The 143200-nt window shown below is 49.7% G+C and overlaps 2 protein-coding genes across 4 annotated transcripts; one reads left to right on the forward strand and one right to left on the reverse strand.

Moving 5' to 3' along the window:
- Window positions 1-15162: 15162 nt before the first annotated feature.
- On the reverse strand, window positions 15163-99620 carry LMX1B (LIM homeobox transcription factor 1 beta). The gene is made up of 8 exons (XM_030232322.2): window positions 99266-99620; window positions 98752-98938; window positions 22283-22515; window positions 19375-19553; window positions 18925-19002; window positions 18468-18534; window positions 17470-17631; window positions 15163-15796 (listed from the first exon to the last, which is right to left on the reverse strand). The coding sequence occupies exons 1-8, from the start codon at window positions 99402-99404 to the stop codon at window positions 15639-15641; spliced, it is 1203 nt and encodes a 400-aa protein (XP_030088182.2). The 5' UTR covers window positions 99405-99620; the 3' UTR covers window positions 15163-15638.
- Window positions 99621-100043: 423 nt separating this feature from the next.
- On the forward strand, window positions 100044-111909 carry LOC115484558 (translation initiation factor IF-2-like). Of its 3 annotated transcripts, none has more exons than XR_007778984.1 (3): window positions 100044-100204; window positions 101254-101513; window positions 102645-103944. XR_007778984.1 is itself a non-coding variant. In XM_050981101.1 (2 exons), exons 1-2 carry the CDS (start codon window positions 102077-102079, stop codon window positions 103066-103068), a joined length of 522 nt encoding a protein of 173 aa, XP_050837058.1. In that variant the 5' UTR covers window positions 101526-102076; the 3' UTR covers window positions 103069-103944. The 3 variants fall into 3 exon arrangements, 1 of the variants encoding a protein (XP_050837058.1); XR_007778983.1 differs by lacking the exons at window positions 100044-100204; window positions 101254-101513 and adding exons at window positions 101526-102174; window positions 111580-111909 and having other exon boundaries at window positions 102645-103305; XM_050981101.1 differs by lacking the exons at window positions 100044-100204; window positions 101254-101513 and adding an exon at window positions 101526-102174.
- The last annotated feature ends 31291 nt before the right edge of the window (window positions 111910-143200 follow it).

The raw sequence follows: 143200 nt of genomic DNA on the forward strand, positions 1-143200 counted from the left end.
GTGCAAATGTGATATTTACGTACAGTCTGAGAAGCGCAAGCCAGGGGACCGAGGTCTGGTGCAAAATCAAGGTGTTGTTAATGACAAAACACTGAAACGCTCCCACAGTATAAATTATGACACCTGTGAACCCCTGTTCCAGACCAAACTGGGGGTCTAGGAGTTGCCATGCCCTTCGCTTGCCACCACAGGTGACAGCATGAGTATTTTTAACAGAGACAAGAAACATCAGTTGGTTTCTGACAGAGCGTCATCACCAACAGGGGTTGTGAATTGGGACTGGCTGAGCTCTGGCTGCTGGCTCCTTAGAGAAGGACAAGATCTCTGGTACAGGTTTTCTTCCCGAGTAGGTGTGCAAGGGCAAAGTGCAGAGGAGAGAGACCCTGTGCCCTGAGGAACACAGTCCTGCTCTACATCAGCACCCAGGGAACTGCCACAGGAGCACTGAAGGCATTTTGCATAACTCGAGGGCAGGATTTTCCCTTTGCTGGCCACAGTGTTTGTACAAGAAAGGCCTGCATGACTGATGGGAAGAAAAGAATATTTGTACCTTATATATTGGAGAAATTGTTCAGGAACAGTTAATCCTTGTGAAAGTCCTGCTCTGAAATGCTGCCAAGAGCAGCGGCTGCGTTGGTGTTTGCCATGTCAAAGCCAGCACCTTCTCGCCATGCAGCATGTGACTCTGGCTAACAGAGGGGGACATTTTTCCCTCAGCAGGACACAGCAGATCCTGTCCTCAAGGCTGCCTGGACTCCAGGAGTGCCAGCCTTTGCTCCCCACGGGCATTTCCTGGCACTGGCTGCACGGCAGTGGCCAGGCCAGCGGCATTGTGCTTACAGGTGGAGCACGGGGTCACCTTGTCCAGGCATGCCTCACCTGGAGAACCTCTTCACACTTCTTGGACATATGTGTGTGCTGAGCAGCTATTTTATCTCACTGGTTTTTGTTGATTGCAGCATGTATCCTTGACTCACAATGCTCTGCACTCTGTGTCATTCAGAATCAGGTTCTCCTCTGCCTGCTGCTGTCACACAGGATATATCTGTGAAATCTGCCCACCTCAGGGATGATGCTCAGCATTTAACATAATCTTGTGCTTTCCTTCATGCTTCATTTTTCATGCTCTTAGCAGCTAAAACAAGTCTAAAGGTAAATGATGAGAAGCCTGAAGTATGCAAGGAATGACTATTTGATTCTCCTGCAACACTGGGAAAGAAAAGCCACAAACACCTTTGAATTTTCACATACAAGATCTTGTTCATGCCACACCCATTCTGGGCTCAGAAACATAAAACATGCTAACCTATATTTATAGGAAAATCAGAACAGGTACCTGGAACTTAATGAAGTTTTGCAAGAGCACTTTGGAGTAAAAATACATCTTATTCAGATATTCTTAATTCTAATTCAGAAATATAAAGTAATATTTGCATAGAAATGCCACGTCAAGTAAACTTTGTATTTACTTTTCAGTTGTATTGAAATAGTAATGTTACCATTGTATTTTCATTTATAAAAGATTTAATCACTTATATGTGCGTTTGGTTCAAAACCAATAATTTCAGACTTTTTCCCCCCAGTGGTCAGAAAGTTAGCTTTCCATTCCTGTCTGTTAATTTTTGACTACAATAAAAATGTCCGTTATTCTCCAGTGTTATCAAGTTTGACAAAGCAAAGTGACAAAGTGACAATAAAATACCACCTTTGCTTTGACTAAGCCTGTTTGGGCTTATTGCCTTATTCTGTAGAGGTTTGTTTTTCTTCTTGTGGTATAATTGTTACTTTTGGTACAGAAACACAAATATTACCAGCTTGCAGATACCACCTCCAGTTCTCCAAGACTCACTCTCCTCTGGCAGCTAATTGAGGCATTGCTTCATGAGCAGAGTGAGCAGGAGCTGCTGTGCCCTCCTTGCCCCCTGGCACGGCTCCTTTGGGAGTGGGTGAGTGGAATGGTGTGGGGAAAGGCAGCCCTGGGACAGAGCGAGGACTGGCAGGGCTGGGTGGGCTTGCCATGGAGCAGGACAGCTCTGAGCTGTGGAGTCCTGCTCATCTCGGGCGAGGTTGTGGTGTCTTGGCTCTTCAGGGCACCCCTAACAGCTGAATGCTGCTACGTGTTTTTAGAAGATTAGAAAAGAAAGGTAGAGTGTTCTTTATTAGAAGCTGAAAATTACTAAATGCAGTAATAGATCTAGTGTGGAAGTTTGAATAACAGTTTGAACATGTGAATTAAGGTTCAGAAATGCTCTGTGAAGCCCTCAGGGGCATGTCTTTGCAGTAGCTCTATGTAGAGATAAGCAAGGTACCATGAGAATCAATTCCTGCTTTTTGTAGCGACGACGGTAATTTGGGCTAATTAGGGCAGGCTGAGCACCACCCTGGTGCTGAACAGAGAGCTGTATATAAATTCAAAATAACTGAGCTGTCAACTTCAGTGAGTTCCTCATCCAAAAGACCTCACTTGCAATCACCTGTGGAAAAGAGCTACTTGCACAGACAGGCCATCCTGAGAGCATCCCAAGCCACGAAAAAACGTTTCAGTTCTGAAGAAGATGCGATGCCTAGAGCTTCCTGCCAAGCTTCCCCGGTGTTTTCTGCAGGGTGCCAGGCTGCCAAGCCTCTGGGGAGAGTCAGTGCCCGGGGACAGCTGCGTGCTTTGCCAGCTCTGGGTGCCTGAGCTGGCTCACAAGGGCAGAGAGAACTGAGTGCACTTCCCATCTGCTCTGTCCAGCACCAAGTCCAGCAGAGCCCGGCCACGCTTCCAGCAGCCCCTCCAGGAGGAAAGGCTGAGCTCTGCCCGTGGTTGCCGCCCTCCTCGCCCAGCCCGGGCTCAGCAGTGCCCCGCGGCTGCCTGAACCATCGCAGCAGCACCAGCCCCAAGGCTTGCTGTGCAGGGCATCACCCCTCAATGCCTGTCCCTGCCCGAGCTCTGAAATGATGAAACCCCGCACGACATCAGTCTGACACAGCTGCTTACTCCTGGGGAGGATTCCTTTGCTGCATTGACAAAGCTGCCAGGTATGTGGAAGGGGAAGGGCTAGGCTGTGCTCACATGTTCCAAAAGCAGTTAAGAAACCTGAAAACACAGCACAATCTGATGTAAACAAACAAGTTCTGCATATTCTCCCTTCCCAAATATTCAGAAGTCTTAAAAGAATTGGGTGTGTAATTGAAAGTAGCCGAAGGCAGCTCTATCCTGTGCTACCAGCACTTACGCAGCTGATCACCCAAAGTTTCACTTGGCAGCTTGACAGGGTTACGTGTTTTCACATGGGTGAACACTTCTCTGACAAAGCACTGCAGCTTGAACCACACTGAAAACCACATTGTCTTCTTACATGGACTCTGATTTCAACAGGCTGGAAGAGAAATTTTCCTTTCTTTGCTCCAGCCTTGCCACCAAGCCTGAAGAAGCAGCCTTCCAGCACAGCAATATATTTCCTCTGACCTCTTGAATCTCACCTGCATTTTCACTGAGATAGTGTCCCTTGTGTTCTGCCCCATGTCCTCGCTAAGCTCCTCTGGAGACACAATTCCTAACGTCAAGGGATCCTGCTGTCTGGAAAAGATCTGAACCTGCTGCATTTTGGATTTTGGAAGACCACTGGTCAGAGAATTTGACACTTGCAGGGATGCAGTTGTTCTGAGAAATGAGAAGCATTTAGCTGTGAACCCAAGCAGCCCAGAGGAAGGAGCTACAGGGAACAGCGCTGGCTCCAGAATACCAGGTTGGCTTCTTTGCATGCCATGACCTTCACTTTTTTCTCTTATGGACCAGAGAGGAAAATCATTCCAGGGAAAGAAAATTCAGTGTGTAAACAAGCTGATGAACAAGCCACAAAGTAGGGGGCAAGATGAGCCTCTTACAGTTCTGCATTAAAAAACAGAGAAGCTTGTCCTTTCTACATGGCAGCTCAATAGCTCTCCTAAAAATATTGCATTTCCCATCTTTTCAGAAGAAGTCCCACTTTTGATGACTTTGTTCCACGCTAAAAATAACTTTTTTTTCCTACTGAAATATGACAAGATAAACGGAAAACTCCACAACATGGGCAGGCACTACATGATACTAATATCTGACATGTTTTCCTAGTATCATTGTTTTCATTCATGTATATGCTATTTCCTTCCTACATGCATAACTTGAGAATATGGGAAGGCCCTAGAGTGTTCCTGAGAGCTCCATCCTAGGGAAACAGTTTGAGCTGAGCCAGCAAGAGCAATTCTCTTGACTAAATCAATAAGGACCCATCATTAAAAAAAAAAGTAAAAACGAAAAGAACAACAGTCTCTTCACATAGATTTCTGTTGTTTTTGGGGATAAAAGATGCTTTTTTCAATCACCACTCTTGTGAGGGACGTAAAAGTCCATCTACAAAACAAACCATGTTGTTTGCCAAAAACACAACCAAGAGCATTTCTGGTTCCTTCTGCAGCAAGCTCTGATGCCAAAAACCTTTTGACATCATCTCCGTGCATTCCCAGCATGGAGACAAATTTATTTATTCATTAATTTAATATATTCAATAAGCCAACCAGCACACAGACTTATTCTTTACAAGTAATTAGAATGTATTACAAGCATACAAATGTGCCTAAGATTGAGAACTTGGGTTATAATCTAATGAAAATATTGTCACTGAATTAATTTCCTATGTGGTGCCAGACTCACAGAATAAAACGTATATTGAAAGTCTTCAGAGACCTACTGTCAACAGCCCAGCACCACCTCTATTTTAAGCAGAAGATTAGATTTCAAAAGCCTGTTCTTTTTCATGCATGTTCTAGTTGTCTTAGAGGAATCTTCTGTATTTGAAAGGCCTCATGAAAGTTTCAGAAATAAAAGAAGTGAAGAAACTGGAATTTTTTGTACAACTATAATTAAAATTAGTACTTAATTATTCATAACTTATCTACTAATTGAAAACTAATTATTTATTAGGGTTTTTTATGGCGCTATTGATTTATTATTAGCCATTAGTCATTAAAAATGCACTAGTCTCACAGCAATGGAGTTCAGCTGTCAGCTTACCGGGCTCAAGGCACTTGGTGGTCCCTGTGGGGAGCGGCATCCCGGGAGCTGCGGGCAGCAATCCCCCCGGGTGGGTCTGGGTGGCGCGGCGCTAGCTGCGGTCCTTGCCAGCCGGGCAGCGCTCAGGGTGCTCAGGCCTTGTCAAACCATCCATGGCACACTGGCCTGAGATTTGACACTGTAACAGTGTTTGGCAAGCCGGCTGTGGTGCAGCGGTTTCAGAGAAATGTTTCAAGATCGGGCCCTGCGGTCTCAGTGCCACCCCGAGCCCCGCGCAGCGGCTGGCACGGACGCGGGCTCGGGGGCGCTGCCCCAGCAGCTGCTCGGACCCGAGCCGATGGAAGGCAGGCAAATGAACCTCAACTGGGACCTCGGTTCCAGCTTTCTGTTCTGATCGGCTGATACAGAAACCAGGCAGAAGCAGCCGTGTCTGGGTGCAGAGCCTCAGACAGGCTGCAGCCCATGTGAAGCCGCAGCCCAGGAGCTGCCAGCCTGGTAGCAACCTGCCTTCCAACACACTTTTGTTTCCTTCTGCCTAGTGCACAGCCTGGGGGCTTCTCCCTCTGCATAGAAGTGAAAAAAAGAAGTTATCCAGGGCTACGTAATTAATTGTTTTTAGTCAGATTATTTTGCCTGCCTCAGTATGCAGCAGGCTTCTATCGCTGTGTCCTGCAGGAAAGACGGTTGCCACTGGGAGCATAATTACCTGTTTTCTCTTCTCAGTCCTAAAACAAAAGGTTTCCACATAGTGCTGAAGTGTAAAGAAAGATCAAGGAATGCTCGGAGCTCCCGGAGAGCCCTTCAGTGCAAGGCTTATCAGCGGCTCCTTATCGCCACTAATCTGACAACACAGGTGTGATGGGATGGCCCAGATGGGACGGATCTCTGGTAATCTGATCGGGAGTAACTCATTGTGTGCTGCTGGACACCGGTTTACTCGTTACCCGTCGAACAAAGGAGCAAATTAAGCCTGCCTGAGAGGCGCTAGTGCCCGCAGGGATGTGGTGGGGAGACCTTGGCTGTGTGCGGGTGTGCAGCTCCCAGCCATGGCACACCAGCCCCGAGGTGCTCCCTGGGGATGGGGAGAGAGCAGGTAATTACAGAAGGGGTGTTCAGAAGGAAAAGGCATTTCACATTTTTTGTTCCTCATTTTAATAATACAGATGCCTCACTGTGAAACATCTTCCAAAAAAAAATCCCTAAAAAACCAAAACTCTGTGACCCACATCCTTGCTGCAGTGGCAGAGCCAGAGCAGCAGCCTGTGCCCTCCCACTGCTCTGGGGGAAGGTCCCTGTCCCACCCGATGGACAGGACTTGTCCCTGCAGCTGGGTCAGAGAAATTGGTGGCTGAAAGAGTCCGTGCCTGGTTACAGCCAGGGTCACGGAGCAGAGAGGTGCTCTCCCCAGGCTCAGCCCAAAATGCCATGGGCAGAGGTGGCCATCAATGCACGATCACTTCTGCTCCTCTGCCCACCAGGTCTCCCTCACCTTCTTCACTTCCAGCTCCCTACCTGTGCTCCCTGGGCCCCATCACCTGAGGGGAGGAGGCACTATGCCAAAACATTGTCTTCAACACTGAACTGAAGCAGCAAAGGAGCTACAAACAATTTGGGGAAGAACTGTGTTGAGCTCCAAATGAGGTTGATTGTTTTTTCAGGAAGTAGTATTCCAGGTAGAAAGCTGTAAGGAACCCTTCAGTGCTCTACTCTTTCCCACAATAATTTGGAAAAATGGCTCAACTCTGACAAAACCAGGTGAATTCTACCGAAGCCTGTTTAAAAGTAAAACATCACAGTATATGGAAAGATTTGTTTGGAAGGGGAAGAACACACAAGCACATGACAATGACAAAAATTTCTGTCACTGATGGATGACATGAGAGGTTTGAGCCAAGCTCCTGTGCTTCATGTGTAGCTCCAGCCTGTCCCTCCTGTCAACTGCTAAAGGTTTGCCATAAAACATTGCTCTTATCAGCCTGTCCTACAGAATCTTTTTTGCTTTGGTCATCATCTGACTCTGCCAGGGTCAAACCCTCATTACCTGCTGCTTCTAGGAACAGGATCTGCCCTCTCTGCCAGTCAGTCAGCCAGTCAGCACCAGGGCAGATGTTGTGTTAGATCCCTGCACCATTCCCTGCGGATGCACCATCCCAAAGGCATCCAAAAATATCACTTCACTTCCACATTTTGGCTAGAGATGAGAGAACGTGATGCCCTCTTGCTAACTAAAGGTCAAGATAGTGTTAGTGTAAATCCAGACAGCAGAGCAAAGACTCTGTCATCATTCAGTGCAGAGAAATGTGCATTGCCCTAGTTCATGTCGTGCTTTATGTAATTCTCCACGTTTATTTTCTTTGCAGTTTGGGGTGCAGCTTTGGCCATGCCCAGTCCTGGGCCTTGCTCACCAGGTGATCCTGCAAAAGCCACGCTGAGCTTTCTATGATCAAAGCATCCAGCCCTGGCCGTGGCTGTGCAAGGAGCTGCAGGCCAAGGAGATGTGCAGATCAGTTCTGAATTCAAGGTCTGCACACAGACAACTGACACCATGCCGTCATTTTATCCAAGCAATTCATATTTAGTTCTTGAAGTATGAGAAAAACCAGCTGAAGACTGAAAGTGGTGGCTGTGGCTTTGGCAAATACTGCAGGCCAAGTCCGTTAGCAAGCTTTCAGAGAGAATTGTTTCATTTTCCCATCAAAAGTAAACAAAGAAATAGCATTTCTATCATCTCATTTCAGAATGTACCTGCTGGTTCTGGGGCTAATTATCATGTTCTTTCTGTGATGGAGAATAGCCCTACAGCATCTAAGAGCAAAATTTGGTTTTCAGGAAAGAACGGTTTACTGAGGACATAAAAATGTGTTTCATTCTTACTGAGTAATTGGTTTATATTTGAATATAAATAAATGAGAAGCAAGTATGCCATCTATTTCATAGCATTTGATGTTATTTATAATCATTTATACAGTGGGGCCATATTCATAATAGTTCTTTTATGTTATTAAAATTACTGATAAAACACTAGACATTCATTTGTTACACCACTTCCAAGTGCACGGGAGGAAGAACAAATGTGTTTTCATTATAAGAGGTAATAATAATTAAGAGTGACAGAACCTTATCCTCAGGATCTGCCTCCCAGCAGCAGTTTGGCTGATAAAAAACCAGAAGTTAAGATAAGGCAGCAATTATTAAGACAAATCTTTTGAAGGGCTGTTTGAACTCCTGTGTCCAGCAGATAATCTGATTTTACAAGGTGCTCGGAGGCGGGGGAGGCTGCATGGGAAGCAGTCCCCAGGTGCAGGCCTTCAGCCCCCTGCACCGGCATTTTTACCTCTAGCCATTTCCCTGGTCTCTTCTTCTTTTGTTTGCTACAGCTGTGGCACATAAATCAGTCTCCATTCTGTCTCACTGACACCAAAGAGAAACAGAACACAAACAATGCACAACACCAAGCCCCAAATGTATTCATCTTTTTTTTTTCCCTCTCTTTTTTTGTGATCCCTTTCACCTATTTTTGGGGAGAGATTCAAAAATGGCTACAGGCAACTCTAATTCTTCCTTCATGAATATTAGATACACACAGAACATGAATATTTGAGTAGCTAATTCTGACTTAGGTGAATCCAATTGCTAATGGCAATTCATTTTTCCTCAGTGACATTCCACCAATAACCAGTGTGAGTGGGACAGGATGATGCAGTTTGGAGAGAATGGAACCAGGAGCAGAAATGCTTTATTGATCCATGCTCGGGTGGGACTCGGGGCTTGCCCCCTCCCTTTCCTTGAGGAGAGCTTGAGCAGAGAGATCTGCGCTCAGCAGTTACATTGTGGACCTTTAAGAACAAATAGGGGGAAAACTTTTAAACTGATTTTTATGATGTCACTGAGACACCACCTCCCGATGTGTTGTGCCCTGTTGTGCCCTGTGTGATGTCATCTGTGCCATGTGCAAACTGCAGGAGGTGCCAGCAGCCTGCCCCGGGGCACAGCACATCCTCACTGCTGGGCAGGGCTGCTGGGGCTGGGAACCCCCCTTGCTGCACAAGGGCTACAGGGATGGGCTGAAGTGGCATGGGAGGGTGGAAATGGGGCTGTCCCCTTTAGTGACACTAGATATCTGTAAAACTGCATGCCTTGATTTTTCATTAAGAAATAGAAACTGTGATTTGATGTCCAAAGCATAGAAAAGAAATGGGGTATTTCTGGACTTGAGGAATAGCAGTGAGTAATCAGATATGACCAGATCAAACCTCAGCTGAGGTTCCATCTCTACGTTACATGGTCCAAGAGACACCAGAAAGTACCTATGATTTTATATTAGTCTCAATTAGCCATTCCTAGATGGATACTTTATAATCCATTGCTAATACTTACAGACTTTGTCTGCTTTAGCATGAGGCTGCCCTTGCATGTGCTGTGCACAGGAAAGATCTCTCTGGGCCTCTGAGATCACCACGGAGCAGCTCCTCTGCCAGGGCTGGGTCTGGGCTGTGTCTGGCCGGCTCCTGGAGGAGCCAGGATGTGTAACAGTCTGTGGCCACCCCTGCAGAACAGCTCTCAACCTCCAGGGGCCAAAAACCAGTGCAAAAGGAGCCTCTGCCACCACCCTTGCTGTGTCCCTCCAGCAGGCAGCCTGGGCTCCAGCTGCACTAAAGCCATCGAGGCAGTGCCCGCTGTCCCTGTCCCCGGCTCTCCAGGGCCAGCCCCAGGACACAGAGAACACACTCTCAGTCTGCAAAGGCAAAGAAAGAACTGCACTCTGAGAGAAAGTCCTGCTTAGTTTACAGGTTGCTTTTATTTACAAATATACTGAAGTGTAATCTCTCTCTTATTTTTCTTTTTCTGTTTTTGTTTATACTGTGTGTGTGTGTGTGTGTGTATGTGCACATGCACGTGGGAAGGAACATGATGCATGAGAAACATGGATCTTAGCTGCCAGCAATGGTGGCAGGAAAAAAATTGAAGTGAAATGAAAATTAAAAACACTAATAAATAATTTAATAATGACAAATAATTAAATTAAAAAAACTTCCAATCTACATACATTATGGTGGTTTGTTTCCGACACGGAGGGAAAGGAACAGCGAATCTACAGTGAAAGGAGCTGGTTAAGTATGAGAGAGCACAGTCATATTTTTTACAAGTTAAACAAATTGTAACAGACAGCTACAAAATACTACATTTCGATAACATAAATACAGAATATATAAATATACAAGTAATACAGCCATACACAGCTAAAAAATAGGGTGTTCACCTAAAAACAGTTCCCAATGCAAACTATCTGGCAGCCCCTTCACAGCTGCTGCTGAACAGAGCCAGAGTGCCCCAAGCCAAGGTGATCCAGGCTGCAGCCAGCAGGAGAAACAGCCATCAGCGCAGTCAGGTCGGCCTCAGAGAAGCAAGACCGTGTTGAAAGCCCACCAAAGCCAAAAGACCAGGCAAGCAAATGCCCAAGCATGTCCCTAAGCAAGGAGCACGGGTGCCTGAAGTGCTGGCTGGTGGCTGCCCTGTGCCCCCAGGCCACAGAAGGGGCTCTGGAGGGACCTGCTTGCCAGGGAGCAGCTGCTGGTCACAGACTGGCGGGGAGAGTCGGGCTGGGGCTGTGTGAGGCTGACCCAGAGCACTGGGGCTCTGTGGCTCCAGCCCCCACAGCCGCGCTGGGCTGCAGCCGCCTCTGTCCTTTCACTGCCGTGACCCAGCTCCAGCTTGTGAGAATCCTTCCCTTCCTCGTGATTCTGCTGCTCATTTCTAGTGGCTTTCAGAGAGAACCAGAGTTCTTATGAGACGGTTCATAGAGGTGCTCTTGTAAAGCCCAGCTTGCAGCATCCCAGAGCTGGGGCCACTGGAGTACCTGGGGCAGTGGCTTAGGATATACCTCTGACCCTTAAGGAAACTGGAAGGGAGTCCTGAGCACAGTAGGAAGAGGGGAGTGGGTTCACATAATCTCTGGAAGGTTTGCTGGCATGAAGGACCTTCCCGTGACACGATGCACAGCGCGGTGGCTGAGCAATGACCCTTCGAAGGACCTGGTAATGATCATCTGAGCGTGGCTCTGAAAAACCCACTCAGCAGCTGCTGTGCAACCAACACGAGCCACACCTCAGGCATGGTCAGCTGCAACTGGGCCACGTGATCTGGTTGGTTTTGATGACAGAGTTTAAAGAAGAAAAGGAGATCAAAATACCCAGGATGATGTTTCAATATAAGTGAGTGTAACCACCACCATTTATTTACAGCAACATAATTATCTTTAGTATTGTGACTGTGAAGTGTCTGCCTCCTGCCCCAGGCTGCCCAACAGGGCAGTGATGAGGAGGGTCTGGGACAGCAGTGCCCAGCCCGAGCCGTCCCCTTGGCAGCCAGCCACGGCAGGGGAAGGTGCTGCTGCACCCAGAGCCCAGCTGGACCCACACCAGGCAGCTCAGGAACTGCTCAGGGGGCTGGGAACTGTCTGCCACCCTCACAGACCCGCAGCTGCACAAGAAGGACCTCTGAGCTCATACCCAGTATATTCATTCTGATCTGGCAATCATCTTTTTTATATGTTATTAAGCACACTGAAACCTAATCAATCATCTTTTACTTAATTGCATCTTGTCACCACTTTAGCTGCACACTTATTCCTTGATTAGCCAAAACAATATGATGGAAACACCGTGAAGAGCTCACTTGATGCATTTCTGTTAGAGAGGGGTTAATTTCCTAGGGAAAATGATCACTGTAAGGTGCATGTAATAAACTGCTGTCATGACCTCTAGCCTTTGAGCTCCCAAATGTGCAATCATTGCTTGTGGTTTCCGTGGAAGTGCCAGATGCTAAGAATTTTTGGCAAGAGTTTATCAATTTGACTCGATGTAAGATATTACTGTGATATGGCCCATTAAACATTTTACTTTCACCTGATCAGGGACATTCCCTTGGCAACAGAAGAGTAAAGCAGAAATCAAAGAGGTCAGAGGTTGCTGTATAATCTTTTACTGCAAGGTCCCAGGTTAAAACCACAATGATCACACTCCAGCAGAATAATTTATTCCACAAAAAGAAAGTGACATTTATTTTCCTTTAATGAACTTTGGCCTTTGCCAGCTATTGCAGGCCCACTGGAAATCCTTGCCTATGCATTCCTTCCCTGGACCAGCAGCAGCCCACCATGGCATGAAAACGCTACACGTGCCAAGGGCCCGACTGTGCGCGCGTGGCTCCGAGGGTGGCAGAGCACGGGGCAACCAACAGCTAAGGCATCATCGTACCACACACCAGGGGGAGGAGATAGTATGTACAAGCACAAAAAAAAGGTGGCAAACAGTCATCCAAAAAAATCAGCAAAGAATTATACTTCAGCTATAAAATGGGATGTCTGATTTTTTCCTTGGAGATGGATTATTTTTCAACATCCATCCCAGATGCAGAGGTAGAGTTGGGACAAGGCAGTTCTCCAAACTGTCGGTCATGTTATAGTTCTCATGTAAGTCCCTGTAAACACCAAAAATGCCATTTTGATCCTGCCAGTAATGAGATATGAAGCAAGGCTGTGCTTGTGTGAGGAGTCTACAAACTGGTGCATCTGAGAGGCTTTCCTAGGACTGTAAAGTAGCCCAGCAGAGGGGAGAAGAGGGAAACGATGAATCCATTGAGGTCGGTGGTGACAAATGACATGTTTACATGTGCCATATGAAACCTGCTTGCTTCTGCCCTGCAAGCAGTGAGGATCACCTGAGTTCTTTATAGATGTTTGCTATCATGCAGAGAAAAAGGAAATTGTTATTTTGATACACAAAGAAAGGGTAAAATACTTGAACAGGATGGGTAAGAAAAGAAAATCCTTTCTATTTCAAAATATATCCAGAGGCTCACAATGCTCAGCTGAAACCACATCCTTGCCAGAAGGGAGGGAATGGTCAGTAGGCAAAGCATAGGGACATAACAGACCCACCTTGCTGGGGATGGCAGCAATCAGGGACAGGGACAGGGACGTCCCCTGGAACCCTCACAGAGCCACCAGTCCCTTTCCTGACGGAGGCTGTGTGCGGGACACAGGGGCTCTGCACCTCAGGCAGTGGGAGGATGGTCCTTGGACTGAGCTCTGCCCCCTGCACGTGCACACACTCAGGACACACATGGGCACAGAGACACAGACATAGACACACACACGGACACACAGACACAGACATACACACGGACACACACATGGACACACACACACACATGGACATACACATGGACACACTCACAGGCACACACACACACAGACACACACACAGACACACACACAGACACACAGACACAGATGTACACACACAGAGGCACACACACACACACACACACAGACACAGACACACACACAGACACACAGACACAGATGTACACACACAGAGGCACGCACACACACACACACACAGAGACACACACACAGACACACAGACACAGATGTACACACACAGAGGCACACACACACACACACACACACACACACACACACACAGACAGTACACACAAAGAGGCACACACACACACACAACACAGAGACACCACAGACACACAGATGTACACACACAGAGGCACACACACACACACACACACACAGACACACAGACACAGACACACAGACACAGATGTACACACACAGAGGCACGCACACACACACACACACACACACACACACACACACACAGAGCCTCATCCACGGTGCTCTCATCCTCTCCAGAGTGATAACCTACACCCTTACACTGCAGATAAAACTTGGCTTTCTCAAGAAATGCCCAACATGCTCAGTGCACACTTCCATGCTGGGGGAAAATGGTATTTTTTCCCTTGGCCCCATCATCCTGCCCTTCCCAGCCGTGCCTCCGGAGCTCCAGGAGGGTCTGTCTCCACCAGCTGCTGCAGGGCTGCCAGCAGCCTCCCCGAGGCTGAGGGCCCCCGCCGGGGCTGCTCCCTCCCCGGGTGCTGAGGGTGCAGGGGTCCCGCTCTGGGCTCCCACAGAAGATGCCAAGCCCCACAGGGACACTGCCATGCTGGCCTGGTACCAGTCCTCAGCCCGGAGGAGTTAGAGTAACGAAAGCTTTGGACTTGTTTTTCAGCTATTATGGTCAATATATTAAAGGTATTTATTTAAGAAAGTGCCTATCCTGCCAATCTTTCCCCATGAGCTCTATTTTGAACACACCCTATAATTACTGATATTAGCCTGGCAAATATTCCCCGTGAAGTTTTCTCTACTGAGAGCCGTGACTGTACTTGTCTGCTTCTCCACATTATAATTATCACCAGGCAATAGTTATAGCTATACTATTATTATTTATGATATTTTATGCCCTACAAAGATCTATATGACATGTGCTCAAACTTCAGCCTCGGAGACAGAGGTCAGCCTGGCCACCCCCTCTGCTCTGCTGTCCTGGCAGAGCTCTCCCTGCCCACCAGAGGCACCTCAGCCAGGAGCCCTGGCAGGGGGGTTTGCAGGCCCTGGCGAAACTTCAGCTCAACGTACCTGAACTTCCCACTGTGATTCCTTTCATAGTTTCCTGCTCCTGGCTGGTGCACATTTCAGGACTTCTGGTGTTTCAGGCTAGAACTGTGCATCCTTGATTCTTGCTGAGGCAAGGCAACTAAAGGAGTGCTTAATTATTCCAGATGGACAATAGAGAACAGCACATTTATGCCTCATGCAAAACGAATAAACAGAACAGAATGAAAAACACTTCTTTGCCAATCATGGTCTAGACTTGAAATTTGGCACTGCAATATTACAAACAAATGTAAATATTTTAATCTCACACTTCAGAAAGAAATTAAATAGATCTGGCTTGTAAGCACCTTTAGTTTTAATTATTTAAGATCAATACTAACCTAAATGCCTCTTCCCCTAACATGCATCTCCTCTCCAGGGTCATAGACCTTTCTCACCCTGAAATCACTGGCTTTCTCCACAAATACTGCAAACCAGTCTCCTCAGTATCACACGCATAAGGGCTATAAACTAATGAGCAGATCTAGGTTATGTAGAAAAAGTGTAGAAAGGAAACAAATGTTGAACGTCACATTTACATTAACTTCTCACAGTTCAAATGGCAATTTATCCACAACATAGTATGAATCATGCAGTAAGAAAAGGAGGAATCTCCAGTTTCTTTGATTTATTTGTCATATGGTTGACTGATGTCAGTATCAGTGGCTAAAAAAAAAGTTTAGACATCCAAAAGAAAGGAGAAGAGAGAGGAGGAAAAGGTCTAGCTTTCCACAAAATCCTTTTCTTTTAAGATGATGAGCTCAAACCAAACCAGATCAAAGGCTGAGGACGAGCAGGTTCTTCTGTTCCTTCCGTGCTTGTCTCGTGGTCTGGCGCCAGCTGGGAACCAAGGGTACGGGACGGGTGGATGTGTTTTGTCTCTCTATATATGTATGTATGCAGGTATTAAAATATAGGTACATACATACACATATATGCAAACAGAGACAGTCTTCCTAAAAAAATGCTCTTTGCAGTCCAGAGGCAGCAGAGTCACTGTGAAGGAAGAGCTGGGCAACATATGGCTGTAGAGTCTGCACTGGAAAAGTCACTGGCTAAACACAGGCCGGCTGTTAGTTCTCTTTATTTTCATGAGGCGAAATAGGAGCTCTGCATAGAGTACAGCCTGTCAATGGGGTTTCCTACTCTAGCCTGCATGGAGTTAACTTCGGAAGAGGCAAGAAAACAGTCGCTCAAGCTAGTTAAAGAGGTATCACTGTCGATATCATGAAAAATGGAGTCGTTTCCTGCAAATGAAACGCACACGTTAGGCTGGATGCTGCGCAGCCGGGCAGGACACAGCACACAGGGATGCTGCAAGCTGCAGCCAGCAGGAACACTCCTGCTCCTGTGCTCGCAGGGTAACACCCTTTGGCTACGAGGGGCTGACCGACAAGGAGGAGGGCTTGAAATCAACCCACAGGGGTCAGCCGGCAGCAGGGCGCCCGAACCTGCCTGGGTTTCATTTCAATTTCAGTCAGCAGCACAAAACAGAGTCTTGGCTGACAACAGGAGCAGACGGTGCTGGGGAGGAGCAGGGCCCCAGCACTGAGGGGAGCACCAGGACTGCCAAGAAAGGTGGAACCAGGGTGCCCATGTCAGGGAGGCATGGTCTAAGAGCCATAATCACACTGGTCTTCATATACACACAAGGCAAAATTCTACCAGTGTGACAGGACCCAGGAAGAGACCTAGCTTCCCTGGCCTCAAGTGAGCTACAGCTGTAAAAATGCTCTCCTTTCAGAAAATCCCACTCTTTTAGGGCTGGTCTGGAACAGCACCTTGTATTTCCCTTAGCAACCAAGATTTCAGCTTACTTCAACACTGGAGGTACCAGAAAAAGCTCTAGCTCAAGTCCTGGGGGCTCTGCAAAAGTGTTAGTCTGGTTCTTTTTCCTCACACACTCATTGGAAAGGGCTTTGTGCCATCCTCTGCACCCTTTTGGAGCACAGAACCTACTTCCCGAGGAGTTTCACTCAGAAAGCCAAGAAAACCAACAAAATCACAAGCCACCTAATGCTCGAGGGCATTTCATATGTCCTCAGCTCCTTACAGGACTTCCCAAACCTCCTGGCGTGCACCACGGACTTGTCTCAGAGGCAAAAGCAATGACCCAGACCCAGAGCAGATTTCCTGTTGGCCTGAGCACGCTGTGCTCGGGGCAGTGATGCGCGTGCGAGCCTCTGAGGGCAGTGCTCCTGGTCAGCAGAAGGGAGGCTGAAACAGGCTCTTGTGGGCTACCCCAAGGCCGAGAATCACAGTCTGAAAAATCCTCTGGCATTCTTTTTAAATGCCACACTGCAATTGTCCAGAGCCAATAACTGAGCATTTAGTGCTTGTAATGCTTTTGAGGTGGGGTCAAGCAATCGTGAAAGCAAACGTCATCTTGATTTGGGACAGAGAGTAAAACTATGCAGGAGAAATGTCCTGTGGTAACCCATCTCTTAGTAGCTCAAGAACTGTTCTTTAACAAATCCACGCATCCAATCTGAGTGGTCTTACAGGGCTGCTTATTCATTTTGTAATGAATAGATTACTTCTCTTTATTGAAGGCACTTTTTCCTCAAAGCTTCTAAGAAAAAAGGAAAAATTTGTGAGGGAGCTAGAATTTGGTACTGTTTATTTTTCAGTGTCTTGGACAGTGGTTTAAAAAAGTGGAGCTTGGAGAGGTGATGTTGCTTATCGTTTATCAGAATTATACTGTGAAATAGTTCTGAAAGGTGTCCAGAGCTTGAAATGAGCTCTGCTCTACCCCCTCATGTGTACAAGAAAATACACACATAAAACTGACTGGTACAGATTCCCTGGTACAAATCCCAGAAAAAATACTCTGAAAGCAATAAAGCTGCTGCCCCTGTGGTGTGTGATCCAGCACACGGACCCAGCTACTTGGGATGTGGCAGAATGAGGCATGCCTTACCATAGGGGTTCATGTGGTCGCCTGGCATTTGTGGAGGGGTAAGACCCTGCTGAAATGGGTCTGTGCCATAACTGCTTTGCTCCATTGCTACAATCTGCTGCTGTGGTGGTGCAAGTGGTGTGTAAGATGTCATCATCCCTTCCATTCGGTTGGACATTACCTCTGCAAAGCAAAGAGGAGGAGCAGTTACTGCTGGGGAGCAGGGAACAGGGCAGAATCAGTGGCAACAATGAACCCTAGCAAATGCAGTCAGGAGTATCCTGTCAGTCAGAGAAACTTTCCACATTTTGTCCGAGCGTAGAGCCCTGAGCAATAAGCAGAAAGACTTGTAATTTCTACATAATTTCTGGAGCTCCTAGGTCCTGAACCTTATCCTGCCAAAGTCCATATACTCTGTCTGACAGAGCCCAGTTATTCTCTAACTTCTGCTGGTCCCAGGTTTTCTGCTCTGGGTAAAGTTGAGGATTCGAGGCTGCAAGGTCTTAGGAGCTGGAGATGCTCAGGAGTACCCACAGAGCAGCAGAGCAAGTTCCAGTGCCCGTGAGCAGTGCCTGCCCCAGGGTCCAGACACCTGGGGACACAGGAGGGGCTCTCCATGCCTTGGCTGGGGCAGTAACGCTGATTCCCAGTGCCTGTGCAGATTCCCAGCTGAGCACTGTGCCCCTCACTGCAGAAGAAATCAAACTGGAGGGTCTGTCTGCAGCAAGCCTCCCGGGGATTTCCTCCAGTGCAGACACCTCCACGTGGCCCATGGAGGAAACTAGGAACGAGGCAATAGCCTCTGCATGAGCACCTCTGGGCTCTGATGCCACCAGGAGAGCCTGGGGTAACCTGGCGTGGGCACCCAGCACACCTTTGTGTCCTTCCACTGCTGATGGCACGCGTCACCCACAGCCCTGCATGCGCCTGCCCCGCTGTGCTGGTGTCATCTGGGAATGGCACTTGCAGACAGCTGCAGGTTCTTTCTCTCTCGCTTTGCTTTTCCACAAATCCCCTACCTTGCCCTAGTCGCTGCGAGTTCTGTTGCTCCTGCTGCTGTTGGTGCCTTCGTGCTAGCTTTTTCATCTGAAAAAAAGCAGAAGAACAGAACAATCTCGTAGCTCCACATGCAACAATTTTGTTTCCTTACAAAACTCTCTGCAAACATCAGTTAACACAGACCATTTCTAATTATGCACACACTGTTGTGGGTTCAGTTTCAATTCTAAACTTAAACACTTCAGTTTCCAGTTCAGATTTGCATGCAAAATTTACTCCCGACCCTGAGTTGCTTTGAGCATATGAATTTAATGTCTGTGTTTGGAAGTTGCCTTTCTAGTGGCTGTAGAGAGCAGAGCAGGCAGAACACACAGAGCTCAGCTGTGGGACTTCTGCAGTGTGAGCTGCAGCCAGGGCAAGAGCCCATGTTGAGGCACAGCCTGGATTTGACTTTTGAGGATGTGACAAACAGCCTACCTTTGCTCTTTGGTTTTGAAACCAGACTTGGACGACTCGCACGCTGAGCCCTGTTTCAGCTGCCAGTGTTTCTCTGACCTGCAGGAGGAAATGCTTAATGATGCAGTTTTTCATAGGTTAAAAAAAACCAAAAAAACACTAATCAGTTTTGTTAGGAGGAATGTTTGTACTTAAAACAAAAACTGCATGTATGGAATTACTTTTAAAAATTCATCATACTTTTGCATAGTGTTGTCAAGTTCTGCCCTGATGGCACTACCAGTTCTGTAACTACTGAACAAAGAGTCTGAGCTGAGGAAAACGACACTAAATTTTACCATAAAAGACTTTTGTGCAAAAAGAGTGCTCTGCTTTTGCCCCGGGAGAGCTGCTATTGCCCCAGGAAGGGGCAGGGCTGTCTGCGGCTGTGGCCGGGGTCAGGGCTGACCTGGCCCCTGCTGGAGCACCTACCTTTCTGCAGGGCTTAGAAGACACTTCAAAGGAGGCTTTGAATGCTCGTCTCTGCTGTGTAGTAAGTATTGTCCTCGGTCGTTTGGGTCTTCTTGGGTCCTTCCCATCATCGCTTCCTTTCCCTTGGGTTACCTGGCCTTTGGTGGGCTTGACGTCTCCATCTTCATCATCACTTTTGACTGGTGAAAGAAGGATATGTAATTGCACTTGTTCCACCAAGAAAACAGGATGTCTGAGAACTGCTCTTCAGTCAGCAGGTTCAACTATTGTCCCATGGTTATCCGAATGCCTAAAGCAGCTGTGGGCAGGAAGAGACTCTTGGATCTGTGTGCCCTGCCTAAAGCATAAAAATGTTTTCAATTTTTAATTGAGGACATGGGACTGATCAGGGGATGGTTGAGTATTTCCAGGAACTGGGCACAGAGACACTCTGTGCCTTTCCAGCACCTCGTGGTGCCATGGGCTCACCTGCCTCAGTCTCGGCACCAGATAAACACCTTTACCTTCACAGCTGAGCTCCAGCTTCTCCTGAAGCATTACCTGCAGACAAATACCACTGCCTGCACTGCTGCGGCAGCAAAACAGCATAAAGCAAGTATCACTCGAGTGTCTCAAAGGCCATCTAACTGAATATACTACAGATTCCAGTTATTCAATACTCTTTGGAATGTTTTGAAGCTCCAGCAATAATATTAAATATAATCTTTGTCATCTCATTTCTACTTCCCACAGAAAACATCAGTATACTTCCTCTGTGCATTAAAATGTGTCTGTATGTACAAGCACAAACTTCTCTTTTTCAGTAAATGTATACAAGTATCTATGTGCTTGTGTAGACCAAAGAGATTCTTTGTATTTTCTATAATTAAATTCTGAATACTCATACAATCTGGTGATATTACATGTGTTAGTATATTGTCCTGGGAAATCTCAAGCACAGTGGCAAAGGTTGATGGGTAAATACACATTTTGTTGAGAAAATCAACTTTTCAACTCAGCATATTTTATTTGACCAGACTACTGATTTTTCTTCCAGAAAAATCTATCACATTATTGCAGGGACTTCAACATGAAAAAGAACATGAAATTTTTTATATACTGAAAGACTACATTTGGGGAATCAACAAATTAGATTTTAATTCATTTTAGGGTCTGATTATTATGCACCTAGCAGTCTAATTACCTTTTACTTTAATAAGCATCTTTGGCCTAATGATTAAAGAAAAGTTCAGTCATTTTAATAACCATGACATTATTAACTTTCCAGCATGCCATTTCTAAGGAAAGGTTTGTGAGGATTAATACTGCTCATTGGAGAGTTACTTTTGTGTCCAGTGGATAAATATTTGATTGAAGCAGGACACATTCTCAGCCAGGGCTCTGCAGATTGTGTGCTCTCACGCAGACCCCAGGAGATCAGTGTTTTCACTGCGTTAGACAATGGGAGACAAACAACTTGTTTAATTTGTCAGCTTGTTTTTCAGGTTTGGGTTTGACTAACAGAGAATAATGAGGGGAAAAAAGCATCTCCAGGACTAAGAAACTCCCCTTTGTGCCAAAGGGAAATGAAATTGAAGCCAAGACCGGTTTGTGCTGCCGTGGTAGCTGCTCACTGCAGATGACAAGTCAGTCTGGTCCCGAAGAGGAGCCCACCCCTGCTCAGAGGTGATGCCAAATGCAGCTGCCAGCAGTGGCTGTGTGAGTGGGGACAGCAGTGGGAAAGTGCCTGTGACCAGCCCCAGATGGGGACAGCAGTGGGGAAAGTGTCTGTGACCTGCCCCACTGTGGGGACAGCAGTGGGAAAGTGCCTGTGACCAGCCCCAGATGGGGACAGCAGTGGGGAAAGTGCCTGTGACCTGCCCCAGATGGGGACAGCAGTGGGGAAAGTGCCTGTGACCTGCCCCAGATGGGGACAGCCTCACACCAGCTGGGCAAGGGGCTGTGCTGGACCCAGGCAGGTGCACAGTGGTCACTGGAGCTGCTGGGGGGAGGGTGTGCTGATGGTCAAGGAGGAAACTCAGGTGCCTCAGGCACGTTCACCAGGAGCCCAGACCCTATGACTTGAGGTGTAGTGAGCAGAGCACTCAAGGTCCTGCAAAGGCAGCATGACAATAACTAAAACACTGCCCTGAGAGTGGCCCTGGTCCCACGCAGAGACCTTTGTCTTCAGGTATTCCTGGTGTGGAAATACAGATTTTAGCAATGTGGAGAATATGACTCTCAGATTAGAGATCAAGGATAATTTCTGCTACCAGTTAAAACAGAGTAATACATTTTCCCATAAACCAGAGGCAAATATATAATTTGTACACGTTGTGGAATGGTAACTGTTGATTTTCTTATATATTTTCTTGGGAAACAAGCGTGCAATTATGATGGCACAAAGCCACATCTCAGTTACTTTCAGATTCTCTTCAGTACTTCTGTGTTGCACTTGCAATCTTTTTCAAAAGTACTATTTGTAATTGGCAGAGAGATTCCTCTTGAAAATCATATTACTGCTCTGCCCCTTTTCCTAGTTTAGAGCTGAAATTGCATGTGAAGAAGATCCCCTGAAAAAAAGTGAAGTGGACTGAAGAATGCCTATGGAGAACAGCATACTGATACTCCACTTGAGTGAGACCTTGGGTAGCTAAAGTCAGTCTGATTCATGCTTTATCATCTCACAGAAAAACACATGGATGGAAGCAAAAAAATTTTGTCTTTTACTAAGCAGGAGGTTAAGGAAGAGAGTCAGGTTAGGGAAAGCAGAGTGCCAGTAGGAATGTTTTCAGCTGTGCCTGAAAATTTGCATGGGTGGCACATGCATACAGATGAAGTGGATGTGAAAATGGATGCACTTTTCTACACAAAAGCCCTACAGACCCATGCAGCTTTTCCAGTCAGAGCAGGTGTGGGAAAAGCTCACCTGAGTCTGAGTCGTCTGGGCTGACCGAGCTCAACAAGTCTTTCTCTTTCTCATAGTCACTTTTGCAGAGCAGCTGCCCTTCCTTGAGGACGAACTCGTCCCCTTTGCGCAGCTGGCGCTCGCAGACGCAGCAGCAGAAGCAGCTCAGGTGGTACACGCACTCCAGGGCGCGCATCACGAACTCCGTCGGCGCGATCTTCTCCATGCAGCCGCTGCACTTGGCAGCAAACAGCCTGCGAGGGAGAGGCAGCACAGTCAAGGGCAGCACCAGATCACACCTGCGTGGATCTAAATCCAGCCTGTCTGCACAGATCAGCCTGGCTCACGCTGCTGCACACGGCAAGACTTGCATCCTTAGGCTTGGAAATAGCATGGGCATGCAATTTTTTCAACTCTCAGTTCCTTTGGTCTTGAGATTCCCTACATCACCTTTCCTGGACAAAGCCCACTAAGATCTGTCCTTATCTCATTGGCTTTTCCCCTTTCAAAATGAGAAACAAAAGGGAGCTCCCAAAGTTGAATAATTGCATAAACACAAATGTATTTCAATTCACCTTTTAGAGGAAGGACCAGCTCATGCTTTGTTTTATGCAGGGTCTCTGGTTTCAGTACTTAAGCCCTATTCTGAACAGACTTTCCATTTTTGGTACTGTCTGTCTCTGAGGAGGCTGGCATGAAAACTGTGCTTTTGCTGAGGCAAAGTCAGCACGTGTGCATACACACATGATTGTACACATGCAATCAATAAAGAGAGGAGTGAAATAACACAGCTTTTCTTTGGATGTTGAGTTATTCCAGAACAACCTGTCTCTGAAGGAAGTACTGTGCATTTTAAATAGTGTGAAACATCCTTTGGCAGAGATAGGCAGTGATACAATCTGTCAAATTACCAGTATAATCACAGACCCCAGAACACACACTGCATCCAGACTAGTTCTTATTAATGCTCTGTAAACCCTGTCTTTCATCCATCATTAATTTTCTAGGTTTAAGTTAGAATTATTTAGATTAATTTTATTTTGCTTTCCTAATGGCAACTGGGAATCTCCCTAAGTGAGATTTCAGAAAAGGGCTGCCTCAAATAAAGACGGATTGCTGTTACATCCCTGTGTCACATGGTGTGCTGGCGATTTGAAATTCAGTGTCTTTTATGGCGACACATCACAGTGCAAGGTGCATGAACATTTACATTTCAGCAAGGAAATGAACACCACTGCACCAGTGTGCTCACAGAAAAAAAAATTAGATTCTGCCTTTTAGCATGGGGTATGCTGACTTTTTTCTGTCATCAAAATTATAATTTTTCACAAAAAAGGCAATTCTCTGTGAGTTTAGAAGGCTAAGGCTGTGGTAGTTATTAATTCCTCCAGAGCCTCCATTTTGTCTGAGCTGAGAAGTGCAGGAAAATGGCAGTACGAGCCCTCGGCAAAGGGCTGGAGTCAGAGTGGGCAGGAGGGAAAAACAAATGTCAGTATGGTGGCACACAGCACCCAGAAATGGCTGAGACGGGCACTGGGGCGTTCCCTGGCTGTACCTGGGAGTGACCACACCTGTGCACACCTTTGCACAACCACAACCTCAAGGTAACAGCCGTGCAAGGTGGACTAGTGGCTCTTCTTCAGGTCTGTAATGAATGAAACTGATCGAAAGGAAACTGATGCCCCCCAGGACCCTGGGCACTGCCATGAACTTATTCAGGCTTATTCCATACACTCCGTTTGCTTTGTCCGCAAGGTTTTCCTTACCATGCTTTAGCCAGCAAATTCCTAAGCAGAAAATATTTTTATCTCTGCACAATTTTATATCTGAAAGGATTAACAACACACAAAGAGGGGAGGGAAAAAAAAAAAGGTGCAGTACAATAGTTGTTTCTGTTTAACTGCTTAAACCTATGTGACTCATTTAACCAAGCCTCGCATCTCTGTCCGAGGGGATGCCCTCAGGAGGGGCACACCTGGAGACCTCAGGAGCGGCAGACCCGGTGCCAAGGCTCTGTACCCCCACGTGCCCGCACTCTCCCGTCCCCGCCGGCCGCGGGAGGCACCGGCTGGCCCCGAGGCGCCGCTCCCCGGCCGCACCGGGAGGGACGGGCCGGCCCCGAGGTGCCGATGCCCGGGCAGGGACGGGCCGGCCCCGAGGTGCCGATGCCCGGGCAGGGACGGGCCGGCCCCGAGGTGCCGATGCCCGGGTCGGGACGGGCCGGCCCCGAGGTGCCGATGCCCGGGCAGGGAAGGGCCGGCCCCGAGGTGCCGATGCCCGGGCAGGGACGGGCCGGCCCCGAGGTGCCGATGCCCGGGCAGCACCGGGAGCGCGCCCACGGCGGGCCGGGCACAGCGCGGCCGCGCTGGGGAAGGCTCGCACACGGCTCCGGGGAGCCCGGCCTGCCGCCGCCGCCCCGAGCAGGTGCCCACCTCCCCTCTGGAGCCTTCCCCGGGAGGGCTCTGCCGCCGGGGAGCGGCGAGGCAGCCGGAGCCGGCGGGCGGTGCGGCCCCCGGGCGGGGCTGCGATCGCTCCGGGACGGGCTGCGGCTGCTTCCAGCTGCCTCCCAAGCAGACCGCGCAATTCGCCACCGTCCAGTGGCAGTGAAACCGGTTGCCAGTAAATAACACAAAGTATATTTCTATTCATGTTAGATATATCTATTTTGAAGAAAAGGAAAAACCAGAACAACTAAGGCTGTGTGACAGCAAAGGTGCAGGTCAGGGAAACAGCCGGTTCCATGGGACGAGGAGGTTATCCTCGTGTCCCTGTTCGAGGGAAGGTGCAGGGGATTGATGCTTTCCGGAGCTCGTCTCCTTGAAATTGTCTGTAAACTGTGTTGCATTTGTGTTTTCACTGTGCTTTTGCAACAGTGCTTCCCAAGACAGCCTTTTAGCTATAACGAATTACATTGTCATCAGTGTAGATTAACTCATTCAAATGAACATTAAATTGCCCTGACAATACTGCACGGACTTCATATCCTGAATTTAACTCTTGTCAAGAAAATTCCCTCCCCTGTACACAAGTACTCTGTATTATAACATGCGTTCACACAAATACACACACACAGAGCAGCATGTTGGATTGAATTCTGAGATTATAAAATTTTCATTAAACCTATCTTATAGGGTGTTTATAGGTATTTTTTCAGCTTCCCAAGAGGAACACAAGGTTATGCACTCTTTTTGTACAAGGCAATCTCACAACAGGAAACTAATCTTGACAAATGACCAGACTTTGATAGCTGTGATCTAAACCACTGCTCGTTAGACTGTTCATTTTATAAACGAATGGTAATAAACCTGTTGGGAAGTGTAGGATAGCAGGAATACTTTACAGATCACCCCCTTACAGGTTTCAATCAAAGCCATAAATTTGAAGGGGAGCACACAGATATTCTGTGTTGAGACAAAGACTTTGTCCCACACCAACCACATTTAAAGGAATATTTTTTTTGCTTTCTATACCTTATAGAAATAATTGGCGTAACTCTGGCTTTTTACTCCCATGGCTGATTATCTCCAGGTCTCTTAAGCTAATGTCAAACCTCAAAATCCTTGGATGTGTTAAAGTATGTGGAGAGTGGAAATCAAATGCCTTTATTAGAAGCCGCAGGAAATCTCAGACTCCTAAGCACAACGAAAACATTCCAGAGAAAATCGTTCAAAGAGGACAAAGAAGAAAAGCAGAACAAGAAAACCTTGTTTTGAATCAATGATTGCGGAGTTTTATAAATAAATTCTGTTGCCTGGACAATTTTGAAAGACAACTCAATAGGTTTAGGAGTTTTTAAGTGTGTTTGCCTGTATGCCTGGAACACTTGGGGGACTCAGCCAAGCTAAAGCTCAGAACAATGGCCTGTCTGTCCATCAGAGTATTTACAATAAATGCTGTGAAGCAACTTTACAGTACTAGATAATCAAAAAGTCTTTGCCAGCCAAAACTGTGTGAACTTAAATTAATTTTTCATATGTACCGGGGCAATGCAAATGCTAAGACATGTCCTGACTTTAACCAGTAGATGAAAATGTTCACCAGCGGAAGAGGCCATAAAGATTTTATTTGTTAGGATATCCCTGTGAAGGCAGGCTGGATCAGTAATCCTTAGAAACAACCCCAGTTACATGATCCACTGTGCCTTCCTGCATGGCACAGCCATCTGGAGAGCAGCTCGGAGCCCTGATTTATGATATCCCGCGCGGTTATCTCGCAGCAAGCCTGACCCTGCTTTGCTCTGAGAATCCCGGCTCTGCTGTTTACTCTCCTGGTGCCCTGACAACCCACCCTTTACCTTTCTGTGCTCAGCCAGGTCCTTCATTTCCTCCTGTCTGTGGGCAAATAGATTTTAATTGTTTTATTATAACTAATGTAATCTGTGCTGAGAGATGTCCGTGCGCAGTGTGAAATTTGCCGTTCACATTAAGCGTGGTTCAAGAGGTTTGTTATACAGGACAAAGGTAGAAAAATCGACTAATTCAGTCAGGTTGTTTATTTACTGGGCCTCTGCCATGAAGCAGTAAATAGGAAGTTATTAAGCTGTGTTTGATGCATGCAAGAGGACAGATGCTGCTGCCTACCTACCAGAGACCTTCAGTCACGTCCCTTCCTGTGCTATTCTGACATTACGTGTTGCAGCAACCACAGCAGACACCTGGCTTTTCCTTATTTAATAAACATGCAAAGGTAGGGGTCACGACTTCTGTAAGAGCTCTTGGTGCAGTCTCTACACGTGACACTTTCCCCTCTGCTGGGACATCCCTGCTGGCCTGCTCTGAGGCTGGAACCTTGCTCCACACTCCTGTGCCACGGAACAGGGCAGAGCCAGAGTAAAACACTGCATGCTTTTCACACTACTGAGTCTCATTAAGAGAAGAGATTAAATTACTAATGAAAGATAGCTGTTCCTTGCTCTTTGGGATAAATTTTGGTATTCTTTCTTTAGATGACATAGAATTGGAAAAACAGTATGCATGGGGTTATTCCAGCACAGGACTTGAGTATTTTTTGTAGTGTCTTACAGTTCACTCAATTCAGAATACACAAAACATCCTGAATGCAGTAAAGCAGAACAGGAATAATATAAATTTATTATTTGAAACCCCCCACCCCCTTAAAAATAAAATAAACCATTTAACATATTTTCCCTGCAGACTAAATAATTACATAGTTTATTAAAGCAAATTTCATAGCTGAAACTTCAGTATAAGAAAGACAATTCCCTTTCATCAAGTCGTAATAAAATGTGCAAAATTTTAAAGTTTCTAGAAAAAAACCCTGTAATATTTAGAGAGAAACTAAAACAAAGAAACCTTTTTATTCTTCAGGGAGAACTGAAGAAAATATTTATTAACCCTCTATCCACAGGTGCTGTAGTATGAACACCAGCTACTGGTGAAAGCATGTGTTAAATCTGCATTTCACAACGTGGATTTAGACTCACAAATTACACATTGCCTATCTTGGTAGTGAATGACTTTTTCTTCATGTAAATATTTTACCTGTATTTCCATGAGGAGGGTTGTACTCCCCTGCCAAGACAAGCTGGTGGCTACAATAACCACAGGGAGCACCTACTCTGCCGTGCCCACCCTTGCTGTGAAGCTGGAGGGACCTTGGCCGTGGGCAGGGCCAGAGCCACTGTGCCCCCCTCAAACCTGTGCCCACCAGCAGCTCTGGGGGGCAGCTGGGATGCTTAGACAAAAGCACAAAGACACACAGAATTTAGAGCTCAAAGCCTAATGCAACTTGCTCAAGTGGGACCAGAATGACCTAAATAGTTACATCTCCCTTAACTATAAAGTACAACATAAAATGCAAAGTGCAGAGCAGTTTCTCGCTTTGAGCAGAATGTGACACAATGAATTCTTCTCTTTGCTTAATTTTCATCCCCTAATTGACCACTTTGTTCAACTGTCTTCCATCACTGCCATGCTGCTCTATTTTATAGCATTTTTCCATACAACACTTTGATGGGAAAATTTATGAAGAATAGAATTATTGCTGTTAGAAGGGAATTAAAACAATTTTTCATTTACAAAGTCACTGATATTGCTCTACTGTGCTCCACCTTTGGGAATCCAATTGCTCTTCTCAGCTACTCCCATTCCTCTTTATAGCACAGCAATTGCACTGTACAGATTATGGCTGCAATTTTCTCCTAATCTTTTCTGTAGAACAGAAACTGTTATAAAAGTTAAGGGCACCAATTGAATTGATAAAGCTCGGGCTGCAATTAGGAAGACTTAATGAATTAACAAAATATGTGATTTTGTTAGAGTTGTATTTCTAGGCAGCGCAAACATTTGTGAGATAACGTTAGTTTTGTCCATGGGTTTCAAAGAGGCTAAATGGGCTTCTGCTGCTGTGCTTTTTGCATTCCCCAAATCACACTGATGGGCTGTAAAAACATTGTATTTCTCGGGGCATTTGTGCCTCTGCCACAGCTCTACCTCGCTGGGGGGGTGGTCACCAAAACAAAATGGGCAGTCCTTTTTTTTCCCCTTTGGATTTTTATTCAGATATTTACAGAGATTTAATTAAACCCAGCTCCATCTTCTCCCTCTGCGCCCTCGCCAGGATCCCGCGGGTGAGGTGGCCTGTGGAGGGGCCCTGAGGAGCAGCTGGGATGCTGCTCCAGTCTCTGCTCTGACAGACAGCTTATCCTGCTTGTTCACTAAATGGCACGCTGAATTTACATCACCAACAACACAGGGAAAATCTTCTAATGCAATTTTTATATGAGATTTCACCCTAAAGGCCCCATAAGCAGGGAAATTGTACTGTTGTGATTCACTGGCCTGGTCTTCACTTTTACAGAAAAAAATAATCGTGTCAAAGCAATTCAAATGTAATTCCTAAGTTATTTCTTGGCTGGCAAGAATGACTTAGGGAAAGAATTTACACAAGGCTTTCCTCACAACTAAGAGCACTGAGAGGAAGAAATGTTATTTGCCAGTATAAAACAAAATCACTTCCTGTGCCTGCTGCAGTGATGCTGGTGGAGAGCTTGTGCCCAAACTCATCAGCACAGCCAATTTAGCAACTGATTTGCAAGGGAAAGATACCTTAGTCCTGTGGTGTTAATGTCTTTGCAGTGGGGGGTCTATTGCCAGCTTCTCCAAACTCATCAACACAATCTATTATTAATACCCAGAAAGGCTTTATAGTATCTTTATAGCACAAGGCAATGAAAGCTCTGTGGTGTAATCTGTTATCTATATTGCAAAAACATGTGAAATAAAACAAAACATAGACACTTCATAAACAAAATGTTTCATCTATTATATCTCTCTGCCTCCCCTGTATATAAAGCAGTGGGGTGCAGGAAAGGCATTCAGAGAGATTTGCTGTTAGATGTAGCAGGGGCTCCTTTTAAAATTCTATTTGTATTGTGACAATTTTACACTGAATGAAAATTTCTGCTTCTTTCACTGAGATAGAAATATTCGAATATTTGCAAAATTAGGCTGTGTTCTGTCAGTAGAGCAAAGGGGGTTAGGTGTAAAATGCAGCTTCCAGACTCCTGCAGGAAAGGTCCGACCGAGGGAGGAGCTGGCTGAGCCGCAGTGAGGAGCCAGCCTGGCAGGGCCAGGGGGCACAGCCTGGCAGGGCCAGGGGGCACAGCCTGGGCAGGGCCAGGGGGCACAGCCTGGCAGGGCCAGGGGGCACAGCCTGGGCAGGGCCAGGGGGCACAGCCTGGCAGGGCCAGGGGGCACAGCCTGGCAGGGCCAGGGGGCACAGCCCGGGCAGGGCCAGGGGGCACAGCCTGGCAGGGTCAGGGGGCACAGCCTGGCAGGGCCAGGGGGCACAGCCCGAGCAGGGCCAGGGGGCACAGCCTGGCAGGGCCAGGGGGCACAGCCTGGCAGGGCCAGGGGGCACAGCCTGGCAGGGCCAGGGGGCACAGCCTGGCAGGGCCAGGGGGCACAGCCTGGGCAGGGCCAGGGGGCACAGCCTGGCAGGGCCAGGGGACACAGCCCGGGCAGGGCCAGGGGGCACAGCCCGGCAGGGCCAGGGGGCACAGCCCGGGCAGGGCCAGGGGGCACAGCCTGGGCACGGCCAGGGGACACAGCCTGGCAGGGCCAGGGGACACAGCCTGGCAGGGCCAGGGGGCACAGCCTGGCAGGGCCAGGGGGCACAGCACGGGCAGGGCCAGGGGGAGGGTTCAGGGCACTGCCATGGCATGAGCTAAGGAATTTGTCTCCAGTGAGAGCAGCAAAGCCAAGTGCCCACTGGAGGCAGCTATTTCTCTGGAAAGAGCTCAAGAACAGAACTCGAGCAAAGTTGGATCTTTTCTTCTACTATCGATAAGCATGACAAGATTTAATGTGAAAAGCCCAGAATTACCCCACTTTTAGTCCCTAGGAACAGACACAGTTAGAGACACCATTTAACAGCAAATAAATAAATAAATACACAGTTTAAAACCCAAGAAGGTTGTGTTTCAAATAAACAGATTGTGGCAAAGGTGGAACAGAGAGGGAAGCATGAGCAGTTTTGTGTACTTGGGCATGTATGTTTGCAATACAGTAAGAACAAAAAAAAGTCCTCAACATAGGGCTGTGTCTTATTTCCCAGATGCCTTTTTATGTTCTTTGCCGGTTGAAAATAAATTGTTCTTTTGTAGTATTTTTCTTTTCAGTCCAACTGTCAGCTATTATTTTTCTATTTCCTCTTTTTGTCACTTTGCATTATTTTTGGTGCTGTAATTCCCATTTGTTCCCACTCCTATCTTCCTGTCTCCCATTGTTCCATTTTTTAATCCCCAGTTTTACTCTTCTTTGGCTCTTTTTTGGCCCATTCTCAGTAGGGTTTGAGAGAATACCCAGGCGTGACTCCCTGCTATAGCAACCACACCTCCCCAGGAAAGCCACAACAATCTCTTCGGGAGGAGGAAAGTCTTTCACAAGCTGGCAGCAAAAGTAAATCCTTCTTCAAGGAACAAGAAGGATTAGCAGGGAGCAGTGGGCTGCAGACTTAACCCTACCCTTCATTTCTTTAAAGCACCAGTCACTCAGAACCCTGCTGTGATGTACAATTAAACAGAACCCAAAAAAATCCTGAATGACACAAGAGCAGGATTGTGTAAAGGTTTAATTCCACTTTAATACCTTTCCAAGTTCAGAACTCAAAGATAGCAATTTAACCCAAGAATCCCCATCCGAGCATGAAAAGTTGCTGCTTGTCTTACAAAAGTTCCAGCTATATTCTGCTCTAAATCGTGCTCTTTCGGGCTGACCCTTAATGGATGAAATTTTTCTCCCCCAATCATCTCACATGGTTTCTCTTTATTGTCCTTCTTTCACAAACTTTGTTCTTCTGATAAAAACAAGAGACACTTACCAGAAGCACAGAGCTTTGTAAAAGGAGCACTGAAAAAGGAAAGGGAACACTAAAAACCCCCAAAACTCAGGTAACTAAAGGTGTCTGCTGCAATGCCTAAGAATGGTAATTTATTCTTGTAATATGAAGTGACTCTCAAGCTTATGTCAATTACTTACTATTAATATTAGGATGGAAAATAAATACTCCTCTTAATACAGTGTTTTTCGAAGACTTGAAACATCTGATTCATCTTTTTTAAATTAAAGAACAGACGAGCCTGGTTGTTCTAGTATGGATGACTACTAAAGTTGCTCTATAAACTGAATTTTTAAGATTAGACTCAGAACTATGAAAACCTCCTGGCTTCCGTAAGGCCAAATATGGTTGACAGACTAAGTCAGGCTGAGTCCTAGGACTCAGCTATCAGCATCTGTGTTTGTATTCAGGCTTTAGTACACTAGATGCTCTAAAGCCATCCAAAGAGGTTTATCAGTAAGCAGGGCCCTACAGCACGCCCAGGCCCTCCTCCTGCCTCGAACGTCTGCACAGGTTTTAAGTTATTCCAGCAGTCAAACATTTATAACACAGGACACTTCCACATGTGTGAAAATGAAATCCCATTAGACACCAACAACATTATTAGGCATGCAAAGAGGATTATTCCTTTAAGCTCACAAGACTGAAAGGTTTGTCTAAACATTTTATTAACTTTTTCAGATTTTTTTTTTAATTAAATGAAAAGTTGTAAGTAGGTCAAAGCTGAAATACTTAAATACTACTTAACTTCTGGTTAAGCATATGTATATATACTATACAGAGAGAGAGAGAGAAAAAAAATAGAGATGCCTGCCAGAGAAAAAGTGTACAAAATCCTCTCATATCTTATCAGCACATTCCTTTCTTTCAGCAAGAAAATTCGTATGGCTTGGAATTGTTCTATAAAAGCACCAGAATGTTACATGGTGTTGCTCAGGGTTCCAGATATGTTCCCAAAGATGAGATGCCTTGTTGAATATCTGGTTGAAAAGAAATCCTGCTCTGATTGCACTGTCCTTTTTACAGATCTGACAAAGCCCTTTTTTTCAAAACAATATTTGCTGAAATGCATTGAAGTTTGCTCATCAAGAGCTCTGATGTTCTTAAGATCATCTGTTAAAGAAAACCAAAAGGGAGTAGAAGCTGTGTCAGCTTTCGCTTCAAGATGCAAAACTCCTCGGGGAGCATCAGGAGCAGGAGCGGGTCCTCGTTCTCAGGGAGGATGACAGAACCGGTCGGGGCTACATTTTGGAATCCAAGTGTTGTTCACAGTGTCTCGATTTGTTATTGGAAGGAAAACAATTCTGTCTTTGGATCTCACCCCAGCAGCCGTCCCGCGGCTCAGAACCGCCCTGCGAAGGCGAGGGCAGCACACGCCTGTCCTGTCGGGGCTGGTCACCAGGCACAGCCCGGCTTGTCACAGACCCGCAGGGTGACCCACACATTGCTCTTGTCACTTCACTGACAACAGGCGTTAAAATATTTGAGATTTGCATCTAGCACGGCATGGAGCAGGCAGGAAATGTAGAAGCTTGGGTGTACAAGTTAATGAAATATGGTTGGGTGCACATAAGCTCTTAATTTAGACAATAACAGTTACCGCCACAGTGTCTTTGTGTCCGCTTTATGAAAGTCATAAACTCTCCAAAGAAAAGCAGGAGCTATTTCACCCTGATGGTCTTTGACTCCCTCTCACTACCTGCTGGCACAGTTAGAAAGTATCAACTGCCTTTGAACAGATTAGGACCAAGTTAAAGTGTGACAACATCTTAAGCTTTCTCCACATGTTGCCAATGATTTCCAACTAAAGATGTTACCCTCATCACTTCTGCCACAATGATAAGAATCTATAGCCGCCTCACTTGAGAGATAAAGGCAGTTTAGCAGGAAGTATAAAGTACTCCAACTTGCTAAGCTAAGTGGCTGGCTGTCCCAAACTAGCTGAATTTTTCCTCTACAAAGCACAAAATCCTTATCATTAGGGACTTAAGCTGCTTTTTATTTTGAGACAAAAAGAATACTGTTTATTGGCATCCAACTCAAACCAGCTGTAAACAGTTGCTTTGATGAAGAAGCAGCTACAACTTCAGTGTGCCCGAAGGCACAAACCCACCGAATGCCAATCATTAAAGGAAGAATGTAAGGTGTATATAGGGTCAAAAGAAGGCCAAGGGACATTTGCAACCTCAGGGATCTTGGATAGCTCCCTTTGCCTTTAGAACCGGGAGAGGAATTGAAGCTGTTGTGCTGTATGACCTCTATCTGCAGAGGCAGCTCTGGGCTCGGCTCAGGCTGTGCCCAGAGCAGCAGCAGAGCTGCAGGGGAAAGCTCTTCTCTCCAGCACGGCTGGGGAGCCACGTCAGGAACTTTGGTTTGACAGAGCCTGCATGGCTCCAGGATGCTGCCCCTCATGGCCCCCCTGCAGGAGCCACGCAGGAGCTCTGGCACCAGGAGTCCTGCCAGGGGCCACAGACATGTGGATGACTGATGTGCAGGTAATTCTAATTCTTCTTGTAACTTCTCTCATCTAGAAACACTTTACTGGTTGCAACATCTATTTAAATTAAGATGGCCCATCAACAATTTTGGTGTCACAGCCAAACTGATGTGGACCCGCTCTGGGCAGCCAGGGGATGGGCTGGCATCTGCTGCTGGCCCTCCTGCCATCCTTCTTCCTCCTCACCCCTCTGCCTAGGAGATACTGATGTCTCTCAGTTGTTCCAGGCTTCCTCCCACTCCCCATCCCTGGCACACCACCAAATCTTTCCCAGAAAGAGCAGCACACAGGGTTTCAGCATGGAAGGGTGGTGCAGGCTGGTGGGGCACGGGGTTCCTGGTCCTTTACAAGATCAGAGTGGCTTTTCAGTGGGAATTCAAATGCAACCAGGTTGCACATGCAAACCGGCTCTCACTTGTGCCACATGAGCTGGGATGTTTTTATAGGAGCATCTTGTTTCTGTATAAGGCCCTGGTGCCACCAGAGATGTGGCTCCTTCAGGTACAGGCTCAGCAGCTCCTCCTCCTCCCAATGCTGAGAGCATACACACCTGCATTACCAGTTCCTCTGGCAGAAACAGGGTGCATCTCCCTGCCCACATCCTCACAGACAGCACAAACACATACCTCGGTTTGGGGCATTCAGTTCAAAGTTGCTGGCCGGGTTTGGAGCCCTCTCCCAGGCTCCCACCGACCTGGCAGCCTCCCCCGGCCAGATCTGCGCCCAGCACCCCGGGGGCCAGGCTGTCCCTGCTGCCCCCTGCCAGGCTGTCCCTGCTGCCCTCTGCCAGGCACCCCGGGAGCCAGGCTGTCCCTGCTGCCCTCTGCCAGGCACCCCGGGAGCCAGGCTGTCCCTGCTGCCCTCTGCCAGGCTGTCCCTGCTGCCCGCCCCCACCTCCTCACCCACCACATCTGGGTACCATCCCCATCCGTGCTGGTCCCTGCCTGGCATCAGCTCCCAACATCCATGCAATGCAGCAGCTCCTCCCAAGTACTCCAACATAACTGGAATTGCAGGTATTATTTTGGGCTCACATGACAGGCAAAAGGCAGTAGAATGTTTGCAGTGCTGTTAGATTATACAACATTACATACATAATACAAAAAGAATAACTCTTCCTAATTTATTCTGTTAAGAAAATTTCCTATATAAAACCCCAGTTTTGTTTTTTTTTTAAAGAGACAGTGGTTCATCTTTATTGTCACATTGATATCTTTATAAACTTACTCTAGTGATCTACAGGAAAGGCAAACCAGACAGCTCTGTATTTATAGGCATATTTTAAAAGCCTCTTATATTTAACAACTGCATTTAGCTGTGTTAACTGTGAGTTGCAGTAATAAAGGCTCTGCACACTTCGATGCTAAATTAAAAAAAGTTCTGCTGTTCAATAATACATAGATGCTGGTTTTTTCATTACTCTTTAATATCATTTCCATTTAGTTTATAAATAATTGTAGCTAGCTAATGAAACGAAATAAAACCTGCCTCCAACCCATTCCCTAGAGCAAACTAAACTCCTCTTTTTAAAGCTTCTTAATCACCGCCCAGTTCTTACAAAATTAGCATAGTAATGGGCTTTAAATTGAGCCTCTTTGTTTTTTAATTAAGCTCCCAGCAGGTAAAAATAAAACAGATTATTGAAGAATATGCCAACCCTAATAGCCTGCAACTCTTTTGACAATTAAAAAGATCCCATGTTAACCCTTTGGAGGAACCCTGCATGCTAATTAGTCACTCTGAGGCCCAAATCCATCAACATTCCATCCAGACACCTTGTAAAGCTGGGATGGCTGGTCTGTGTCCGTACCTGCCCCCTTCCCCACAGAAGGTGAGGAGCCCTCGGAGGTGGCCCGAGTCCACAGGCAGCTGTGTGCCAGGACAGGGTGGCATTTGAGCTGCCACCTCCTGCCCCTGAGCTCCCGAGCCCGGGAAGAGCCCCCGGCTGCCCCTGAGCTGCCCCGTGCCCACAGAGCCCTTCCCACCCTGCCAACTCCAGCACCCTTTGGCAATGCCTCCCTCCCTGGAGCCTCCGTTTGTACAACCAAAGGAACGGGGGCCCAGCAGAGCAGCCCCCAGCCCAGCCCCGGGGCTGTTTGGGGTGTGCTCAGCAGCTCCAGTGCCCCAAACACGCCAGACACACAACGAGGTCTGCTCAGCAACACGGAGCTGCCTCAGAGGCGAAGGTAAATCCTGAGCAGAACAAGGGGCTTAAGAAAGTGCAGTGTTGGAGCCACGGCGTGGACAGCAGAGATTCTCTGGGAAACTTTACTAGACACTGCTGGCAGCCTAGAAATAGGAATAGCACTATCCTCCCTGGCATTCTGTGTCAAATATTTGGAAAGCTCTGTCAGAGCCCCACGTTTTATCCTCAGTGCCTGCTCTGAGCATCAGTGCAAAGTGCTGGCTGCCCTCCACTTGCATCCAGCCAGGACGATGAATCACCACGGCTGGAAGTGTTGTGTCCATCCAGAAATGAAATCATCAGCATGAACAGCCCATTCATTTCCACAGACACTGATCACTCTGCATCCTTCAGAGACTCCCCACAAACGGGGCTGAATGCCCTGGTGTACCCAGTAAGGCCCTGCCACGTCCCAGCAGCTGCAGGAGCTACTGCCAGCTTCTGCTTTCCATTTTACCCTCTGGTGCAAGGCTCACCGTGATGGAGTCAGGGGCCCACAGAGAATGGGATCACATTCAAGGGCAGACTCCAGCCATGAGTACATGCTGCCTTCCTTCGCTGAAGCATTTGGGAGCCTCTACATTGTGTTTTCAAATATAAATGACATTTATTGTGTCTCTCAACTGCTATCAGAAAATCTGGAGAAAGAAGGATGCACCTTGCTTGCAATGAATACAAATTCATCAGGCAAAGACCTTCATTTGCCCTCTGCACAGGGACAGGACTGACTTACTTCAGAGGGCACCTCTGGACTATGCCCTGATACAAATTAAAATTGTCAGCAGAATCATTCACGGCAAGGTAGATCCATCACAAAGAATTCACTTTTCCTGAGCTGTGCTGGAGGAGATCACAGACAATGAACACCAGAACTGGAGAGGCCACTGAGAGCTGGGGGTGATAACCTCACGTTTCTCAGGTGGGATCCTCAGTGCTCTGCACCCACTGCTCCCACTGGGCCTGGCAGACACAGCTGATCTGTACAAAGGTGCTAATTCCTCCTGAGACCAGTTCAGTTACGGGAACCTCTCCAGGAATATCTTTAGTTCCAAGCAAAAGCTGCAGTGTTCAGAAGAAGCTTGCAATATTCCCATCACAACTTGCTGAGAACAGCTGGAGAGGCAGTTTGGGTATCAAGCTTCTCTGTCCCTGGCTTGGGGTTTGTCAGCTGTTGGTGGGGCTGCAAAGCAGCTGCAGAGGAGCAGCAGCTTGTGAGGGATGCATTTCCTGAACTCTGAAAAACTGACTGTAGAGAATGCAGTATCCCATGCACCAAACAATTGCACGCCCACCATTTCATGCTTAAAGCTTCCCAGCCAACTGAGGACAAAAATTCCCTGTGCATACAAGATTTATGTGACAGATTTCAAGCTAAAAAGTGTGCTTTTACATTGTGCATTACACACCTCATGCCACGTCACATGAAACAATGTTCTACGAAACTCTGCTGCCAAAACCACTTTGGAAACATGCATTCACCCCAATGCACCTCGAGAATACAGAATAGTGCATTTAAAAACCCTTCTGCCACTTTTTAGGGTTTTTACCAAGCCCAAAGACATCCCTCACTACCTGGGGAACTCCTCTCCCACAGCATCAGTCAAAATGGAAGAAACATTTTTGCATGTCTGATCCTGACTGGTTTTCAGCTGTGACTGTAGATGGAGCTAAACTGAGCCCACGACCTTCTGCTCTGTGTGCACAGGCTGTTATCTCCACCAGCTCTGACCTTTTGCAAATGTGATCCAAAGTGACCTTTCAGTATTATTGCAGCACCAAATGCAGTTTTTCAAGCAATCCTCACTGGAGCATCTTCCCCGTCAGTAGCTGGCATGCACTGGAAATCCAGCCTTTCTGCTGGGTTTATTGCCATGGCACATCCATGGAGCTGCACAATTCCAAATGAACCTCATGTGAACATGGCACTCCCACTGCACAATTCCATAAGAACCTCATGTGAACATGGCATTCCCACTGCACAATTCCATATGAACCTCATGTGAACATGGCATTCCCACTGCACAATTCCATATGAACCTCATGTGAACCTGGCAATTCCCACTGCACAATTCCATATGAACCTCATGTGAACCTGGCATTCCCACTGCACAATTCCAAATGAACCTCATGTGAACATGGCATTCCCACTGCACAATTCCAAATGAACCTCATGTGAACATGGCACTCCCACTGCCAAGCCATTGGCAAGCAACACCTTTGAATGGGCAGTGCAGCTGTCCAAACAGTGCCTGGTGTACCTGGACAGCACAGAGGCGCTTGTTTACTCTCTTCCAGAATACACAGAGGTAATTCTTCTAGATTTCATCATGGCCCATTGTTTTATGCTTTATATTCAACCTCTCAGGAAATCAGAGGAAGATATTATTTCCTAACAAAAATATCTGTCATCTGATTCCAGCTGGCAGCCTCAGCCCCCTCTGCTCCACAAAAGTGGGCTTTGGTTTAATGTCTCCTTGTCAGGAGTGTGTTTTATACTGGCACCTTGTGACATGATTTCTTTTGCATAAAGGAAGCACCAGTGACAAAACTGCTTCCACCCCCCTTGTGTGTGAGGACAATCACACTTCCAGGGGCCTGGGGGGCTTTGAGAGCAGTTTCCAGTTCTGTGCCTGCTGCAGCCATTAGCACTATTCAGATGAGAGCAATTCTGCCCCATTAGCAGCTCCACTTCATGTTTTCTTACCAAAAAATAAATGTAACTTGACAGCAGCAAGGAAAGTTACAGGTCAGAAGTCAATTCTTTTGGTCAGGAAGGCACCATCTCACAGCTGCATGCTATGAAAACCTGTGTTTGCTAATGTTAATGTGATTAAATTTTACCATTGACTAAATTTATAAGCCTAATTGAAATCTGATGCTTTCACGTGAGTAAATCAATACAAACAAAATCATTTGGCACAAAAATGCAAAGAACAAACGCAATCAGTTCCCCTTCCAAGCTCTTTAAGACACACATCTAAGTGTGATGACCAGTGGGTTGAACCACTGGAGTTGCAATTTCGTTTGGAAAATATACATTAATTTTTATTTCCAAATTCTGTCTGAACTCTGAGAAAGACTGTCCAGGATTGGTAGTTAGTAGCAATGCAGAAATCAGCATTTTCCAAGCACAAGAGTGTGGACAGATGCTGTAATATCAGGACTGTGTGAAACAGGGCCAGTAATAAGCTGCCAGCCTGGCCAAGAAGAGCTCGGTTTGTCTGTGAGAGGAGGAGCTGCCGTGGCCGTGCCCCTTCCCAGGGCTCAGAGGCACCCACAGCCCCCGGGTTTGCCTGGCTGGGTGGGAGCTGCTCTGGTCACCAGGTGCCAAAGGGCAGGACCTGCTCAGGACAGGAGCACCCGGGCTGGGCAGCAGCCCAGAGGTGTCTTTGCCCTGGTGGTTCCTGCTGCCCTCCCCACACTGCAGCCTCTGACACCACGGAATGCCCTGGCACAACCTCAGGGGGTTCCGTGGTCCTTGGATGAGCGGGAGCTCTGGCTCTGGTCACTTCAACCGAGCCCAGCTCTGAGAAACCCCACTGCCTCTCAAGCTGTCCTTTCCCGAGGTGGGACCATTTCTGCCAGCCCATGGAGGACACACACTGCACTCCCCAAGTCCATCTTCCACCTGACCCACACCCCGGAATTCCAGCAGGTTTTGCAGTTCCCATTAAAAAGATCAAACTCTGCACAGTTCTGTGCACAAGGCAGACTTCTATCTGACAAGAACTCTGCAAACAATTCTGTAACTCTGGAAAATATCATTAAATTAAAAGCAGGAAAATATCTGAAGACCTCTTCAGATTTTTTCTCTTATTTTTAAACAGTATTTTCCAACTTAATTTTTGCCTATCTTAAATTGCCTGAAAATGTGAGAAGCTACCATGAATATTTTATTAAGCTTGGTATTATGCAAACTAGAGAATTTTGGACTTAACCGTAAATTACCTCTCAGCCCCCAGAGGATGTTTCCATGATTTCCCACCTATTAAACACTGACCCTCAGCATTCTTCTGCTCTGGAGAAGCTCAGTGCAATTCCTGATTTGGCCCTGTATGGACAGAGAGAGTGAGGTAGGCTGGGACTTTAGGAGCCAGCCTGGAGAACAGAGCTCCTGTGGCTGCTCACAGAAGTACAATTGTTTTTTAAAACCTTCCAATGTAAGTGACAAACAACAAAGAGGTAGAAACACTCTTTGTACCAATCCCATGCTCTGAAGCAATGCTTTTAATTGGCTCTCAGCACTGTAGTGGTCACTTCAGCAGTTCTCCACAAACAGTGGGGAAATCCATAATCAATTGAAACTGAAATGCTGAATTACAAGTCTTCTGACTTGCCTGTTCCTCCCCTGCAATGCAGGAAGGTGAATTAGAGCAGCACCTCTGTGCAAGCACAGCCCCACAGTAATCATCAGCCTCCTAATGGAAAAAGGGGAAGGAAACAGAAAGGTATTTCTTAGGGAAATGATCGTTACACAGAATACACAGTTTATTTGCAACTACCAAACACTCCAGGCTGGATGAATCTCCAAGCTCTTCTTTTTGCAACCCCCCAGAATTAGAAGTATGATATGCTTAATTTAAACCATATTTCTCGAACCTCTAAGTGCTTTTACAGAGCTGGAAAGTTCATCTTCCCATAGAAAACAATTTTATGTCATTTTTCCATCAAAAATTCACAAGCACTAATAAGTAAACTGAAAAACTAGGTTAGAAATACATTTGTATCAGTGCATATATTCTTCCTTTCACCCACGTTTTCCTGAGCTCATAGCAGACTTTCTAACAGCACGCTGCAGCATAGCAAGATGCATTTGCTACAGGTATGTAACTTAAAACTGTTTGTAAGAAACATCCTAAACATGTCCCTTGCTGTAAATGTGACATCTTTACAGCATATGCTTAGTAAATGAAAGCCCTGGGAAAAGGAGGAAAGTCAGGATACCTCCCATATAACTGATTGTAAATTCTTGGGCACCAGGTTTATATTCTTAATAACCTACTAGTTAGACTTAGTGTGTCTGTTCCATCTAAGTCAATTTAAATGAGGTGTACCAGATACAGTACATAAAGTGTTTCATACTTGTGGAGATATGTTTAAGTATTGTTTCTTTAGGAAAATCTAATAGCTAGCTCCAGTTAATCACTGTCAGATGTTCTACATGCTGCAAGTGGTAACTTCCTTGACACAAACTGCTTTTAATCAGGAATCTCCAGCATTTCTTGCACACATCTCAGACTGACTTTTGTGATACACTAAAAAGTCTTTACAGCATTTAGTTTTTGTTCACGTTACCCTAGTCTACTCTCTGCGTTACTGTGCAGGAAAACCCCTTCAAGATAAAAACTGCTTTCCCTGGAAAAGGAGAAGGATTCCGCAGGGTTCCATAAGAGCTGGACCACAAGGGCAGCCCCTGGCTCTCCCCAGCAGGGCCGGTCAGGGCTGCACACCCAGCCCAGCCCAGCCCAGCCCAGCCCAGCCAGGGCGCGGGCAGCCCTCTGCCCCCAGCCCTTCCCAGCCGTGTTTGCAAACAGCTCCTGGCCGGGGCACGCGGAGGGAGCGCGGGGAGCGGAGCCCTCCAGCTCTCTCCTTTAACTCCTCTGACTCTAAAGAGGCAATCAAAGCCACCCCATAATGTGTGATTAAATACACGCAGGGGATAATCTCTGCTTCGAAAAGCTGGAGAAAAGGTGGTGTTGAGACTGGTTTGAAGTGGTCTCCTTAATAGAAAAGGACGGTCCCTTTCTGTGTACATCATGATTTGCTCTGGGATTTCTGTTGTGCCCCGTAAGCCTACAGGATATTACAGCAGCTTTTGTGTCGCTGGTGACCCAGCTGTTCATTATTGAAAAATTCCACTGCTTGATGCTAAGGGCAGGAAGGCTGACCCCTCATCTTATGGACGTTACTATCTTTCAAAAGATACAGGATTAAAGGGCCGAGCAAAATCTGGAGGAAAGCTATGTCTGGTTTTCTGTGTTTTCATTGTCTTTTGCTATATTGGCCCGGAGAGGGATGTTTGTACAGGATTTAATTAGTTGGAATCAGGCTGAGATTATTGTTGAGACTATTTACTCAGCAAATCTCCAGTCTGAGCTGGAGCTTGAAATGAGTCTGAATAAGAAAATCGAGGAGTGCTCAGCCTTACTGCTCATATTCTGTAAGCAGCAGCAAGACAGACGTGAAGGGTCCCCTGAATGCCCTTCATTCCCACTGGGATCAATAAATGTGGGGGGAACTACCATTATATCACACGATGGAGCCCTAATCAGCTATAAATAGCAAGTGAGAAGATCACAGAAGCCACCAAGGCTGAAGAACTTTTCCTGCATTCTCTTGGGGAGCTACAGCACCAGTGCATGATGCAGCACAGGAAGTAAAAGTAGGCATGTTGCTGTCACTACTGCAGTTATGAGTTCCATAATTTCATACAGATAAAATTTTGTAATAAAAATATTAGAAATAGATTTTATTCATGCTTATTTTTTAAATTAAAGCATCAAGATTTGAACATAAGACTTGACCCGCCAGCTTTAGTGGAAAAGAAGACATGGTGTCTGATAGATACAAGTAAGGTGGCCAGGAGAGCCACCAGTAAGGGAGAAAGCAAGGAGTGCTGCTCTGTGGCAGGATGTGACATCTCTAGGAGCACAACGCATTCACTGCCTCCCCTGGTTCAGGGGAAAAACTCTGGCAGGAGATTCCCTGGGATTCATACCCCGAGCTCCTCAGGAATTCCAAGCCCTTTGCTCTCTGCGTTTCAGGGGGTAGGTGGCAATCCTTGGGGACGATTTGTACAGGTGAGTGAGCTGCTGTTCCTACTTTGTACAGTGAACAGGGTGCATCAGGCCCAGGTGCAAATGCAGCAGTGCTGACCAGGACACTCCTGGGGCTCTAGAGCATGCGTCTGCTCTGCCAGTCGTGCTCCTCTGTGCAGTGCTCAGGTGGGAACCACGGTGACACAAAGTCTCCTGTCTCCATTCCCTGAGGGGCACCTCCACCACAATCAAAAATAGCTGCTTGCAGACACAAGCAGTCACTGTCCAGGGATTAGAGGAGGCATTAAGATTGCTGAGAGAAGAAAAATGTGCGGGGTCAGCTCCCCTTAGGCACAATACTCATCAAAAAATTGCCCCCTCTGATTCATAAGGCTTGAAAATTTCATGATGACCTGGAGCTAGTCTCCAGGACCTCGTCCTGAGCACGAAAGCAGCCCAAGAGAGTTCCTGCAGCAGCACCCCAAGGCTAGCTGGAAGGGCACAGGCAGCAGAGGGGTCAGGCTGGGGCTGTTCCAGGTGGGCTGGCTGCTGGGCTGCACTGGTCACCAGGGCACGGAGCTGGTGCTGAGGGCAGGGGCTCTGCAGGCCTCTTGGGCTGCACATGCTGCCATCACAGAGCTGCCCTCTGCACAGGGGAGAAGCCCTTCCTGCAGGCTGGAGGCCCCTGGTTGCCTGGCTGCATGATTTCAGTCCAAATAATATTGTTTTAAACTTTCTAAATGGAAGAGTAAGTGATACAGAGAGAGCAACCATGGAGCCACAGTGGATTCTCACCACACCAGACACCACTGATGGCCTGCTCCAAGGGACAAAAGCAGGTTCTCACCCAGCCTCAGAGCAGGAGGCACACTGAAAAACTCCTCAGCCCCAGAAAATTAAGATCAAGCAAGGAAGTAGAATTCAGTGCTGCTCTTAGGTCCCAGCTGTGACTTTTTACCAGGTTTGAGCAAATTCTTGGCACTGGCTCAAAAGGCTTTTTGTGAGCAAGCATGTTGTCAGCATTTTTCCTTTAAAGACATATAACCTAAGGTAAAAGAATAAAGCTAGACTGAGATTTATGCTGCAGCTTTCTTCCCCTGCCCCCCACTTTGGTAAATTACTGATGTTGCTGCATTAGTCAGCTCTGCAAGCTGTGGGCATAAGACTTCAAAGGCAGAGGTTTTCCCTTCCAGGAAAGAGCATGGGATGAACCTTTCCAGGGGTGTGGATCCTGCAGCTGACCAAGGCAGAAAGGCATCTTATCCATGGCTGCTGTGCAGCAGTGGGAACCTCCCAGACCCTTGCCAACTGCTCTTCACATGCCTGATGGATCACAGGGCCTAAGGAAATCATTGCCATGTTTATATTACACGGTTATATTATCTGCTTGCAGAAACCACAGCCTCTTTGTGCACCCAGACTCTTCCCCCTAAAGAAAGGAAGAAAATTTGAATAGAATAGAGCCTGAATAGCAGGGAGATGCAGCAGACAATGAACACAAAACCCTCTTTCAAATATTTTGCTGATGATTCTGTACAAAACAGCAAGTCTGCATTCCTCCTTGAAATGCACTGTGAGCTTTCATAAAGAAGGATTTTCCTGAAAGTTTGGATTTTATAAAATTCAGAGTAAGGAGGAAGAGCTCCCAACCAGCTCCTGGGGAAACTGATCCAGCTCTGCAGCCGGGGGGATCAGGCTGCAGGAAAGAGATGGCAGGGCTGAGCTTTGCAAGTGTTAAACAGGGATCCCGTCTTGCACAAGTGGGAAAACTTCATCTCCTCCAAGAGGCAAACCATATCTACTCACAGAATTATTGAGAAATTAACTAGGAAGGTCTCTTTGGCTTTTTAAGTAGTGGAAAAAAAGATAATTTTAAACAAACAGAGGCCCTGCAAGGACTGACTCCTTTAAGGCAGCCATGCCCCAGAGGCTTGCCCAGGTGTGAGCTGCAGTGAAACTCAAACCCTTTGGTTTAAACCTCTGAAGAACAGGGAATGGCAGGAACTGCATGGCCTGTGAGCACGTCTGCAGTGAGCACGGGCACTGGCTGGGCACAGCACCACTGGAAAATGACCTGAGAGGGGGTTTGGGGATGGAATACCTGGGGCACCTGGGGCTTTACCTGCTTAGCAAAACACAGGTAGTTCAGGCTCACAGCAGTACCTCAAGGGCAAACCATTTGAATCCTTCACTAGTGATGCAAACACTGAGATACCACTAAGCACTCTTGGAGCACCACAGCTCTATCTCCAGCCACAGGCTAAGGGGCACCAGACCTTCAGAGTCCTCTGCACAGCCAAAGCACCCGCAGCACCAGCAGCATGAGACACCTGGCAGCTCTGGACCCCTTCCCTGGACAGCCAGGTTCCCTGGGCACGTGCCAGGGCTGAGGACCAGAGCTGGGTGGCATGCAGGAACGACAGTGTGGGCAGCTGAATGACCCCTTGTCCAGACAGTGCCTGGCACAGGAACAGCCCTGGCTGGACCCAGGGGCCGTGCCTGGCACAGGAACAGCCCTGGCTGGACCCAGGGGCCGTGCCTGGCACAGGAACAGCCGGGGTGGCCCAGGGGCAGTGCCTGGCACAGGAACAGCCCTGGCTGGGCCCAAGGGCAGTGCCTGGCACAGGAACAGCCCTGGCTGGGCCCAGGGGCAGTGCCTGGCACAGGAACAGCCAGGGCTGGACCCAGGGGCAGTGCCTGGCACAGGAACAGCCAGGGGGTGGCCCAGGGGCAGTGCCTGGCACAGGAACAGCCAGGGGGTGGCCCAGGGGCAGTGCCTGGCACAGGAACAGCCAGGGCTGGGCCCAGGGGCAGTGCCTGGCACAGGAACAGCCAGGGCTGGGCCCAGGGGCAGTGCCTGGCACAGGAACAGCCAGGGCTGGGCCCAAGGGCAGTGCCTGGCACAGGAACAGCCCTGGCTGGGCCCAGGGGCAGTGCCTGGCACAGGAACAGCCAGGGCTGGGCCCAGGGGCAGTGCCTGGCACAGGAACAGCCCTGGCTGGGCCCAGGGGCAGTGCCTGGCACAGGAACAGCCAGGGCTGGACCCAGGGGCAGTGCCTGGCACAGGAACAGCCAGGGCTGGGCCCAAGGGCAGTGCCTGGCACAGGAACAGCCCTGGCTGGGCCCAGGGGCAGTGCCTGGCACAGGAACAGCCCTGGCTGGGCCCAGGGGCAGTGCCTGGCACAGGAACAGCCCTGGCTGGACCCAGGGGCCGTGCCTGGCACAGGAACAGCCCTGGCTGGGCCCAGGGGCAGTGCCTGGCACAGGAACAGCCCTGGCTGGGCCCAGGGGCAGAGCCTGGCACAGGAACAGCCAGGGCTGGGCCCAGGGGCAGTGCCTGGCACAGGAACAGCCCTGGCTGGGCCCAGGGGCAGTGCCTGGCACAGGAACAGCCCTGGCTGGGCCCAGGGGCAGTGCCTGGCACAGGAACAGCCAGGGCTGGACCCAGGGGCAGTGCCTGGCACAGGAACAGCCAGGGCTGGACCCAGGGGCAGTGCCTGGCACAGGAACAGCCAGGGGGTGGCCCAGGGGCAGTGCCTGGCACAGGAACAGCCAGGGCTGGGCCCAAGGGCCGTGCCTGGCACAGGAACAGCCAGGGCTGGACCCAGGGGCAGTGCCTGGCACAGGAACAGCCCTGGCTGGGCCCAGGGGCAGTGCCTGGCACAGGAACAGCCCTGGCTGGGCCCAGGGGCAGTGCCTGGCACAGGAACAGCCAGGGGGTGGCCCAGGGGCAGTGCCTGGCACAGGAACAGCCAGGGCTGGGCCCAAGGGCCGTGCCTGGCACAGGAACAGCCCTGGCTGGGCCCAGGGGCCGTGCCTGGCACAGGAACAGCCAGGGCTGGACCCAGGGGCAGTGCCTGGCACAGGAACAGCCAGGGCTGGGCCCAGGGGCAGTGCCTGGCACAGGAACAGCCAGGGGGTGGCCCAGGGGCAGTGCCTGGCACAGGAACAGCCAGGGCTGGACCCAGGGGCAGTGCCTGGCACAGGAACAGCCAGGGCTGGGCCCAGGGGCAGTGCCTGGCTCTGTCCCTCGCAGGCTGGGTGCCCTGCACTGCCAGCCAGCAGCACACAGAGCACCACCACGCTGACCTGGGAAAGCCCTTCCCCCTCTCCCCCCTGCCCCCTTCTCTTCACAAAGGGCGAGTGCCTGGTTAAAAAGCCCTGATCTGATAGCTCTGTCCAGGCTGCATCTTGAGAGAATGGGCACCCGAGCTGCTGACAGCCCTGTCAACTCATCCTCCCATGGACAGCAATCAGGGCCCACACTTTTGGTGGTTTATAAAGAAAACTGTTTTCACAGACACAACGTGAAAGACACAAGCTCTAGATTACCACCAAGATTAGCATGCAAAAATGTATTTGAATTTCTGATCAGCAGGAGGCTTCAAAGGGCCCAGGCTCAGATTAGCAGGTGTTACGTGAAAAAGGAGAGAGAGCTTTTGTGCTACAAAGTTGCGCCAGCAAAACAAATATGTCTTTCACTTTGAAGAGCTGGGGAGGAATTTGTGGCCATTGCCATGGAAACTCAACAGGCCTTACGCTGCAAAGCCAGATTTTGGAGACAGAACTGCTCTTATGTCTGTATGCTGCTGAATACAACACGTCTTTATCAGAAGGCTGCTGAGGAAAATGAAATGACAATGTGACACCATTATAACACCTTTGTTTGCTTCAGTTGAATTTCCATTATTTGGAAAAGGGAAGAGCACAGCAGGCACTTGCTTTTGACACCGGCTCCCTTGAAACTACATTATTTAGAGAAAAAATATATAGAATTCAGGGGACCTTGATTATCACTAACATCTAACTAAATTTTCTGGCCCAATATAGTCCCACCTAAAACCAGCGCAGGGAAGTCTCTGGCTGAATGTTTTAAAATTCTTTTCCACTTCTTTTTTCATTCATCCTGTCTCTGTATCCCTACTGAGTGGCCTCCAGGTGAAGCACAAGACCCTGACTAGGTGCCAGGTACTCTCACCCAGACCGAAGCAGGCTGCAGAGGATGCTGCTGCTGTTCTCAGCACCTCGGTGGCCTCACTCCAGCTGTGACAAGCCCACCTCCCCGAGCCCTCCAGCGGTGCTGTGCTCCACAGCTGGCTGTGAGCACAGGGGACTTCACAGGGCTGTCCCCACCCTGGGGGCCTGGGGGCCACGAGCAGTTCAAACGTCCCCAAAAGGACATCTGGGGAGACAAGTCCTCCCCAGGGGAGCAGGGAACAGGGCCAGTGCAGGCAGTGGAAAAGACCCTCTCCAAGGGCAGCTCTGGAGCTGCTCCTGCCCCTCTTTGGCTGCCCAGGGCACCCGACCCTGGGTACAGGCATTGCTTCACAGACAGAGCACATCCACAACCCACCAGCCAGTCACGCTAACCCGTCACCGTCAGCACTGCTAAAACACACACTGAGGCACTGATGCCAAGACATCACACCAAAAGGTCACAGCATGTCCCCTCTCCCTGCTCAGCTGAGCCGTGGCTCATCTGGCAAAGACAGAGCCCCCGCCTGCCAAGCCTGCTGTGGGGGCACAGCCCGCACTGCCACAGCCCTGAGGCTGTGCCCAGGGCCACCAGCTGGGGGGCACCACCCCGGGCACCCAGCTGAGCTCCTGCAGCCACAGCAGGTCCCTTCACGCCTGCTGCAAAACAAGGAGGCAGGGAAGGAGAGGCTTGCCCCAGGAAAGGCACTGCTGGCACTGCCACCTGTGACTGTGCCCACGGCAGGTGAGGAATGACTGCTCGGAGCACCTGGAAGCACCTCACTCAGGGTGCAACACAGGAAGGCAAAGAAAACCCTGGAAGACTCAGAGCCAGCCCCAGGCCAGGGTCAGCAGGATCATGGCAGAGGACTGTGTCTCCAGGTACCTCTGGAGGTGTTCAAGGTGCTGTGCAATCCTCCCGAGGACAGGCTCCCCAGGGCCTGAAGGGCAGGCACAGGGCAACAACCCTCAGCTTTGCTGCACTTGCACCTGGCCTTTCTAGAACACATCAGGAGAAGGGTCCTGGCACCACGTCAGACACGGAGCCACCTCAACAAGCCCTGCTCACACACTGGGCAATGCTGCTTGCTTTGCTCTCCAACAGGAGTGTCAGGAGACACTTCTTGGATGCACCAGTCTCTTCCTGTTGAAAATCTAAAATAATAATGCACTGATGTTTAAGTGAGCCTCATACAAACCTTAAAAGGCCCTGCTGCACATTCTGTGAGAGGCAAAGCAGCAGCACTGTCCAGAGGTTAAGATACTGACTACCCGTGGAAAGAAATGAGTGTAACAAGAGTGAAGGAGTGTAACAAAGAGACTGGGAGTACCTGAAACCCAGGATACTTGCTAGAACATGTATTCATCTGTCTAAGATCTCATTTTTAGCTTCCACGACTCCTTGCATAAGAATACCAACTTCCTCTCCAGCCTGCCCCACCTTCACTGGCTTCATTCACATTTGCAAGAATGCATTTTGCCCGGAGAAATCTGGCAGAAAGTGGAACTCCTGTCCTTCTCCCCTTGCTGGCTACTTATGAAAAGACTTACAGTATTAAAAGCTAAAGAACTGGTTCCACAGAATTCCACAGAGATAAACACACAATTTGGTGCAGATACTGCCTGAATTTCAGAGCCATTTGCATTCAGCTAGGAGGGAGCAAAGACTTCTGCTTTTCATCACTAACAGTCACATCCCTGGATACACAAAGTAAGAGGCAAATAACACTTGCATTCGAAAAGCATGCTGTAAGATATTCATCCTTGAAGCACACTTCATATGGGCCGAGCACTTCTGAACTCACTAGGTACATGCAGGTATTGTTTGAAAGCTGGTAAGGCAATAGATCTCCCTCCATACCATGGGTTTGGGAAAAAGCATTCCTTCAAGTGAAGCATACAAGAAATATGCAAACACATATTTTATCTAAATGAAATTTAAAAATGCAGTCCTTACATTTATAGCCTGTTTACATTTCTAGTTAAAAATATTTAAATTAATATTTAAGTCCAAGATAGATATGACACAACGAATATAATAAAACCAAACCAAATTAAAATAATTTCAATGTATGAGTTGGAAATGCTCAAAGATTATTCTGAATGAAGGAAGAAAGAAATTTTATGATAGAGATCTAGAAGCTGAGGGAATAACTTCCAGTCAAATGCCAAGGTTTTACACTGTCAGTTATGTAAAACAGTATAAGACAAGGCAGCTGAATTTGTAACTCACAAAACCCTGACAAGTGTGGTCAACCTCCTGAAAGCAGTAATTTATTATCAGAAATGTCACGCCTACACAATAGCCTTATTGTTGATTCATTAGGTAATTTCCCTTGAAGACCAGCTGTTTCTAGTGTGGTGGGATGAATAATGAGAAAGATATTTAATGTTCAGGGTACAAATGACAGACATAAGGAGGTTCTAACGCCACCAGTGTCCCAGTGCCTAGGGCACCAGCTCTGCTCCAGGGGGGAAAGGTCCTGCACCTCCCACTGGCACAGAAACCTCCCAGGTGTCAGATATGCTCCGAGGCAGGTTGCTGTGCAATACCTTCAATAGAATCAGGAGACCCATGTGATATGGCCAAGCAGGCCTTGGGCTCATTGTCACCTTCTATTTCCATTGACATGCCCCAGGGGCAGATCCTTTCCCCTCCCAGCAGACTCAATTTATTCCCAGGTGCTTGCTGAATGCCTGCCACCAGTGCAGCTTGCCAAAGACAGTCCCCACGGCTGTGCTCCAGGCAAGCTTTCATCCTCTTTTCCAGAAGTGCCTCTTTTTTAACCTTAAGCCAAGTACTATCTAGATAACAATTATTAAACTATAATTTACTACAGATAGTAGTACTATCTTCTAGTTGTTTTGTTTATTTTTTTTAATTTTACACAAATACATTATTTGTCCCTCAAATGATCCCTCTGAGGACTACTTCTCCATCACGTTAAGCAACACTGCAATTAAAGTGAGTTAAATCCACCAATAAGCAGACAAGCACCATGTGCTGCATGGCTGGTGTTCATTATGCTCAGTACATTAATGCCAACAGTTTGTCACTGCTTCTCCTGTTACAGCCACCTAAACTGCAAGAACCAGGAACAAAAAAGGAAATTTTGTCTAAAGGCTGTGATTGATCAGCTCTTTAAGGCGATCCTGGGACACAAAAATCAGGTGGAACCATTTCTTTTCCCTCCAGGCTGTGTGTGTTTGCCAGCCCAGCTGCCAGCCGGAGGGCAGCGCTGCCCGGAGCAGCTCCCGGGAGGAGGCTGAGGCTGAGGCTGAGCAGGATGGAGCCTGGGCACGCTGGCAGCCACCCCAGGCCAGCCAGCAGACATACCAGAGGGCTGATACAGCACCCAAACTGCACTGACAGCTCAATAGAAGAGGAAAATAGCCGCTCTCGACCTTGCCTAGTGATAGCTTCAGCGCTGGCACCACGGAAGGACAGCCCAAGCTCCAAAGGCCTGCCTCTTCCAAGTGTCCCTATTCCTCCTGCATTTCGCCTTGAGCTGCAATCACATCAACACTTTCAATTAGACGTGGCTTTAGGAAAATGAACAGAAACCCTGAGCAGTAAACACACCTTCAGCATTTCTTTCTGAGGGCAGCTGTACTGACATGGCACTTCAAACATGATTGTTTTTTCAGTGACAGCGCTGTATAAGGTAAATAATTTAGTAAATATCTTCCTCTCAGATCTTACTTGGCTGCAGCTGAGATCAAAATCAAGTTATTGTCCTTCTCCACCTATGGGGGGAGTGTAATAAAAACCTGGATTTACAGTTAATCAGATCTGCTGACTTTGTGACTTCTGTCTGCATTTTAGTATTGCACCACTTCTGAGTAGCTCCATATCCTCTGACACCAGAGGAGGTGTTCTCTGTCATCTCAACCACACTGTAATAATTCTGTTGCTTTAAAGCGTTCCCCTAAATGCTTTAATTGAATAGAAATAATATTCAATGTTTTTATTATCAGAAGGAAAGATCTCTGAAGACCTTTTTTGCCTCCCATATGGGAACATTAGCCCTAGGTGCAAGCTCCCCCTCTCAAGCTCAATGTCTTATCCCTCAGAAAGGAGCACCTTGATTTGGGTGTTCAGGCCTCCCTTGGAGCCTTGAAGCCTTCCTCCATGTTTGGAAAGAGAATTTTGAGAGGGGTTCCCACGATCCTTAAAACCCTGGCGTAGGTCACAGCCTGATGCCATTCTCTGTATTGGGGGTTTAAATTTGAAGTCACTAATTATCTAAATATAAATAGAGCTCAGAGAACTGTTTGGGATTTATATTGCAGAACCTTGCCCTTTCATTCCCTTCAGCATGCCTCTTTAAAAGATGGATGTGGGTCCTGGTTTCCTTCAGTCACCGTGGAAAACCACAGGTACTCGTGGGAGGGTGGCACTGCAGCTCCAGATGGGCTCCAGGGCTCAATTCCCCATCCCTCCACCCCGGCAGGATGGGAATGTGATGCTCCAGAAGCATCCTGTGGTCAGTGCTGTACTCGCTGGCCACTCCCATGTCAATATACTCTCACTGCAACGAGCATTTAATGGTGCTCTTCTTCTGATCAGGCTCTGGAACCTTTCTGAGAAGCCTCTGTGGCAGAAGCATCCCCCCTGTCTTGGTGCAAGGCCCTTCCCATGGACACTGGGGCACAAGGACCTGCACACACTGGGAGCCAAGGAGAGCTGGAGAACCTCTCCCTTGGCTCAGCACTCCTGCAGGGACACCGGCCACCACTGGCTGCTGAGACCTCACCGTGCTTGAAGGAGGGGACAAGACCCCTTTTCCTCATTTTTGGCCTATTAGACTTTCAAGTCCAAACATGGAGATGTGCTCAGTGCAATTTCTCCATAAGGAAATTCATAAACTGTGCCCCACGACAGAGTTCTGCCAGCAGAAGAGGTTTCACAATTAGCAAAACCTTGTTCACTGCTCTGTTTTAGAATCTGATTATTGTTCTACATTTATCTTAAGCAAAGTGGCTGACAAATAACTGCAAAATAATGTGATAAAAACCATTTATAATGCCAGGTTATTCCAGGTCTTTCTCCCTAACTATTTATGACAAGGTAATAATGCTGGTTATGCATTTGTCTGACTTTAAATTGGTTACTAACAGCCGTGATGGATGAGGGGAAGGATCGCCCTATTCGGAAAAGCAGCTCCTGATTTCTGATCTCATTCTTGCAGGTAATGAATTATATCCAATTAGTAGGTTCAAAATCTAATCAAGAGGTTGAGATGTTGACCCAGAGCAGCAAAGGAGGGTGAGGAGGCCTCCTTTTATGTTTTTGCTTATCTTAAGTAAAGAATAGTTCATAAATACAGTCTTCTGGAGAGCACTGACTACACTGGCTAAAGATGGAATCAATTCTAAAAGTCACTGTTTCAGTTAACAGTGTAATGAAACTCATCTCCACAGATGTATTCTTTCTATTGGGAATGTAAACTCCTTATTCCCCACTATGGTCTATTTATTTTATTATTTAGGAAAAGTATGAGAAATTGTTGTTGTAAGCAAATCAAGCTCCAAGTGAAAGAAATTATTTTTCATACTATAAAATATTCTGTGAGTTAAGAAAAATTTGCATCAGAATTCTTGAGAAATAAACAATAATTAAAAAAAAAATAAAGGAGCTGGAGTGGAAACAATAGCACAAGGAACAGAGAGATTAAAAAATGTTTTTCAGTTTTACATCATAATAGCTGCAAAGCAAACAGAGCTTCACTTCTAATTGCATTTTGGTCTTATAAGCACAATATTCCCCACCAGAGACAGCAAAGTGAATATGGGAGAACAAAACCTACCCTGCAATTCAGTCAACACGTCATGTTTGTTACTCTGAGGCTTTCACACTTGACCTAAGCCCACTATTTAACACTTGTACAAGTTCAAAGGTAGGTGTGCAATGTTAATACCTATGCTGCAATTCATCACCTGCCCAGCCCTGCTTCTGCAGTGCTGAGCCTGCAGGAGGATCCACGGCCACTGCACTGAGCCCTGAAATGCAGAAGGACCTTTCACAGCTTCTCTCATTTTCCTTTTATGATTATTTTTATATTCTTTCTTAAAATCTTTTAAGAAGTCTCAGTTATGAAAATAAAACGAGCATTTAAAAGACAAATATCTTCTGAATTAGTAGTCCAGATGTACGCCGTATGGTTTACGTTCTCAAAAAAAGACAATATATTGGACAAGTTCTAGAGATGCTGTAGCTAAAGCTAAAATAAATCTCTCTTTTAACTGAAGTCCTAAACAAGCCTACAATTTTCCTAAATATTGATCCAGTCTTTCTACCTTAAACTTACACGAGTCCTCAGTCTAGCAATAAACCTTAGTCTAAAACGGACGAAATCCTGAGCCCTCATTGGTAACTTGTGGATTTATCCCTGCCCACAGCAAGCTCCAGCTGGATGCGAGCACAGGAGCTCCAGGAGCTCCAAGCCCTCCTGACAGAACCCCAGCCCAGTGGAAGGCAGGGCACCTCTGGCCGTGCTGGGGAAGGCTGACAGAGCAGTGTCTGCAAGGACAGCAGCAGCAAGAGCTGCCCCAGCTGCTCAGCCAGCCTGATTCTTCCCTGGAGCCAGGGTCAGACAGCCTGCCTGGCCCGGGGGAAGTGCTCAGCCAGGACTGAGCTTTGGCACAGCAGCCCAGCCTCTGCTGGCCTGGGCCAGCTCCTTCCATGGGCAGGGAGCAGGGCAGGCTCCGGGTCCTGCCCTGGATCCGCAGCTCCTGCTGCACCTCCCGGGGATGGCTCGGCTTCACTCGGCCAGGACCTTTTGCTGTGGGGATAAAATGGTTCCAGAGAAGGATTCTGAGTGCAGCAGCTCCAGTTCCCCAAGCCTCAGGCAAGGCGACTGAAAAAGGGGCCAAATGCAGGGTGCAGCCCCACAGACGAAGGGCTGTGCTGGACCTGCAGCGAGTGCTTTGGGGCACAGGCCACCAGGTCTTCCTGCTTGGCAGGGATCACAGGATGCTCGAGGAGAAAGCTGAGGCAAAGAGCTTCTGACTGATTACAGCATTTTTCATACAACTTTTCTACAGCAGCATAGACTGGGACTCGGGAGCCTGCAGCACACCGAGGTGGTCTGAATCCCCGTGTTGGTGTGGTGGCACTGAGAGCTGGAGCAGCTCAGAGGACACCAGCCCCCTCCTTGACCCGGGCAGCTGGAGTGCTCCACTCTCAGAACTGCTGGCTGACCTTTGCTTTGCCAGGAACAAGCAGAATTTGGTGTCACCTATTACAAGTGAAATAATCAGAAGTCTCCTGGTATTTTTACCTGCCAGAGTTGCTATATAACTCTGATTTCTTGTTTTGATCATAATTTGAGAATCTCTTCAGTGCTCATGCTGTTCAGATCGCTGCCCTTTCAAGGGTGCTGTGCCAAGCCACAAACCAGCTTTGTGCAGTCAAACAACACAAGGGGACACTTAAAACCCCCTAATGATCGCAAAGGGAGAGCTGAACAAGAGCCATCCAGTGCCCTGCTTGCATTTAACGCTGCTAAGACAATGCTACTTCTTGATTAGCACGTTACCAAGAGGAGCAGACTTTATGATTTTATTGTTTTATACTGTAGCACCCATGCTCCCAGGTATTGCCTGCCCAGCTCCCCTTGTTCCAGGGCACTGCAAACTGGTGTTGTTTGGGAAGAGGAGCACCTGCTTGCCAAGCAGACTAGTAAAATGTTGGATTTATAGAGCTCTGTCTTTCATGTAGTGAGGTTAAGTGACCAATTCCAACTCTGCCTGTTTCTCAGGCAATACCAGTTTTGAGAGCTCATTTTTAAAGCCAGACAACTCTACTTTGTCTATTTACTTATTTATTTATGCATTTCCGAAGATCACCACAATATTTACTCTGTTATTAAACTCTGTGTCAGGCACTAATGGCCTGTAATTATCTTTGAAATTGGATTTGATGTTGCAAAGTTACATAGTACAGACAAGTGTCCTACTGATGTCAGAGTTTCATCATGAGAAACTGTTCTGATGCTGCAATTTACTTAGAAAACACACCTGCCATGCAGAGCATATGAAAACAGATCAACAATGAGTCTGATTCCAAAACTAAACCAGAGCCCAAATATCCAAAATCTCTATCTCAATCCACTTCAAAATGGCCAGGCAAAACCAGTTACCCACGCTCGTATTCTGCTACTTGCACTTCCCTGCACAAGCCTACATGAACATATTACTACTTTTTCTTATTTAACAAAATGGTTCACAACATAATTCCACCAAATTAGCATAAAAACAAATGTTTGTGAGTGGTGTTCACTTTGTTCCCTTGAGCCTGGCCCAACTAGCATATGATCTGTCATTCTTCCTTGTGAACAAATGGCTGAGAGCCACGGCCTCCAATTGCCCATTAAAGCCCTCGCCCTCACTCATCCTGTCTGCAGAGGGACCAGAACCCCCCCAGCAGCAGAACCCGCTGCCATTAATTCAGTTACCCAGGGAATTTCACACCTTGGCCAGGCCCTTTACGGTTCTCATTTCAGTACAACCTAATCTCCAATGGATGAGGAAAGCTGTGAAGAAGGGCAGCTCAAGCTGAAGGCAGCAATTAAATGATAATTAGGGCTTTACTTCATCTTGTGATTGATAGAGGTTCACTGGACCCAAACTGCATCTTGTCATGTGCTAATAGGCCTGGCAAGATACTCCACTGCATCTGAAGGATTTTGCCTTATCTCAAGAGAGATAATCTACTCAACAAGTAATCTCCTGCCTGTGGTAAAGTGCCACTGTATATTTACCAGGCCAGTATTCTTGGCGGTTCAGCTCTGAACAAGCCCTAGGACCTCCTCAGGAGCCAGGGAGCCAAGGCTTTCCTTTCCTGTTTTCGGGCTCCTGGGCACCCCAGTACAGCTGCTTCACCTCCCTCGAGCACATCCCCCACCAGCACAGGCCCTCAGAGGAGCCACCACCTTGGAATCTCAGCCCTGGACAGCCTGTGAACCCTTTTTAGTCTGTGTACTGTTCCTGAGGAAGCGAGCTGTCCTGCAGCCCTGGAGGCAGGAGCTGGTGCCCGAGGTCCAGGGCTGCAGCTCCCACACTCCTCTGTGTCTTTTGGGCCTTTGTCAGCCCAATTACTTATTATAAACAATACAGTTTATCTTTATCAGAATCATTATCTAAATTGGCTACATGACACATGCTGTTCTCCTAACTGCACTCCCGGGAAAATGTGCTATAAAATCTGTGATTTTGTACTTTGTAATTATCCCTCTATGGGCTATAAAGCATTACTCTAGTGTTTAAAATAGGTATAGCTAGCATTTTCCACTCCTCAGAGTGGAACATTTATTCTACCTCAGAAAATAAAATGCAGCAGAATATTGGTGCAATCAAGCAGAGCATTACTGCGGGCACGTCCTGACTGCTGAGCTGACTCCACACACAAAGGAGTTGCTCGTGACGTGCTCCATTTTTATTATGGAGTTTCTTTTTCTCTGAGCAAGACAAAGATGACCTAAGATAGTGTGAAGTGAAACATGGCCTTAGCTGGCATTTTAGTCTGGAAATGATGAGGTGTCAACAATAACGGTTAACAGGATCATACTCCCAGTGCCATTAATTTTCTCTTTTCAGTATCCTCCACATTTCCTGTTGTAAAAATGCTGGCCAATTCTTCCCTGTTGCTGACTTTTGTTTTCCTTACTGTTTTGAGAAATTCCTCCTTCCTCAGGATTTCTAAATCTATTTCACACAGTGCCAAGCCAGCAGCTCTCCCCATGATTAAAACAAAACACTTCAGTTCTAAAGAGCAAAGACCTCACCTCCCATCTCGCACAACATGAGGTGTCCCCGGCCTCCCTTTTTAGCTGATTCTGCTTGCTTGATGCACTTTCAGAAGTTCAGTAACTAACAGTGGAGGGGTCATGTTTGCCCTCAAGTTGCTGCTTTTCATGCTTGACATGTTTTTCTACTGTCCAGTCCCTTAGCTGCAAGAGGGTCAAGAGGATGGAGGGAAGGGTGGGGGTTACAGAAAGGGTATTGTATTACACAAACCCCAAAAGGTTTCGGTTACAGAACGTATATTGTCCATGTCTGTTGGGCTTGTGAAGAAGTATCAAGTTCACCACATTCTCATTTAGGGACTTTGATCCTTTCAGTTAAAAAGAAGCTGCTGAGAATTACTCTGCAGAGCAAAGAAATGAATCAGTTGTACTCTCTCACCCAGCACTGAGGAATGCCAATATTTCTGTTAGCCAGCCCAATCCTAGGGAGATTTACCCAGCTGCAGAGAGGCTGGAAGGGGCTTAAGTCTATCAACATAACCACAGGCTCCCCCTCCTTTCAGAAGGGCTCAAGCACCTCCTATGCTGCCTGGCTTTGTGATGTGCAGCCCTTTACATGTTTTGGGTATTTTTATGCTCCTTCTGCAGCTAAGGCAGCCATAGGAAGAGCAGCCAGGACTCGAGTCTCCTCTCCCCATCTCTGCTTCTCTAGGTCATCCATGACTACAAAGATATTCCTGCCCAGGTACTTTATTGGTCAGGTAAAAATATATCTGGAATCACCACTGCAGTTTCTTCTGCTGCTCTTTCCTGTTGTTGTAAGAAAGGCTGACATGTCTAAAAGACCTTTCATTCTCCCAGAAAGTATGAAATCCTATAATTATCTTTTCCCATAGAAGTCCCTGTATTTTTTGCCTGGAACATATTTTTACATATACTGACAATGTTTGGGGATTTCTTTCCTTGCATTTACATCAGTAATCTTTGTTAATATCATTTTTATGGCTTGGCAAGCTGTGATGTCCATGCTGGTGCTGCTAAATCAGGGAGACGTTATTTATATATTCAGGGGTTTTTGTCTGCATGTACTAAAATAAGGAGACTTGGAGCCATGGGGTGTTTCAGGGTCTGTGCCTGAGCATTACCCTGAAGGCAGAACCTCGACAGGGACTCAGAAACTGCCATAAAACAGAGCAGGGGAGTGCTAGAGGCTGGCTTTCCTTTTGCTGTGAAACAGCCTGTTTGCTCTGGGCTCCCCCTGCCCAGCAGACAGGTCTGAGCATTGCTGGGGAGCTGCAGGTCCCAGTGCAGTGCTTGGATGAGTTTTAGAGCTAATTTCAGTATTCCTGGATCCCAGGGAGCAGCCACATGGAGATCAACTCCTCTGTGTGAAGGATGCTCCCATGAGTGGGGTCAGAAAGGACCCAGAAGGGCATCGTGAGGCCTTAGCTGATTTTCCAAGGGGCTCTGTTTTGTTGCATTAGCAATTTTCTACAGCATTAAGCAGTTTCATGGTACATTGTACTGCACTGCCTGAGATGGGACACAGACTATTTCCTGCCCAGAGAGGTGACAGATTTTAGACATCAAACATCAGTCATGCTGGACTGGGAGACCAGAAGAGAGCAGCAGCCATCTGCCATCAGCTTTCCAGTTCACCAGCCCAGTCTCCCTTCTCACATCTGCAGCCCCATCAGAGCCCTGCTCCAGCCCTTTGGCAAGCTGCTGCCTCAGTGCCTGGGAAAGTCCACATCTTCATTAATCACTACCTGGGCCTGTCTAACCTGTTGTCTCACCCTGCTCCTTTCCTTCATCCTTCCTTCCTACATTTTCTCTCCAAACATTCTTCATCTTCTTTTTCTCAGGGAAATTATCCAGAGATACTAACAACCAACAGAATAACTTGGACAATTGTACGGTCAAGAGCTTCCCTTTTATATGACAAATATATGCATTTCAATCACTATTTCCAGTTAAATTTAGATTTCCACTTGTCTCTTGAGTCCTGTCACTGGTCACGAGAGCAAAGACAATTGTACCTGCCCCTCTGCTTCCCCTGGTGAGGATGCTAAAGCCCCCAGCAAGGTCTGACGTCACTCTCCTCTTCTCCAAAGAAAGTGCCCTGGTCTGTTCCTCTTGAGAGCTCCCCTCTGACTTGCTGGGATGTGTCTGCAGGCCCTCTGCCCTCAAGGGAGTTGGCTGCCTCTCCCAGTTCAGCCTCATTGGCAAACTGAGTATTGTTTGGAGCCCTGTGTCCAGGTCATCAGTGGAGGCGTCGAAGAGGCAAGGATGGAGCCTCCAGAAGCCCAGCCAGGTGTCACCCCAGCCACTGAGCTCCCTGCACTTCACCCATCACACCACGTGGCCATCCAGCTGGGAGATGGGCTGTTTGTCCAGAAGGACAACATCAGAGCACCAAAAGCTTTGCCAAAGTCCCAGCAGATCACATCTTCTGGCTTCCCTTGGCCATCCAGGTGGGCTATCCTGTCGCAGAAGGAAATCAAGTTTGACAGGCAGGACTTTCCCCTGGTGAAGCTGTGCTAGCTGTGACTGATGACTGCCTCGTACTCCACGTGTTTTTCAATACCTTCCATAATAATCCTTGCCATGATTCTACCATAGACCAAAATGATATATTTCTTGCTGCCTTCTAGAAAACAACTTGACTAAATAGAACTCACCAAACCTGAACTTTCCTCACAGAGCAGTAGAAGGTTGCTTTTTTTGTTAATCTACAAAAATTTTAATAAACTGTCAAAGGACATAACACAGGCAGCCCCCCCTTTTCAGCCAGATTAAATCTGAATAAAAGAACATATTAAAAATCATAGCAAAGCATATGTGAGAAGGAAGAGCTGTTCGCTGGAAAGGGACACAGATAAAAAATCCCTGGAAATGTCATCATGCCCTGTTTGTAGATACAGCTGTACCCATATCTCTAAATTACAAGTGATAATGAGCTGTAAAGATTTTATCAGATACCTGGCCGGCGCAAAAGACCTTTAAGTGTTGGCTGGTGTAGTCTCATATTAGGTGGTAGGAATTCTGTTTTCTTTTCTAAGTGGAACATCAGATTACACAGGTCTCATTTCACTGCTGATTGCAGTCATCCACTTAACATCTTGACAGATATTCAAGGGAGCAAAGCTGGTGGTGCTGCTGAGTGAGGTGCACATCCATCCATCATCTGCTAGCAGATCACTTGGAGGGCCAGGCCTCATGTCATTAGCCTGCAGCACACCACAACTTGGTGGCTTTTTTTTTTAACTGCTGCTAACTAGGTTTCTCAACAATTTTGGGAGGGCCTGTTGGCCGTCATCCCTACAAACAAAAACACCAGCTGGAACATCCTAGGCCTGAGCTTGAGTAACACAGTGGGGTTTTGATATATTTTCTGGAGATTGCACAGCAGTGTGATGTTTCAGCCCATTTCCAGGGAGCATTGCCTGTGCTCAGCCTGGCTCTCACCGAGGGCTCTCCAAATGCTTTGTTTCCTTCCCACAGCAGCAGCCCCCTGCCTGCCCTCTGCTGCACTCCCAGCCCAGCCCACTCTGCACCTCCTGAGGAAGAAGATGGGCTCCCAGCTGAGCCCACGACTATCACCTGGGGTCACAGCAGAGGAGACGAGGGCAGGACAGTGCTGCCAGCAGCCACAGTCCCAGAACCCTGCCGAGGCCATGCCACTGCTCTCACCTGTGCTTCACCAGAGCCACTGCCTTGATCTGACCCCCTCCGACCCCTGACTGGTCTTCCTGCAAAGCAGCTTTCCAGAAGGGTCTGGCCAAGGAGATCTCTGACTCCAGGTGACCCCCATGCCCCCTCTCCTGCACTAGCAAACCAAGGGCCAGCAGTGCTGTGACCCAACACTGCCTCAAACAAGCACAGGACAAAACAAGGACCTGAGAAAGACTTTTGCCCAACTGAAAGAAATATGGCAGTTGACTTTCTCCTCTAGATGATCACCTGTAGATCATCACAGATCATCTGATCTGATGATCTCCTCTAGATCATCACTCAATAAGTTCAGAGAAAAAGCAGTGGTTTTTCGAGGAAAATTTATTTTGGGGAAAGATGTGAGATGAGTTACAGATGTACTCAAGGTTTGCCACCACGGCTGAGCACGGCACAAGTGGCAGGAGCACCCTGTTACCAGGCTGTGAGAGGCACTGGGAACCTGCACCAGTGGGAACCTCACCCAGACAGCACACAGGTCAGCCAGCCCAACACTGAAGCACCTGGTGAAACACAAACCTGAATGTTCTATATTCATTTGTTACTGCTTCTGGCACCTCATTCTCTCTCCTTTGTGACTCCTGTTTTCCTGTCATCTTTTCTACTTGATTACATTAAAAGCAGAACTCTTTCTTCAATTTCTTTAATGTTCTTAAATCATAACCCACAAAGCATGTTCCAGTCCTGTCAGCCTGTAAGATGTATTACACAAACTGGACTTGTGTTCACCTCTCTTGAAAGACAGAAACAAATTCTTCAGCACTCAAGGAAAAGAATAATTTCTTGTCAACGTGCTGCTGTGTAGTTTGACTTCACTGGACATCAGAGTGAGGTTTCTCTCTGACTCTGTTCTCTGTGAAATAGTCCCTAACAACAAGGAATGAACTCACAAGCTACCTGCCCAGGTGAAACGGTTATCGCCCTGTCTGCTCCCACCTAACAGTGCAGAAATCTGTTTGCTTCTATTTGGGAAACACTCAGTGAAGTTATTAAAAGCCATGGATGAAACCATATAAAATAGATTTCTATTTTCTTGTCCCAGAATACTTGACATAACAAAGGGCATGTACTCCTTAATGTAAATAGATCACACTTGCACAACACTACTCTAAATAAATCTGGGGCTAATGTAGTTTATGAGATACACCGAGGAGGTTAAATTGTTTCTGAGTAGGTGGTTAATTAAAGGATTTATTTTGCAGTTGCAGAGGACCCATAACTCATGAGTTACTGCACAATAAAAGTGGTGTAGATGTGTAAAATAACACCACGATTAACTCCCCCAAGCCACCCAGCCCCACACAGTTTTGTGTGCCCCTTCATTCTGCCAACCCAAAACTCAACCACACTGTGGCTTGGGGTTGGGATTGCTGGCGGTGGCAGGCTTGGGTTTTGTTTTGGTTTTTTAGTGAAATAGATGCGTCTGCTCAAGAGGTTGGCTCAGGACTTCCGTGAGCTACAAAAGAGGGAGAAATATACATGGAGGATTAATTATCAATCACAAGTGGCCTGGAACAGAAGAGAGAAACAGCCAGGAAAGACTTTGTAATATAACAACTCTCATTCTGTTTCTCTCTCAAAAGGCTCCTGAGAAGGTGTGAGCTGTATGGTGAAGCTTCCATCACACAACACACTGCACTTGTGTTTTGTTTGGTAAGGTCAAGCATCTGTTTCACCATTTCCTCAAAGTAATCTTAATATTTCATGGAAAGTGACAAAGGGGAAGCGCGAAAAAATACAACATGGTTTTCCTTTTAGTTAAAACTCTGTTCGTTTTGGTCCATATTAAAAAATTTACTTTCCTATATATTAGCCCTCTAAAATCCATGCCATTCGGCTACCAGCATTAATGATGTTAGGATGAATTATACAGAGAAATCAAATTTTCCGTAGCATTTGAACGCCATTAAAATGCCAAACAATAAACTACCAGACTGCAAATTAGATCACTGGAAATATCAAACACATTGCGGTATAAAATCCATAATTGCATTTAGCGCTTGGGCTCCCAGGGGACAGGCTGCTAAAGATCATCACCGTGCCACATATGAGAAGCTATTGACAGAACGATAAAAATCGACAGGCTAACCAAATAAACACTGCAGGCCTCATTAAATATTCAGCAACTGAAATTTGACTATCATGTGCCTTTTCTGGCGCTGGATGCGGTGCTGCAGCGCGGGGCCGGGGCTGTGCCCCGCAGGGCTGCGGCCGCACCGGGCACGGCAGCGCCAGCAGCTCCTGGCGCCATCAATAAACAGGCTGCAGCCCAGACAGGGTGATTATTCTCCTGAATGCATTATTAGCCTTGGCCCCGGGAATACCTCCAAAGACTTTAATTAGACGAAGCACAATATCTGCACAAGTTTAACACTCCTGCTAGGAGAGCAGGGACATTTGGTCCCTAATGAAGCTGAGCACTAAATGGGCTCCTCTCTGGCCCCTTCTGCAGGTGGGTGCCTCAGCAACTGCAGACCCTGCACACCCTGAGACAGGAGCACGCCCAGCTGTCCAGGCTGGCCAGGACTCCAGTGGGCAGCTGTGTCTGAGGAGCACCTAGCGTGTGCCCACGCCACCAGCCTGCCCCTGAGGCCAGAAGGCACCCATGGGCACAGCTCTGGGATGCTCATCTCTGCCTGGCTCTGACCTGAAGGAAGGCAATCTGCTTTGTGTAGCTCTGTCTTTTACATGGTTACAGAGACACAAAGAAATTAACGTCCCTGGCAGAAGACAGGATGGTACTAATTTTAAATTTAACTAACCACTTATTTTCTGTTGCTTTTTTTGACCATTTGCTGTTAGGAAGAGCACTTTTGTGGCTTTAACACCCATTCTTTCTGGTGACGGTGAAAGAAATAGAGCTACAGGAGAGTTGGTACAGGCAGAGGGCACAGAGCCATGCCACGTGCTTGTGGAAGAAAGAGGAACCTAAGAGAACCCAGTGTGCCCCAAGGAGTTCTAGAGCCCAACAGTACTTGCTGCTTGTGGACCCAGCCCGACCAAAATGGTGAGATACCAGGACCTGGAACAGAGCTTGGTGCTACATTGTTTAAAATATTTAAAATATACTGTTGTATTTCTTGAGATTACATGGAACATTTAAAGTCCTGGAATTAGTTCCCACAACCCTGTCAAGACACAATTTTGGCTCCTTGCATGCTCATGCATGCAGAGTGGCACACTCACTGCTGCAAGAGAAAAGAAAACAACAAAAAGGCTGCACGTTTCCTCACTCTGTTCCTACAGGCCTCGACTCTGAAATTAGAACAAATAAAATGTATAATGCATGCTCTGGAAGCACCCAATAGGGTTATAAGCAGCCATTCCCTCTTCATGGAGAAAAAGTTTATGTAAATGACTGATGACAGTGTTATTGTGTGAGGAATATCAATGGAGTAATTACAGTTACATAGCTTGCTGCTGCACTGCTGCTCTAAGCCTGTGTTAATTTTTCACACCACTCCCCTGGGAGGGATCGCAGTGTGCTCCTAAGAGCAGAGCTAATAATCGGAGCTCTGAGCCACTGCCGCTGAAACTAGCCCCAAGGTCTTTCTGAGCAGACTGCTAAACACTGCCTGTCTCCCCAGAGAGGAGAGAACAGAGATAAAATGATTAAAAACTGCCAAATTGGACTGGCAATCACTTGGCTATACTGTCAGCCCAAGACAAGACAAATCTCAGTTATTTTTCCTTTTGTGAGCTGGAGAACAAGGCCAGCACAAAGCAGCACGACTGCTAGCAGAGCAGCAGGCTGACCACGTTCCAGGTCCTCACCACTCCTGTGTCAACATCTTCAGACTCAAATGATGCATTAGTGATTTTATTTAACACCAGCACAAATCCAGAATCTGAGAAAACCAAGATCTATTTAGGCCTACTGGGACACTTACTAGAAGTCAATTCCACTTGTTTGATCCCAGGAATAATCTCAGAACTGGGCACATCACATAACCACATCTTCCTCCATGTGAGCAGTTTTCTGAGGTTGGGTACTGCTGACACCATTTGTCCTGAAGTTTTAGACAAATGACATACTCCTTCCAGCTCTAGACAGTGAGAGGCAGCACAAGGATTAGGTGACATTTGTTAAATGTGTATATTAAAGTAAACACCCTTTCAAAGACTCAGGTGAGGTATCTGCACCTCAGCTGTGTGAACACTGAGACAGTCTTCAGCCACAGCTGATGATGAGTAACACAAGGCATCACTTCCTACAGGCTTGGAAGAAATACTCCCTACCAAACAAGAAAAGTACCACAATTAGCCTATCAACTGGAAACCAGCAGCCCACATAAAGCAAGCTCTCAGCCCTGACAACAACCACCTCACAATGGTGCCTACACCTCTCTTGGTGAGGGAGAGGCAAGAACAACAGCCAGGATGGCTGTGGAGAGCCCCACTGACCTGGAGCATGGCTGGTCCATGAGCCCTGTGCAAGCTAAATTTCCTGTGCAAACCCTGTCACCATCGGTCACCATCGCGCCAGGCCTGTAAAGGGGCAAAGGCGTGGTGGCTAGGGACCTCTTCTATGGCTCATCACAATATTTTTAGCTTGACTTCACTGCATGAAATCCTAAGTGCAGGTGTCAGCACTTGTGTAACCGCCTAGCCAGATCTTTTTCCAAAGCCCAAGTGTCAATGGCTCGTGCATATAAATGACAAAAGTTACACCGGTCTGAACCTGGGGCTCCCCAACGCCCTCCCGTCTATCCACAGAGGGGAATGACACAGAGGCTTTTCTCCTATAACCCACAAATTTCTCAAACATTTGTTTGTGATCAAACCATTTGCTTGTTATTAAAAATACTTTAGCTAATACCCTTTTGAAGCAAGAGGAAGAAATCTGGCAAGATGGAACACTAGCAGCTGGCTGGGATAAAGGGACTACAGGAGGCAACTTGCTCTGATAATTCCTCCAATATTTCCAGTTTTCACTGAAACATCAATTGCCACGCCTGCTCCCCAAATATCTCATTTACGGCACAGCGGCTGGCGTTTCCCCGGGATTCAATGACCTCTCGTCCCTGTTTCTCGGCAGGTCTGTGGCGATGCCCCCGGGGCAGGGCTGCCCGGGCACCGCGGGTGCGAGCCCTGCACCGGGGCTCTGCCCAAAAACCTGCCCGGAGCTGTGCCCAAAACAAGGGCACAGCAAACCAGCGTCCGGTCCTCCAGTCCAGCAGAGATTTGGAAACAGGACATTTACAACCCTGCAGGTGAAGGAGAGAGGGAAGCAAAGCATCCCCAGCCCGGGAATTATTCTACTCTATTTCCATTTCACAACAGTCCTGTTAAAATGGTTTTGCTTTCATCTCTCCAGCAGGTCTGGGGTCGGTAGAAGGGGATTAATGACCGGCGAGGATTCCCCAGGGGAATGAATGCCTGCAGCAAGCCCTCCTTTCTGCGTGGCAGGGAGGGAGCGGGTGGGAGCCGCGCCCCGGGCCGGGGGCGCTCGGGGCCGCTCGGGGCCGGGACCCCTCCCCAGCGGGGCTGCTGACCCGGGGCTGGGCTCGGCACCGCCGAATCAAATCGCTTCTGAGGCACGGTGCCCGCCGTTATTAAATAGGTTCTCGCTTATTTCACTGATAGCTCATTTCTAGCTGATGATTTTTGACCTATCTCAGTGTCTCATCCTCCATGCCTCGTAGGAATACCACGGCTCACTCTGGCTGTGTTGAAAAAGCCCCATCCCTCTGAACAGCTTTGGTTTTCATCAGATTAAGGTGAACTGAATCCTTTTCACCTATTCCAAAACTGATCTTGCACAGAGACCAGACACCATGACACCAAGCTCTGCAAAATCACATTTATCACCTCCCAGTTATCTATCAGTTAAAGCAAACATTTCCTCTGCAAGAGAAGCTGTTGGGAAAGTCTCCAAAGTACAGTCAGGAATGATATGGCCACACCTACAACCCCTTCACCCTCAGCTGGACACACTGCTACTAAATTAAAGAGAAACTATTCCATTAGGAGAATCTAAAAAGGCATGTACTTGCAGCCTGGAAAGGTTTAAGTTGCTGGAGCTGTGTGCAGGGCAGTTGTGGAGTGGAAATGCTTTGGGCTGCTGCAGCTCAGGGATAGTAAGGCCAGTCCTTGTGGATGTGACACAGCCCAGATGGGCATCCCTCACCTCCACGTCTTCAATGTAACACAGCCTTGCAGGCAAACATTTTCCTGACAGACGTTTTCCAGCGTTAACAACTGGAAATAGTGTTTGTTTCCTCATTCTCAAGAAAAAAAAAATCACTATAATCTTAACTTTGGTACACAAAAATAAACCTTTTTCACACACTAAATCCCTAGCCAATGCACACCAGAGGTATTTCACTTAGGTATTGTGAGCAGAGTCATATTGTAAACAGAAAAACAACTTTCTACTTCAGCTGCTCTAGATCCAGATGCTTTCTCTGTTCTGCAACACTCCAGACACTTATGATTAAAAAGAACATACCAGGTATTACAACTATTAAACTGTTAGATACAATTTACAATGGCAATAACCCTCTTGTCGTTGGTCCTTCCTAAAGTTAACCAGAAGTTTGTCAGACATTTAACAGCTCATGGAGCAAACTGAGTTTGGGACTTGTTTCACAGAAGTTTGGTCAGTTATTTCATAGAATCATCAGCTTTTGGTTTAACTCAGTTTGTTCCAGATGGCAGCAGGCTGGCCTGAGTGAGGCACTTCCCTGGCCTCCAGCTGCACCAGGAGATGCAGGGCACAGCTTGGCATAGACTGAGGTGGGCAAGGGTGGTAGGACTGGCCAAAAGACAGGAGGAGAACAACCATCCAGTGGTGTCCCCATGTTATAAGAAATTTAATACCTTTGCAAGAGAAGTACAAACCAGGAAAGCTGACAGTGCTCATTCGCTGAAAGTAATGAGGTTTGACATATTTTTCTCAAGGATCACAGGTTATAGGCTCCTCTACTCACCAGATGCAAGATGTTGTCAGGGTGGGTGTCTATCTTTCCCAGAAAATATGAACAATTTGAACATGTGAGAGCATGTTGAAGTCATCATAAAGTTACTGTCATTTGTGTCCCTGCTAGGATGAGCGCTGCAAATGCAAACCAGCCTGGCCTCAGGACACCCACCAGCATGACACAGCCCTGGGAAGGATCAGCAGAAGCTGAAGATGAGAAAATGATCAGATTAACATTTTCTCACTACATGCCCCAGGGCTGAGTGTGCTGCCTGCCACCTCTGGCTAAATTCACCCAGAACTCAGCCCCAAGCTTCCCTGGATTTTTAGTTTAGCAAAGGATCCCTGGGCTTAGTAATTCCACCAGATGATAAGAGCAGTTTACAAAACCTCTTAGCTTTTCTATTTCTGGAGAGCTGATAATTTAGGGCTTGACACCACGTGCAAGCCTTGCCTGAGCAGGAGCCCTGCGTGGTGTAATCGCTTCCTGCTGCGAGGGCACGGTGTCTGGAGCAGGGCTCCCAGCTGCCACCAGCCTGATCAGACAGCTCTCCGTGCCACCAGCACGCTCCTGCCACCACTCCTCACCAGCCTTCTCTTTCAGCGCCACGAGGGTGCCAGTGCTTGAGCTGGACATTTTGGAATGATCTGGGAGGTGCAGATTTTATTATGCTAATGAAATAAGAACACAATAGCCCTCTGAAGCATGCAAGCCAGAGGCCAGGGGCAGTGTTAAAAACTTCTCCCACAGGAAAAACAGATACAAGGCTGGCTTTGAGAGTGGGCGTCTTCTACACTAACCACTGCATTGTCAGAAACCACAGCTGTCCACCACATGAGCGAGCTCAGACAGGCCTGCCCTGGGCGTGCTGACAGGTCAGTGCCTGCAGCCTGCAGCTCCCTGCAGCACAGGGCAGCCCCGTGCTCTCAGCTGGCAGCCAGCGCCCGCCAGGGACAGAGAGCTGAGCCAGAGCTGCCCTGCCTGTGTCCCCAAGGCCCAGGGGCACGATGGCTCCCTGGCCATCTCAAACACGGCATTTACACACGCACCCTTCTGCCTGGCACTTTCACACGTGGCACTTTTTACTGGGGCGTGCCCTGCAGCACAGCACCCACCTGAGTCTGCAGAGCAAACCTCCAGCTGAGCACCTGCACAATGCCCTGGCTGGCCCAGCTTTTCAGGTGCTGTGCACGGTCCCTCTCTGGACCCACTGCTTGCCCTGTCATGCTCCTACAGCACATGCAGAACAGCTTGGGTCTTCCAGGAGAAAAAACACACAACAGCCATTATTAAAATTAGTTTAGTAAACAATAATCAGAGGAATAGTTAATAAGCACAGCTTTGCTGTGTTAAGTAGGAAATTAGATCCACTGCCCCATTACTATTTTGAGTGAGAAAGCAATGATGCCTTTAATTATGCATAGTCTGCTTTATTTGAACTGTGTTGGCTGTTGTGAAGGAAATAATCAATGTAAACGCCTCCTGAGGTCGCTCCTGAGGCAGCCGTGAAATGAACTAAGTGAGCAGAGCAGTGCGTATAATCATATCAAGCAAATCCCCAGGTACCAGCCTGAGAAACACACACATATGATTTATACACTCTCCACAACTCAACACTGACACCCCGAGCCATTTTAACAGCAGAGCCTGCACATTGCTCTGAATTCTTACCTACACGTGACAAGTCAAGTTTTTGAAGCTGGAATTAATCCTGGGCATTTAAAAATTAACACAGCCTACCCTGAACTCTGTGGGAATCCTGCTTGATTAGAGATTGTGGAACTCAACTCCTCTTTAAAACCAGTTGGTATTCCAGGGACCTTGAGCAAAACTCCCCAAATAATTTCCGCACACTAAAGACGTGTGCAGAAATTTCAGAAGTTCAATATGAAATAAAGTTTAGAACCAAATTCTACCGTAGTGAGAGTGGCAAGATTCAGGCTGGAGAAATTATCTTTTAATTTCTGTATTCATTTAATAGAGAACTTTTATTTGAATTTGTTTGCAAAGCTAATCAAATTTTTGTTTGTTGTTTTCCATATTTTTGAGCTCAAGCGAACGTTTTAATTACAAGTATCCATCTTTAGAGTTAACTGGCAGAACTGGGTTATGCCACGAAGGAGAGAACACAGCAGCCAAAGGAGACTCTCTGTGTAGCCTCCTTCACCAACCACTTTTGGGGACTGAGGTGCCATGGCAGGGTCACAGCTCATCCCACACCTCCCCATGTTTCACTTCTGCAGAAGCTGCACCAAGAAACTTACTTAAAAACAAATTAAAAATGGAAAAAAGGGAAACTGTGTTGTGATTCAAGGATCACAGCTCGTGGGGAAGCCACGGTGTCCACATGACACCTGGGAGGGTGGCTGGAGCCTCCTGCTCTGCTGCAGAGAGCAGCAGGAGAGGGGAGCTCTGCTCACAGCTCGGGCAGCTGCACACACCTGGCCAGAGCCAGGAGGTGCCCTCCCTCTGCCCTGGGTGCTGCCCTTCTGGCACACCTGCATCCTCACCCATCGCCCTCTGCTCAGCTGTCACACCAGCGCTGCCCCCGCGGAATCAATCCTCCGCTGTCTCATGCACGGCCTCCTGCTCCCAAAAGCCCAGAGGGAAGGTTTTCCTCGGGGTTTGTTCAGCACAGCTCCTGACTCTGCCAGGGCAGGAACCACGGCACAGCAGCAGAGAGTTCCCAGCACGGGCTGGAGTGTTTGTGCCCAGCCATCTGCTCTGCACTCCCCACTCAGGACTGCTGCAGGTCCCTCGCTCGGGCTAAAGGCAGTTTGGTCTTCCACAGAGACGTGCACCGGCGTGAACTTCACCCTAAGGAGTTAAATCAGCTCTTGCTATGGAAACTCACATGATAAAAATAGATCCTCCTGCTCTACAGGATCTGTACTGAGTGTGATTTAAGGGCCCTTACTGAACTACCCTGTGCGGTTTGTTTTGTGGCACAAAAATCATGTTTATCAAAATTTCCTTTATTTCCCCAGGATTCATTTGAATAGGTGATGCTGTATTGGCCACAGAGGGAAAATTCAGCCCCTTTTTCCCAAACGTAAAACAAAAGCTTATGCTTCTTAACATTTTGTCTAGACATAAAAGTTTTAAGGAGTAAGAGCATATGGTGGTTCATAATTTTTATACAACCCATCCCTAAGCATGCTACCATAAATCTTTTAACAGTAAGTAAGTCTGAACGGAGGTATCCAAGATCACAAAGTAGTGTGTGTTTAGTAGTTTTGTGGCTTCAGACTTTTCAAGTCTACAATCAAAACAGCTATGTCCAAAACATGCTAAAAAATTCCAACAGGAGACTAGGGGCTGTTGTTTGCATTCTTTGATGGATTTGGCTGTTCAAGGCTCTTAAAATTGAAATGCTGTAATGGTCATTCTAAAAAAATAGATTCACTCTCATGTTTTCTGAAAGTTGGGTAGACACAGATTTGGGGACCAGGACCCTTTTCTAAGATTATTTGAAATATTGTTGATTGATTTTAGTTAAAAGGTTTTTTTTAAGAGGGCTGTTCTGGTCATCTGAAAAGGCACATCCAGTCATTACAGGCAGGAAAAAAGCAACTGGCATGAGCTCTGAGGGTCAAGGCAATGACAGACGGACTGTCACCGTACTGTGCACTGAGGATAGGATCTTTTTGAATAAGAGGTAGAGTATCTCATCCCAGCCTCTTGCTTCCCCCCTCTGTAAAACGTGCAAGACACAAAAGTCCTCTCTCAGCAGCCTCTGAGCTCTGAGAGCCCCGGGGGGATGCTCTGGTCCCTGTGGTGCTCGTGCTGGTGTGCCAGCAGCACTGGGCTCTGCCAGCGTGTGCAGCCACAGAGCCAGAGCTGCCCCAGGAGCTTGCATGGGCTCCTGTGCCACACACAGAGCTGGAACATTCTGGAACTGCTGTCCCCTCCCTGGAAATCCCACGGCAGACGCGAGCCAGGCTCCCAGAGCGGGGTGTGCTGGGGAGGCAGCCTGCCCGCCGTGCCCGGGCACTGCCACCCCTGCACCTGTGGGGCTGCACTGCCCAGGGGCACAGGGCTCTCCCCCAGCCTTGCCCTGCAGGCAGGACGTGAGGATCACACGGCACATGTGCGCACAAATACATCTGCACACACTCACATTTTCCAGCCCCTTAAAGAAAATAAATCGCATGAGCCTCGTGCATATTTTAAACTGATACCCTGGGGGATTTTCAGACCAAAAATGCCTTAACCAGAAAACTTCATGTTTTCCTTGCTCTCAAAAACTCAGAAGAATTCATATAGAAACGATGACAAATACTTCATTCAAACAGACAGTTACTCCCAGAGCAGAGGGAATAGGGCCAGCCCAAGTAGTTGGGATGGCTGCATGCAGCTAGGCCCTCTGCTTCAAGACCACAGGAATTGTTTATCACTGAGACTCTCCCAAGCTAATTGAAACCAGCCCTGACTTTTGAACCTGCCAGCACTAAAGAAACTTTAAGTGTTTTCTCCTACTGAGATTTGGCCTATGGGGACTGCTCATTGCTCACCCCTCAGTCATTTTCAGTTCTTTTTATTTCCACCTTGAATGAATCCTTGAACTAAAAGATGCTTAAGCAATTCTCTGGTAAAACACTTCATTTATATGAAAATGAAATTTTAAGACCATATTGTTCATTTTGCATCTTTAAGGACATTGAAGGCAAGTTTGAATTAATCATTAAGGACTCCTATTATTAAACAGTTTCAATAGTTTGGGGTTTTTTGTGGTTTACAACATACAAATGTAACTTACACAAATGACATTTGCGGCATACGTGCTCCCACTCAGGATTTTCACTAGCTTTTGGTAGCAAAACTTTAAGTAAGGAGTTGGTAAAACAGTCCAGGTAACCTGAAGCTGATTTAACATTTTCTAAAAACAAGCTGAAAAACACTTCCATTCAAGGGCAGACGAGCCTGGTATGTGCTGTACTGGACAGGTATGCTGGCCTCCCTATGCAAATGGGAAATTAATTTCATCCAGTGTATGTCTTCATTAGGATGCTGCTATAACAGGAACACCAGTGCCTAATGCTGCCCTCCAAAAAATACTTTGGAAAACATTGCAACCATGATGCTCTACTGCTAACACACAACCCACAGCCTTATCATCGACAGAGAAACAGATACAGGTCACAGCACCAGATTCTGGCAGCCTGACATCCCAAGCTTGCTTCCAGCCTTCCTAATTCCCCCAGGACACTGTTTGGTGCATCACAGATTAAGTCAGGACAAGCAGGCAGGCAGCAGCACATTTATCTTCTCTGCAAACATCAGTTCCAAGTGAGATTCCACAGATAAGACAAGTTCATTCAAATTCATTCATCTGAGAATAGAAACCTAAGCCAAAACTAACACGCATTTTATGCTTATTTACAGACCACCAGAGACTAAAGGATTCACCAAGAAATTCACAGGTACCTTGTCTGCAGCAGCAGCAAAATGCCACAGCTCATTCTCCTGGGAGGTTTCACCACACACCAGCCTGAAGTTCAGCCTTTTCCCACAGCTCCTCTCCTCCTGTGGTCCTGCTCCTGGTGCCGGGCTGACCTGGCTCCACGCAGCAGCAAGGAGGGCACTCTGTGCCTGGTGCTCTCTGCACAGATGATCCACCGTGGTCCCACAGCAGTCAAACAGCTGCAAGCCCACAGGCCCTGGGAAACACTGGCAACGGCATCACACAAGTAACTTCTCTGCACTCAGACTTCAGCACGTTTATCTGCCCAGGAGCTCAGGGTGCCCTGAAGAGCAGCATCACCCTTGTGCCTGCAGCCAGTCCAGACCTGCAGCCCAGCCCAGCCCCAGGAAACAGCCAGGGTGGAGTTGCCATCCTCGCACTTCTGGGGAAATTGGCAGTAGGTGAAGCGGGTAACAAGGAGCTACTGCCCTCAACTGTGCCTCTGGGAGGGAGAGGCACAGAGGCCCAGGGAAGAGCAATGAAATGTTTAGGTGTTTGTCCCCAGGATGGTTCCAAGATGCACTCGTGATACCCTGCTGGATCCCTTGTTTAAAGTCCCTGCAAAGTTCAGCTCCATCCCTGACACTTCCTGTACGTGGTACATTCATTGCCTTGGTATATGGAATTTCCAAGCTGATGGCTTGGAAAAAAGAGGTGAATAAAGTTGAAGCTTTTGTGTAGGTTGTGTCCAGAGGAAGTCTGTGCCCTCGTGTTGCCAGTTTATAAACAATCAGTAGCCAGGCCATGTCCTTAGTGAATAAGGTAGTGATGATGTCAATGAACAAGAGAGAAAGCATTTTCTCAGTGAACACGTCATGACCTTCTGTAGAGAAAAGGACAAACACAGTGCTCTTTTCCTTGTTATCTACCTTTTTCCCACCTTGCCTCTTGAATGTGCAGCTGATAGTCTGAGGACCTCATCAAAAGAGGACACAGAGCAATCACGCCAGTCCTCATGGGAAGGACAGAGCAGAGTAAACAGCACATGGCAGACAGTAGTGGTAGTGCTGACACACCGTGAGATAATGGTTGGGTCTGGAGATTCTAAACACTGAGACATTTACCTGCTAACATCAGGAAGGTGAGATGACTGTGTGCCTTTGATCTCCACGTGCCCTGAGACTCAGCCCCTGCAGCCGGGACTGCTGGAGGAGGAGCTGGGGACACAAAAGTGTCCACAGGGGTAACGGGGCTCCAGTGAAAATGGGAGCACGGGCTGGAGCCTGTGGATGCACGGATATGGCTGGGCCAGTACAGGCCCTGTGCTCACAGTCAGGCTCCTGTCCACTCTGCTGGTGGGCAGCAGCACACAGGCTCAGACAGGAGCCTCTTGCCTATCCCCCTGCTCACCTCATGAGCACCTCTCCAACAGGCTGCCAGCAGTGCTGGTGAACATCAGCAGGAATTACAACTTCCAGGAGCTCTCCAGACCACAGAACCAGTATTTTCCACACATGCCAATACTTTCCAACTGTGGGTACTCCTTCTTGACAGGATTTGGGAGTGCTTGGGGGCTTTGGATTCACTCCTGGAGCTGGAACAGCCGTGTCAGCACGGCACTGTGCCCAGGCTGAGAAATGTGGGGGTGTAAGAGTCAAGTTTATCTGGAAGTGGGACAGGGGGTACAACAGCTTGGGAAATGCTGACAGAGGCTGTTTGACACTCAACCTGTCCTGAAGAAGCTTCAGGAATCCGGCCCAGTATCATGCAGGCATCAGCCTGGCAGGCTCACACGTGCACACCAGTTATTTCCCCCAGGACTGAAGCAGCAGCAGCAGCAGCCTCCCATCAGCTTGTGTGTGGGAGCAGTCCTGGTGCCAGGGTTAATCCAAGTGGAGAGTCACCCCCAGCTGGCACCAGGCCAGCCTGTTCAATCGTCTCCTCACCCCACGCACCCTCAGCCTCTAGGGAGGGAAGAACTTTACACTGCACCCCTGCTCTGGCTCCACTGCGGGCATCTGTGCCAGCAGGGTGCGTGTGCCACACCTCTCAACGGGCAGCACACAGCCCTTCCCTGCCGAGGGGATGGCACCTTCACAGCACGTGTGGACAGCTCCACACAGACCTGAGAACAGTGCCAAGGGGCTGCTCGTTCCTCCTTCCTGGGACACACGTTAATGTATGTTATCTCACATCACTGCAAAGAGCAATTAGGGCTCAACTGCCTGCTCCTATGGAGTGGCCTTCGCCTGTGGCCTGCAAAAATGGCATTTGTGGGCTGCAGGTTTGTGGGTCAGGGATGTGGGAGACATTAGCTCTCCCCTGCCCTTGAGAGGCACACGCCTTTCACCAGCCTGGAGAACATCCTCACCTGTGAGCTAGGGGTGACAGGTCCCATCCTCACCCTCCGCCACACAGATGAGTCACCGGGCGAGCCTCCGGGGGCCGGTGGCATCGGGGTGCACAGCAGCGGGGACACTCATCTGCAGGGCTGCAGCCCCTCGAGGCTGCCCACCGCCGTGCCCGGGCTGCTGCAGGGAGCAGGGCGCCAGCGAGCGCTCCGGGGGCGGCAGGAGGGAGCAGAGGGGTGCACCACCGGCTCCTCCTCCGGCAGCGCTTCTAGAGAAGGTTTTGGCTGCCGCTGCATTTTGTGCGAAACCTGATCTTGTCAGCGTGCGCGGTGAGCTCCTGCATGCCTACCGCGGCGTCGAGCCCCGCGGGCCCGGGCGCAGCGGCAGCTCCGCTTGGCGAGCGCTCAGCTGGGAGCGGGCCAGCTCCTCCGAGAGCACCCGCCGAGCGCTCTCCTGGCCCGGGAGGCGCTGTCCTGGCCCCCGGAGCCCTGCCCCGAGCCCTGTCCCCATGCCCTGTCCCGGAGCCCTGACCCGGAGCCTTGACCCGGATCGCTGTCCTGGAGCCCTGTCCCCGTGCCCTGTCCCCGGGCCCTGTCCCCGGGCCCTGTCCCCGTGCCCTGTCCCCGGGCCCTGTCCCCGGGCCCTGGCGCAGGGCGTGTGCCTGGCACAGCACACCTGTGCCCAGGACACGCTGCCTCTGGAACCAACCTGACACCTTCGGATCGGTGCTGATTTGGCCTGACCTGCTCACCGCCACCAAAACCTGTTTCCATTAATTTAAAACTATAACACATCTTAATTATAGCTATTAAAAGTTACTCTATATTTATACTTAATAAAAGCACCTTTATTGGGGGCCTGAGAGTTCAGACTCATCTGACAGCCCTGTTCTGGAAGATCTCACCTAGATGGAGTTGCAAAAACTTTGCACTAGTTTTGCTCTGCATCAGTCAAAGTACTGTAGGTTTACACTACTGCCAGACAAAAATTTATATGTAAAATCGGGAAAATACAAATCCAACCTCTAAAAATCCCACAATAACACAATCTGAATTCAAATTCCTGGCACAAAAGCTTTTGTTTTAGAAATCCATACATTTTTAAGCAAGAATCCATTCCAGCCCACGTGACTCGCGCTGGCAGCCAGCTTAGCACTGCTCCCTACTGTCAGTCCCAAACCCAACAGGAATTTACAGCCTTTCTTCCACTCAACATTGTCACTGAGCAAATTGCTGAAAATGAACTGTGTTCCTCACCACAATTACTCTGCCTCTCTTTTGCACATTTTCCATGTTCTAACCCTAGTATTTGTACTCTGGTCATTATCCACCATAAACCACTGCACCCTGCATCCATGTGTTGCTTTGGACAGCCTCTATTCCCAACTACTCCAGCATTACTAAATGCACATTGTGAGATTAATTTTGAAGAATAAACAATAGTTTATTTGTTTTGCTTTTCACAAGCACGTGTACAAGTAAAGATTAATGGCCAGCCCACTTCAGAAGCAGGATGCAGAAGCACATTGAAAACAACTGCTTTAAAATAAAAAGCCAAAGGAAATATTTTCCCCATTCCCCATTCACAGGACACAGGGAGTGCTGCCCTAACACTCCTCAGCAGGGGAATCAGGATCATGCCCCTGCCTCTGGCCACTTGCTTCCTTAGGGTGCAAGTCTGTGACTTGTCTGGGGGAGCAGAGATGGTGAGAAAAAGAGAGAAAACTGTACCCAGGGTGACAGAGAACAGCCAAATCCTCACGTCTGCCTGCTGAGCCTCACTGGCACAGAGGATGCACATGGATTCACTCCTAGGGGAGATTCAATTAGTTCCCACCTCTTGGTACAGCAACTGGCTGAACGTGGCTTCATCCTGCACCTACCTGAGTTCTGTGGATCAGCTACCAGGACAGCGTACCCTTGGGCAGGGAACATGGCATCAACATTTCCTTGTTAATTTTCCCCCTCTGCAGCACCACAATTTGGGTGTTTCAGCAGCATTCCAGCCCTTGTTCCGTACCCAGTCATCTTGTCAGGAATGCTAGCAGAGCTAAAACACAAGACAGCACTGATCCTGAGCCGTGACTGACCCCAACTTGATAGTCCCATTTTTTTCATGGAGGATTAATTCATAAAAGATTCCACAGCTCCACCTAAAGCTCCTTCCTCTCTGAATTTCCTCATGATGCAACCCATTGAAGTTTCAGGATGGCCTTTATTACAGCATATGCTGAGGCTTCAAATGTAAAGCAACATTTTGAAAAGGCAGCATCTGTCTGCAGGCAGGAAACCCCTTTTGTTGCCATATTGAACTCTTACACATAGAGAGGGATGCAGTGCAAGCAGTAAACTCTTGATCTTCTCTCGAAAGTCTCTACTTTCACTTATCAGCCTGACATCTCACAGTGGGGCCACCTGAGCAGACGATGGGGTTGGCTCCAGGGCTCGCAGACTGGAACCAGACCTCCGAGGGATGGAGGTGGCCAGCTCCCTGGGACCCTCCAGCACAGTTCAAAGTGACATGTTTCAAACAGCCCTCTGCTCCATACCCCATGGCCTTCAAAGCACAAAGAGCTTTATTGCCTGGAGCAGGGCGCGGCTCCGCTCGGGGATGGGCGGCAGTGGCTGCGCCCGGCGAGCGCGGCTCGGCAGGGACCTCTGCATCCTGTGCTCCCGGGGCTGCTGTGAGCCAGCTTAAAGAGACTCCACTCTTTGATTTCTGACACCCTACTTCTGCCAGATCTTCGCAGTTCTCTGTCAGAGCTCGCACACACAGAGTTTTAAGCAGAAATACAGTAAACCCCCAATTTTAAAAAAAAAAAAATAAATTGAATAAATAGATAAATAAATAAAAGCTTCCCAGCAATTGGACTCTGAAGTTCAAGACGAAACTTCTCTGAAGTAGAAAATGAGTTAACACATAATTAGGGGTTTTCCCAAAGAGACTGAATAATTTATGGAAAGTTACTGACATGTTCCTGACATGTTTGGTCCGGTTACACCTTTGCCTACAATATTAGGCTGTGACATCACAGCACCAAAAGACAGTGTTTTCAAAAAAAAAATCAGTTATTGTCAAGCAAACAGAGCAGGAGCGACAGAAACTGCTAAACTTAGTTCATTTTCCTAAATCACTATTTTATAAGATGAAAAGGAAAACATTCCTGGCTGTGTGCAATGTGTGCAGAAGTCACAGGATCCCACTTGTAACAACTTTCCTTCCTTGTCACAGCTCAAATTAATGGCACTTGGGAGGCAATGAGCAGAACTGGAGTGCTCTGCCCTGCTCCTCCAGCAATTCCTTACACAAACTGTTCCTAGAGCAGAGACCACTGGCCAAGGAGTCACTCTGTACCCAAACAGACAAATTTTCCAATACTGATACATGGATTAATGGACCTTATATTTTGCAGAGACCTGCAGGAAAACAACTGTCCTCAAACAATGTGAGGGTGCAGCTCTGTGTGAAGACAGAGACACTGTTTATCTAATGGCTGGAAAGTTTACAAGAAAACAGCAAACTTCGTGCTGTGGTTGTTGAACTGAAGTAGTACTTTACTAGAACCAGGTTTTTTCGGTAATTTTGCGGTTGTAACAACTATTTTCTTTACATACTGCTATAGAAAAGGGACTCTTTTTAACTTAATTGAAGACACTATCAAGAATAAATATACTGGGGCTTTTAATAAAAACAGTATGAGGGGAACATTCAAAGCTAAATAATCAGAAGCAATTTGTGTTCATGAGCAGAATGATGTGTCATTTTTTTTCCTTGCAATGCTCTGTACTGGATCAGTTTTGAGACTGTGGCAAACTTTAAACCTATCTTAAAATAATGAACAGCAGTGAGGGTTGAAGATAGTTTGAAAAATACACTGGAAAGAGAAAACATATGCCACAGAGTGTGGTGCAAAAGTCATATTTCATGCATGACTTTAGAGAATGTTAATAAGGATTAGAACCATACTTCAGCAGAATAACAATCAGTCAGAGAAGTGTAATTAATTTTTCTTTAGATCTCTGTTAGACAAAAATACAGGAGAGATAGTAAAGTTGCCTATAGATTTTGATCCAGGGAAGAAATACAGCCCTTAAATACTTGTTGCAATTGTACACTGTAACTGCAGTGCAGTACATGACTCATTTGCTTTATAGTTGTTGATTTTATAATATTATGAATCTAAAATTATTTTAAAATTCTTTTTTTTTGCCTTGGCCAATAAATATGATTAAGATAATACATCCAAAAACATATGTACGCTGTGTATGTGAGACATATGGAAAGCAGATGTGTTCTTCATTTACATATGACCTAAAAAAATCAGCTGATTACCAGAGATGGTACTTTGTGGGGCTGTTTTGGAGGCAGAAGCATTGTTGCTAGCTCAGCACCATTTTGAAGTAGGCATCTTGCTTCTCTTGTGCCTGAAACCCCAAAGTCAATGCAGCAGATTGCATCCCTGGAGCAGTGATCATTTGGCTTCACACAGAACAGCCCAGAAATGGAAAACCAAGGTCATTTGTTTCTAAACACGATTGTTATTGAAAACCTCTTTTTAATATCTTAAGTGCATGTTCCAGCATTTGCTTACAGAACTCCAGCTCTGCCTGCAACGACGCTCCTCCAACCATAATGACAATAAATTCCATCGCAAGCCCAGTGCTGAGTGCCAAAGTCAAAAGGCAAAGCTGGGCCTGTCCCACTGCTGGGGAACCACACTGAGGTGGCAGCCACCTCTTCCAAATCACAAAGTAAATTTTATCACAATCACATACCATGGACGTGGCTTTTTAATTAAACCCCCTGCGACAGAAGTTCTCTGGGGGTCAAGTTCTGGTTTCATTTTTTAGCTATAGCCAATAAGAAAGCAGCAACTTACCATCAGGTACAAAAGGCACACAAAACTTGGCTCTCGATAGCAAACACCACCAAGGAGACAAGTTCCCATTCCAGTTAGCATCAGCAGGCAAAGCTGGGCTGCAAAGGGGAGCGCCTGAAATAAGCAGCTCCTAAATTTTCTTAAAGCAAAACATTATCTAGTCTTTTCCTCAGCAGAGGTGGTTCAAACGGCAGGGGAGACTGCTGGAGCAATGAGACAGCTTTTCCAGAGCTCAGGCTGATTGAGCGCACCCCTGATAAATAAACACACATTTTTTCAGGCAGGCCTTTGTCACAGTTAGGAAATTCTCACTCTTCTGCCAGGCTCCAGCTTGGCAGGGTCCAGGGGAATTGTTCCAGCCAGAGTCGCCCTGGCAGCAGTGCCAGGATGCAGAGCTGCTGCTGCTGCCCAGCCCTGCCTGCTGAGGGGCTGGGCAGGCTCAGGGCCCCAGCAGCTCTGGCTGACCTCACCATCCCCTCCAGCATCCCCTCCTGCTCTGGGTGCAGGGCACACCCTCCTCCCAGCAAGGAAAATGTCAGGAAGATCTTGACGAGCCTCTGCACTCTCCCAAGCCTAAAGGCTGCTGCCTTTTTTTTATAAAACAGCCAACCAAACAAAGGAACACCCAGTATTTCAAATTCTGTGTCCTGTTTTCTCGCTGCAGATGTATTTTGAGGTTTGCTGCTGCAGCAGTGGCTGCAGCACACCCAGTGAGGTGAGCCAGGCCCAGCCCCACGGCTCAGTGCTCTGCAGCAGCACGGGATGGGGCTTTCCTCCATGGAACAGCTAAAGGTGCCACTGTCACCTCCAGCTGGGACTGACTGGTGGGAGCTGGCACCCAAGCCTACCTTGGTGCTCAGGGTGGTCTCTTAGCCATCTCACTGTGATTCCTGCCTGGGAATAAAGCCATCCTCAAGCCCCGTGGGGGCTCTGGTACCTAAGCCCTGCACTGAGCTGTCAGGGCTGGCAGCACACACAGCCCAGCCCCACCAGGGCTGCTCTGGGTGCCCCTGCCCCTGCCACCACCCATGGGGCAGAGCAGTAACTCACTTCCCAGAGGGAAATTAAACCCCCACCCTGCTCATCAGAATCACCTAATGCAATAAGCACCAAGATTATTGCATGATAGACCCCTAAGAATGTAATCCTGTGAGATGTGATAACATTATACTGCAGAAAAAGGGCAGAGAAGACCCCAGCCCAGAGGCTGTTAGGGGCATTTTCTCATCATCCTAAGAGACCTCATGATCTGAAACATCTGCATTGTCTTACACTGGTCATCAAGACCCACTGTCCCTCTGAACTCCAAATGTTTCCCTTCTCTGCTGCTTGATGCCTCCCTGGGTCACAGGACCTGGCTCACAAATCATTTCAGCCTTCAGAGGGGGCTGAGAGTAAGGCAGGGAGTCTCTGAAATTCAATCCCCAAAGGGGGTTTTTTGTTGGCTTTCTTTTTTTTTTGGTCCAAACAAACGTTATTTTTCTTTCAATGAGAATGCTGTGGCATCAAGTGCTGCTAATGCAGGAACACCAGTGCAAACTCACTGTGGGTGGGTGTTTTTTCCCTGTTTACTGATCCTCTTGCTCAGAGAAGGACAGGACACGTCAAGGAAAGCAAGAGGAGCCGTTCTCTGTAGTGTGAGGGCACACAGTGAGGCTTGGTTCCCTCTGGAAGATGCAGAACATGTTTATTTCTGACACCTTTCTGCAGCAGAGGTGTTCAGTGTTAGGGCAGGACACCCCAAACTGGCACCACAGAGCTCCGAGGGGAGTGGTAAACAGCCCTCAAGCTCAAACCTGGGATACTAACAGGATCTCAGATGCTTTCTGAAGTCCCCTTCTCTGACACACACACAGCTTCATACCACATCACTTCTGCTTGCATTTAACTCTTCATTTCTGTTAAACACGCCGGGATTTCAGAAAGGCTTTTCCCAAAGTTTTGCTTCCCCTTAGGGTTTTACTGAACCTTCTCCCCCAGCTCACCCTGGCATCACACAGTCTGCTCACTTCACCTATCAGTTAATTGCCCTGAGAAGTTTGCAGGCACTGATGGACTGAACCAGCCTTGCAGATTTCCAGGGTGCACGGGTCTGTGCAGCAGAGCACCTCCAGCCCCGTCCGTGCTGCGGGGCCACAGCAAACTGACACCAGAGTGCACCCCAGGGTCCCAGCAGAGCTGGCTGCTCAAAGCAAACAGGCAGCCTTGCAGGTTCCTTTGCGTGCTGCTCTTTAAATATGGGATTCTGTGTGTGCTCCCTTTCACACTTCACACTGGCAGCTGCTGGTGCTTCCAGGGGAAAAGCAAACAGAGGCAAAGCAGCCGCGAATGGCTCCGCACAGCCCAGACACGGGAGCGCTCCCAGCCCGGCTCCTGGGGCCGCCTGGCCCTAAGAAGACATGGGAAGAAATTGTGTGTCGCAGGGACAAGCGTGCCTGGGACAGGCCCCAGCCTGCAGGAACCCCAGACAGGGCGCTCTGCAAAGGACTTTGATATCTGCTGGAGCAAAGTGCCACGAGGGAGGAAGCATCTGCCCAGGATGGGATGGGAGCACCCACCGGGGAGCGCGAGGTGGCCAGGAGCCGGGGCGGGGGACAGGGAGGAGAAAGGGGAATTCCTGAAGGATGATTTCTCAAAACTTTTAATTAGCACCGGCTTCTTGCATCTAAAATTACTTTAAAAATGTGCATAGAGATGAAAAAATACAGAGGAGCTGGACACGCCTTCCCAAATGAGGACTGGCGAGTGTTGCTGACAGAACCAGCTTGTAGCAGATGAGTTGGAGGAAGTTTGATGCAGTTTCTCTGCCAGTGGTGCCAGGCTGGATGAAAAGAAAAATATCTTAAAACTTTCCCATTCCATTGCTTTTGATTACAGCTTGAAAAAAAACTTCATGCAAGGAAAGAAGTAATTAATTGGACTATGCCCCAGAATGAAGCATTCTTTCAAAATTTCCCAGACTTCTCTTTCAAGAATTACAGCAACCAGTATAAACCTCACAAATCCACTGAGGAGGCAACTCTTCAAATACCTGTGGTTTCCCACATTTTCCAAGAAAAACAAAAAGATTTATAGTTTCTCATGTTAAATCTGAGGGGCTAAACTTTGAAAGATGTACTTGCCCACCTGCTGCACATGTATTAGTTCTAGCTGAAAAGAAGTCAATAAAAATGGAGAAAGAAGAATTTGCAGAGCTGGTTAAGGTAATAAGATTTGTTTCAGAGCATCTGATCTTTAGACTAACAGACTTCCAAACAGTTGGACAAGTAAATAAAGCACCACAGGGAACCGCTATTTGCAATAGGTTACCGCAGGGATACGCACAAAGGAATTCCTGCAACTAAGAAAGAGCTGGAGCTATGAAACTTATAATGCCAGCACTGGGATCGATTGCTGACTTTACAACATTGATCCTACGCCTCTGAAAAGATAGGGGGTTTAGTTCCACTTACTCTTTTGCCTGGGTTTGAAGAAGCTCAGTGAGACATTTCACTACATGGTCTTACTAAAGGAAGTACTTCCTTTAAAGGTCTTACGTTCTTCAGAGAAATACAACCAGAATATAAACAAAGTCAGTAGCCTGTAAATCATCCCCCCATCTCTCTGGGACTCTGGTGCCCTGCAGACGCAGCCTCCCCTGGCAGCAGTGGCGCAGGGTGCAGGGCAGTGCCCAGCCCAGGAGCGCGGCACGCCGCCAACACTGCGGCCCCTGTCCCATGTCCACCCAGCACCAAGGGGGTGGAGGTGACACTGTTGTAAGATGCCATCTGATCAGAACTTCTTTTCTGTGCCTGACATGAATAAGGGGATTAGGACGGAGAGTTTCCGTGAGCTCACTCTATCGGACAAAAGGCGCCGAGGTTTAGTGTCACACTGCCTGATAAAAGTACAGGAGGCTGTCAATCACAGCTCCTAGGTACTTGTGTCGGTGACATAATCTTATTAGCAGATAAACCAGCAAAATCCTTTTCATGATGAAACGTTACATTTAATTGCTCCTCGGCTTTTCTAATTTTTTTCTCTTATCCATTTGTCCATTTAACTTTTTTAGTGTTTGTTATTACAAGAATATAACAGCATACGGATGCCAGCCATCCCCACCAGAGCCACGCTTCAAATCCATGAGCAGCCGAGGGTGCTGAGGGATGGTGGTGGTGTCTGGGCAGCAACAGCACCAGTTGTGATGGTTTAAACAGAAGGTCAAAAGAGTTACTGAATTAATTAGCACAAGTGCTCATGCACAGGGATAAAGTTAAATGTTTTGTCACTTGATTTCATACCAAAGAAAGCTGACAAAAAGAATAAAACATGGTAAAGCTCAGTCTCTGTAGAACAAAGGGACTTTTAACACCCTCTTACAGGAGCAAATCCATATTAGCCTCAGTAATGTGGCTGTTTCACTTTCAGATTGCTTCCTTTCAGTTTCACAAACAGGCAGCTGATGCTGAGAGCATGAATCACCTGAGTATGAATCAGGAGGAACTTCACCGAGCCAGGAGGGACAGGTCAGGGAGTGCTGGTGTCTGCACCCCCGTGAGCCCTCCGCCCCCTCCGGCCCCCGAGCTGGGCTGAGGCTCAGGCTCAGCCTGCACCAGCTGGCCAGGGTGACCAGGGGAGCCCTGGCACCACAGCACTGCCCAGCCTCAGGAGGGCTTGAGAGGACACCCACAAAGTCTGCACAGGACTCACCTCTGGGAGAGAGGAGGAGGACAGGACGGGAATAGGATGGGACAGGACAGGACAGGACAGGACAGGACAGGACGGGATGGGACAGGACAGGACAGGACAGGACAGGACGGGATGGGACAGGACAGGACAGGAGATGGCAGGACAGGATGGGACAGGACAGGACAGGACAGGACAGGACAGGACAGGACAGGACAGGACAGGACAGGATAGGACAGGACAGGACAAGACAGGACAGGACAGGACAGGACAGGATGGGACAGGACAGGACAGGATGGCACAGGACAGGATGGGACAGGACAGGACAGACCTTGAAGGCTGGTGCAGAGGAGGAGGCTGCACTGCCGCTGTCCCTGGCCACAGCAGCTGGGTCACTCGTGTGGCTGTCAGCCCCTGTGTGAGCCTGCACGTGTGTCTGCCCTGGACAACAGGCAGGAGCCAAGGGATGTGAGATTCCACCTGAACGTGAGAAGAACTTCCTTCCTGCACTGGAACAGAGTGTCCAGGCAGAGCGTGGGGTCTCCCTCCCTGAAGAGATTCCAGAACTGTCTGGATGCCATCCTGTGCCATGGGCTCTGGGATGACCCTGCTTGAGCAGGGAGGTTGGACCAGGTGACCTACCATGGTTCCCTCCTGCCTCACCCATCCAGTGAACAGCCAAACCCTTGCCAGTACAGTTACTGTGCCCCAGAGTGCCCCACAAAGTGCCCCTGGGAGTAAGGGATCACCTACCACACAGCCTGGGCGCCTGGAGGCACCCACTTCTTCAACCAGTTGTGTGTGTAACTTTGCCTTGTAAATCGCACTCGAGGAGATTGAGTAAAATTAGCCAACTACAAAATGTGGGAGCACAGCCCAAGCCAGAAGCTTTGATTCTCAAAATACAGATTTTTAAAGCATCATAAAATTGTTACAGTTAATACACAACAAACATACTCTCAACAAACAACTAATGCCATTTAGTGCTGTGGAGATCCACTAAAATAAGCTTTATACAAAGCACCTGAGTGTTCATGTTATCCAAACGATTTAGCTCCACAAATGTGAAATGTTCAAAGAAAAAGTGAATTCCATTCATTTTATACATACTGTTCTTTATTTTATCCAAGTGCCTGTCGAACTGAAAACAAACTAGCACTGGGAGCTGAACTGCTTTGAGAAATTAAATGTGTAACTCTCTCCCACAACTCAGATGATTATAAAGGAAATAAGCCCTCCAGAGTTCTAGAAAACCACATTTTCATTTAAGGACTAACAAAAAAATATCTGACAAATGCCTTAATACTCTGCTTGTTTAGTGAAAGTTCACATGAAAAATCGTATGAGAAGGATCAGAGTGGCTGATGGCAGAACAAAAACAGCTTAAAAATGTGACTTAACGTTGGTTAAATCAGTGGTAGTTGATGATTTAGTGAAGAGACAATTGTTGCCTTGCTGTGGTACTGGTCACATGTCACTGGCATTCCACAGACACTGCCAGTAGAAATCCAACTCCAGCTTTTGGCAGGGCAATTTCAAAACAGTGCAACATATTATAAATTAATTCTCTTACTTACTGTTTTCCCCCAAAACAACAGTTTCTATATTACGGACATTTGCAAAATCCTTTGTTACATTTTTGAATATTTGATCACATTTCATACCTGCCAGTTGTATGTTTGACTCTAGAAACTCCCATTAGTACACCCAAAAGACTCTCAAAAATATCTGCATACAGGTGATTTGCTCGGCACCCAAACTGCCCTGATGATTTTTCTGAAATCACCAGGAGATGTAGAACAAGTTCAGCCCCTCTCAGCCCCAGCCCTGGCCACCCCCATTTCAAGGCTGCAGGGTGATCCATGGAATCAAACTCCCACAAATGAACGTTTCAAAGGGTTTGAAGCAGCAGCCAGGGAAGAACGATGGGCGAGCTCAGTGCAGAAATTTATTTTTACTGATTGAACTTAAGCAAATCCAAGGAACAATTAGGAAGTGCTGTCAACTAAAGCCTGAAATCTAAGCAAGTGGCCATCCAAAGCACAGTAGGCCCTTATAAACAGTTAATCCACGCAGCTGCAGTAGTTAAAGCAAACACACTGCCCTTCACTGCGCCATCAATTACACCTTCCCAGAAAAAATTACACAAACTTTGTAGGATTTTTCAGAGAGAAGATGGATTCTTTTGGAGACTTGAGGTCAAGGCTGGACTGTTTAAAGTATATTATTAACAAATAAACATTTATTGCAAAAAAACCCTATAGGCCTTTGGGGAGGAAAATAGTGTTATTTTTGGCATCAAATGACACAAGCCATTTATGACATGAATGGCTATCACCAACAGACTGATGAAATGGCAAATGTCTCCCACTTAACTTCCCTTGGCTTCCTGAATAAACTTTTTCAAACACTTTTTTCCTTCTGAAATGGCAATAAACTCCATGTAATTTTGGTTTTCTCTCTGTTATAGCTGTTTCAAGATCTGTAGGTGGAAAGGGTTGAAGGTACTTCCAGATGGAAGCTGAAGACTCCCCAAAGACTGGTAAGGTGATGAAAATCACATTGTTGGGATCCGGGGCTGTGGATTGCCCTTGTTTGTGTGTATTCCTGCCTCAGTGACAACCTCCAATTAGCTTTTGGATGGTTGGGTGAAAAACCTGAGGTTTAATTGTGGTGTCCAACAAAGAGAACATTACAAAATTGAATGTATCCGCTACGCACTCAGACAAACCCCTGCCAAAGCATGAGCTGATATTTTTAAGAAAAAAGCCACAAACGGGACAGCCTTCCATTACTCAAGAGAAGCAGTGTTCAAGGGAGAGGAATGAAGCCAAGATGGGGCACTTGCCTTGGGCCTGCTCTCCAGCCTTTCTGTAGGACACCTCGGCCGCTGGCACCCCATCAGGCACCCTGGGCCAGCTGTGCCAGTGGCACCACAGAGCACCCCACGCTGGCCTCGCCCCCAGGGATGCTGCAGCTACCAGCACTGCGTCACCCAGCCCTCTGTCCCCTCTTGCTGCTGCTTCCCTCTGTGGGGAACGGCACGGGATGGGAGGGACGCTGCGCTGGGCAAGGCTGCGCTCCCCGTAATTGCCCTGGAATCCCTGGGGATTCTCCCACACAAAATTAATGCAGGCGCCACCACGGCTAATTTATTCTCCACTCACAGAGCCGTGCTGGGAACCAGCCCCAGCCCAAGGAGCTGGGGGCAGCTGGGCACCCTGGAGTGCAGCCTCCCTGCAGCTCAGGACAGCCCCACACAACTCCACCAGGGTCACGCGTGCCCCTGCAGCCCCAGTGCAAGACATGAAGGAGAGCTGCTGCTGGAATACAAACTCTGCCTCCTCCGTGGAACTTTTTTCCACAGCAGCTCTGGCCAGGAGCAGCCAGGGCACAGCGGGAATCCCTGGAAGTAGGATCCGCCTGCTCCTCCATTACCGAAGGAGCTGTCAGTGCTATTAACACTTTCTGCTCCCATCAGCTAAATCACTTGTTTGCTGCAGCGCCAAGCAGTGAGCCTGGCAGGTTCAGATGAATAATGCCACGCAGAGATAGCACTGCTGCAAGATTACACTGCCATTTCTTCCCTCAAATTGTTTTACTCTATTTGTATTTTTGCACTGTTTGCACACTTAACAATAACCAGCCTCACTGCCAGTGCAAATGTTCATGCAGGATCCCATCACACTTTCCAGATCAACTCCAGAGTGAGTGGGACCAACTCCACAGGGCCAAACTCCATCCACGGGGGAAACTTTTCTTATTGCCAGATGAAGCCCATGCCAAGATCCAGCTGTGAAGACAACTCATGACGTTAAACTGCAACTTCTGCTTAGGGTGGGTGAGAAGCTGAGTCCTGTGGAAAGCCACATCCCCAGAAACTGCAGTGAGCAGCCACAGAGCCCTCACTAGACACTTGCTGTCAGGTGAGCTGACCTTGCCTGACACTGCAAGCTGCTGCACGCCAGGGCAATTGGCTTCACTGGCCCTGCTGGGAGCAGGGATTTGCTGGCTCAAGCCCCTGCCCCGGGCCTGTCGAGTGGCAGTGCCAGCCCCCCCGTGCAGGGAATGTCCCCAGCTGCTGGGGGATGCACTGCCAGCCCCGCGAGCCCTCGAGGAGATCAGGACTGACTGGAGCCTGCACGTACACACAAACGTTCACAGAACAGATATTTTGTCTGCAAACCATGGTTATTAACAGGAGGAGGGGGAGGATCAGCTCTTCCTCTCCTGCAAAGTCAGAAATGCTGGAAGACCAGCAGCCCCAGCTGCCCAGGTAACCTCCCCATGCAGGCAGGGAGCACCCCCTTGCCCCCCGTGCCAGCTCAGCCCGTGGCTTTGGACCCTTGTGGGCGACCACCCCCACCACCAGGGCTCCATGTCCTGAACCCTCACCCTCCAGGACCTCACAGTCAGGTCCCACTGCTCTGGGCTGCTTGAGGAGAGCCTGGCCTTTCTCAGTGAGGAGCTCTGGCAGGTATGGTGCCAGCCCAAGGGCCCACAGAGCTGCCAGACCTGAGCAGAGCCCAGCACCCTGCCAGCTCCTCTGCCCATCAAACTGTGCCCATCCACAGGCTGCACCACACGTGCTCCCTCACTGACACCCAAGGAAGGCACCAGGGCCAGCCTCCAAAGAGCAGGGTGCTTCTCTCTATCAGAGGAATCCCACGCTGTAACCAAAAATGCTTTAAAACTGTATTTGTAGTTTCTTCTGCAAATTCAAGCTTGCTTGCTCTCTGTCATAATACTAACGTGATGAAAGTAACAACTGCCTAAAAAAAAACCCAAACCTGATGTAGACAATTATTCTTTGTTTGGTTTTGTTTTGTTTTTGTCATTAGTGAATGGTGATTCAGGTTACACCAAGGAACAAGCATGTGAAAGTAAACTTCCTGACAGCTACCAGGAGGATTTGGTCCTCAGCATGTGCACATAAATCCCATCAGCTCTTACTGGGAGAGTGCACGTGCACTCTGGTACATTATAAATAAAACACTGATTGCAGTAAAATCAAGAGCCAAATTCCCTCCTTTGATGAGCGAGGATGGCTCTCACTGAAGCCAATAGGAATTGCATGTTCACAAGTTCACGTCAATGTTTGCAGAGGAAAATTTTGTGCATATTAAAGAAAATATTAAGTTTTGGAAGCAAAGAAATTACCTCCATAACAAGTGTTCTATTTGCCTGTGACAGAAGAATCAGAGCACAAGCACCTAACGAGTCACAAAGAAATGTGCTATATCTTATTTTTGCTGATATCAAAGGCATTTATTCAATTTGTGCTGCAGCACTTCTGCTGTGTCTGTGAGGAAGATCACTGTAAAATTTCAAACCCAGGAAAATAATGAACTGAAATTAGTCATATTAACAATCCCTTTACTGTAATAAAATCTCAGAATAAGTCTACTTGTTCGCTGCCCACAGGCAAATAGTTTTTGAGAGGTAAAACCCCTGGGGTTGTGTGAGAGGGAGGTGATGAGCCGTGCCCAGGTGGGCCAGGCCGGGCTGCGGCGCAGTCAGACCCTGTGTGCCTGCTGGCCCAGCACTGCACCCTCCCGAGACTGCAGACACTTTGTGGTGACTACAAATGCTGCATTTTAGGGTTCAGAAACACAAACCCCCTCTGCGTTAGAGCACATGCAGAGGGGGTTTGTGTTTGTGAGGTACAGAAATACAGAAAGGTTCAGCACACAGAAAGGGCCGTGGTGGCTCTCACTCCTCTGGGGCACGTGTTGGTCATGCAAGAGGAGACAACAGTTCCCAGCAATTTGGTTTTTAACTAGCAGAGCCTACTTTGCAAAATGGCTGTTTCAGAGCAGCCTGCTGGGGCCCAGGGGCAGGAGCCCTCGTCCTCCCCGCCTGCTGCTGGGGCCAGGGCTGGCCCTGGGCTCGGGGCTCGGCAGCCACGGCTGCTGCTGGTGTGGCCAGAGAAACTGCAGGTATGCCCAGGAGCCAGGCAAGGCTGAGGCAGGATTGCTGCTAAGAAGCAAAATCTAGCTAAAGCGAGTCCAGGAATGTAAAGTTACCGTAAGGTGATATGTAAAAATAATTAAAAATAAAAAAAGGAGAAAAGTTGAGTATCTGTCTCAATTTTGTATTGAATTTAAAGAGGCTTCTAAAACCAGTGAATAATTTGCCTGAACAAGACGCTGAAGTTCAGATCTATATTAGCATGCATGTTAGAAACACTAACACTGCGTTTCAAACAAAAACTCAGGCTCATTTTACCTTGTGAGTATTTTCATCTTTTTTCTCTTTTATACATTCTCCCCTCAGACTCGGAAGTCTAGCTTGACTTTCACCATTTATTTTAAGTTAGATGTGAAGCTGTTGATGCATTTTTTTTTTACTTTGTTACTAATGGAGAAAAGTGATGTCTCTTTCCCAAATGTAAACAGTGCTGTTAATGCTCTACCGCTGCAAAATGGGGTTATCTCCCTGTTACATTTTATAAAATACCATAACTCAGAAAACACCTCTGCTTTCTAAATAAATTCCAATACTTTTTAATCAAAAAGATCAGTTTTCATTCATAGCTTTGGCTATACCAAACCACAACTACACAGTCTGCAAGGTGGATATTCAATAAAAACTTCCTGCCCACTCCATTTAGTTATTTCAATTCACCTGGAGAAAGGAAAATTCTGTTCCTAATTGTACCCATTTATCTCGAGACTCCTCTAGTTCCCTTGTTTGGCTGCTGCAGACTCAGCTGTTGGGGCTCACAGCACATGGTTACTTATAACTAATCTTGTCCTTTGTTTCAAAACAAATGTGGACATTCTATGTTCTGCAATGAACAAGAAACTGTCATTTCATTATGAGTCAATCTTTGCCCTGTGAGTAATGCAATCACCCCAAATCATGCCAAAACCCCTTCCTACCACACCAAACCATCCCAGAGCAATACCTGGTTTGTTTACCTTTACTGGAGATTGCTGATCAAGTCACTTCACCATTTCATTTATTTATTTGCTTGTTTCTTACCTCACTTGAGAATTAACACGACTTATCATGTGGGGGGAAAAAAAGTAGTCAAAGAGAAGAATGTTCCTGGTTTTTGTGAGCCCGTCATTTGCCCTTGTACACCTTCTACAGAGGACACAGCACGGCCTTTTCCCATCTTGCTGGGGCTTGAAGTCCACAGCCTTTCTCTGACTCTGCATTTTATGCAGCTCGGTCCAGGCTGGCCCGAGCCGTGTAAAATCCTTCTCTAGCTCTGCCCTGAACTGTTGCTGTTGCGTTTGCCCTCGGCACTGTCCCCGAGCCCCGAGCAGGCTCCGCTCCCGCCGGCGCTGGCGGCAGACCCCGAGCGGCCCCCGAGCCTCCCCTGCCCCGTCCCCGCCCTGGAGGCGCGGAGCGGCCGCCCGCGGGTGCGCGGGGTCCCGGCGCCGCTCCCTGCCAGCGACAGGGCCGGTGCTCCTCCAGGGCCTCCAGAGCAGCCTCCAGAGCTCCCACAGCTCCCACAGCTCCCACAGCTCCCGCTGGCCTCCACACCGAGCGCAGGGGGCTCAGCTCTCCTCTAACCAATCCCTTTATCTGCTGCACTCGCCATTCCAAAAGAAAGAGATATTAAATAAAATTGAATTCATTCCTGTTACAGCAAGAAAAAGCAGATTTAGTCTAAATCCGAATTTTATCTGGAATTTAAAAAAAAAATTAAAATCCCAGCTGCATTAGGAAAAACATACCGAATTTTCTCTCGAATATTTCTGCCCAGATATCTGACCAAATTAAGCAACCGCTGGCTAAATCTGCCCCCCCTCCCACCCGTTCCCCCCCATTTCAGGTTCACCAGAGCAGTGAGCACTTTAGGAGACACCAGGCTTTACAGCCTGCTCCAAAACGGAGGGAAGTGACAGGGGTGTGTATTTATCACTGAAACACACTAATAGCATAATTAGTTTAAAAAGAGACATTATAAACCAGCTGTTTCATCATGATATATTATTGATAGTTGGAAAGGGGATGTATGCCTTTGAACTACCTCAAAAATTTAGACCAAAAAATAACAGGCTCAGTTTCTAAACAGAATGCAAAGTATTCCTGTTTGTTAGTGAAAAAATTTTTTTCAATGTATTTCACATCTATGATTTATTTTTTCTCATGCTAGAAGTAAAGCACTATAAATTATACTGCTGTTAATTTAATTGCATGTTGCCTATACTGCACAAAGATTTTCCCTGTCGTTTTCTGTCACGGATCAGTGCAAATCGCGTCTTTCCATTGCAGTTATTCTGTCCGGCGTTACAGGGCTTGCAGCAGCAAACCAAAATGTCTCCCCAAACCCGAAAACATTCCTTCCCAGGTCCCCGGCAGCGCTCAGGCGGCCCTGCCCGGCCCGGCCCGGCCCGGCCCGTTGGGTGGCCCGCGGCCGGCGCTGCCGAGGTGCGCGGGGGCCGGGCCGCTGCCGCCCGCGGGGACCGAGCCCGGGGCACCCGCGGGGGCCCGGCCCCGGCACGGCCACTCCGCTGACGTCACCGGCTGGAATAACAGCCCCGCTTCCTCCGTGCTCCCGCTCGGGGACCGCCTCGAGGTGCCACAAAACTCCGGTCCTGCAGAGCAGTTTTTACGGGGCTGATGAGAGCGATGGTGCAGGGCCGGTGGGACTTTCAGAAAAAATGCCAGATTATTCCGGTGACTCGGAAAAGCATTTTTAGTGGATGACATAACTTTAATCATTACTCCATGTCCTGGGCATGTGCTTAGGCTACTCCTGTCCCTAAGTTTCACCTGGTTTCTGGGCTGTTTCCTCGGGACCCGCACGCAAGGATCAGTGCCCGGCCAGCACCGGGCGAAGGCAGCCGGAGGGACCCCGGTCCGCACGGTTGTGCTGAGCTCACGGTGCTGCGCGACTGCACCCACGAGCCGAGCAGATCCCCCGTTAAAAACAAAACAGGAACACTGGAAACACATCAAATCCTGCCGTTAGCGGATTGCTATTGTCCACCGTGCGCGCAGCAGAATCCGGGAGCTTCGGTCCCTCCTGCACCGGGCTCCCACCACATTCCACAGCCCGCGCTCTGCGAGAAATAACAGGCACAAAACCGGGACGCTCACCGACGGGAAGCTTTTGTTACATTTTGAATCTAAAACGCAACTGAAGTGAGAAACATCAGCCTCAGAGTTAGGCTCGCGTGAAAGCATTCCCAAAATCTGGAGAGGGCAAGGCTTCCCCCCGCGCCGCGGCTTCAGGGGGTTCCTTTCCTTCCTGCGAGGGACGTGTTGCTCCGTGCTGACTGCACAGCAAAACCAAGCCCAGCCACCGACAAGAAAGGACTCAAAGATGAAGAACAGAATACACGGTGGGTCTTTTTAACAGCATCCAAAAGTGATGCTAAAACAACACCTGACACGTGAAAAAGAACAAAAGCCTGAATATTTCTCTTTCTCACCCTAAGCAAAACTTAGAATGCATTAATGAAAAATATTGACATAGCGACTGTGGGTGTTTGCTATCTGGTCCCCTGAATAAAAACCTCTTTTAGAGCCTTTATTTCCAAAACTTAAACAGGAATACAGATCTTTCTATAAATTATATGCATTGCTTATATATGAAATACATATCCTGGAACAGTTATTTTTCATAACATATCTTTTTTTAACTATCAGCAAGAACTAGGGCAAATCGCTATATAACACTGGGCAGCGAGAGAAAAACAAACCAGAAAGGCACAATCACCAAAAAAAAAAAAAAAAATTAAATACACAAATGGAAAATAAATGTGTCATTTAAAAATGCTAACCGTTTTGTAGAAGAAAGCACTGTTGTGAGTGATATAATATGTAAATACATTTAAGCAAAGAACCAAAATACAACTACCACAAGCCTATTATTTTGGAAAAAAAAAAAAAAAAAAAAAAAAAAAAAACCAAAAAACCCCATAAATTCTGAAGGTTTCAATTTCTCAGAAAGCAAACTTCTTAAAACAAAACAAAACAAAAAAAAAAAAACCAAAAAAAAAAAAAAAAAACCCAAACAAAACAAAAAAAACACCAAAAAACCACCAAAACAAAAACCCACAGTAAGGTTCCAAAAGTGCAGCAATTTGGCAAAGTTCTAATTAGAATCAAAGAGATTCTACTTGACTGGGGCTTGTGAAAGCCAGCCTTCCCTGGTGCCACTAATCTGTTTTTTTTTTTTTTCTTAAAAACCTTGCCATCAAATGCACCTGACCCTCAAAATCCTAATTTTAGCAAAATAAGTACTTTGCATTAACTCAAAACATCAGTATGTGCTCATGCAAGTTGAATTCCTTCTTTAAAAAGAGACCAAAATACATGGCCGGCTTATTCCACTGACATACTGATGATATTTTTGTGATAAATTACATTTATCAGGCACCTCTGACTACTTCAAACCGGGCTTGGGCTACTAATCCACCTCCCCCAGGATTTGCTGTAACATTCCAAGCATAAGGGTAGCTTCCCACAGCCAACATTTTTCTTTAAAAAAAAAAAAGGAAAAGGAAAAAGAAAAACTGTTTTCACCCTTCCCCCTAATGTGAAATGCCCTCATCCAAGGATGGGCAGCAATCATTCCTGACCCAGGGAAAGGTGTAAGGTCTGATATCTGACCCATCAGAAGCTTGCTTTCATTAGAAAGATGAGACACCATTTTCCCAAAGATATATACACAGCACTTGATTATAGTCCTGGGAGTTCTGGAGAAATCTGACCTTTTAAATTACATTACTACGTACAGAAAAATCTATTTAAGGCAAATTTCAGGAACTGAGATATTTAAGTAAACTTTATTTTCCTTTTTTTTTTTTTTTTAATTTTTCCCAGATATTTGTAAATAGGAGTCAGAATAACAAAAAGCACTGACATTACTGATCCCTGTCTTGCTCCGTACCGGTTCCATCCCATCCCACTACCCCAAGGCATTCCCTCTGAGCCCACAAGCATTTCCCATCCCGGTACTCCGGCTGGGTCCTCTCGCTGCAGTTGCCTCTCTCAGCTCGCTCATGGCTTCACTCCCCACAGTCTGACGGATGAAACCGACCCTCTGCACTGCACAGCCCAGGGCCACTTGCACGGACACACAGCTATTTTTATCCTCTAGCTACCATAAACGAATATTTCTCCAGCTCTGAAAGGGCACACAATCCGTGTCAGCACAGTTTCACATGTTTGCTCTTTCGGGCTAATAAAATCTCAGAGAAAACAAATTTTGATTTACCGTGTCTCCCCTCCCCTTCCCGTGAGCCGCTGCCGCTGTCAGTCCTCGGGGGCACACACAGCAGGGCACCATGTCATGTCACACTAGGTGCTGGGATGCAACAAAGGCCAACATGTTGATATCTTTTTATTGCTCGGCAGCCTGGTTACCCCATTTTCCCCCTCTACAATTGGACACTTTTGGTAATAGGGGAAGTTCTGAAGCAGCAACAATTCTGTTTTCAGTCAGAAAAGTGTTTTTGTTTTACAAAGCAATAGTCTCTGATCTTGCTTTTTAGGTCACTAAGGACAATTCTTTATTTTACAGAAACTAAAGTTGGGACCTTTAGAAAGCACATTTATTTGCAATTAATGTAAATGTTTACATTTCCAAATAATGCTTTTTTAGGTAGCCTAAAGACTACTCGACATTCTTTACTAATTAACAAAAATATCTAAGGTGTTACTACCTATAGAAAAAGAAGTTTCACCGATCTACAACTACAGCTGCCACAGGGTGGTTTATTTTGTGTAGGAATGAAAGGCAAAGCCTGTGGACGGGCTCCCTAAACCGGGCACGAGAAAACCCTGAAGGTGCCGCGGCCCCAGCCCCACAAGGGCGGGATGGCGGCAGCCCACGGGCAAGCCTGGAGTTATTCCCATGCACAGTGCCCGGGCTATGGAGGACTCTCTGGGAGCTAGCGAGGGCTGCAGCATGAAATAACATGTTTTGTTGTAATTCCTAAACAGGGGGACATTTATCTGGGCCATTTATACAAGAGTTATAACCCTCACAATATTTATACTCAGCATGTCATGTTAGCATTTACTACCCGTTTCCATGGAGATGGATTTTCATGCTGTAGCTATGAAATGCACATTGTTGCCACTAAGCCACTTCAGGCCTTTCTGGATGCCTGCTGAATGCCTGACAAAAGTTGATGCAAACCAATAGTTGTTGTTCTTTGTTTGTTGCCAGACTTCTAGCAGAGCCATATTATGTCCTAGTGATTGAAATGCCCATGTTCGCCCCCCTCCCGGCACAAAAAGGATCCTCAATTTAGGTGACAAGCATGAAGTGGGCTTCTGCAGGGGAGGGCGGCCCGGCGCGGGGCCGGGCTCCGTCCCTGCGCGGGGCCGCGACGCGGCGGGGGCCGCTCCCGACAGCGCCTGACATTTGGGGATAAAGCCGCAATAAGAGAGAGCGCGGGCAGCGCCGGGGCCGGGCCCTGGCCAAGCTCAGCGCCGGGCTTCTCCCGCCGCTGCGCCGGTCCCCCGGCCGGGCCCCGCCGCGCCCGACGGCCGTTCCACCGGGCCGGCCCGCAGCAGCGTAGCGACGGCCCCGCCGAGCCCCCGGCCCCGCCGCCGGGCAGGGCCACCGGCCTTGCTGCGGGCCGGGCGGCGCTGCGGCCGGCCTCGGCCTCGCGGAGCGGCTCCGGGGCAGCGGGCGGCGGTGGGACGGGACTTGCGGCGGGGACGAGAGTGCCGTGGGACGGCTCAGAGCGCGGCGCTGCCTGCGCAGCCCAAACCGAGCCGGGCCGCCCCATCGCCGTCCCCTCCGACGGCGCCGCACGGTACCGGACCGCGGCGGGCCCGGGGCGGGAGGCAGCCCTGCCCGGGTCGGACGCCACGGCTCGGTGTCTTCGGTCTCATTCGTGCCCGCCGCGCAGCCTACGCCGGGGTCCCCGTTCGCCGTGGCCGCCACCCGCAGCCGTGAGCCCGGCGCCGGGCTGCCCCGCTCCGCCGGGCACGGGGTGCGGCCCGATCGGGAACACGCCCCGAGCCCGCCGCGCGCCCCGGGCCGGGCCGGGCCGCCCCGGCGGGACCCCCGCCGCCCCCCGCGCCCTTACTGTTGGTAGTCCTGCTTGCAGTAGAGCTTGCGGTCCCGGAAGTAGCAGCTGGTGGTGAGCGCCTGCTGGCACGCGGCGCACTGTAGGCACTCCTCATGCCAGGAGGACTCGTTCACCCGCATCAGGAACCGGTCCGAGATGGGCCGCTGGCAGCCCTCGCAGACGGCCTGGTGCTGGCACTCCGACCCTGCAACGGCAGACGGCGGCGTCAGGCGCCGGCCCTGGCCCCACCTGGCCCCACTCCCATCCCGACACAACCCGGCCCCGCTCCGCAGTCCCCGTCCCGGGCAGCGCAGTCCGCCCGGCCCAGCGGGTCGGTAACACCGAGCTCGACGGCTACCGCCGGTCCCTCGCACCGCACATGCCGGCGAGACGGTCCCGCGCCCCGTACCGCTCAGGGGCTGGCCGGCCACAGTCGGCATCAGACCGGCCGGGCCCCTCGGAGCGCAGCCCCGGGCACAGAGCGGTGCGCGGGACCGCTCTCGGCGTAGTCAAGAAGCGACCGGCAACTCACCCAGCAGCACTCCCAGCGTGGCCGGCCCCGAGCGCAGGGGGTGGTCTTCCATTTTAATGCCGTCCAGCATCTTGGCGCAGTCCGGTGGGCCCCGCGGGAAGCACCTCTCCAAGGACTCGGGACCCGTCGCGATGTCCATGAGCGGCGGCGAGAGACGCTGCCGGGCGGCGGGGCCAGCTCAGCCCCGCGTCGGGCCGGGCGCGGGGACACTCTGCGGCCGGGAGAAAGGAGTCGCTTTTATTTTTATCTGGAAGACATGAGGAGCGTTTCCTGCCCGGGCTTCCAGAGACGGGGGGCAGAGGCAGGAGCCGGCGCCGCCGCCCATGGGGCCGCCCCGCTACACGGGCGCGCACATGCCGCGCACACGGCGCCGGGCAGCCGCGGTGTCACCTGCTCGCCGGCAGCGCCGGACCCACGCCCTGCTTGGCGCGGAGGGCCCTCCCGGGGCGGGCCGTGCCGGGCGGAGCGCGGGCGCGGCGGGCCGGGCGGGGCACGGGGCTCCCGGCGCTCCCAGCCCCTGAGCCGTGCGGCGGCCCGAGGAGCCGCGCCGTTTAGAGCAGGGGCCGCGGCGGAGGAACACACCCCCCGGCGCCTCACCCCTCCTCAAACTTGCTGACATTTGAACTCCATTGGTGCGCCGCGTATCGCTGCGCCGCGGTGATCCGTCTCCTCGACGTCAAATAGTGCCCTGGCCCCGCCGGGCCCCCGCGGCCCCTGAAGCGCGGCGGCGCCCGGGGCGGCCGGCTCCGTGCGCCCCGGGGCGGCCGAGCGGCGCGGGCAGCGCGGGCCCGGGTCTCGCCCCCGCGGGCCGCGGAGAGGGAGAACGATCTTGGCTACCGAGGGTGGCGGATGAGCGGGGCTCTGGCTGCTCCGCTCCCCGGTCCGCGCCCCGCGCTGCTCCTGGCCCGACGGCGGCTCTTGGCTCCTGCCCTGTCCGGGGTAGGTAGCAGCGCGCGTCCAGCGCCGGGCCGCGGGCAGGTGGCGGCAGGAACCTCCCTCGGGGCCCCGGGACAAGCGGGGATGCGGCTCCGTCCCGCGGACGGCAGCAGCGCGGCCGGCCCCGCGGGCACGCGGGACGGGCACCGGGGATGGCGCCGCGCACGCCCTTCCTCGAAGGGCGGCTCCGAACCGTCCCGCCGAGGCTGCCAGCGGGAAAGCTCCGGCGGAGCAGCGGCCCGAGGGCTGCGGGTGCTCCTGCGGCGGCGGAGCCCGTGCCCGCTCCCGCAGCAGCGCTGTCCGCTCCGCTTGGTCGCCAACGCTTTTGAAGGCGCGGGGCTCGGTGCGGTGCGCGGCGCGTGCGTGTGCGGGACAGCCCGCGCTCACCGGCCGGGATTCCCTCTGAGGAAAAACCGACGGGAAAGCGATCCTGCACTGATCCCGTGGAGCGAGGGACCCCGCGCTGCCGGCTCACCTTTCGTGTTTCTTTTTTCCTTTTTTTCTTTTTCTTTTATTTTTTTATTTGTTCGTTTTTGTTTCTATCTTTGTTTGCTTTTTTCCCCCCGATACCGTTAAAAATCTAAATATGAGGAAATGAAAATCCAGAAAAGATTCTTTGTGGAGATTCTTAATGTGACCTGTGATATGCCACGACCCTTCAAAAGAAGGAATATATTTTGTAATGCTCCTAAAATATTGGTACTTATTAAGCAGGACAAGTGTTACCTTGAATTACTTAAAGCTTCTATTTTGTGGGTCTTAAGATAAAACTTTTTATGCCGTTTTCGCACGGAAAAAAAATATTTGAAAGAAATTCGTCACTGTGTTTTAGTAAATTATTTTGAAAAAGGTTTTCAGTAATAGACCCTATTTGGTTTTGTTCTAGACGGTAGAAATCTGCAAATCTTTGTCGTTAATGCTGAAAAAATAATATATGATTATTTAATTCTGAGATCAAGATAAAGGCTGCTAAGATTTCACAGTTCAATCAGTGGTGCAAAAGCTGCTCGTTCACATTAATTTTTTATGTCCCCTTCCTATTTTCGCGTAAGGATTCGGAGTTCTCCATCACACAGAGCTTCCATCAAATTATCTTCTACAACTGCGTGGAAAATTAAAGCCCCTGTTTCTGCAGGAGTTTTCATAAATTCTGGCTATAAAAGAACGAGCAAAAAAAAACCTCTTCAAAACCCAACGAAAAGGCAGCGCTGAGCAGCGGGACCGAGAAGCAGAGCGAAAGCCCCCAGTCCTGCACCCGCGGCAGTAATTCCAGCTTTGTTCGTGGGCTTTCACGGCAAATATCACATTAAAGGTTTGTTGCTTCTCTCTGTGTGTGTATACGAGCACTGCGCCGGGTAATTGTTATCCCCGCTCCTGCCCCGAGAACAATTCGATGAGGTGTTATATAGGTTTATATAATGCTTTTAACGAAAAACGAAATGCAATTAAAACACCCACGCGCAAAACCATCACAGAAATAAACCCTAACCAGACTAAGTAGCCCCACCTCCCCGCGGCTTCCTTCGAATTGTCCTTTTATTTGCAAGGCAAATCTCTTTGTTTTGAGTTAAATTTGAGAGTCGAACAAGAAACGCACTCGGTCCCAATCCTTCCCAAACGAGGCAGGAGGAAGGAACCATCGGGATAACTAACAACGGCCGAGCCCTCTGCACTGACTCCCCACGGGCCGCCGGGACGCGCCGCCCCGTGCCGGCTCCTGGCCCGTCGGTCCCTCCCGGTGCCCATGCACGCGGTGCCCGGCGCTGCGGGAGCGCAGCGGGACCGCGGTCGTGAGCGGGAACCCGGGAGGGCCGCGGGCGTCTCCGCAAGGAGGGGGGGGAGGGCTTTCTCCTCAGAAGCGTGCGGTGCCGGCGGATGCGTGGGCGTCTGTGCAGTCTGTCTGTGCACATTCCCGGCCGCCTGGACGCGTGTTTTCCCCAGTACAGACGGGCACCGCCCGCTCCCCTGCTGAGGTGGGCACGACCAGTGGGGTCCCGGGCGCTCCGCACGCTGCGGTTTGGTGCGGGCCGTGCGGTCCGGTCGTGCGGCCGGGGCAGCCCCGGGCGGTGCCGGTGCCGGTGCCGGTGCCGGCGGGGCCCGGCCGGGCTGACCGGGGCTCGGCCGGGCCCGGGGCCGCTGCGGCGGGGCTCGGGCGCAGCCTGCCCCCTGCCGGCGCGCGGGGGCACAGCAGGGGCTCGGCGGGCGCGGGGTCAGCCGGGGCGAGCGGCGGGGCCGGGGCGAGCGGGGCTGACCGGACCGGGTGCTGCGCAGCGCCGAGACGGCGGCGCTCCCCAGCTCTGGACGGGCCGGACAGGCCTCCAGCCTAGCGGTGCGCGGCCGCCGGCCCCAGCTCTGCGGCTCCGCGGCAGCGGGGCGCGGGTGGAAGCCCTGGGGTAGCCGCGGGCCAAAGGCTCAACTGTGTCCTGTTCTTCTCCACCCACAGCCGGACTACGCAACTCGCTCCCCTGCGGAGCCCTGGCCTTCCCCGCTCGCCAGCGGCCGACGCCGGTGCACAGAAAAACGCCGGTGGCGTTCGGGGAACCGGGTCACAAGGCTGCCGGCACGGCGGGCAGCTGCCTAGCTTCTTCACCGGCACGGAGACCGGCAGCCGCCCCTCGGGAGGCCTCGCTGCCGGTTGTCCACGGAGCCTCCCACAACAGGGCGCTCCCAAGACTGGCTCTGCAAGCCCGCAGCTCCGACCGAGTCCGCGGCTGCGCCACCCGCCGCCCGGTGCTTCCACGTCGCCAGGCCTCTCCCCAGGCCGCCGACGTGCGGGCAGTCCCAGGACCGGGCCGATTTGGCTCGGTAGCCCTAGCGGAACGGCCTCGGCCCGGGAGGAGCCGCCGCCGGTGCACGACGGTGACTGATCCAGCCCGCGCTCCCCCCTCGGAAGGATGGATGTGAACGAGCTACTAAGTGTAGTTACTAATAACAATAACAATAAATTATCGGACTGTTGTTCAGTAATGCAAACAAATGTTCCGTGAACTACACGGAGTCTCCCCGTGCCTCGCAGCAGCCCCACCGAGACCGGCCCGTCTGACGAGCGGCTTCTCTACGGCCCAGAGAGACGACCCTGCTCGCCCGGCGGCCTCACGGAGCAGGTGACAGGGCCAGTGATGAGGGACGGGGCCAGCCAGGGTGGCCGATAGGGAAGCTGGTGCCGGCGGTATCCGGCACAATGCGGTCGGAGGCCGCTCCGCGTGAAAAGCGGCGAGCACCGACCCGGTATTTTAATTAAGCAGGACCTCTTTGATATAGGCCGCTTGATGCTATCTATCTCTGCTCTCTGTTCCCGTCACGACAGCATTTGGGTAGGAAAATTGCTGAGCGAGGCGGGCCAGGCAGGGCGTCGGTGCCGCGCCGAGGAGCCGGAAAGCCCCAGGGAGCGGCGGGCGCTGCGCAGCGCTGAATCCCAACTCCACCGCGGTGCGGTGCCGCCGTGTGCCTTTTCGGGGGGCCTGGAGGAACGGGAGCCAATTTACCATGATTAAAGGCACAGGCGAGGAGGCGCCACGCATTTGCATGCGCCTTCATCTTCCCTAAGTGGATTTTTGAGGGCAGCGCGGCAGACAAGCTCGGGCTCCGCACTCCCTCCACCCGAGGAGCGCCCGTCCTGATGGCCTCATGGCGTGGTGGGCTCGAGCCCCCTGCCCACCCCAGGGAGCCGCAGGAGCGGGCTCGGCTCTAAGGCCCAGCGCGGTCGCGCTGCTCCGACGTGGAGCAACTCCGCCACCCGGCCCCTCCTGCGGCGACCGGCGGCTCCGTGCAGCGCCCGCGACTAACCCGGCGCCGGGCACGACCCGCAAGGGCTGCGCCCGAGGCGGAGGCTGTTCCTCACCAGGCCCCCGGCTCTCGCTGCCCGCTCGATCGCTCTATCGCGGGCCGTGTTACTGGCTCAGCCCTGTCCTTCATCCGCCCTGAGCCGCAACGACCCAACGGGCCGGGCCGGCCGGGCGGCCCCGTAACAGCAGTGGCGGCCGCCGGGCTCGGGTCCGGGTCGCACCGAACGCAAGGGCTCTCTCCGGCCGCTCGCCGGGGGCAGGGACCCGATGGGGCGGGCGTGACGAGCCCGGCTGGCAGCAGCGTGTCGCGCACATGTGCCCCCGCGGCGACCGATGCCAGGTGCGAGGCTGGGGGCAGAGTTTACCGCCGATGTCTGACGGCTCTGCGGGTTTCCCAGCCCAGGGGGTGTGGGAGGGGTCCTTTCCCAGTTCAGGGCACATACCTTCGTTTCACTGGGAAATTCAACCTCTCCTTGGAGCTGGATCCATTATACGGGTTTAATATCCGCTCTTTTACAGCTCAGTGTTGTAAAAGGCAGCAGCCAGGTCTGTGAACTCTGACATGTGCACCCGGGGGGGTTGGGGGGTGAACGACAGGACCTGACGGCGCGGGGAACGCCTGCGAGCGCAGCCTTTCATCTGCGTAGCCTCTGCACCGGCCCCGCCGGCCGGAGCGGGATGGGGGCGGCGACGCCCCCCACCCGTGCTTCCCGCCAGGGCCCTCGGGGTCCCTCCGCGGCCGCGGGGTTCGGCAGCCTCCGAGGCGCTTCCGGGGGTCTGGCGGTGCCCCACCGCTCCCGAGGAGCGGGCTGGGCCGGAGAGGCAGACGCCGTGCCCTCACCCGTGGCCTTCCCCGCACAGACACTCGGCAGGTGTCCCAGAGAGCGGGCGAGGGCCGAGAGGACCAGCGAGCCCATCCGGGCACTGCCGGTCCCGGGGCTGTCCCTGTCGGCGGGACGTGCTCCCGCAGGAACACGCTCGGCAGAGCCGCGTCTCCCGAGCTGGCGTGAGAGGGGCAGTGGGACGGGAAAGGACGAGGCCACCCCAATCTTCTGCTTTTTCTCCCGAGAACTGCCAGGTGCGTGGAGTAGCCCGGGCGGGGGCACCGGGCCAGGGCTGTCCGCGGGGCACGGCGAGCGCTCGGCGCCGGCCGGGCGGAGTCGAGAACGGGGCGGGAGCCCGCTCCGCCGGTTCGGCAGCCGTGCCAGGCTGTCCGGCAGGATCCCGGCACCCGCGGGACCCGCCGCCCCCCGAGTTGTATCTAGGGTTGCCGGTGCAAGAGGGCTGCCCGTGCCGGGGGGCGCTGCGAGCCGTCGGACCGGGGCGGCGGCGACAGCGCCCACTCGGCTGCCGGGCGCGGCGGGACCGCTCGCCGCGTGGATGCGGGCTCTCGTCAGAGGGTCAGCTCCTCAGAGGAGGAAGGAGCTGGCCGCTCCTCTGCTTTCCGAGGCGCTGCGGGATGGTTTCTGTAGGTTTAATCGAGGAACCTAAATACAGCTCCATTTTGAGGGGGAAAAAAATAACAACAACGAGAAATCGTTTCCTTTTTGTTCTGGGAGGCCTCTCCGTTATAAGTAATGTTTCCCCGCGCCGTGCCGAGAGGAGCGCGGGCCGCGACCGCCCCGAGCCGCTCTCCTTCTCCCAGCGGGGTCGCCCCGAGCTCCGCTAGGGCCAATGAAGCGCGCGGGCCAGGCAGGAGCGCGCAGACACCGCTCCGCCGCCGCGCCCTTTGCGCGCCCATGCAGCGCCGCTGCCCCGGCTCTTATTGAAAAGAGACATGAAAAAAATCGTTGAGGAGGAAGAGGAGAAGAGAAGAGAGGAGTGGGCTCTGCCTGCAGACGACGTCGCTTTTACGCAAAGATATGAACAGCAGGAGCTGCAGTCAGGGGTGACGGCGTTGCAGTGGCTGCTGAGGCTCTCCGGAGCTGCCTTTGTCAATAGAAAACGATCACTTACAACGGGAAATATCAGAGGCAGCGCGAGTAAGCAGCGCTGTCCTGAGCGGAGCGCTCCGCTCTGGTTTGTATTAGCGATTATTGTGCTGTCATTAAGGAATGCAGGGGTGGAAGGATTTGCTTCGGGACTCGAAACACACACGGTTCAAGAGAGAAGCAAAACGCTGCAGCCTGCGTGCCGCACAGAAAGCGGGGATAACGCTGAGCAAACCCCGAGAGAGGCTAAGGGGGAGTCGGGGGAGGCCGTCCCTCCTACCCCCCAAGTCCAGCCCAGCCCCGGGGGCTGCTCCTGCCCCGTTCCCCTCCGACCCTCCTGCTCTCCAGCACCTCACGCCTGGCAGCTCTTCGCGCCGAGCGGTGCGCGATGCAATTCCCAGCCTGGGATTCCTCACCTGCTGCCACCTGATCGCTCGGGAGATGCACGTGAGGCTGCAGGCTCTTCTGGCAGGGTTTCCTTGTCCTCTCTCCCCTTTCCTCGCATATCTGAGTTACCTGACATGCTAGGTGCCGGCATGGCGAAACCTGGAGCGGTTCTTGGAGCGCTCGGCTGCCATCACCCCTGCCGCGGCCGCTGCCGGCTCTCCTGCCGGCGAGCATGGAGGAACACGACTAATTTTCCCTCCCATTATCAACAAGCCCAGCTTATTGCTTACTATTTCTATTTATCTCTAGGTGTAAATTTAAGTAAACTCAGCTGTGGGATCGAATTGTTGAGGAATCCCTTTCCTAAGGTCTTTTCCTTCAGGAGCGCCTCTGATCGTACGGCTAAAAAGTTACGATGGACAATAAGCACTTTCACCCTCAGCCTCAGTTAGCCAAGGACACGGGTCCATATGACATCCCTTCCCGCAACACAGACATGCTCATCTCAAAACGAAGGACCCGCCTGTTTGTCGTTGGAGTTGCGGTGACCGATTCTGCCTTAATCGAGACGTTTTGGTGTCTCGGGGCTCCACATATGGAAACGGGGAGAAAGAGTCAGAGGGCGATGTAGCAGGGTCCCTGTTCCTAGACCAGTTTTGGCTTTGCCGTTTCCGTAGGGATTCCCTGGGTATTTCTGAAGTTCAGTATTTATGTAATGGACGGGGAAAGATGTTCTCCAGGAACAGACAGTTTATGCGACACACGCCTGCCCAAACAGTCACATTTACTACAGATTGGAGCGTCCCTCCAACCCGGGTGAAAGGGACTGCAAAGAGGGAACTGAAAGACTGTATTGAGAGCATCAAAGTGTGATTTTCGATGTGGTCCCTGTGGATATGAACACATTCGCGTTTTCAGTCACTTGAAAACTCGGTCAGCATACCCCCCTCGCGGGAATGATCTGCTCTGGACGGAGCGAGTTCCGTTGCAAAAAGCGATTTGTTCAATCACTTGCCCACACAGAACGAGTTCCGTGCGTGCTCAACTCCTCATCATTGCTAAAGCCCGATTTAGAAAACAAAAAACCCCCGACCCCTAGTCCCAAGCAGCCCCTCATATAAACTGATCGATAAATGCATTTACACTCCTGGTTCTGGCTGCGGCAGTGCGATCGAGGCAGAGGGGCACTAGAGCAGAGCACAGGCTGCGCTGCACGGCCGCGGACGGCCCCGCAGCGGAACCAGCCCCGCTCCGCAGCTCGGGGCCCCGGGGGCTCGCAAGGACAATGAACAGCAGGACAGGCAGCAGAGAGCCGGCCGGCCTGCCCCTGCCTCTGCGGGTCCGCACCTTCCCCCGGTGGACGCTTCGGAGCCCCGCCAGCGGTGCGGGACCTCGGGTCCTGCCCGGCGACGGAGCCAGCATCTGCTGGGACAGACACCGAGCTCAGATCCCCAACTATCAACAGCACACGAGCTCCTGGGTCCGAGTTTTTGTAAGTGCCAGGGAATAAACGCATTGCTCTCGAGGCAGACCGAGTGTGTCGATGGTTTTGCACACGAAGGCTGTGAGAGCACTCCGGGGCCAGCGCGAGCCGCCCAAGCGGCACCCCAGCCCCGTTTTCCTCCGTCGGGGAGGGGGGATGAGGGGGCCACTGGGTCAGGCTCCCTCTCTCCCGCCGGGGATCTCGCCGCAGAGCCCGCAGAGGGCAGGGTTCCTCCCAGGCTGCCCAGCCACCAGCGCACGCACAGCCTGCAGCGCCGTCAGAATTTCGTTTCTGACATCTTTTACCCTGGAGAATCTTTCCCCTGCCTTTGTGTGGGAAGCAGGAGGGGCAGTCAAAAATGTTAAGAAAATTGTGGTTAATTAGTAAAATAATACATTTAAACAAGACATTAATGAGCTATATTGTTATTAATAAGATACTAAAATGCTACTGTTAAATGGGAAAAAAAAACAGGTGTGAAGTTTGCAAGACTTTGAATTTTCAAGCTCAATTCTCCACAGAAAACAGAGAAACGTTGCACGTTTTCATTTTGTTGGGTAGTCCTAAAGCATCTCTGAGGCCAAAGCAGGAGGTATAGAGGGCAAAACAGGGTATGGATGAAGAGGAATTTGCAGGGCAACATTTTGTTTCCTTGTGGCAGGTGAAAGACATACAGAACAGTTGCTATTGGTGGTTAAACAGAGTTTTCAGCATTGTGAGATATGGAGCTGAAAATATCGTATTCTCAAGCAAGAATGTGTGCTTCTAAAATATTATGACATAGGAAAAAATAGAATTTTAATTTCAAATACAATTGTTCTACGAGAGACAGATGTGAGCTGCTAAAATGTTCATAATGTAGCTCAACAATAAAAAAAAAAGAGATATTAAAGAAATATGTGTCACTGATGGGATTTGATTGGCAGGTTGTATTAATTACAAGCCTTTCACCTCTGAGACTGCAGTTCCAATCCAGACAATGTCCAGGGAAAACAATTTAAAGTTTGTTTATGTATTCTAAAATTATATAAAATCAGGTAGGCATATTAAAAAATAAAAAGGAAAATAAAAAATAAAATTGAAAAAAAGAAAACAAAAGGATGAATTTCACTACAGTGAAACACTTACAAAGGGGCATCTGCTTACACATACATTTTGGTCACCATCCTACAACTCCAATCTGGAATATTTACAGTTGCTACTACATGCAAATTGTATCTGTTGGATCCATAATTTGGAATGAAGTGAAAGATGTTACCCAAATTTCTCTCACACGGCACACCGAGACCTGCAGGTCTCCAGCAGGTGGAGGCAGGAATGCTGCCTTTTGTTAGTGAATTAATAGAAATAAAACAATCAGCGAGGGGAAGGCAGTTCCAGTAGCACTAAGCCAAGGTGCTCAAAATTCATCGCTTAGCTTTGGAGAGATTAGAAGGGCAGTTCAAAAGCACAGGATCTTAAACCACCCTTTATTTTCATTCCTAGTGGCTAAAACACAGGGTCCTCTCTGGTCACATTTGTAAGTTTTCTTTGCAGCCAGAGAAAGCATTTTTTTAACCTTAAAGCGCTGCTCGGGATGTGCCTGCGTGCAGGGAGAAGCCAAACTTCTCTCCACTGAGCATCCCAAGTGGATTCTGCACAGACTGAGCGGAGACATCCCCGGCCACAGAGCCAGAACCAACACTGACACCTGCACGTCCAGGGCAGGCTCCAGGCTGCAGCAGGGACCCCTCCCCTCCCACCCAGCAGAGCCAGGGGCAGGGGGACCCCAGGGCCCTCTCCCCTCTGTGCCGGGAAGGGCTCTCCGGGCACCCTCAGACTGCGGGAGAGGAGAGCGGAGCTCTCTGCTGAGGGGAGAGCATTCCAACTCTTTCCATAAGAAAAGGGTGGAAACAAAGAGGGGATAAACCATTTATCTAGAGCCCGAGGACTTTCAGTCAAAGAACCTCTTTGGCCCCGAAGCTTCCCCCAAGTGTTAGGGCAGCCTCCTGCGCGGGAGAGGAGCAGAAGCGCCCGCACTTCCATCCAGAAGTGCCAAGGCACAGGATGGCAGAGCCCTGCAGCCCAGCCCGGCAGCCACCCCCGCCCCGGGGCCTCACCTGTCCCTGCTGGGGCTGCACCCTGTCACCAGCGGTGACAGTCACATCGGGGGTGACAGTCACACCAGGGGTGACAGTCACACCAGGGGGTGACAGCCACACCAGCGGTGACAGTCACATCGGGGGTGACAGTCACACCAGGGGTGACAGTCACACCAGGGGTGACAGCCACACCAGGGGTGACAGTCACATCGGGGGTGACAGTCACACCAGGGGTGACAGTCACACCAGGGGTGACAGCCACACCAGCGGTGACAGTCACATAGGGGGTGACAGCCACACCAAGGGTGACAGTCACACCAGGGGTGACAGCCACACCAGGGGTGACAGTCACATCGGGGGTGACAGTCACACCAGCGGGTGACAGTCACGTGGGGGTGACAGTCACACCAGCGGTGACAGTCACATCGGGGGTGACAGTCACACCAGGGGTGACAGTCACATGGGGGTGACAGCCACACCAGGGGTGACAGTCACATAAGGGGTGACAGCCACACCAGGGGTGACAGTCCCACCAGAGGTGACAGTCCCACCAGGGGTGACAGTCACACCAGGGGTGACAGCCACACCAGAGGTGACAGTCCCACCAGCGGTGACAGTCACACCAGGGGTGACAGTCACACCAGGGGTGACAGCCACACCAGAGGTGACAGTCCCACCAGCGGTGACAGCCACACCAGGGGTGACAGCCACACCAGGGGTGACAGCCACACCAGCTGCCTGCCGTGGGGAGCAATCCTGAGCGACGCCCCAAGGGAGCTGCGTCCTGGCGCTGCTTTAGGCACCTGAAGACAGTCGGAGTGCAAGGAACAAAGGTGTGTTTGCAGTAGAAACACCAAGAGCTGAGGCACCATCTCGGTGTAAGAAACAGCCTCCATGTCCAGCTGGCAGTGGGAATTCATGAATCTGCACTAGGGCAATACTTTGAGCCGTAACCCCCATTTCAGTCTGTTCTCCATGATCTATGGCTAGGCATTTTATGTGATTTGGATACAACTCCACTGGTACATTAAAGTTTATTGGCCTTGAAAACAATGGCTGCATCACTACTGATAGAAAATTGGTGTTACACTGTCAGTGCATATTTTATTTGATCTCAGCCTTAAATAAAACTCAGACCTTTGGACTCCACACTGAGTTGGACTTTAGCCTTTTCCTGTAATTATCTCGTGTCTTGTTAACATTTTATGAGCACATCTGCTTAAATAAACTTACTTGATGTGCATTTGTTTTGGCTGTAGCCGTCTTCATAGGATGGACATGCTTTTCTCTTTGTCTTTAAAAAAAATCAAAATAAATCTGAACAATGGGACCGCAAGGGGAATAAATTTAAATATAGTGTTTGTTTCGTTTAACAACTGTACAATACAGTTGAAATCAAATATATCTGACAACATTATTTATGGGGATTTAATATTTATGTGCTAAGTGTAGAACATTTAGGTAATTACAACTCTAAAGCAGTGTTTTGTTTGCCATTTGCATGAACTGATTGACACTGGAGCACCACAGGCTACAAAATGTGTTTGTAGAAATGGACTGTATAAAAGGCTGGAGTTTTAAATCTTTTAAAATCTATGACTTTTATTCACCTTCTGAATACTTTCAGAGCAATATAGTATTTCCATGTTTTTCCCCTGTTTGCATGAAAATATCTTACTCATTTCTTTCTGTCTCTACATGGTCACAGCAGATGGAGAAGTGGCAGGGAAGGAGGAGGCCTGGCCAGCCCTTCCCAGACACCTGCCCAGGGCTCTGTGAAGGCAGAACTCACTTCAGTGCTCCTGCAGCCACGGTTCTCCCCCCAGATCTCCTGCAGCCAAGGCGCCCCACATACCCCCCAACCAAATACTGCTTCAAGTATTTATTAGACTGCACAGACTGAGTGCTCTCTGTACCTGTTAAAAACATCTGATTCATCTCCTTTGGATCTGCTGGCACCTTTGGACACGTACTAGGAGAGAACCCAGAGCTGCCTGCAGAGCAATGCTGGCCTTGCCACGCCCAGGGCAGGGACAAAGACAGGTGAGAGCAGAGGAAGAAGGGAACAATGTTAAGTGATTTGTCTTTCTCAATTCTTCCCATACAAAGTATTCCTGGAGAGGATTTAAACCTCAGATGCTGAAAATAAAACAAATGCAAAACCAGAGAGAACTGGACTAGATTACATCTCGTCTTTCTCCATCACCTTGCTCCATGTGATGTTTAATAGAACCTGGAGCACACAGAATGTATTCATTGACCACTAGAATGCAGCAACTTCCAAATAAACAGCACCTTCATACAGCAACATTCAGCACGAGCTAAGACCAATTAAAAACATTAAACAAGGGAGTGGTTTATGAAAGTTGCAGGGAGGGTTCAATACGGTCTCATTGACCTTTTCCTGTTTCAGCTCCAGTTACTGCCCCTTACCCAGCCTGCTTGAACTGCTCGAGCCATGCAGGTGCTGACTGCCCCTGCCCTGCCCTGCCCTGCCCTGCCAGCCCCTGCTCCAGGGCCAAGTCAAGTTCACCTGGCACAGGGGCACTGGCACATGGGGTAAATGCTCTCCTTGGCTCTGCTGAGCTCTCACCTGGACACCCACCCACACCCCAGAGCTGGCTGAGACAGGGCAGCCAGGGCAGGATGGGCAGCCCTGGGTGGGGGCAGCTCTGCCCCCTCAGCGAGGCACAGCCCAAGCAGCACAATTCTGGGCAGCCACGGGTCAGTTAGCAACTCTCCTGCACCAAAACCAGAGGCCCCTGAGAGCACCTGAGGTTTTTTCCATTTCTCCCAGCTAGCTAAGTGTTTTCCCCCAAAACACAGATATTACCTATCTCACACCAAGCCAGCACGTGTTCTAGAATGTGCCTTGGGCAAACTGTTATTGTTCCAGCATCCACTGCAGCAAAGTTTGCTGAGCACACAGCACCTCCACAGCTGGGGAACTGCGTGGCCCGTGGTCAGAGAAGGCAGCTGATCATGCACCAACCACAGCTTGGTCAGACCAGAGGGCCTCAGAACAAGCTTGTGCCAGCCCACCACAGAGCACGAATGCCACCTTCCCTGCACCTGCTGCCACTGCTGACAAGAGGGCACTGTCTCTGGGCAAGGCCAGGACAATGGTGATGGCAGCAAGGCTGCACCCTCCCTCAGCCTGCTGCCCCACACCCCGAGGGCACCCCTGGGCATGCTGAGGGTGACTCTGCCCAGCTGAGTCTCTTTTCAGGACTCACAGAAGAGGAAGGAATATTTCAGTGCTCAAAACCCTATTGCCACCTCCACAGATTACTCTCCTCATCTCTCAGCTTCCCAAAAAAAAAAAAAAAAAAAAACCAACTATCCTCTCTCCCTTCCACTATGTATTTCATCCCTCAAGATAAACTGCCTCCAACTTGTTACTTTTCCAAAAGTCACTGTTTTCCGCTGGGTATTGTGCTGGCAGAGCTACACATAATTATTCCCTGTATTACCTTCAAAGCATCAGGAACTAAACGAAATTTTTTTTCTTAATCGAGTTAAGTCAAGCGCTAAACCTGCACCGTGGGAGAAATGCTGCCATCCTCCAGCCTTTCCTTTCTCGCTTGGCTCCATCTACTGCTGCGGCCGCGGATTGCACAGGGCTCCGGCACCGCGCTGCTCTGCTTGCCACCAGAATCGTTCAGAGGCTAATTCTTCAAGAGATTAGGGAAAAAGCTGCTACGAAGGAAAAGACAAGCGCTTGTGTGTGTTTACCCCGCGGGGTTTTTACATCAGAAGTGTGAAGTAGGATAATCCAGTGGAAAGTGAGCTGCTTCTCGCTGAAAAGCATTTTGGAGCCAGTTTAATAACCCACTATGAGACCACACATCAAAATTGTATTTATTTAGGGAGCTAATTGAAACGGAGCCGTGAGGAGGAGCCGACACCAGAGGCGAGGTGCAGCGCAGCTCAGAGGGCGGGCGGTGTCTGCGGGCACGGAGCAGGGCCAGGGGGGCAGGCGGCTCCCACTGCCGGGCCGGGCTGCCCCCAGCGGCTGCTGTGCCAGGGTGTGCCCTGTGCCCTGCTTACCCAAGGCTTGTTTGCTCCAGCCTCTGGGTGATCTCCCTGAGCGGTGGTACAGGGCTGGCACTCTGTCTGCCCCGGGCATTCTCTGCTGTGCCAAGAACTGACTGCAGAGCCACGCTCTGCCCCCTCCCAGCACCACCAGGCAGAGGAGAGGGAGGGTGGCATTGCACATTTGGCTTGACTGAACTCATCATTGGCACTGATTGGTATTTTTTGGTCTGTGCTGGAGGACACTGTAAGATTGCTTCTACCAAAGGAAAAAAAAGTGATGCCAGATAAGAAAAGCCTGTCATCATATAAGCTTCAACAAGCATTTTTGGGCAAAATGTTGAAATTCTTACTCAGCAAAAAGCTTCGAACCAGGTTCTTAAAATCCACTCAAGTGGCTTAAAACCATTAATGCCAATAAATAAAGTTTGAGTTCCTTGTGCCTTCAGAGCAGCACGAGGGGCACTGTCAGCTCTGGCAGTGAGTGCAAGGACTGGAATCCCAGCGCAGGGAACCCCACCGAGGGCTCCTGGGATGGCACTGCTGAAGGCCATCCTGAGTGCCACGCTGCCTGTGACAAAACCCCAGTACTGTATACAGGCAGGTCAGAGTCACATTTGAGTACGAGTGCCATGAGACAAACAGCTGCATTTTGCCTTCTGTGTTCACTCAGGAACAGCATTTTGAGGCTCATATTTTGGAGAATTTGGTTAAAAACCTTTGAGATGAAGCAGCCAGTGCCAACCAGGTCCCTGCACTGTGGTCCCCTCCTCCCAGCATGGGGAGACACTCCGAGGTAACGCTTGCTCTACTCACATGAAGCTGGTAGTGCAAGTAGAGAAGTCTTTTCCCTTTTGGTTTAAATGAATCCTTGCCACTTAAGTTCATGTTTATTTTTATAATATGGGCTCCCTGTCATTTATTGCTCCCAAAGCGACTCCAAATACCATGCTGGTTATGAGTGAACCTGGGAATATACTTCTGAATTGCTTGTGATTTATCCTGGCTCTGACGCACATAATAACACAGCTCTTCTGAAGCCTCTTCAAGGCTATTAATTATTAATTTCTGTATTTTGTGTCGCACCACGTGACAGTTATTGTGGCTGTGGGTAGGAGTTACTGGGTCTGTGCTCCCCAGTAACAGCATTATCATTGGGAATTTCATATCTCAGGCAAACTGCTGAATGGCTTTGGAAGAGCTTTAACCTGTCCCCAGCAAGGGGACACATGCCATTTAAAACAAGATCCTTTGCAGGACCAGGATGCTGGGGAATGCCAGGGGGAAGGTGGGACCAGCAGCAGCAGAGGGGAGACTTGCTCTGCAAACGTGCAGGGCCCTTCCACCCTGCCAGCAGCCTCAGACCTCGCTGCACCTCCGACTAAAGATGACACAAGCAGAGGATGACCCCACATGCAACCCCACATTGCATCCCTCAGTGCCAGTTGCCAACAGCTTTAACTTCATGTAACGCCTTGGAGAAGCCAAGGGATCCAAACAGGTAAAACCCCAGGGTGGCCGTGTGCCCACCTGTGCCCACCTGTGCCCACCTGTGCCCACCTGTGCCCACCTGTGCTGGTGGGAGCTCCCACAGCACAGGACAAGCGGTGCCACCAGACAGCCCTGGTGGTCCCCAGCAGCACAGAGCCCTTGCTCTGGCAGGCTGCACTGCCCCAGGTGCTCAGATGGATCCGTGGCTCTGTCCTGCTCTGCCCAGTGCAGCCAGAGTCCCTCGGGAGAGGCAGAGGCTCTCCCGTGCTGGCCGTGCACTCTGCCAGGTGCTGTGTGGGGCCAGACCCCTGCACCAAGGATGCTGCAGCAGTGGGGCCATGCACAGGACCTTCAGCAGCGACCAGAGGAGAGCCTTCCCTCCCCCCTTCCTCCTCAGTTACTAAATCTGTTTAAACTAGGGGAGAGGGGTGAGGAAGTGAGACCTTTTGGAGAAGTCACATAGAGTTTGTTTTCCTTGGGGGTTTATATCAACACTGGTCTTGACATTTTGCCTCTTATTATGTGTGGCTCTTTAAAAGGTGAAATAATATTTTCTTTTGCTTGAGAAAAGGACAAAGTTCAGACAAGGCGCTCAACCCCAAATCATTTTCTTCTTTCCCAACAGTTTACACATTGTCTATGCCATGGTTCTGCATAAAGCACCCTCTGCAAACAAGAGAGTGGCAGGGAGACCCACCTGCCCCAGGCCCACCCAGCTCACCTGTGCCTGGTCCAGGGGCAGGGGCACACCCTGAGCCTGTCCCAGGACACAGGTGACTGACTCCAGCAGGGCTCAGAGTGTTGCCCATGGAGTCTGATCCATGGCTCTCCCAGCCCATGGCCAGCACAGCCCCTGTGTGACCCCAAGGGGGAGGGGGCCCCATCCCCATCCCCATCCCCATCCCCATCCCCATCCCCATCCCCATCCCCATCCCCATCCCCATCCCCATCCCCATCCCCATCCCCATCCCCATCCCCATCCCATCCCATCCCCATCCCATCCCATCCCCATCCCATCCCCATCCCATCCCATCCCATCCCCATCCCATCCCATCCCATCCCCATCCCCATCCCCATCCCATCCCCATCCCATCCCCATCCCATCCCCATCCCATCCCCATCCCATCCCATCCCCATCCCCAGCCCCATCCCACCAGCCCCATCCCCATCCCCATCCCACATGACCCCATCCCATCCCCATGCCCAGTCCCCAGTCCCCCATCCCAGCCCCAGCCCATCCCCATCCCCCACATCACCATCCCCATCCCCATCCCCTCCAACCATCCCCATGCCCCCCCAGCCCAGCCCCATCCCCATCCCACAGCCCACAGCCCAGCCCCATCCCCAGCCCCATCCCACCCATGCCCCATCCCCAGACCCATCCCCATCCCCATCCCACATCCCAGCCCCATCCCCATGCCCAGCCCCATCCCCAGCCCATCCCAGTCCCAACCCATCCCCATCCCACCCCATCCCCATCCCCATCCCCATCCCATCCCCATCCCATCCCCATCCCCATCCATCCCCATCCCATCCCATCCCATCCCATCCCCATCCCATCCCATCCCCATCCCATCCCATCCCCATCCCCAGCCCGAGGCTCCTCTGCCTCCCTCAGCCGTGGCCTCTGCCCCGTGTCTGGCAGGGGAGCAGCAGCATTCTCGTGACAGAGAAGAGTCAGGAATGAAATTACTGCTCCTGAACAGGAGTCCCAGGATCAGGAAGGAGCCTCCCTTCCCCATATTGATGTTTAATCAGGAACACTGAGGCACACTGAGCTCCTGAGGTGGGATGGGAGGTCGCCCACAGTAGTGTAACCTGCTCGGAGGCACTGACGCACTAGCAGTACCTCAAACCAGCTGTTCAAATGCTGTAGGACAAGGCACGGACCTCTGACCCACAGGTGAAGAGGGAATGAACACAAATCACAATTTCCCAATTATTGGGAGGTGAAATGTGACACTGGAGTTAGTGCTCACCAATCAGGTTAACAAGTTAGCTGAAACTTTATCTTTCTGTACTTAAATTACTGGGAAATCATCTTGCAGCCCTGATGGAAGAGATACCAATGCTGCCCTGCTTACCCAAGGGCTGAGGGTGGCTGCTGTGCAGGAGCAGGCACTGCAGCTGTGGCTGCCTTGGGGAGGGTCCCAGGCACAGCTCAGGGCTCACCCTGCGGGGGCTGCAGCAGGGACCGACCCCTCTGCTCTGTAAGGCACCCAAACACCAACCCCTCTGCTCTGTTGGCACCCAACACCGACCCCTCTGCTCTGCACCCAAACACCAACCCCTCTGCTCTGCTCCCAAACACCAACCCCTCTGCTCTGTAAGGCACCCAAACACCAACCCCTCTGCTCTGTAAGGCACCCAGCACCGACCCTTCTGCTCTGCAGGCACCCAAACACCAACCCCTCTGCTCTGTAAGGCACCCAGCACCGACCCTTCTGCTCTGCAGGCACCCAAACACCAACCCCTCTGCTCTGCAGGCACCCAAACACCAACCCCTCTGCTCTGCACCCAGCACCGACCCCTCTGCTCTGTAAGGCACCCAGCACCAACCCCTCTGCTCTGCACCCAGCACCAACCCCTCTGCTCTGCACCCAAACACCAACCCCTCTGCTCTGCTGGCACCCAAACACCAACCCCTCTGCTCTGCAGGCACCCAAACACCAACCCCTCTGCTCTGCACCCAGCACAGACCCCTCTGCTCTGCTGGCACCCAAGCCATCACCTCTGTCAGACATTTGCCCGCCACAGCAAGCAGCGTGCTGCCAGGGCAGAGCTGAGGAAAAGTGCCCGGCCCTTCCCCGCTGTGGGGGCAGTGACAGGAGGGGTGGGTGGCACTGCAGTGCTGCCCCGTGTCCCCCTGCAGCCCTGCTGGGGCTGCACAGAGCTGGCACAGAGCCCTGCCCGCCTGGCACAGCCCAGCCCTGGCAGAGCTGGCACCCACGGCTGCCCCAGCGGCTGCCCAGGAACTCCGGGGCCCTGCTGGAGCACTGATGGTATTCTGGTGGAAGGCTGATGCCTCTCTGAGTCTAACAGCTTATGATAAATATGGTGCATGCTGTCAGGGTAAGATTTATCCTTTCCTTTCATTCTACCAGCTGTCAAACTTGTTTGATTTCTCTCAAGCTTGGAGTGTTGCAGGAATTTAGCCAATAAATACAACTGATGATGATTTTCACTTTAGTTTCAAGCATCTGCCATTCATAATGAAGCCTGACTGAAAATGTAAGAAGAGTATTTTTAGTTTTAAAATGTGTCAGAGCCTCGCTGCAAAAGATGGCTTAAGGCATGAGCAATTAAAAACTTCTTTAAAAAATCAAGGTAAATCAAACTCCCTAAAGCAAAGGTGGGATCCTCCCCAGAGCTCTGCCTTGGCTGTGAGGTACCCGGTGTGCAGAGCACGGTGCCACAGCTGTGCTGCCTGTGGGACAGCCAAGCCTTTGGCTCTCACTGAACTTCTGCATCTCCCTGGCAGTGAGCACAAGTCAGTGACTCCTGCCCGGTGAGTGACTTCAGCATGGGTCAGAACTCACATATCCTTCAGAAAGCAATGGGGAAAACGCAGGAGCAGCTCTCCAGGCGGGGGCAGGAGCAGACAGGACTGCTGAAATTCAGTTTTCTCTCTCTCCACGAGGTTCAGTGGCTGTGTGTGGAGAGTGGCAGCTGTCCCTGCTCAGCTGGGACTGCGGACATGCAGCTTTTGCATGGCATGTCACCTGCCAGCACCACAGGCACACACAGCCAGTGTGCTCCCGGGGGGAACCTTCCCTGAGCCCTGCTGACATCTCCCCACAGCACTGCTGGGGTGCCTGATGTGTCCCTCAGCTCCACGTGCACAGGGTAGGTGTCAAAAAGAGCTTTTCCCAGACACTGCAGCAGGCAGGAAGCTGTGTCATGGAGCAGGGACTGGCTCTCTAGCTCTCCACTGGGCAACCCCATGGAGTGGGCACACCCCCAGGGGACACAGGAGATGCTGGCACGAGGCAGAGGGAGGTGACAGAACTGCAGGCCTGGAGCTGCTGGTGGCTGCTCGTGGGCCTGTCCTGCTCTCGACTCCTGAGTGTTTAGCGTAGGGAGATGCAGACAAGGAGGATCAGTGGTTTTGGGAATTCACTTGCTTTTACCCACATTAACCACCTCTAATCTCTTGGAGGGAATTGACATTGACAGGACTGAATTGTCTGATAATAAATTTATCAAGATATTAATGATCATCAGCTTCTCTGTGTACTACTTGGCAAAATCACTACAGGTCTTCCTATTAGCTGGAACTGCTATCCATTTAGAGCTTGCTTTGAAATTTTATCTTTCCATCTTGTTTTCTGTTTCCTCCTTTTTTTTTTTTCTCCCTTTTTTTCAGAGCCCTCATCTGTTTGCCAGCATTCTCTGATCAACATCTCTCATGTGTTTCCCATTAGGGCTATGATGTGTCTAGCCATTTTACTTCTCCTGCCCTTTTAAGTGGTGTCAGTCTTTATGCTTTGCTACTAGTTGCCTTTTATCTCTGCAGTCTCCAATTCTCAGCGCACATCATTACCTAACTCTTGAACTATCTTTTTCTTACTTGCAATGACAAATCTCGGAGGCCTGTGGCAAGCCCCTGCAGGATGTGGATAACGATGCCTGGCTGCCCGTCAGGAGAGGTGGCTTTCCATGGAAAGACAAAGTTCCTGTTTCTGTGGCCTCCCGGACAGGGCTGCAGCTGTGCCTCCCACACACCTGTGCTGTCACTGCCGTCCCCAGCTCCAAGGGACCCCAGGACCCTCCCCTGCAAGCACCTGGAACACCACAAGCACTTGCCATCTCTCCTCCCTGCTGCCCACTTTCCCTCAGGGGCTCACCGGGCTCACGCTTTAGGAGCCACCAACACCAAGGTGGTGACTGGGGTGAAGGCACAGAGCTGCTCTTTCTCTGGCTGGGAGAAATCTACTCATTACTCCTCGACAAAAGCAAAGCTTTCTATTTTTGTAAGAACAAGAGTAAGTGAAGCAGAAGGCAGCAGACAGTCTCTTTGCATGGCTGCTTTTAGCGGGCAAGTGCTGCTGAGTGTGCCATGCCTCTGGCATTCCTCACAAAATACCATGGGAAGGGCTGCACAGTGACACCAGCAACACAAGAAATCACAAGACAGTCCTCATTTTTCAAGTGCAAAGTGAGTGATAACTGTTTAAGAATTCAGGCCCGCATGCTGAACCAGAAAGGTGTTCCAGCTCAGTTTTCCAGGGGGTTTGAAAAGGATTTCCTGCAGTGTGGTTCGTTCAACTCACTTTTCATAAGCTAGTTTTCAACAACATCATCCAAAAGCCATTAGTTTCATTGTATGTATCATGCAGGGTTATTTAGTAGGTCAGGGGGAAAATTTAAATGGACAGGTGCTTTAAATTACAAGATGGTGGAGGTGGTTAATAAAAAAATACTAGAAAACATTGGTAACCTTATTTTGGGCTTGAAGTGGGTTCTGTAACTGATGGGAAAATGGCTTGTAGAAACACTGAGACCTGTCAGAAGTGGTAGTTTCAAAATGCATTCAGGAAATCAAGCTGCTCCCCAGAGATCAGCGCACGCTTCCCAGACATTATGCACCTTTAAAACTATTTATTTCCTCTTGGATATTTGCACTGTGGGTGCAATTAATTACATCCTGCAAATGTCCTGTATGTGTGACAGAGAGGAGAAACCTCAGAACACTTGTATTTCTTGTCACAGCCTCAAAGGTGTGAGAGCCCCGGCGGGCTGCTGCAGGTACACCACAACCGACCTGGGGAGAGGCTGAGCCCGCCCTGCCCTCTGTGCCTTGGGCTGCACGGACACGAGGAGGGAAGAGGAGACTGTCTGGAGCTCGGGGGGTTTGGCCAGAGCCTGCAGCCCACCTGTGCACTGCCTGGAGTGCCCACCTGGCACCCAGGCTGTGGAACAGCCTGCCTTGGGCACAGCCAGCAAAAGGCTTCTGGCAGCTGAGCATCAGAGTCCTGTGCTGGCCATCAGAGCCCTGGGCTGACCATCAGAGCTGTGCGCTGGCCATCAGAGCCCTGTGCTGGCCATCAGAGCCCTGGGCTGGCCATCAGAGCCCTGGGCTGGCCATCAGAGCTGTGGGCTGGCCATCAGAGCCCTGGGCTGGCCATCAGAGCCCTGGGCTGGCCATCAGAGCCCTGGGCTGGCCATCAGCACCACCCAGAGCTGGCAAACAGCCCCAGCAGTGTCTGAAGAACCTGCTGCCACCCCCAGCTCTGTGGGCAGGCACAGCGTGGGGACACAGCACGCAGAGTGCAGACACAACACTCAGAGCACAGTCCTGGGCTCTTTCAGCACCCTGGCAGCCCTGGGGTCACAGCCTGTAGTGCTGCCCTCGCCCAGAGCTGTCCTCCCCCTGCACTCAGGCTGAGCAGGGCAGGGACAGGAGCAGAGGAGATGGTCACACCCCATCCCACCACACACACCAAGGGCTGGGATCACTCACAAGTCCTGCTGGTGTCAGCAGGCAGCTCAGAAGGAAAGGAACAGCACAATGGAGAAAAAAGCACCAGAAAGATACAACAGGGAGATGAGGAGGACTTAATTATTTTATACATTAGAGGCTATTTATTGAGATGTCTGCTGAAAGATGAGTGCTGTAATGGATTCATGTATGCAGCATGTGAGAAGAGTGAGTCTGGTTTGTATAAACATTCCCCAACATCACCACATCTTATCTGATTTCTTTGACTTGGAGATCAGGCAGGAAATCTAATGGGAGTCAACTGCTTTCCAAGATGCTTGATACTTCTTAATTATTCCAGGTTGGAAACATGTCAGCAGCTAGAGCAGAGGAGCTTTGCTATCTGTTAGTCCCTGGCCAAGATCAGACTCTTCCTCTGCTCCTGAAGCTCAGGGAGAAAGCAGGAAGGCAATTAAGCTGCAGGAAAAGATACTTGGTGCAGTGGGCAGTAACAGGGAACAGGCAAAGCACTGAGGGCATGACTGGCAGCCAGGAGAGCAAAGGATTCAGCTCCTCTCCTCCTCCCCAGCCTGCCCAGCCAGCCCAGCCCACAGCAGTGCCCGTGCTGGGGCAGCAGCAGCCTCCTGCCACACACACACACCAGCCCGGCCCCAGGGCTCAGAGGACACTCCCCTCCCTCCTGAGGCTTGAAAAGAACTCTGTTTGCCAAAGTCTGCTTCACCATACCACAGAGAGGGCAGCATTTGTGCTGGTTTGATTAATGCTGCTCCAGCACAACTGAATTTGGCCACCTGGGGCCTGACAGGATCCAAACTCGAGAGTGGGGAAAGACAAAATGCACAAGGGCGCAGAGAAGGGAGCAGGAAGGAGCAAACCCCCCAGGTTTTTCTGCCTTGGACACCCTGCTGATGCAGCCTCAGATGATGCTGTGCAGCCAATATTTGGGCAAGAGGATGGGGTGACTGTGGGAGCCCCAGAAAAGGGTGCCTGCTCTGTGCTTCATTAGACCACTCATCTTCTGAGACTGCTTTGGGCAATGTGACTTGCAGCCAGTGGAAATTCCAAGTTCTTTCCTTTTCCTCAGCATCATTCCCCTGTGCATAGTTTGCATGCCAGGGGATGAGCTGCTCTACCCAGCTGCTTTCCTGATGGCTTGGCTCCCAGACAGGAAGAGATTGCACAGGGTGTGCCAAGAAATGCCCAGTGAAATGCCAAGAGTGGGCTGCTGCAGGAGCAGGTGCTGCTTTGCACTTTGCTCTGCAGAACATGCACCTGTATCTGGTTTGGCCTGGTACATCCCGTGTGCTTTCCTTTCCAGCAAGGAAGGATGGAAGGATCCATGGGATACCTTTGCTCCCTGCAGGGCAGTAACATGCCATGGTGCAGCAGCACCTCAGCTGGAAACTGATTTTACACACGATGAAAATCGTGTCTAAAACACACCTTTTGTACCCAGGGTAGAAACATGTTAGTCAATTTTGGTGGGCCAGATCCCTCTGTTGCCTGGTAATTTGAGTCCTGGGGGCATTGTTTGAAGCCTGGACATACAGTCAGGGCAGAGGTGCTGTGAGGGATGAGTGGGAGGTAATTGCCAGAGAGGGTTGTATGGTTTGTGTGGTACAACACACTTCTGAAACCAACCTGTGCTTATTTTATCAATAACAGAAACCTATTGAAAAACCTGTGATATTAAATAGCTGAGACTGGCAGAGTTTGGGCTGGAACCTGGATTTTGGGTCAGAGGTTTACAAGGTTGGAGGCACAGACACAATCCCAGACCCACAGCAGCGCTGTTAACCCCCTGAGTGCCGTGGGCAGGGCAGTGTGAGAGCCCAGCCTGGCCACCAGCCCGGCCCCTGGGCTGTGTGAGGGCAGGAGGGGCTGTGACCAGCCCAGCCCTGGGCAGGGAGCGTGGCTACCAGCAGCCCAAATTTCCCTTGGAGCTGAGTGCACAGGAGTAAAAGGAGAGGAGACCCCGGGGGCACAGCCCTGGGCAGCACCCTGAGGTGCTTCCACTGAGACTGAGCCAGCCTGGGATCACACAAGTGCTGTGAATGGTTTTGGCATTCCTTCAGCATCTTACAGTGCTTGTACTCCTAAACCACAGCTTCCTTCTCCGAGGAAAATAGCAGGATCAGATATTCCTCTGACTGAACTCAAGCATGAAAAAAACAAGTTCTCCCCTTCCACTCTAGAAAACCATCCTTAAATAGGAGGAAAGACATGAAATAGTAGCTGCTATTTCCCTGGTTGTTAAAAGCAAACAATCAACAGAAAATTATTTTTTCACCATACAGTTTTCCTCATGAAAAGAGGAAAGACATGAGAGAGTCCTTCCATTTTCTAAGTTTCTCTTCTCTTTCTCCCCAGGGCCCCTTGACCTGGGAGAGGTGCACAAGGTGCAGGGCAGGTGCCTCTGAAAAATGAGAAGGAAGGTCAGCAGCCAGACAGGGGGAACGGGCACCTGCTGAGCTGAGAGTCCTCAGCTGCCCACAAAGCAGCTTTTGAACAAGACACCACCCTGTCTCTCTTATTCCACGAGTTAAAAATCATGCCTGTGAAATGCTATATTAAACGGATTAGGAGGAATTCACTTCAGTAAAACTTGATGAGAGCAAATCTTGCAGAGTTATGGTGTTTAAGTGTGAATTTCCTGTTCTCTTGACGACTCCCTTGTTTGCAACCAGAGCTCAGGCCTGTGCTGAGCTGACACAGGAAGCAGAAATGTCACCTGCCTGGTGTGACAGGGTGCAGAGCCAGCAGAGAACATCCCAGATCCTCCAGGCAGAAACAGCCCAGACATCAAATCTGGTTCTCAATGCACCTTGCTGTTCAAGAAAGCCCCGGACAGAGAACCTGAGGGCACTCAGATTTGGGTTTGTGTTTCAGGTAAAGAAAACTCCAGAATTACAGAGAAGGGTCAGGTGAAATCAATGAACTTTGCCTGGTTCTCATCCAAAACCTCCCAGCCACACCAAACCCCAGACAGGTTGGCCCAGAGCTCACCTGGTTTCCAGTTTCACTGGCAATGTTCTGCATGGCTTTGCAGGAATCCCAGTGAAATCCAGGGGGAATCCCGTGTGAAGCCCAAGGTGCAATACTTCTACATTCTGCCTTTTTTATGCCTGCACCCAAACAACTGCCAAATCCAGGCACCCACAAGTATTGGAAACACTTCGGTTATTTCAGGGTACTCACAGTGGAGAGTCAATTAAAATCAGGGACATGCTGTTTTTTGGAGCTGTGTTTCCATTTGGAAACAATTCAGCCCAAATTCTAGCAAAGCCCTTCAGAGCATATTGAACTGATTTAAGGAGTTTGCATCCAAAAAATTTGAAATTTAAACAATGAAAAGAAGAGGTTAAAAGGTTCATTAAGGGTTGTTTATAAATCATGCCCCCAAATGTTAAGCAAACAGGCTGGCAGGAGGGGAGGAAAGGGCCAGCAGGGTGTGTGGCTGAGGCAGGGACAGGTGAGGGGTCCCTGTGGCTGTGGCAAGTGGCCCAGCCAGAGCTGCAGGTCTGGGGGAGAACGAGGGGCTGGGACCCCAGCACTGGGCACAGCTCCACGGGAGGCAGTGCCAGCAGTCACTGTCCATCAGAGGGGCCATGGTGTGTCACCATGGGGTGTCACCGTGTCCCCCCAGGACAGCTGAAACCCCTCTGTGACCTCAGCCTGCTGGGACCCATTTGCAGGGGACACTCCTTCACAAACAGAAGGCTGCTGCTCCTCTTTAACATTCCATTTCCAGGCTAGCTCCAAGCCAGCTCCACAGAGACCAAGCCTGGACCCAAGGGACAACACCAGCACACCTGAGCTGCACTTTGTTCCTTGCGTGCACTAACGAAAAATTAAAGGATCTGCTTTCATCTGTCTGAAAGCAACAATTTCCTATGAAACATCCTTAGGCCTGAGGGTGCTCTGTGTGTCTATGCCCCTCCCCATCAATATTCTTTTGCCTGCACAAATGGAAAAAATTGGGGCAGCCCCTAGGCAAGTAATACTTCTCCAAAGGTTTATCTCAAAATAAAACAAAAAACAAAACTATCAAAAAAGTCCCTAGTGGCTGCTGCAGACTGTATGCAAAATCCATAGACTTCCCAGAACCACTTCAAATTCAAAACTCCCTGGGGAAATGGGCCTTGTTTTATAACAAGGGCAGGAGCCAGTGACTCCAGAGGGTGGAGGCACAGAAGGGAGCTGGTGCAGGGGGAATTCACCCACAGGCTGGGATGGGGGCAGGAAAACTGTAACAGACCTGCTCCAGAGCCCGTGCCCACGTTCCCACTGCTTCCCCTGCAGCTCCAGGGCTGTGCCAGCCTGTGGGCACAGGGCCTGGGCAGGCCTGGGGGCAGAGTCCCCTCGGGAGGACGGTGCTCATTTTGTGGAGAATTTCCAGGGACAAAGCCACACTGCTGGAACACGGGATGCCTGAGCCAAGCCCCAAAGCCCTGTGCTCTGGCCTCAGAGCCAGGTGTGCCAGGGGCTGGGGACACCTCAGAGCCAGGTGTGCCAGGGGCTGGGGACACCTCAGAGCCAGGTGTGCCAGGGGCTGGGGACACCTCAGAGCCAGGTGTGCCAGGGGCTGGGGACACCCCTGCCCAGCTGCCGTGCGGGGGCAGCCGGCGCTGCCTGTCCTGCTCCATCCCAGAGCTCGGCTCTTTAATCTGCTCCCTCGCTCCTCGCTGTTATTTACGGCCGCTCAAGGCACCCACTGAGCCTCGCCTGTAAAAGGCCTGGGTGCTTTTTGATCATGCCATGAATCTTTTCCTCGCAGACTTCCCCTGGACCTACCCAGTTTTCCTGAAGAGCCGCACACACCCCTGCTCCTTCCAGGGAGGAACGGGGATTACGGGGCTATAAAAGCGGAAGGAGGCTGCTTGGCAGAGCATTCCTTGAGATTTGCCAGCCTAAGCACACAGATGTTTCTCAGATGGGTGAATTTGGAGATGAAGATCTACGTGGCATCTGTCAAAGGGCTGTTGTTTCTGATCTGTGACAAACACTGTGCAGGATCCTGCCTGTTCTGCCAGGCGAAGGCTGCACACAGCAGATCTACCCATCACTGATGCTAATCCCCAGTAATTTATGAACTTTCTTGTGCACACTCGTTTGTACCTCATAACTCTCTTGTCCATAATGAAAAATTGTCTCTGGTTGCAGTTGTCCTTCCAGAGCCAAGGAGAGCTGGAACTGCACCCAAACGCTTTTTGGATGAAGGACCACTCTTTAGCTGCACTTGCTCAGCAGCCTCAGACACACCAACAAACCCTGTGCACAGAGGCCTCCTGTAGCTGCAAGAGCTTTCTTTGCGATTATTTTCTTCCAGGAGCTGATGGGAGCAGCAGTGAGCAGCTGCTCTATCTGACACCAGCATGAGGCAGGATGCTGGCAGCACGCCCTGGTGCAGCTGCTGCAGAGGAGAGAGCTCTTTAGTCTCCAAGCAATCCCAAAACGCATTCCTCATGAGGCCTTTTACCCCAGCTCGCTCTGAGGCTCACACCCACCCTGCTCGGGGCTGCCTGGGCACTCAGTGTCTTCACACCATCACTGCCAAGAGATCACAGAATTGTGCAGGTCGCAAAAACCCTCTAAGACCACGGGGTGCAATCACTGCCCCCACACGGCCACGGCCACCGCTGGCCCACGTCCCCAAGTGCCACATTTAGATAACTTTTAAAGGCATCCAGTGATGGGGATTCCACCACTGCCCTGGGCACTTTGTGCCTCAAGATCCACCCTTTCTGTGAAGACATTTTTTCTATTATCTGATCCAAGTCTGCCCTGAAGGCTCAGCAAGCCCACCTCCTGCCTGCTGTGATGTGATGTGATGTGCAGGGCTCTACCTGTGCCCAGGCTGGCCCTGGGGGATGGCTGTACCCAGCAGGCTTGGCCCCACTCAGCCCAGCACAGCTGCTGTGGGCTCAGGAGCTTCCTGCTCTGAGCAGGGCCAGCCTGGGGACACACAGGGTGAAAAGGGTCTACAAACACCAGAAGGCTTTTCCCACTGTGAATCCCAAACCATAATTCTTCACTTCGGAGTTTCTAATAAAAATCTAACTGCAAAGTGCTTACAATTGGTGCAAAAATCTGTAAATCACAAAAGAAAGAGAAAAGAACTAGGCTAGGTTTCTGAGGAGTCATGACTAATGGATTGTCAACCTCAGTTCAGACCAGTGCTAAAAATCTTTTTAACTAATGCATTAACTCTTTCACTGCTCCTGCAGATAAAAGCATTGGGGTCACAAGATGTTACAATTTCAACATCCTGTTCCAATTCATCCAGAAATATTGTAGGTACTTGCAGGACCTCTTCTGCAGAGTGAGATTTTACATTCAAAGTTGCTGAGAACATTAACTAATTGTTAGAGTGTTGCAGAGGACGAAGGGAACTCACACGCCTGTGTAAAAAAGTCTGCCAAAAGACATCAAATAAAGAAGACACGATAAAGGGAAAGAAATTACTGGTAATTTCTCATAACAAGACTCACAGCCTGCAAAATGCAGTTCTAGCACAGAGGCTAAAAAACAAACATCTATGGCCACCATTCAATGCTTTTTGCTCAAACAGTGCTGTCACAGGACTCCTTGAACTCCTGCAGTATTCCCCACGATGTCTTTCTGTGTGCTACTGAGATAAATGCCCACAAGGGAGAGAATTCCCGTGCCCAGGTCCTGCCCACCATCCCACAGCTGCTGGACCAAGCGCTAGCGCGGCCCCCAGACGGGGCCGGGCCACAGCCAGGGCCGAGCTCATCCCGGGAGCTCTGTGCGTGGACAGAGAGCGCTTCTGAGCGCCCCCCGAGCGCTGCTCTGCCCCGCTGCTCGCCCGGACTCACCTCGAGGGGCTGTGATGGGACTGTGAGTGTGCGTCTGTCCCCAGGGCTAATTGGTTCGCAGTTTGTAATTCTGGAGAGCACTGGCGCTGCCGTGGTCCAGACAGGGGCAGAGGCAGCTGCCCAGGCTGCCACCACGGGCCAGAGCACGGTGGCAGGGTCACGTCACACCTCCCACCTGCATCCTCCAGCATCACCGTCCTGGTGCGACACACAGGGGCTCTGAAAGGGAACGGAACCACCCCGTCCCTGCCATCACAGACAGGGGCCCGAGCACGGGCTGAGCCGGTACCGGGCCGGTGACACCGCCCGAGCAGTGCGGGCCGAACCGGTACCGGGCCGGTGACACCGCCCGAGCAGTGCGGGCCGGGCCGGTACCGGGCCGGTGACACCGCCCGAGCAGTGCGGGCCGGGCCGGTACCGGGCCGGTGACACCGCCCGAGCAGTGCGGGCCGGGCCGGTACCGGGCCGGTGACACCGCCAGAGCAGTGCGGGCCGGGCCGGTACCGGGCCGGTGACACCGCCAGAGCAGTGCGGGCCGGGCCGGTACCGGGCCGGTGACACCGCCAGAGCAGTGCGGGCCGGGCCGGTACCACGGGCTCCGCACGGCGCCCCCGCTCGCCCCCTAGCGGCCACGCCGGGACACGGCAGGGAAGAGACAGGGCAGCGACTGGCACGGCACGGCACGGCACGGAACCGGCACGGCACGGAACCGGCACGGAGTGGCACGGCACGGAGTGGCACGGCACGGCACGTCACCCCGCTCCCCGCAGAGAAGGGCCGGCGCACTGCAGCCCTGACCGGGCAGAACATGCCCTTCAGCACCACTCGCAACCAGGTAATGAAGAGAGCGACAAATGGGAGATGGTGACGATGACGACGACGATGATGAAGACTAGATGCACGGGTATCGCTTTAAAGATCAGTAAGAGGAAACACCTTGACGCAGCAGTTTGAGAGTGTAGAGCCTGCAGTGAGAATTCCTGCAGCTTGTGCAGAAGTGACAATGTTATACCTGCAGCATCTCTGCCATCCTACTGAAGTTGTGCTACTTATCTCTAGGTGCAGGTACAGAAGTGTTGTGAGCCGTTATTTCCTACAAATCCATCTGTCAGGAAGCACCAGGGAACACTCATTCCTGTGCTCGCTGGAGTTCAGTGGCACTGTGAGCTTGAGGTCTGGCCAGGATCACTGTGGGCTGCCCAGGACTGGCTGGTCCAGTATCTCACGATGGCCAAGGCCACCCCCAATGTTGGTACAAGTTTGTCAGAGGAGATATTTCACATCGGAAGCCAAGAGCTAACACAGGACTCCCAGAAACATCAGACATGCATACCCAAACTGATTCCATATCCCAAAATAAACTCTGCAAGTGTCAGGAGCTGCCGGTGCAGAGTCCGACCCACCCTGGGTTTTCCCTTCCCAGTGATGCATTGGCCATTCTGATTTGTTGTGATGTTCATTAGTACCTGGGGAATTCATTACTAAACACACACAGGTCACCTCCACTGCAGCTACTGGAGGAAACAGGCACTTCTGTACACAGCCACACGTTTTACAGCTGTAATGACATCAGGAAGAGGCATGTTTGGATCAGACTTAAAACTGAAAAGTCCAGGCAAGCTGAGATGCTGCAGTTGCGAGGAACTTCCACAAATACCTTTGGCAGAGCTGGATATTAAAACCTGTGAGCTTGTTTGGTCAGAGTCAAGTCATAAACCACAATGTTCAATCACATTGGAATGCGAGGGCTGCAGCGAGGCAGCAATGCCTCTGTGCTGCATGCCCCTTCAGCAGCTGCTGCACACAAACCTTCGGCAAAAACTCTGAAGAAAAAGTAAATTCTGGTGCAGAGAAAACAGAAAACATTATTGCAAAGGGCAGCAATGACTAAAAACTAATCATCATGACACTTCAGCCTGTATGACTGAAGAACAAGGGACCTGTTGCTGAGAGGCAAAGGGCAGCTGGGCTAAATTAGCCAAGCAAGTTTGAGTCTGGATAGTGTCATTAGGAGAAAAGCAGAACTATGCCATAAACTCTAATGAATGCATTAATGGATGGCTTGTGCCTCTCAAAAGGGGAAAAAACGGTTTAAATAAAGTTATTAACACAGCCCACCTGTGTTTGGCTCTTGGACTATGTTGCTTAAATAGGCCATTAACTCTTGGAGTAACTAATCTTGAAAGTGAATATGGCCTTTCTGAAGTAGACATTTAACTACATTCATATAATTCAATTAGATGGAGCATTCTCAGTCCAAAGCAGTGCTCCTGCTTTCATCTCTAATAATGGTAGAGAGCAAGCTTCATTAATATGGTGCTAAAAAAAAGGATGGCAACCAAAAATAAATTCCTGGGATTGAACCCTAAAATACAACATGTAATTTCAGTAATATGAGTTAGCATTATTATAACACAGAATTTTAATGTTGCATTTAATTCTAAAATCAGTATTGCAAGAATGATCTGAGTTTTAGGGCCCTGCCTTTAAACCTACTGAGGAAAAGAATTCCTTTAAAAAAAAATGTTATTGATCTAAAGTTTCTTTTTAGAGCACCAGAGCTCACATCAGTTCATAGACAATGTCTTCTGCTTGGGTTTTGGGAGAGGATGAGGATGAAAAAACTCAAATTGCAGCCTGTATAAGTTCATCCAGTTAATAAATAGTTAAAGCAAATTCATTAGGAAACAGGAATTTTATAGATTTAGTTAAAGGTTTCTTCCTATTTATGTCACTGAGAAATGATAAAATTCCTTTTATCACTCTACAACTTGTTAATGTTTTACCCCAGGACCACTTCATCTGTAATAAACATCTTAACAAAATATGCATCCCTAGGGAGGAACCGTTAATTTCCTTAAGGCCTCACACAAGTAACAGGGTTTTATTGCATGCAGGTGCTTTGTGAAATTGCATCGACTTGTAATAAACGTCCAGTAAAGAGCAGGTAGCACCTAAAAGGGGGAAGTGTTTGTGCACCTGTCTGAGAGAGGCTGAGCTCCCCCAGCCCTCGGCGGGCTCCTCCGGCCGCTCCCAGCCCAGCCCGGAGCTCGAGCTCCTGCTGGCCCTGACCAGCTGAGCCCGACACGGGAGCTGAACCCGAGATTTGTGTTCAGACAGACCCATAGCTGCTTTGGCTAACACTGCAGCGCAAATTGCAATGAATGAACAGCAGGAGAAGGGACAGGGAACGGAGCGTGGCACCTCCTTCTCCTCAGTAGGGAGAGATCTGGGTAAGACCTTTCATGGAATTCATATATGTTATATAATATATGTTAATGATCTGTTTAGAATTAAGTAAAAACAAAGTTTAATTTCATTCTTACCAGTAATAACATACCTTAGATTTTTCAGTGAGGATAGCTTTGAAAATTATTTTTTAAAGCCATCTGAACAGAGCTGTGTCTGTGGTTTCCCAAGGATGCTGATTGCAGAGGACAATTCTGCTCATCACAGTAATTAACACGAGTGAAGCCTCCACATCCAGCAGCAGCGTGGTGCAGCTGTTTGCTGTTCAAGCAGCTGCTTTTGCCAGTTCCCTGTGCTCACCCAGGAGCTGGGAGTTCCCGTTCTGTGTCGCTATTCATGGCGATACAACAGAGGTTTTCTTTGAGGAATTTCTGACTTTAGTTCCAAAATCCAGAACTTACATAAATTCTTCAGAAAAATCTCTTTGTATTTCCTTCCTCTCCCACATCCTCTCTTTTTCTTTCCCTTTCTAAATGTGGTTTTCCAGTAAAGGGGTATCAGGGCAAAACTGCAGCCAGAAGCCAAATTAACAGCTCTGGACACCTCAAGCAGCTCAGATTAGAAAGATCTCATCCAGGATGAGATTGGATCAAATTGGTCTGGAACCCCTCAGTGTCTCTTCTGCAGGCATCAGGAGCAGCTGCCAAGGGCAGCACCACATCCCCTCAATGAGCCCCTGGCTGGAACACAGGGGAAACTTTCTAAAGCCCCTGTGACATTTCACAGTTCAAGTTAAGTTAAAATTTTTACCCAAGGGCATAGGAGATCTCTTGATCTTTAACAAGCCTATCACTAAAGCATCCAAGATGCTTTTTCATTTCAAATTTGGGCATTTTTAAAAAAACCTGTAATTTTACGCAAAACCAAGAACTTAAATGTTGTGCCCAGCCCGGACTGAAGGATGTGCACCCAGTCCAGAGCATCACCTGAAATATTTGTAATGGCTGCTGGAATCTGAGATGCATTTTAGTGCATGTTTAGTTAAAAAACCCCCACCTTTTGCCCAACACTTTTCTGAGCTGGGTACATAATGTAAAAAACTCAGCAGTGATGTTATTGAAGTCAAAACTAAATACTGAAATGAATATTGACTTCTTCTGGAGTGCTAAGGAGGTGAGTAATATACTTATTACTGAGGAAAAAAACTATTCCTATCAAAGTGTGTGAAACAGAGAAATTTAGAATCCTATGTGGATAAATAATAAATACTAGGGGGAAAAATTAACAAAACACCGATTTAAGAGTAAAGACTGAAATGGTGAATTCTAAAGAAAATCTCCCCGAATTTTAAAAGCAGAGGGGAAAAACCCACAATAAGTCACCTCACACCTGAGCTAAGATGGCAAAGAAATAAATAGCCCCGCAGAATTCAGGGAAGCGTTTAAGGACATCAGTCACCCGAGCGCAGCCCTTGGGCTCCGGGGCGGAGGGACGGCGCAGCAGCCGCGCATCGCCGGGGCATTTCCGCGGGCTGGGGGCGGCCGGGGGGCGCAGGGGCACAGCTCCCACCCGCACCCTGCCGCGGGGCTCGGCCCCGGCCGCTCCCCTCCGCGCAGCTCCCCCGGGCCGAGCGGGGCACGGAGAGCTCGGAGGGGCGGCTCCGGGGCTGCCAGCCGGGGGGCTCGTCCCCAGCCCGGGGGGCTCGTCCCCGGCCACGGGGGGCTCGTCCCCGGCCACGGGGGGCTCGTCCCCGGCCACGGGGGGCTCGTCCCCGGCCACGGGGGGCTCGTCCCTGGCCCGGGGGGCTCGTCCCCGGCCGGGGGCAGGGGCTGTGCGGCTCGGCTGCCGGCCCAGCCCGTGCAGGGCAGAGCAGAGCAAAGCCCCCAGGGCTGCAGCCACCGTCGGAGGGTGCTCGCTCTGGGCACGACGAGGCCCTGGCAAGGGCAGGGAGCCTGTCCCGCTCGGGCACGGCGTGGGACCACCGGCACAGCAGAGCCCGCTGCCCTCCTCTTCCTCCCGGGCTGCCGGGGCAGCGTGCGGAGGCACAGGCAGGCAGAGGGACTCCGTAAGGGAAAACAGCTTATCTTGCCAGCAGCATGCGAGCAGCTCTCCCCCAAACAGCCGGGGGTGTTCCTGGGTGCTGCTGGGCGCAGGCAGGCGCTCCCTTCGCTCGTTATCGCAACACTCATTGCCTCCCTGTGAGCACCGAGCCCCGGCCTTGCCCCTGCAAATACTCCCGCAGAAAAGCCTGATGCCGATTTTTCAAAGGAGAGAAACAAACACAAACCAAGACAAACACTCAGCCCCTCTGTGCTGAGGGAAATACAGACAGGAGTCAGAGAGGCAAATGTAATTAGGAAACATATGAGAAGATTCAAAAGAGTTCAAAAGAATATGAGAAATGAAATGCATAAAAAGTAAATAAAACACATTGTTTAAAAATGTTTCATATTAGACTTCCCCTATAAACATTTTACTTTTTATTTTATAGATTTCATGCTATTCTAATCAACTTTATTTTTGTAACTTCACAACTGAAACTGCAAAACTTACAGCCTGTTTTCACATTTCTGGGGTGTCCTGTCAGTCTTTTATATCTCTCTAGATGGGGGAAAAATAAAGCCAATGAAGTGAGCCAAGAAATTCTAATTTCAAAACTTTTATAGAAAATTCTGCTGAAGAAACTCAGGCACCACATCATGGAAAGACCATAAAGGTTTGGTGAAAACAGTTCCAACTCCCAGACAAATCAAAGCCTAAATAGTTTACTGTTGCTCACCAAGAGTTTGTAAACTTGTAAAGGATATTAATGAAGGTGTAAACTCTTACTGCGGAAAACCAAATCTTTGCTGTAGAGGACTGGGGTATTAAAATCAAGCAAACACAACACCTCATCTGTCCTAAACCACACCAGAACCTCAGAACTGAAGCAGCCATGTAATCTGAAAAACAATTTTGAGATGCAAGGCTTTGCTGGCCCCAGTCATCTGGAGGAAGGTCCCATCTCATCTTTACAATCAAAGAGTTAACTCTGATGTCCCAGCACACAAATAAGTAAATGTGGGATAATTAGGAAACAAATTCTGCAAACATCTTGAAAGGGGCTGGAGACCTTTGATCTTTATAGAAAAGAAAACATTACAATACAGTCCAGCTTTTGGGGTCTGCACACATTTTATACCAAGGCAGAGGATGGTATCTTTCTTAAAAATCAAGTAACACCTAATTCCATCATACCCTAATTATCTTAACTGATTTCATATGTCTAAAGGTATTTCACCAAAAGATTAGAGTAGAAAGAGGGACTGACAAAATAATTAAATATGCAATTTGCCAAGCTTGGACAATATGGCTTTGAAATCACCTTTTCAGGAAGTTTTACAGCTTGTTCATTGACATATATATTGCAGCCTTCAGATTCTTATTTAAGCTCTTTTGATTACTTTAATGGATTAATACCCGAGTACCATCCATGTAAAGTGTAATACTCAAGCCTGTTTCTAATTTGTCCAAAGCTGCACTACTTTCCTTTTGGTGCTATGCTATGAAAAAATACTCTGTCTTGATTTTTTTTTTTAATAATAACATTTTTTTTCCAAAATACTTCTGTAAACACTGAAATAAGCCTGTATCTAGTATCCTTTTTGGTAACACGAAGTGCTTTCATGTTTTCTAAAGTTTTGGTGACTCAACAAACAAACCTGCACCCCACCAGCAACAGGTTAGGCTGGGCTTTACCAGAAGAGCACACAGTGACTGCTTCAACCCTTTTTGACTTTTTTGGTGAAAACACGTACTGAATTCATGCCTGGACCCTTCCCCACTGCAGTGTTTTGGGGGCACACAAGCAGGGCTGGCAGGGTGGGGGCTCCCAGCAGAGGGGTCTGGCCCCAGCCCCAGCCCCAGCCCCCTCCTCGTGCCCCTGGAGCTGCAGTGGCACCAGGACAGCCCTGAGGACATCCCTGAGGACATCCCTGAGGACATCCCTGAGGAAATCCCCGAGGAAATCCCCGAGGAAATCCCCGAGGACAGGAACGGCCCCACCACGCTCCCAGGGCTGCTGCCCAGCCAGATGTGGAAGGGTATTTCTCTACTTGCAGCAACAGCCATGTTCCTGCTGGTCTCTCCTGCTCTTGCCTCTTCAATGACGCGGAGTTTGCAGGGAAGCATTCCACCTAAAACCCACGACCAGCTGGTAGAACCCAAGAGAAGAAGCACCAGGAGTGAAAGCAGGGCTGCTTGCCTTCCCAGCCCCGAGCTCAGGCCAGGGCTGAGGGATGCATCCGTGGGTGAGCCTCCCACCTCCAGGGCCACGGAGCCCCCTGGCACTCGGGGGTTCCTGTGACTGAGCCTCCCTGAGAACATCTCCCGTTCCAGCTCCCACGGAACAGTGACAGGCTGGGGGAAAGCCACCAGCCCTGGCTCACAAACAGCTCAGCTACACACGGCTCACTGAGCTCTGCTGCTGCAGAGCCGGGGCAGCTCCGACACCCAGCCGAAACGCAGCGGGAAGGTTTTACAAAATGAAGGTAAAACACACAGCCCAAGGGGTGACTTTTGGCCACATTTTACAAAATGAAGGTAAAACACACAGCCAAAGGGGTGACTTTTGGCCACGTTTTACAAAATGAAGGTAAAACACACAGCCAAAGGGGTGACTTTTGGCCACAGGCACCAGCGTGTCGCCACTCAAACACAACTCGGGGCCCAGGCCCAAGAGGTGACAGAGCAAGGGCAGCCAGGTCCTCACCAACACGGCAGCAGAGCCCAGCTCGCCCAGGTCACCCACTGAGATTCTTGCTCTGCCCTGTGCAGAGACAGCCAACCACTCAAAACCCCTCAGAAAATGAACTTCCTCTTCCTAACAGTTTTGACAACCCCTTCTGGGCTGCTCAGCCCTGGCACAGACATGGTCAGTGCTGGCACAGGCACGGCCAGTTCAAACGGCACTGGCCCAGCTCCTGCTTCCACAGCCTGTGGCACCCCTCCAGCCCAGGTCAGGTTTTGTGAAAACAAAAGCAATGACAAGCTTTGAATATTTAAATAGAAAAGAAACTCAAGTTTACAACTGCACAAGGCTCTGAATACTAGAGAGGGGAAGATCTCAGCCAACCTTTGGAAACCAGCACACATTCCTTAACGAAGAACAGTTTTTCTCAAAATTTAACAAAACAATCTAACCCAAACCAGCGTGGCCTTTGCCTCTGCCTGAAGAATTCCAGCCTAATTATAAACTTCCTCTGAAAAATGAAAAAAACGTAGCTGATACTCACAGTTTGGGAGAAGAGACAGGCAGCAGCTCAAAGCCAGACGTGCTGATGGACCCCAAAACTGAGGGACATTATGACAAAGTGCTATGGCACAGGTGTCTCCTTTCTCATCAGCTGGGACCTGATGGTGCAGCGTTACAGGTAACGAGCTGCACCTGGTCACAGTGGCCTCAGTGCCACTCCCAGACACGGAGGGTGTCAGTGCCCTTCATCCTCCTCCACACAGCTCTAGGCTGCTGTCGGAACAGTGGGAGCCTTTTCCCCATGACTCATTTCAAGTTTATTATCTCCCTGCTCCCCGTTACCATTTGAAGTCAGCAGAAGAGACCCAGGATTGTGAAAGGGCGCTTGCAAACCACAGACCTGTGAGCAGGGCTGGTCAGAAAGGCTGTGGGCTCCCTGGAGCTCCTGAGCAGGGTGTGCAGAAGGGCTGGCTGCCCTGGGATGCTGCTCTCCCTGTGGGGGAAGCAGTGGGTGCCAGAGCATCAGTGGGTGCTGACCCAATGTCTCCCCTCCCAGGGCACAGCCCTGCCCTCACTGGCCACAGCAGGGGAAGAATAGTCCTGCTCTGATGCTGAGATGTAGTTCAGGGCCTTTTTGTTTATTAGTGCTCAGAAAGTTTTGCCAAGTGACACACGTTAGGGTTAAAAATATTGGTAATGTTGGAAATGTTCCCTGGAAGCCACAGTTCAGCAGACTCCTTTAAAAATAACTAATTGAACCAAAACAGAGAGACACCAAACTGACCCAATCCTTCCAGTCTGTAAAACTATGCACATGCACCATATTTCAGGGTCAATTTATCACAACATGCCCCTTCCTCAGTGGTGCATAGCAAAAGGGAGAGCATGGACATATTTATAGCAGGCACTGCTTATCAGATGGTATAAATATGTCCGTGCTGGAATAAATCATGGCATGGGTGTGAGCTCAGTGATCCATGGTGAGGAGGAAGAGGTGCTGAGCACCTGGGATTCCCCCTGGGCATGGGGTAGGCTGCCCACAACCACACAAGGCCATCCCCAGGAGGGAATGCAGGACATGGGGCCTCACCTTTGTGTGCTCCTTCCCACTGGCACCAGGAGCAGATGGAGAGAATCAAAGGGGCCTTCTCTGTATTCTCTGATCATCCCCTGGCAGCTGTTTACCTGCTGCCAATTTGGACATTATTTGAAGCTCCCCAAGACAAGGGCCCTTCAGCTTGTTCTTGGACCTATCTCAGGTGAGTGATTGTGGTGGCAAGGCACCATTAAGGCAAGTCATGCTCCCCTGCTTCTGTAGAAATAATAGGTGTTTTCTTTCAAACTTTTACCTGTTAACCAATTTACTCAAATATCAATATCACTGGTGTCCAAATTCTAAACATCCCTGCAGGTGGAAAACCCAAGCAGACTTCCAGACAGCCTGGGATTAAGAGAAAAGCCAACAAAGTGGGTTCCCCATGAGCCACTGCTACTAGAACAGAATCTAGAGGGTCTGCAGTACAGGGACAGGCTCAGAGTGAGGGAGGACACAGATGGCTGCAGGGAGGTGTCTAATTCAGGATATTTCTGGCTCGCTTGTACAACTGGTATCTCCTGCAGCCTTGAGAAAATGGGATTTAGGATGTGCAAAACCGCAAATACAAATATATTGATAGGAAAATCAGTTTAACTTTCAAACAGCAAAACCTAATAATTCACAGATCATCAGGAGTCTTGGAGCAGAGCTGTGGGTAATGATGCACAGAATGTTCACAAAAGAATTGCAGAAGGTGCACAGAAAAGGCTAGATGAGGAGACTAAGGCAGCAAAATGCCAGCAAACCCCACCAAGACAGAGCAGCTGTGTTCTTGTGGGATCATTTAAGATAATGCCCACTCCTGTTCACGGGCAGTAAGGGCCTTCTAAGAATAAACTGATTAAAGAACATTTTGCAACCTATAAACTTGGTGCAGTTTAAATGAAGTCTTTTAACCTTGGAGGTCTTATTTTCCTTATTAAGAAGTAGGGAAAGCCCTTGCATTCCCCAGTTTGATCAGCTCATTAACAGACTGACAATATCTCGGGAGCTGCTGATGCTCAATGCTTTAATAATAACATCTGCTGACTTCCTCAGGGCCCGTTTCAGAAGAAATTAGGTACAGGCTTGCATGCCAAAGCGAGCAGGGATGTCATGAATCTGCATCCAGCTGGGAGAAGCAGACAGGCTGTGGAATCACCGCTGCCAGCGCCGCTGCCCAGCCAGCCCCGGCCAAAGGAGGCAGGATCTGCCACCAGCCCCCTCCCCAAGAGCACAGCCCCACTGCCTGCCACCAGCCCCCTCCCCAAGAGCACAGCCCCACTGCCTGCCACCAGCCCCCTCCCCTCCCCAAGAGCACAGCCCCACTGCCTGCCACCAGCCCCCTCCCCTCCCCAAGAGCACAGCCCCACTGCCTGCCACCAGCCCCCTCCCCAAGAGCACAGCCCCACTGCCTGCCACCAGCCCCCTCCCCAAGAGCACAGCCCCACTGCCTGCCACCAGCCCCCTCCCCAAAGAGCACAGCCCCACTGCCTGCCACCAGCCCCCTCCCCTCCCCAAGAGCACAGCCCCAGCTGCTGTGGCCCAGCACCCCCCGACCCTCTCCTGCACAGGATCCAGGCAGGCGTGCCACCAAAGGGGCTGGTAACTGCTGTGGGATTTTTTTAATCTAGTTTCCTATGAAAACAAGGTTCCTGTGATCCCTGTGTGCTTGTCTGTCTGCCTGTCCTGCCCAATAACTTTGAACTCTTTTCTTTACTGATTTAAACCAGATTTCACAGAGAGGTAGAAGTCTCAAGGATAATTAAGTTCCTAAAAGGTTCATATGAGTAGGAATTTGGACAGAAAAAGGAATTTAGAGTTAGAACAGAGAAAACACTTGCATTAAGGGCTTTTGAGTCCATTGACTGGCTTCTGCCACCCATGGCAGGTCATTGCTGGGGACTGTGGGAACAGGGTTATGAGCTGGTGGGAAAAGCAGGAAGTCTTTGTGCAATTCAGAGAAGTCAGCCACAAGAAGCCACCTCTGTGGCGTCCAGAGCTCGTGAAACTGATCCTCACATATCCCCAAGTTGGTACTCCTTGGGTTTTGCCAGCCCTTGGCCCAGCCCATGGACATGACAGCTTTCCCCTGACCATTGGGGAACTCGCTTGTCACTGCAGAATAGTGACCACCACCAGCAGCACCATCTCTGGCACGGGGCTATCCTGGTCACTCCTGCTCACCCCATGCTCACCAGTGAGCAGACTTACTTGCTTGGCACAGCTGTGAAAACTCCCCCAAGAGAAGAGCACAGCCCTCTCCTATCTCTGCCAACAAGTAGTTGAGAAACAACCAGCTAACTCATTTTTTTCAGTGATAAAACTGGCATTGCCTTTCCCTCCCCAGGAGAGTACCTGCCCTGCTCTGCAGCACCTGGGCTTCTGGGCTTCAGGTGAGGACATCTGCTTGATTTCAGGTTTCTTCACTCAGAGGAACCTCCAAGGATATGCTTTGATCCTGTTGGACAATGGACATTAAATCTGGGCCTTAAGATCTGTAACTGGAGCCAAGCTTTTCAAGCACCACTCAGTGGAGCAGATGGCAGTGACAGCCCCTCAGAGAGATGGCCCAGGGTCCTTGGGCTGTGGTGGCTGGGAGCAGAGGAGCTCTCCTTCTCTCCCACAGGTACAGCTCAGGAAGCTGCAGCACGGTACAGTCTCCAATGCATGAGCTGCTGGGATGATTGTGAAATAAATCCTGGCAGAGCAGCTGGATGAATACTCAGTTTAATTTAGGGTCGAACACTCACAAGTCCAACTACAAAGGGGTCTCATTTGGGGCATTCTTGTAGCTTTTGCTTTAATCGAGTAAAATTCTAGAGGTCAAAATTTCACCCTCAGTAGAAGGATGTCTCAAGGTTTCCAGCATTTCTAGTGGAAAAACCCCAGAGCAGAGCCCATTTGCTCTGAGAATCGCAGGATGGTTCATCAGGGCTGTTTCTCCTCGACGTGTTGCCCATTTTATTAACTTCTGCTTTGCTTTAAAAAGAGGCATCTACCATTTTGCTTCCCCAAAGAAGCTCATGTTATAATTCAAGTGTCAGGACAGATTAAGTTAAATGTGCTGTGTGATTCCCAAAGGAAAACAAACTTCCAAACATCCTCTGTTTGCCTTGTTCCATGTCATGGATTGCATTAGAGCCGAACATGTAATTCTGTCGCCTAATGTGTTAAAGTTGGCAGGAATTTTACTCTCTGTGCAAGGTGAGAAATTACTGAGCTAACAAAACATTTCGTTTCCCCCTCCTTGCGTTCCTTCTTTATGAGATTCTGAATGTGACATTTTCACAAAAAATCCCTACACTTATTTGTGAAAAATGTATATTAAAACCAAAACACATCAAATGGAAAGAAATCACAGATGGTTTTATTCACAAGCAGCAGAATTAATGGCCTTCCCTACTCTTTATAAATATTGGAAGCAGATGAGTTCATTACTATTTCACTCTAATAAAGAAAACCTGCTTGATTTTGACAAGACATCTACTTATCTAGTGTTTTCTACTGAATAATAAATCTATTTTCTTTAAAAAATAAAAGTTATCAATAAACAAAAATCTGCCTGGAAAATTTGGCAATCAAAAAAACCCCAAACATCTTCATTTCTGATAGTGCTGAAATGGAATTTGAGGGATTTTGAAAATGTCACTAATTTTCAGACTAGAAAGTTTTGAAATGTTTACTTTGTGGTTGTCTTAAATTTTTACATCTTTCAACAAAGCAAGCAGAAAAGTGAAAACATCTGAAAAGGCTTTTGAAAAGAAAAGAGTCAGCACAAGCTGGATGAAGCTGTGGGCTCCTTTATCTTCCAGAAATCCGCACACATGGAGCAGAGTTTATGAGGGTTTTTTTAACCCGGCATTCAAACACTTCCCAGTTCACAATCCTGGCTCCATCATGTTTGCCAGAGCTTCAAAGTGCTGTTGGCAGCTTTTCCTGCACTGGGATAAAACATCTTACCCAGGGGAAGCAAAAGCTGAGTCATTTTTAACCCCAAACAACATCCACTGATGTGGTCATCTTGTTAGTCATGGAAATCCCGTGTTAGCTCTGTTTGTGCTTCTTTCAACACTTATTAACCAAGGAGTGAGGAGGTTTTATTTTAAACTGCAGAAGATGTTTATCCTCCCTAGGGCCATGACAATCAGTTACATGGCTTATCCATCATTCCAGAGAAAGGAAAGGATTTTGAGAAACTCCCCAGGCAAGTTAATTTTTAAAGCTGTAGGAGGGAGAGGAGAAAAGAAAACAAAACACCACCAAAGCCGCCGGCTCACAAAGCCCAAAAGAACCCTCTGATGACACAGGGACTGTGCCAGCCCCCTCTCCAGCCCCTGCTGCTCCCCTCAGGCTCTGGGAGGATTTCCTTGGGGCAGGAATGGCCACAGGACACCTCTCAGAGAGAAACCACTGCTCCCACCTCTCAAAGCACTGAGCAGAGCAGAAGAAATGAGAAATTTTCCTTAGAGCCCAAATTCTGTGAGCGGTGGATGTAAGGCAGCCCCAGTGCCAGTGCTGGGGATGAGAGCACTCCCAGGGCTGTGCCACAGCACTGAGCCCACAGCCCTGGCAGCAGGTGAAGAGATGCTGGCAGGCCAGCAGCACAGCCCTGGCTGTGCCCACTCTGGTTTATGTCCTCCCCACACCCCTCCTCCCCAGCCAGGACATTCAATCAGGTGCCGGTGACAGCTCCCACGGCAGCCACAAGATGCTGCTTCTGAGTTTTTTGAGGAACAAGTGGTACTGCTTTCAAAAGGTTATAAAAACATATGCCTGAAGAGAATGTCGGGAACTTGGGTATTAATCTCCCTTAATTCAAAGAGCACTCAAAATAAGCGAGACAGAAATACTGTCTGGGGTGAGAAGATGCCAGAGGTCAGATTGTGCACCACTAGCTTGGGTCAAGTTCAGAAGAATAATAACTTAGCACAAAGAAAAACAATTTTCAGTGCAGTGCAGCATTAGCCTCCCCTGGCTGAGCAGCCCATTTCCCTCAGGGCTTGCTGCCCCCAGAGTGGCCACTGC

The sequence above is a fragment of the Serinus canaria genome, chromosome 17 (assembly GCF_022539315.1).
Source record: "Serinus canaria isolate serCan28SL12 chromosome 17, serCan2020, whole genome shotgun sequence".
In the NCBI taxonomy this organism is placed as follows: Eukaryota; Metazoa; Chordata; class Aves; order Passeriformes; family Fringillidae; genus Serinus; species Serinus canaria.

Coding starts and splice junctions, on each gene's coding strand:
- LMX1B (XM_030232322.2), bottom strand. CDS start 99,404: ATGGACATCGCGACGGGTCCCGAGTCCTTGGAGAGGTGCTTCCCGCGG. Junction 22,516..98,751: donor TGCAAGCAGGACTACCAACA/GTAAGGGCGCGG, acceptor TCTCCCTCGCAG/GCTGTTTGCTGCCAAGTGCA. Junction 19,003..19,374: donor CTTCTAAGCCCTGCAGAAAG/GTAGGTGCTCCA, acceptor TTCCTCCTGCAG/GTCAGAGAAACACTGGCAGC.
- LOC115484558 (XM_050981101.1), top strand. CDS start 102,077: ATGCGTGGGCGTCTGTGCAGTCTGTCTGTGCACATTCCCGGCCGCCTG. Junction 102,175..102,644: donor CCGCCCGCTCCCCTGCTGAG/GTGGGCACGACC, acceptor CTCCACCCACAG/CCGGACTACGCAACTCGCTC.